General features: G+C 37.6%; 1 protein-coding gene across 3 annotated transcripts; it reads left to right on the top strand.

Moving 5' to 3' along the window:
- Nucleotides 1-720: 720 nt before the first annotated feature.
- On the top strand, nucleotides 721-93862 carry CUL3 (cullin 3). Of its 3 annotated transcripts, XM_045775334.2 has the most exons (16): nucleotides 723-1207; nucleotides 21319-21516; nucleotides 41374-41487; nucleotides 61584-61744; nucleotides 62801-62915; nucleotides 64777-65005; nucleotides 67703-67848; nucleotides 71189-71365; nucleotides 72944-73114; nucleotides 73704-73811; nucleotides 77822-77946; nucleotides 78395-78491; nucleotides 79994-80128; nucleotides 86397-86583; nucleotides 90709-90854; nucleotides 93392-93862. In XM_045775334.2, the coding sequence occupies exons 1-16, from the start codon at nucleotides 1142-1144 to the stop codon at nucleotides 93521-93523; spliced, it is 2307 nt and encodes a 768-aa protein (XP_045631290.1). In that variant the 5' UTR covers nucleotides 723-1141; the 3' UTR covers nucleotides 93524-93862. The 3 variants fall into 3 exon arrangements, with proteins under 3 accessions (XP_087720051.1, XP_045631290.1, XP_045631291.1); XM_087863925.1 differs by lacking the exon at nucleotides 79994-80128 and having other exon boundaries at nucleotides 721-1207; XM_045775335.2 differs by lacking the exons at nucleotides 723-1207; nucleotides 21319-21516 and adding an exon at nucleotides 22584-22858.
- Nucleotides 93863-121896: the final 28034 nt, after the last annotated feature.

Below are 121896 nucleotides of genomic sequence, written 5' to 3'. Positions count from 1 at the left end.
TAATTAACATCTCCACCCCTCAGTCCTGAGAGGTGGGATGTGCACAGCCAATCCGAATACCTTGTATACATACAGCGCTCTAACTTCTAACAACTGCAGGTAATTCCTGCACAAACTCTTCTTTCAACTTTCTGGCTTCTGCTCAACTACCCCTCCCTAGCTCACATGCCCTAGAAAAGCACAGAACCAGTTCTAGGACTTAGCTATCCACCTAGCACCCCTAAGCTCCTCCCCGAGACTACCCTTCTCCCGCCCTGGCCCGGCCCCGGCCCGGCCCCGGCCCGGCCCCGGCCCGGCCCAACCCAGCCCAGCCCGGCCCAGCCCAGGAAGACCCACCCCACTACTGTCCCGCTCCGGCTCTCTGAACTTCCCCGCCCACTCCGTCCACGTGACCAGGACCCCCTCACCCCCTCTTTGCGATCCACCAATCAGCAACCACCTCCGCCCATAGTCCCGTCCCCGACGCTCCCCTTTCAAAAAGGCAGCTTTCTCCTCCCGCCTTCAGCCCCGCCCCTTTTCCAACTCCCCGCCCCGCTGGTCCCTCCCACTTCCCCAACTCCCCATTCCCCTCCTCCCCTCCTATTGACCCCTCCCGCTCCTAGGCTTCGCCCCGCCCCACTCGGGGCCCCGCGCTCGCCCTCTTCTCGCGAGATCTGAGCGTCCCCGCCGCGGCCGCCCGCCTCCCCCTCCCGTCCTCCCACCCCCCTCCCCCCAATCTCTCCACTCTCCGGCTCTCCTCCCTCCCTCCTCCCCCCTCCACCCTCTGGGCCGGATCTCGTCTCGCTGAGGCGGAGGAGGAGAAGGAGGAGGAGGACGTTCGGCCTGCGCAGTGAGATGTTTGTCCGTCGCCGCCGCCGCCGCCATCGCGGAGGAGCGCGATAAAGGGAGCCGAGCCGGGCGTGAGGGGGACCCCGCGGAGCCGCCGCGCCAGCGCAGCCCCCAGCGGAGCCCGAGCCGCCGGAGCCCGAGCCGCCGCCGCCCCCGCCGCGGCCACCCAGTGGCCGGCCAGCTCCCCAGCCCAGCCCGGGGGCCGCGCTGCCGCCGCCCCCAGCGTAGCCCCTCGCCTGCCCGCCCGCCTTAAATGTGACACCGGCGCCTCGGAGTGCGACCCGAAGCCGCCGCCGGGGAGGGGACGAGCACCATGTCGAATCTGAGCAAAGGCACGGGCAGCCGGAAGGACACCAAGATGCGGATCCGGGCCTTTCCGGTGAGTCTCTCCTCGGTGCCTCGGACCCCAGGGCCGGGGGCCCGGCGGAGAGCCGCACGCGAGGCCCGGGCTGAACTCCCCCAACAGGCCTCAGGCCCGGCCTCCCCTCCCCCACGCCGCCGGCCGCGGGGCGCGAGCCTTCCCGGCAACGGGGCGGCGCGGGGCCCCGGCGCGGCCGCCCTCCCGGGCCGTTCCCCGCGCCCAAGCCCGGCGCCGCGCACCGGCCCGGGAGCTGCTTCTCCGGCCAACCAGCGGGTGTCGGCTGCGGCCGGGGCCCCTTGGCCGGTCCCAGCACCTTCGCACGTTCCTGGGGTGTAGGCCCGGCCCCTAGTACACCTCTCCCTGCTCCTTTCCCGCAACCACCAGACCTGCAGGGACGAGGACTGTGGAAGTCCTCCGTGTATTGGGCGTGTGTGTAACTTTTCACGTGTGGTCTCGCTGCGGTTTAAAAAATAACCGAGCCTAAAAGATGGCCAGCCAGACCTTTAGGATGATGAAGGGGACTGTCCTCTCCCTCTCTCTCCGAGTCCTCAGGAAGGGTTTTGCCACCAACCTACCCCCGACGCAGTGACAGTGGTTCCATGTAATGCTCAGTAGTAACGTACTAACAACATCGGCTGTATTTATAGCCTCTTTCATCCACAGGCTTCCAAAGCACTTTACAAACTCTCTTGTGCAGGAATTGCCTCGCCACTCGTAAGGGTCAAGGGGAAGCAAGAGAAAGCAAATTGGACAATTGTTTCTCCATCTCTTAGCCATGGAAGCCCAAAAGAATGAGTAGTCACTACCCCGGGTTGCTCTACTCTATAGGTTTTAGTGACAGCAAACGTGTTCTGTTTAGAAACTTTCTTTTTTAGCATTACGTTGAGTCATATGCTTGCAGTATTTGGTGTATAGAGTATAACTTTGGATGTCATACCTGATTCAGATAGCCAATGGCAGGCAATTAAAATGTACTGTTGTAACAGAAACTGGACATACTTGCTCACGTCGCTACAGTAACAGGTGTACGTCAAGATAGACAAACTAGCAATTGAACAGAAGGTTTTAAAACAGTAAAACTAGAGAAAGGTCTTGAATGTCTTAGAATCATAAACATATATCTTACGAAGGGATAAAGATGGGGTTTGGATTCACTTTTTTAAGCATTTTCTAAAGTGTAATTTACAGTGAGGGAAGACAATACAGAAGAGAACTAATGAAATCGATAAGCACGTTTTCCCTTAAAATGAAGTGAGCTGGGTTTATGAATTTTTGAGTAATGTTAGCTTTGCTACTAAATCAGTTGTGAACATTTTTACCAGAATTTAGAATTTTAAATAGTTTTATACAAGTTTTCTAGGAAAATTTGCTATTCTTGAAGTCTGAGTTCTTCTAATTCAGATTTATTACTAAAATGTGGGATAGCTCACATTTGACATTAACTCGCTTTTGTTGATATTGTGATTAACCAGTTGTACCTTTAAGTGCAATCAGCTTTTTCATCTCTTTAGGTTTACCTGTTTCTGCCTGGTCTTCATTCCCTCATTCATTCAGTAAATACTGGGTACTGTGTGCCAGGCGCTGTTCCAGGGGCTTGGAATAAGTACAGCTTGAAGAGTCAAGATCCCTTCTTTCTGGATGTTGTGTATTACTGGAACAGGCAGGAGAGAATTTCATTATTTCTTTAGTGAAAGAGTATGATAATATGATAGATTAGCACATAGTGCTGAAACTGATTTTTTTTTTAAGTAGTGTTTATGATTGTGAGCTAATTTGGATCTTTTCTGTCCATAACTTGTTGCCATCTAAGATTTTCAAAATCTTTCAATGAAGTTTGTAAATAACAAGTGTTTGATACTCAGTTTAATATCTCCTAATTTTTAAAAGCATAGTTTTTCATTATTTTGTAAGTAGTAATCTTCACAAGTAGTTTCCACTGAAAAGAACCATTACATTTTAATATATAAATTTTTAAGTCCTAGTTCTTTGAGCCCTCATTAAGAATAGATATATGCCTCAGTGGTATGCTATTTCCCTGACTTACCCTTTGGTAAATGTCTGAGTACTTATAGACCTTCAGAGTTTCTCTATTCTTCCAGGTTAGCAGTCTTCTAATAGTAAATGTGTAGTATTCCCTAAAGAAAAAATAGTGTTTATGTGTGTACATACGTATAATATTTACAGCTATAGTATTTTGCATTAATCTTTGGACATACTCTGTAGGTACTGTAGTTGCAGAAAATTGTAGTTTAACCAAATTCTCAGGTTCTGTTTTATGAAATTGATGTGTAAAAATATGTTTTGAGATTGTTTTGTTTTTATTGCAAAATAGAGTGGTAAGTGAACTTACAGGGTATTCTGTAGATATGTTAGCCTATTCCAGATATAGTCCCATCAGTAAAATCAGGTTCTTTTTAGCGTTTTGAGTACATATCCTAAGTGTGCCTTTATCATTGTTCACAAGAGTAAAAGTTATGCCATACCACAGTTCTATGCACAATTTGCATTTTAAGTAGAACTTTTCATAAAATTTTAAGAGAAATCAGTTCTTTTTAAGCTGGAAAACAATAGGGACTTTCTGGATTGAAAAATTGTTGATGGAGTTAGAGTTTATCCCAGTTTGTAAGCTTTCCTGCACTGCACAAAATAATGTCATTTCACATCTTTTTTTTTTTTTCCTTTGGTACCCAAAATTAACAGCAAGGGCCACAAAACTTATTTTAAGGAAGGAGGCTGTAGTTGCGAAACTCCTGGAAGCTATATGGATTTGGATCAGAGTGCTGCCCCAAGAAGTTCCTGCTCTGCTTTCCTTGCTGTTGCCGAATGTCTCACTCCTGAGCTTTTGTTCCTCTATGTAGGATTAGTTGCTGTCAGGTGAACCTTTTGTCCTTATCTTTGAAAAGCCATTCCTCACCATCTGTACTTTCCACATGGGCTTGAAAAACTTGATTGAATTGGAGGGGATATGTTTGAAAATACTCATCTCTGTTCTGATATTCCTTTCTTGACTTAGCCTTCAGAGTTTAGGAGTCATATTGTGAAAGTAATTGTCTTTAGAGTGTGATCTGGAGAGGGTTTCAGTTATAGAAGCATGCTAAATTATGATGAAGAATCTTTGGTTCTGATGTCCACTCCATAATCCTAGATGAGCTTCACGGAGCTCCACCTGTGTGGCATGGACAGTGAGTGATGTGGAGGTTATTGTTAGATGGAAACCAGAGTGAATGACATTAGAAAGAGATGAGTTTAAAATCATTTGTGATGTATGTAAGAACACAAGAGTTTAATGACAATTGGGGACAGTTAATGTTTTTCTTTTTCCTAGCTATAGTAAAATTTGCTAGATTTGGGGGAACAGCTTTGATCTTCATAATAGATTTCTCTTCCTTAGAGAAAGTAATTGTTGCCTAGGACTACCTGAACTATATACAGGAAAGCTGAATAATAGTCTTGCAAATCACACAGGGTGGGGAATTAACTATATTTATTTTTCATTCTCTAACAGAGAAATTGTGGAGTAAGGTATAACAGATTCATTAAAGTGTTGCTTGCACTTAGACTGATTCTTTCTGTTTAATAGTTTCAGGACAGCCAGCTATGTTGTAACTGTTAGTACCTCTCTCGCTTTAGAAGTTAAAAGTGTAAAGTAGTTACCTATAAAGTGTTTATATTTTGCATTATCGTCCTAGATAGCAGTTCAGAGGAGCCTAGAAAATTACTACCAGTTTTGAATTTGAAAGTATTTTAGAGTATAAAATGTAATGTAGAATTTGGCCTTTTAAATAAGGTCAGTTCATTGAGACAAGATAGAGAAAGCTTCATTTGTTTGTAATCATTCATTCATTAGATATAGCTAATAACAGTGTTTTTCTAGTTCATGAAGATTATATAGTGACGACTTAAAAAAAAGTAGTATGCCTTCCCTTTGTATTCTAAATTGCTCCCAACAACACATAATTTTTGCTCTTATTTTCACTGAAGATCATCTGATGTTCGTTAGCAATTTTGTTAAATTTTTGTGAAAGTTACTGGACAATCTGTAGTTTCAAATATGCAACTTTGGAAGTAGATCTCATTTATGCTTTGTAAATGCAGCAAAAAGGTAAAGGTGTTACTAGTAAGCACAAATCACTGAGGTATAATAAGAATTGCAATTAGTGTATCATTGTATTGTGAAAACTATTCAGTCATAATCTGTCAAAGCAATGAATTCATTTTAATAGATTTTCTAATAAAAATAATGCATATTCATGGTAGAAAACTTCAGTATCTAAATTTATAAATAAGGAAATAAAAATCATCTCTAACCCTGCTGCTTGGAAATAAGCAATATTTACATTTTGATGTATTTTCTTTTAATCTTTCATACACTTGTGAGCACCCAGTAAAATTGAGGTACTATGTCATTTTAAAAACTGCTTTTTAAAAACGTAGTATTCTCACATTAAATATATTAACAATATGATTTGTAAAGACTAGTACTCTATGGCACCTCAGTTTGCTTAACCATTTCCCGACTGCCAAGTATTTTGATTGATTCCAGTTAATTCGTATTTCCTCTGTTATAGATAATGCAACTGTGATTATTTAGGCACATAAATATTTGAGCCTATCCATGATATGTAGTTACTAAGCCCAACAAAATTGATATGTATTGCCAATTGACCTCCAGAAAGGTAGGAATAATAATAGCTAACACTCGGTGAGTGCTTATCATGGGCTACACACACTATTCTCTGTGCTTTGCATGTGTAAATTAATTTCATTTCCACAGCCCTGTAGAGTACTACTACTATCATCTGTTTTACAAAGGAGGCCTTGAGAATCTAAGAAATTTGCTTCAGGTCACTGTGCTTGTAAGTGGCAGAACTAGGATCCTAACCTGGCTCTAAAGTGAACGTTCTTCAGAATTAATTATAGCTGTCAGGGTTGTATCACTGTCTTTCTACTGTGTAGCAGTGTCTTAGCCAACATTTTATATCTTTAATTTCATAGGTGAAAAAATAGTACTTCAGTGATTTAGTTTGCATTTCTTTGACTATTTATTAAGAATAAAACTATGGATAGTCTTTAAGGGAATTTTCCTTTAGAATATTCAACTTCTGTGTTAGGAGTATGACTAAAAAATAGGCTGAGAGTGTAATCAAGTGTGGTGGGCTTTGTACTGCCAGATTTTGAATGTCATTTCCACCTTTTTCTAGCTGTATCAACTTTAACAAGTTACTTAACCCTTTCTAGCTTCAGTTTCCTCCTCTGAAATGAAATTACCAGTAGGACCTATGTTACAGGGTATTGTGAGATAAAGAAAATAAAGCATTAGAACACTACCTAGCACAAAGCTGTGGTTAATACCACTATTTTGCTGTGATTATGCCACAATTTAAATGTTGAAATTGAGTGTTATTTTTGCAGGTAGCTGTATTGTAATACTATATGCTTATTTTGGTGATGCTGCCATTTTTTGGTACTGTTTCTCATTTCGAAAAGCCTGCAGGGCCAATTTGAACCGCACTAAGAAGTGAGTCTCAAAGGATTTGGTACCACTGGGGCACTTGAAAAGAATGGTATTGGCTTTTTGGGGTACAGTCAAAAAAAGAAGTTCCAATAATCATTCTTACATAATCATTGGAGTACGTCTGTCACTTCTTAGGTAACTTTATTGAAAGAGTAAACATTCACTTGGTGTGTGCATTCTAATATGTACATTAAATGTTTGCCTAAAAATACATTTTGCTTCTCTTTGTTTCCTCCCTTTCTCTTCCATACCTTTTTTTTTTTTGTTTCACTCGTGAACTAGATTGTGGTCCCTGCCCAAAGCTTATACCAGCCAGCCTTTTGAACCACAAAACACTTAGCATAGTGTTAGACACAGTGTGGGTGGTTAGTGAATGATTAAATGAGAAACTAGCCCTTTAAGCCAAACCGTAGTAATTGATTAATTGGGTAAGTTGATGCAAGTACTACTCTGAAATGTTTCAACTGTTTTTGCCACTATAAGTGAAGTGTTAAGATATAGTCGGTTGTTAATGATTTGAAGTTGGCCTAGTCCCCTGAAACAATGAGTTGAAAGTAAAGATAGTATGATGCATTGGCAGTAACCTTGGCTTGATCTTCAGAAGACTAAACCTGTGGCACAGTCTTTTCTGTTAACTAGCTGTACTCTGTTTTACTCCCTCTACCATGATTCCTTCTTCCCAGCCTGTTCGGCTGTCTGCTGTGATCTACTTCCATTGCAGATTGACTCTCCTGTATCTTTAACCTGTTCTCAGAGTCCTTTGCCGCCTTTTTCATCTGAAACCTGGCTTTGCCCTGAGAATACTGGCTTAGCTTCTTAAATTGAAATGTCTGTTTTCCTTGTAATCCTTGAACCATTGGGCCCAGATACAATTTATTACCACATGCAGCATCCTTTTTTTGTGGCTCTGGCCCTTGTGAACTGTTCTTTTATGCACACCCTCTGATTGTCTCCTAACTTCTTACAAGAACATGTTCCTTCGATCATTGAAGACTTTTAATACTTTCCTCACATTCTTTCCAGTTCAGATCTTAGTTTTATCCACTACGTGTGGCATAGTCATTCATTTTAAAATACATTTATTATGTGTTCCTCCTGGAGGTCAGGCACTAGATATACAAGGATGATCAAATAGACCTGGCCTCTTCTTACTACAGTGGTCTTCACTCCGTCTTAGAGTTTGTCATTCCATTGCTTTAGAAATCTTCAACTCCAGTATTGCATTGGATCCTAGCTTCTTCATTTATTAGATGTAATAATGAGCAAATCACTTAACCCCTTTCCTCTTTTGTAAGGAGAAAACAATAGCGCCTACTTCGTAAGAGTAAAGTTAATATATGTAAAGCTCTTAGAATAGTGTCTGGCACAAAGTAGGCATTGTAAATAAATGCCAGTTGATATTATTTAATTATTCTGTCCTACTTGTTGATTATTTCCTTCTCAAATTAATGTGCTCCTAGACCTCAAGAAGACCCCTTTCATTCTCCCAAACCATGATGCCTGTTACTAGTTGCCTGTTTTTTCTTACTACCTCCCTAGAGCAAGGCCAGACAGAGGTAGCACAAAGTGTCTTGGATCATTCCACCCATCTGCCTTAACTGCTTGTATTTTTTAGGCTGTTGTGCACTCCTGGGGAAAATTGAAAGATGGTGGTATCTAAGCTGGACTCCCAGGGCCTCTGGGCAGTTTTATGTTCGTGTGTGTGTCCCCAGTAAGCTCCCTCTCTCTCTTCCTGTGGGAGCTATTCCAAACTTTAATCACTGTCCTTAAGCTCTTTATTGAGAATTCTCTTATCTCCCTTCTTCCAGAAACTTAACTATTGCTTCACTGAGAAAAACTAATGTTATCTTGTGTAAGTTCCTTCAGCTTTCTTCCTTTTCAATTGTAGCCTTTAACCTGTATCTTTACTCATTCTCAGTGCCTTCCCTCAGGTCCCAGAGAAGGAAGATATTCTTTTCCTGTCTTCCCTGTCATGGTAACTACCATACTATTTTTCTTCATATCCAAAAGTCTTCAAAGAATAGTCTGTATCTCCTTTATTAGAACCTGATTTGTTTAGAGGAGGCATCAAGTCTTTTTGTGTTGATCCTTGTCAGTGCAGCACAATAGTATCCAACAATGTTGAATGAATGAACTAATACACTCCTAATTTGTTTTCTTCTTTTTTTTTTTTTTAAGATTTTTTTATTTATTTGACAGAGATAGAGACAGCCAGCGAGAGAGGGAACACAAGCCAGGGGGAGTGGGAGAGGAAGAAGCAGGCTCATAGCAGAAGAGCCTGATGTGGGGCTCGATCCCAGATCGCCGGGATCACGCCCTGAGCCGAAGGCAGACGCTTAACCGCTGTGCCACCCAGGCGCCCCCCTAATTTGTTTTCTAATCTTAAAGATGGGAAGTGTAGCAATCTTCCTCACAAGTTGTGAGGATTAAAAGGAACGTCAGAAGGTGCTTTCTTTCTTTTTTTTTTTTTAGTATTTTTTTTATTATATTATGTCAGTCACCATACAGTACATCCCTGGTTTTTGATGGAAAGTTCGATGGTTCATTAGTTGTGCATAACACCCAGTGCACCATGCAATACGTGCCCTCCTTACTACCGATCACCAGCCTATCCCATTCCCCCACCTCCCTCCCCTCTGAAGCCCTCAGTTTGTTTCTCAGAGTCCATAGTCTCTCTTGCTTCATTCCCCCTTCTGATTGCCCCCCTTTCTTTATCCCTCTCTTCTCCTACCGATCTTAGTTCTTATGTTCCATAGATGAGAGAAACCGTATAATTGTCTTTCTCTGCTTGACTTATTTCACTTAGCATTCTAATAAACACTGGCATCGCTGAGACATTTGAACAAATTTCTAATCAAAAAGTCAGAATTTTCAACTTGAAGTGTATTATGTTTCATGTGGGACAATTATTTTCAAACTTGAGAGTCTCCAGGACCCTGGAGGCATAAGAGGAGTGGAATTAGGTGTATCTTCAAAAATCTCTTGTTATTTAAAGTTGTTCGAAAGTTGCCATTTGTATAAAAGATTTCATTTTGGAAAAGTTCTGTTAACCACTGCTTTAAAATCCAGCCTTGAGAAGTTGAGAGTCCTACTTGCCCAAGTTGAGACAATTAATAGTAAATCGAGAACTGATTCTTTAGTTGCCTTAACCCCTAATTCAGAGCTTTTGCTACTAGAAAGCATTACTTTATTTTTTTTAAGTCAGTTTGAAGTTGAAAATGTAGTTAAGTAAAATTTCTTAATTTGATTTTCATTCATTTTGTACTTGTGATCACTAAGAAAGGAATGGACCCAAATTTACTCTTTAAATGAGAAAGATAACTGCTAAGCAAATGAATAAAGACTTCAAAGGAATATCTTTACCTACTTTAAGAAAATACAAGCTTCTTATAAAAAAAAAAAGAAAATACAAGCTTCTTTAGAGATATTTTTCTATAAAAGCAAGACCTCATTGCTAAGAGGACTTCATTAACATAATGATTGCAAGTTATTCTTATCTGAAGCAACTCTTAACTGGACGACCTTACTCATCTGTTTGCCCTATCCTCTTGAAAGTAATCATGATAAATTCTTTTTCCTTTTTCTTTTCCAACTTATAGATAGTATGAGAAACTACTTTATAACATTAGGAACAACAACTTGTTCATTGTCTACCTTATGTTAGGTTGTGTTTTAGGTGCTTTGAACTATAATTATCTCAAATCCTTACAACCTTTAGATGTTGTTACTGTTTTAAATCTAAGGCTCAGAGAGACCTGGAAAGGTATGTGTAATATCACATGTCCACCTAAGAAAGGGCAGAGCTGGGATTTGGATCCCAGGTGCGTCTATTAAAAAATTCATGTTCTTCCCACTATGCCGCACTGCCTAGTTGAATTCTGTTAAGCATTTGCTAGATTCTGAAACATTTACTTTCTTAATAGGACTATATTGGAAAATTAATTCTAAGATTGCCATGCAGATTATTAGCTAGGGGCCGATCCAGGGGCCCTAAAGCTTATACAATGCAGTACTCTTTATAAAAAGAATTCAAAATTAGTTTTCGGCCCTTGGAAGGAGCTTTTGCAAGTGTAAGCCTCGCTAGATTCAAGGTAAATGCACTTCTTGTAAGAGAATAAAAGTTATTAAAAACTTCAAATCAGTGGAAGAATATTTTCAGTAAAATTTGAGTATATAAATTGCTTAAAGTATCCTAGTGTGTATTGACTTGACTAAAGCAAAGTCATAACCTATGAGAAAGACATTAGTTGGCATACTTGTGAATTAACACTTTCCTCTTTATAAGGCTGATAGCACACTTCTTTAACTTTTTCAATTAATAAAAATTTATCTTATTTAAGTATATGTTTTTAAAATGTGATTCTTTGAAGGTAACATGTTAAAGTACTTTAATATAATCTTCAATTTTTGTCTTTGAGAACATATTAAGAAATAGGTTAAACAGTAGAATGAATTTTGAAGTACAAGGATCAGATACTTTAAAATAATTCACTTTTTCACACATGGTGTATGCAAGTGAGACATGAAAGAAGTGGTTTTGGTGGGTTTTTTTTTTTTGATGAATGCTCTCTCTAGCCAAATAAACAAGTAATTTATTTACTCCTGTTTGTATTCATATTTTAATTTTTAAAAAGCTAATAGGGATTTTGAGAGACGCCAGCCTTTCCGATCTTACTTTAATAGATGACAAAAGGGAGGACTAGCGAGGATAGTTTATCCAGGGGATACTTTCAGGACTTGAATTTATGGAAGAACCGTGACTAGAAGCCTGATTTAAGTTAAAGGCTCTTTTCTCTAGACCGAACTGAAACATGCATATAGCCATAATAATTCATTGTTAACATTAGCCTATTCAATTATAAAAAGACATCTTAATATTGAGCACCTAGGTGATTTGAGTTGACCTGGGGTTAGCGGAAAGACACCTAGTTTAGGACGCTTGGATTTCTTCATTGCTCTAATTAGCTTTATGATCCTGGTGAAGCCACTTAGCCTCAGTTTCTTCATTTGTAAAATGAGGTTTTAATTTGTGATTATCTTTGGCTCATTCCAGCTCTAAAAATTTCATTTAATTAGGTGTATTTGTACATAAGTCTAGGAATGGAATGCTGGTGATTTCTCTTGTGGCATAAAACATTTTGTGTGCTGTTGGAAAAGTCACCTACCTATCTTGGATTTAGAATTTTCTTTAAAATAATTGTTTATTTCAGTGATGATGGTTAAATAGTAGTACGAAGCAGTGGGAAATTAGCTTTGTTTTTATATACTCTTTTTTTGTGTGAATTGGTAGTTTTAGAGAAATTTTGAACAGATTTGATACCAGCTTTTTGTAATAATTTCATACAGTGGGCTTTTGCTATGATATCACATTTGGTTACGGTTAGATTCATTCAAAGACAAAGCTAACTGGTAATTTATACTTTTTCACATGTTTTTTCTCTCTTCCTTTGGATTGTCTGTAGCTGATTCCAGTGTAAACTAATTTACAATTTGTAGAGCTTTTTACACATTATCATAGTTTTAGAAAAACAGGGTTTACCCATTTCAAAAAAAAGAGAAAAGTTACCTAAGCTAAAGAGAAGAAAATATTGTCACTTTTGATTAAAATTAATAATTTAAGATTGTAGGATGGAAACATGGAATTCAAATGTGCACTTAGATATAAAGTATAAGTAATTTTCTTAATAGGGAAGGCCTCTAATTATTATGTGTCAAGATTTCCAGTCAAGATGAATATTGTATTCTATGGATAAAATGTGTATCAGGGTGCCCAGTAGGTGCCCTCTTTTTTTTTTTTTTTTTCATTAGCGAAAACAGCACCAATAGTAGGACAGTGACAGACTTCTTGCTTCAGTGAGAATATTTAAAATTGCATCTTACTGTGATTATCATCAGACCATGAAATGTTACACACATTTTTTCATATAAGCAAGTCATTCATGGAGATATATTTGAATCACATTGTCTGTACTCAAGTCATTTGTGACTTAACATGGGCTTTAATAGGCTAATCTGGAAGTTTGATCTTTGGTATTTGAAAAAAAAAATTGTTCCAAATTTTCAAATTGATTTTTGAACAGCCTGCTAACATTGAGGACTGAAATGCAGATTATAATTGAACCTTCTATTGATGATTTAGCTTTCGCATTATAAATTTACTGTTCCATAATGATACTAGAGTCCAAATGAATGTAGGTGAGACTTAGTTTGTGATTCCACAGAATTATCCCAGGCTTCTGTACTTTTCTAATTGATAATCTTTCTCTCTGCTCCCTTGACATCAGTTTTATTACTTTTGGCAGCACAGTTCTGCACCCATCTGATGTCCATTGTAACCACAGAAAAACCATTTAAACAAACATCAGTCTCAGCTTTACATTCAAGTTAAGTCATTAAGTAAGGCTTTATGTCAGTTTCGTGTAGTAAAGAAAGAAATGAACGTATTGAACAAGCGCTGCGTGCCAGATGCTTTCACAGACTTTGTTAACTGCTACATAGTCATCTCCTATTTCTTCTGCCACAAGCATCTGAGGAAAGTGAATTCTGGAAAGTTAAATAACTTGGGCAAAGTCTGAATGTATCCCATTGTACTGTTTTCCTTAACACTTGGGTCTTTGGTTATATTTTTGATGGTTGAAGTTGCTTAAAGATTAACTGATGGATAAATGGGATGCTTGCAGATGTTATAAGTCATTGTGTAGCTGTTGGTCATCAAATAAGATTCATCATCATTATTAACTGTAACTGGAGCACATTCAAGTCATATTTTTTGAAAGTCACGTAGGCATTGTGCCATGTATTATAAAGGGTGCAATAAAATAAAGGAAGAGAGACTTTATGTTATTCCAAGGTGCTTATAATCTGGGAGGGAGCTTCCTTACATAATTTATGGCTGAGTTGTATCCGACTAGAATACTGCCATTCCTCAGATATTTGTACCAGAGCAACCTTTTTTTGAGGCTGAAGCTCAAAATTAAGATCAAGCATTTTTCCTTGTTTATTTTTTTCTAGCTGTGTCATTCTGAATTGCCTGGAATTTCAAATTCTCACCCTTTTCCCCCACCCACCCTGTTCTAAATTTCTTGTCGAAAATTATTCACAGGGGACTAAGGACTTCTTGTGCTTTGTATATAGTGGATGTAAAGAATACAGTTCTCTTCATTTTAGTTTTAATTGGCTCATGCTGTAGTTCTCTCCAACTCTTGATTATTACAGAACCTTCAAGATGTGTAAGTATATAATAGACTGATATCCTTTCAAATTCAGGCATTTTTTTAAGATTTTATTTATTTGTCAGAGAGCGCGGGGACAGGCAGGGGGAGCGGCAGACAGAGGGAGAAGCAGGCTCCCTGCTAAACAAGGAGCCCCATGCGGGACTTGATCACAGGACCCTGGGATATGACCTGAGCTGAAGGCAGACCCTTAACCGACTGAGCCACCCAGGTGTCCCCAAATTCAGGGATTTTAAAGGTTGTTTTTATATCATTTGAAATAGTGTAGATGAATAATCAAAAATGTTTTGAAAGAAAATAAAGACTGAGGGTTATTTTTGTTATTGATACTTACTAATGTGGAAATTGTAATCCTGGATTAGGAAGAGGCAAGGGGGTGGAGGTCACTTTTAAAAATTAAAGTCTTGATTTGGTTTTTAAAAGTCTCATTAAACCATAAGCATTTAAGAATGCTTAATTATACCTTTCCTTTAAAAAGAGCTTTTGTTTCTTTTCTTGCTACATGAGTTTACCTTCCCTGCTGATCACTTTATAACTTGAACTTGTTGGACAATACTATATATGTCTAATAATTAGCAGACATTAAATGTGTGTGTGTGTTTTATTATGTTATTGTTTTGCTACAGATTATTATCAAAATTCCTTCCTGAGTGTATTTGCAATTAATGGAACCTAAGGAAATCGGTTTCATCAATGAGTTTAAAATCCTGCTTGAATAATTTATCCTATTACTGTAAAAGTACGTTATTACTCTTTTTTAAAAAGTACACAGTCTTAAGGCCTTTAAGTTTTATGGCTCTGAGTGAAATACAGACTAATGTTTTTATGGTTAACATATTGATGACATTAGAGTTTAACATTTAGTCCTTTTAACTTTCATTGATAGTTAATAATATATTCTGTACCAAGGATGAGTGAGAAATTAAAGTTCATGAGTAACATAACTATTTTGCCACTGTTACTGACATGTTCACTTGATGCCAAGACCAAAGCATACATATGTAAGAATCTGCACTTGAAGCCCATTTCCTTTGGCATACTGTTTTTGGACTTGCTTAATTTAAGGAAAGATTGTAGTTTATGGATCCTCTCTTGAACGGCCTTTTCTGCCTATGATTTTCCTCCTAGTTAACATTTATTAATAAAATTAATGACTAAACAGTTAAGTGAATAGGAAAATCTGAAAATACTACTTGATAAATGAAATTTAAGAGTCCGTTGCTTGCACGTTATTGTATTTTATTTGAAAATTTGATTATTTAAAATTACACTAATTGCTGTAGATAAGCACATTAAAATATTTTTCCATATCTTTGTGCTTACTAATTTAAAGTTCAAAATTGCATTAATATAATATAGGTAAAGCAATATTCATTCACCAGACATTTGTTTATGGCTATCTAAGTGACATTAAAGAACAGTGCATAACCCCTTAAGTATCTCTTAGTCTACTGGAGGAAAAAGATGCACGGATAATTATGAATCAGTATAAAGTGTAGTGATAAGATATGGCCTGAGTATTACTGAAAGTGCTGAGAAGGAGTCCACTTTGCTTGAGGAAGTCAGGGAAGGATTCCTAGAAGATGCGACATACGAGCTGTGTTCAGAGATTATGTAAAGAATTGGATAAAGAAGACAAAGGAGGATGGCGAATGAGGGGGTGGTGTGTCATTGGATGGGAAAAACCATTGATTTAATGTTGTCAGGGAATAAATGTAAGATAGGTAGTAGTGAGTGAAAGTAGTGAGTAAAGTTAGAGAAGTAGGCATAGACTAGATTTGAGTAGTTTTAAAGTACCTCCTTCCACCCCTGTTACTAATGAGAGTTAGGTTTTGATCAGGGCTACAGTGCTCATGTTTATTTTTTAAACGGTGATTCTGAGGACGATCGATTCTAAGAGGTTATTGGAGTTCATGATAGTTGGAAGGCTGTCATGGTGATCTAGATGCAGGCTTTAGGACAATAGTATGCAGGATGAAAGAATGGGAACATTTGAGAAATATCTTGGGCCTGCTGTTAGCAGCACTTGGTGTTTGAATGAAAGGGGGATGAGAGATGAAACAAGAAAAGTTAAAGCATAGGCTTCTAACATGTATAACTAGGTGGCTTGTGAATTAGAGAATACAGAAGGAAGATATGTGTGTGTTTGGAGGATGAGTTTAACAGGGTTTTTGGACCTGATAAGTTTGATCTTCAGAACCTTTGGTTTTAGATGTCCAGCAGGCAGTTGAATGTGGTAGTTTTAGACTTTGGGGGAACATCTGGGCTGGCAATGCAGATTTGGGAGCAATTAACATATAAATCAGTAATTTATTCTTTGAGATGTGGGCTAGATTTCTTGGGAAATCTGATAAGAGCTCAGGACTCATCATCCAGGAAAAAGAAATGCACACATTTGCAAAATTTTGTGTACAGTTTTAGGTGGCTCCAGAATCTCTTGCTAATCTGGTGTCTTGTAAATTTTAGAACTTTAGATGTGTGGGTAGTAATTGTAACCATGATAATGGTTGGAAACACATAGTGACCCAGTGAAAAGAGCCAAGGACAGAGCTCTGGGGATTAAAATGTTTTAAATGGCACTGGAGGGATAGGAGATAGGAAGTAGGGAATAGTGTTTCCAAAAGAAGGCTACATTATACTGACTTGTATTTAGCATCCTTGTACCCTTAAGGTACTTTTGTTTTAGCTCATATCTGTTTATCTATTAAGCTTGAAAAGTTATTTTTTTCTTTCTGACAGTTGATGCCCATAGATGACAGTTTGGAGACGTGTGAGGGATTCTGCTGTTTCTTTAGTCGACGTGTGAGGGATTCTGCTGTGCCCTGGACTGGTTTAAATTCTACTGACATTCTTATTTAATCTTTATGATACTCCCCTGACATAGATACTGTTGTTAAACCTGCTTTACAAGTGAGGAAATAAAGATTTTGAAGAGTTAAGTAATTTACCCAATGTCACATGGCCTGTTAGTTTAGCAAAGCCATGACACCAAACCAGGCCTTTTAGACAGCAGAACTTAAGTTTTCTACTAGTATACCACACTGTGTTTACCAAGATAATCAGTGACTCACACTGTGATATGACTATACTATATTAGCACGATGTAACGTAATGTGAGTCCAGCGGTTTGGACTAGATTTGGGGATATATAAATTCTAATCTCTGCTCTGAGATTTGGGGTAAGTCATTTAATGCCTCTGGATTTATTTTTTCATTTACTTGAAAATTTTTATACCTAAACATTGTTGTCTGTGGTTCCATCTCTGCTCTTGTCTATAAAACATGAATACTGAGGAAAGTACTGTGTAGAATCTTGGATTATAAATCAACTCTTGATTTATATATATGAGAAATGATATATAATCATGTAAGGGTATTTCTGCAATATTCGAAGTGTTTGGTTTATGTTTTTTAAATTCTTTAGTTTTTTAATAGAAAATTTACTAATTCATGATGGGTAGGAACCTTTTTGTATATTTTCTAGCTTTCATGGACTCTTTTTATACAGCCTGAAAAGATCATTTGTTGAAGTTTTGCTCAAGTATTCACAGTATAGTTACCTCTGGAGTTTATAGTCCACATTAACTTTGGTCTTTCTCTGGAATTGTTCTGAATGTTCTGCTTTATATGTTCATTATTTAATATTGAGAGATGATGTCTTAGTCTGCTTTTTTATAACCTCTGTATATGGAGTACTTGAGGCCATCATTATCATGTGGACTTGTATCTTTTATTTTTGAAAACTTATGAACAGCTACATCTTATTTAAAATATTTTATATGGATGGCATCCTGTGTATCAGGACATCTGATAAAAATAGATTGTAGTCTCGACCTAGGGGTAAATTCTCTTAAGGCCTTTTCAGAAAAGTCTCTACTAGACCTGGGATTTGAATAAGATTTAAGTAATAAAAAAGAAGTTCTTTTACAGAATTCCTTTTAAGCACTCCAGAAAAGATTAGAATAATAAGGCTCTGTTTGAGTCACCTGCTTAAGAATCCTCTATGATTGAGGGTCGAACTGATATTTTACTGCTACGGTAACTGAAAGAACTATTTTGCCTATCTACATTCCTCACTCTTTCACATTCATACCCATTGGACATAGCTTGGAAGGAGTGTGGTGTTTTTTTTTTTTTCATTAACCACTTTATCGAGGTTTGATTGACATGCAGATAGCTGTACATATATTTAATGTATGCAACTTGATGAGTTTGGAGGTGAGTATTCACTTGGGAAGCCGTCACTATAATCTGTGCAATAAACATATTCATCACCTGCAAAAGTTTCTTCCTACCCTCTTTGGAGAGGATTCCACTCAGTAATTTCTGTCCATTCCAGGTCAGAAATACGTGTAAAGCTGATGAGTAATTATTGCCATGTTTCCCAGGTTGTGAGTGCAGAACACGTGGGTTTTATGTGGTGTAATAACAGCTCCTTAGTCATAGATTATAAGGAAATCATTCCATCAGCAAGTATGAATGTCTGTTATATGCCATGTATTACTTCAGTGGCTGAGGGATTCCTCAGTGAAAAAAATCCTTGCCTTCATAGAGCTGACATTTGGATGGGAGGAGAGAGAGAGGCCAGGAAATGAAATAAGGAAAAAGAAATAAGGAATGTGGTGTTGGAATTTGGGGGTGACTAGTAGGAGGAGACTGCTATTTTAAATGGAGTGTGAAAACTTCCATTTTCTGGTGATTGTTGAACAGAGTTTTGAGATTGGTAAGGTGAATGAGCCATGTAGATACCTGAGGGAAGAACATTTGAGAGACAGAGAGAGTAGCAAATACAAACACCTTGAAACAAACCTGGTTGACATAGTCCAAAGAATAGCAAAGAGAGTCCGGTGTGGCTGGAACAGTGAACAAGGAGGAAGAATAGATGAAGTCAGATTATCAGATCGAATAATGTTTTGTAGTTTGTATAAGAACTTTGACTTCAGCTCCAAGAGAAATGAAAAGTCGAGGGTTGTGAGCAGAAAAGTGATATTTATGTCACTTTTAGAAGGTCACTGGTTAGTACTCTGTGATAGTGGGCCAGGAGCAGAAACAGACAAATTAGGGGGCTGTTGGAGATCTGAGAGATGACGGTGGTTTGGACAAGGTTAGTAGTAGTGGAAGAAGTGAGTAGGAGTTTGATTCTGGGTACATTTTGGAGGTAGAGACAACAGAATTTCCTTTTGGATTAGAATCAAAGTGAGGGAATAAAGGGGATTACAAGCTTTTTTGGCCTTAACAACTGGAAGGACGGAGTGGACGTTTGCTCCTTTGGAGAAGACAGCTGGGGAAGACGACTTAAGGGCAAAGATTTGGATTTCTGTTTCGGACTTGGTAAGTTTGAGATGCCTAGTAGGTATTCAGGTGAAAACATTGAAAACATGGCTGAATATAGGACTCTGGTATCAAGGGGAGAGGGGTTAACTTAAGCCATGAGCATAGATGAAATCAGCTTCACCTGAAAACTGAATTGTGGCTAGACAAAGAACTTTGTTCAGGTTTGGAGGTTGCTCTGAGGGGAAAGAAGTGGTAAGCAGACTGACAAATAGGATCTAGAGGAATGGGAAGAAAAACGGGAGATTGTAGTGCTTGGAAGGCAAGTGAGGAAATCTGTTTCAAGTAGTAGGAGTGATCCGCTCTTTCATTTGCTGCCAGATAGGTCAAGAATGATGAGAACTAAAACTGACCATTTAGGTTTAACAGGACGGAAGTCACTGGTGACCTTCTTGAGTAGTTTCAGTGAAACAGTAGAGATGAAAGCCTTATTGGAATAGATTCAAGATATGAGAAAAATGGGACTTGGAGACAGCGAATGTAGAAATGTCTCAAGTCCTGTGATTTTACTGTAAATGGAAAAGACAGAGATTGGATGGTACTGGAGAAATGGTGGGTTTGTGAGGATTTGTTTTTAGGATGGGAAACTGATGATTTTGAATGCAGATGGAAATTGTTTAGCAGAGAGGAAAGAATGTGATGATGCTGAGAATGGAGATTGATAAAGGGAGGTCCTTGAAAAGGTGAGTTGGGATGGAACTAAACTTCATTCTGTATAGGTATCACCTTGGATCACAGTGCAGATTTTGGTTCTGTAGGTCTGGGTGGAGCCTGAAATTCTGCATTTCTAGTAAGTCCTTGATGATGCCTGTGTTTCTGGTCCCTGTCTATTATTTGAGTATAAGAATTTGGTACTTTGAGCACAAGAACAGTACAGTAGAATATTGATACATAATCATATAGATTGGTGGATATTCTTGGGGTTTGTACAGTGTGTCTTCAGATTGTTTCTGTTTTCTCAGTGGAACAGGAAGCAAGTCATTATCCTAGAGCGAGGATGGAGGAGATGGCGTAAAATCATCTAGGAAGGTAGAGTCAGTAGTCTAGAATGTAGGATTATGGGGTTGCACCCAGGGCCCCCTGTGGTTAGTGGTTATGAATTTAAACTGAGATGTATTGAATATGGGTGTATGTATGTTATACATTTACTTTCAGCTACACACGTGGGTGCGTGTGAAGAGTAGGTGGGCAGATGGGGTTTAGAATGGCAAGTATTTTGGTGGGGGGAGGGGCAAGAGATTCATGGGTGTGTACAAGGTAGCTACAAATGATGGACTGTGGAATCTAAACTGGGAAAGGAAGAAAATAAGAATGCTAGGTTAAACAGAAAATGTGGGGGGTTTTTGTTTGTTTTGTTTTTAATTGTAGGTCTTCCTCCAATCTTTAATTTGCTAAGGAGCTCTGTAAATCTTCAGGAGAGGAAAATAGTGTTCATGTCTTCAATTTTTTTTTTTTTTTAAGATTTATTTATTTTAGGAAGAGAGCAGGGAGGACAAGGAGAGGGGCAGAGGGAGTGGGAGAGAGAAACCTAAGCAGATACTGCCCAGAGTGTGGAGCCAGATGTGGGGCTTGACCTCACTACCCTGAGATCACGACCTGAGCCGAAACCAAGAGTCAGAGGCTTAAGCGACTGTGACACCCAGGCACCCCCTAAATCATTTCTTAAATCACGGAAGTCTTTCTGTCTCAGGATCTCTCTGAGCTTGTATTCTACTAAATAAACTAAGGAAAAGGGTGCCTTACACTTTTGGCTAAAGCAAGTATTAACATCGGGGATTATGATTTCATTTAAATTGGAGGGTTTTAATGCATATAAGAAGGGAGGGAGGTCTTAAAGGATTTTTTTAAAAAAATTGCTCTGTCCGCTCTAAAAACTATTCTCAAATGTATCCCTTTATTTTTGTTAAAACAGACTGTTAACATCCTTATAAGTCATGCAGATTTATAATCGTAGCCATATAATAAGATAATTACTATATGGATAACTACAGAAAGATTTTCAACCATTGGTGTTTTTTTTTTTGTCTCTTTTTCTCTCTTGGATATTACAGATGACCATGGATGAAAAATATGTAAACAGCATTTGGGACCTTCTGAAAAATGCAATTCAAGAAATCCAGCGTAAGAATAACAGTGGTCTTAGTTTTGAGGAGCTCTATAGAAATGCTTATACAATGGTTTTGCATAAACATGGAGAAAAGCTCTACACTGGACTAAGAGAAGTTGTTACCGAACATCTCATAAATAAGGTATCCAACTTTAAAGGACTATTGCTAATTATATGGAATCTAGAAAATCCTTTATATATTATATTATACTTTGACTAGAAGTATTAGTTTTAAAGGCTCCCAGAAGCCTATAGAAATAGTAATCAATTAATGGCTGTATTATAAAACCTCACTCAAAACTTATAATCAGCTAAATCACAATTTTTGATAATTGAGGGAAGATGAAGTTTGTGATTTATAATATATTCTCTGTAATTATAATTAAGGAAACGAACTTTTATTAGTTTACAAATGCTTGTTTATTAATGTATGAGTTACAGATCATTATTTTTTCCTTAAAATGCTTAAACAGTCCATTTTATCTTTCTCTGCTTTTTCTGTATATTTGAAAATAGTAAAACTACATTGTTTAAAAAATATTGTCTAAGACTTCACATCACTTGAAATTGACATTATTTTAACTGAGTTTTATAGTAAATGTGAATTTAAAAAAAAAACATAAGTTAGTGTTGGGCTATTAAAATTATAAACTATTTCTTTGGTTCTAAAAAGATGTTTTTGCTTTTTGAAATAAATGTTTATATAGAGCAGACTCTTCTACTGCAAGTATGTCTTGCTTTAAGATTGTCAGATAAAATGTAAAATACCACAGATAAATAAAAACTTCTCACAGTTTTTGTGTGGTATTAGGGTTTTGTTTTTTAAATTTTATTTTGAAAAAAATGGAAAAGTTGTACCAAATAGTACAATGCTTTCTTGTATTGTAGATTCACCAGTTGTTAACATTTTGCCACATTTTTGCTAATCTTTCTATTGATACTTATTATTACTATTACTGATATTACTATTATTGCTGAAGAATTACAGAATAAGTTTTTAATTCATTTGCCCTCAAATACTTTGGGATGTTTCTCCTAAGAACAAGGAAATTGTCTCACTTAACCAAAGACTAATGTTCAAAATCAGGCAGTTTAACATTAATATAATACTGTTACCTAATATAGTCCACATTCAAATTCATCAGTTGTCCTGTGTAGCAGTGATGTCCTTTATAGCAGTTTGTTTTCTGATCCAGGATCCAATCCGGGATCACACACTCAGTTCCTCAGCTTCTTGTCTTTCAGCACATTGACATTTTTGAAGAGTATAGGTCAGTTGTTTTGTAGATTGTCCCTCGGTTTTTGGTTTGTCTGATTGTTTCCTCATGACTAGTTTCAGGTTATGCATTTTTGGCAGGAATAATACATAAGTGATGTTGTGTCCTCAGTGCATCACATCAGGAGGCACATGATGTCAGTTTATCCCATTATTGGTGATGTTAACTTTGATCACTTGGTGTCCGCCAGATTTCTCCACTGTGAAGGTACCTTTTTTCCCTTTGTAATTCATAAGTAATTTGTTCAGATATATTTTGAGACTGTATAAATAATCCTGTTCCCCAAGAAACTTCATATGATGGTTCTAGCATCCATTGATGATTCTTGCATGAATCATTATTACTGTGGTGGTTACGAAATAGTTACTTTCTATTTCTACTATTCCTTCCATAATTTCTTTCTCTTACATGGGATTACATGAGCAGGTAGTTAGTATCTCATGAAGCAAGGTGATTGTGTTCTTCATGCAACCAGCAGTTTCTTTAGTGCCTACTCTGCACAGCTTTCTAGAAAAATACAGTGGGTACAGAGATATGATATTCCTTGTTTGTACTGTCATGTGAGAGATGATGCAGACATTAGATAACATTATGAGGCATTATATAATTAAGTGGCACGTGAATTGAATAGGCACTAAATGGCTTAGGAATTCAAATGAGGGAGAGATTATCCTGGGCTGTAAGGTTAAATGGGAAAGTATCAAATTGAACTGAACCATGAGACATTTGGGATCTAAGTGAACAATGTGGAAGGCATTCCAGGATGGCAGATGTCATGTGATTATATGGAAATAAATTGGGTACACTTAGGTGGTAAATAGAGTTTGATTGAGGTATGTAATAATTTATAGGGATTAGTGGATTCTAATATAAAGGTGGTTTGGGAACAGATTGGAGAAAAACTTGAATGCCAAGCTAAGGAATTTGGGCTTAACAGTAGAGGTTTATTGGAGGTTTTTAAGTGAATGATAATGTGACAGAATATTTTAAGATTAAGATAAAAATGATATAAATGTAGAATTGGGAGGATGTTTGCTAGAAGCTGGGGAGGACCTGGAAATATTTGAGTAAAGTGATAGGCTAGAAATGAATGGATAGAGGAGATGACAGATACTATTTTAGATAATATTGGAGATTTTTATAGTTGGAGGGTACCTTAGAAGTCATTGTGTATGTGAGGGAAATTGAGTGTGAGATCATCATAAAATGCTCAGGTAGAAATATCCTGTGTTTAGAGATACACAGGCTTAGAGCTTGAGCAGGAACTCAAACTGAAGATCAAGATTGGATGTTTGGTAGCACGTACTCTGAGGAATAAGTATTGGACTTCAGAGAACAAAAATCCTAGAGCCAAAGGACGAATCTTCAAAAGCAAGCTATGGTATGTAGGTGTGGGAAATGAAGACGACTAATTTAAGAAACTTGGCATCAAAAGGAAGAAGAAATGTAGAGTGCGAGAGTTTTGCTTTAGAGCTGTTGAAGGGGAGATGATTGGAGCAACTGAGTTCTTGGGTATGGAGAGAGGATGGAATTGAGACCAGAGAAGTAAGAGTGGAATAGAGGCATGTTCTCATTTGCCAGAGGTTCCATAGTGAATGATGGTAGTGGTCACAACTCTTATTTAGCATTTCTGTGTTCTAGGTTCAGTTCCAGTGCTTTTACGTGTGTTAGTGGTCACAACCTAGTGAGCTGGATATGACTATTCTATTTTACAAGTGGAGAAACCAAGGCACAGAGAATTAGTGATTTGTCGAGATGCACATAGGTAGTATAAGTGGCCTAGCTGGAACAGTATTTGGGCAGTGTGGTTTCAGGCTGAGTCCTTGACTCCTTTGTAGATCTGCTCCTGAGGCATGACGAATGGATCAAGGTGCAATAAACATGGTGAAATTGAGGGTGCAGGAGAGGCTTCAAGTAAATTGGCTCAGTGTTTGTAAAGCTATAGTCCTTTAAATTCTAGTTCTTGGTTTATTTATAATTAAAATGAAGGAGCTAGCAGTAATATCTCCTGAGATTCTTTAGTTCTAAAACTATTATAAATCTAATAATTAAGCCATGCATCTTCTGAAAATCAGATGAAGAGACTTGGAGTAGCCTTTCTTGGGAATATACTAAGGAATTGGCAAGTGAGGAAAAAGATAGCTCAGTAGGAGTTGGCCTGAATGTGTGATTTGCCTTTATTGTTCATTTTGAAGTATTGTTTTGCAGTTTGGGCACAGATGCAGAAAAAACATCTATAGTTATGTGCTGTGTTGAGAATTGGTTTATCCAAAAAGTGAGGAGAGGAGGGAAGACCAGAGTGGGAAGTCATTGTTTAAGTGATTTTTGGACTCTGAAACATGGTTAGGTAGAAATTGAAGTCATGTGAACAATAATTCTATGGTAACTCTAAGAGCTTCAGCATATTTGTGAGTTGCTTAAAGCGGTCCCATATCTCAGGTTAACTGTACGTCAGAATATAGGCAGTTCCCTGTAATATGTTCCAGACAACATGTATTCAGGTTAATTGTGCTAAAGAAATTATATACACTAAATTCTTTTTTTCTTTTACATAGGCATTAGTCATACATCACCAGCATCTGAAAATGTTCTTTAATTGTTTGTTTCTTTCACAAATGCTCATTTAAACTAGTCAATTTCTGACTAGGAAATGTACCAGTACCAGTATATCTAATGGTTGATTTCATTATTTTGGTTGAATTAAGTCTTTTAACCTCTGCTAGTATCTATGCTTTCATTTTTGTGTTTTCTATTTATCTTATTTCATTCTTACTCTTGTGAAAACTTTCGATAACCATACAAATACAGTACTACTGTATGAAGGGGACACGGCCCAAAGAAATTTGTTAACTGACAGGCAGAGCCATTATACAGTAGCCTGAATGTGCTCTGAGGTAGGAAGTCTCAGTTTTTTCTCCCAAGTATGCAGAAGTGTAGTTTGCATAAAAATTGATACTACCTGTTTGTACATTGCACTTCCTGACTAGAAGGTGAGAGAATGGTTCCGGGTTCTGTGGTATGAAAGTAACTGTCTTCAGCCTCACAGATTGTATTCCTTTTTGTGGTTCTGAAAGCCTTACTGTGTAGTCTAGTCATCAGGTTTTTTGTTGTTGTTCACTCTGCTTTTAGCATTTTGCTGAACTATGTAAGCAATAATACTTTTTTTTAAAACAAAGTTATTTTCTACTGAAGTGAACATTTTAGAGCTGTGGTGTATAGGCAGCCAGGACTTTTCTTTTCATGTTGAAGGATTCCAGTGAAATACAGTTTTTATGCACAGAGTTGGTTGCTAGTACTCTGGTTGCAAGATGAGAGTAGTAAACATATGAGCAGCATTTTTGGTAAAGCAGAGTGGCACAAACTATCAGGGCGGATGAATGGAGGAACTTCTCTGAGATGAAGGTAGCTGATTGTTGGCTTCAGAAGTAAGTTCACAAAATTGAAGCAGGCATAGAAAAGCTAAATGCTTTTCTCTTAACTTGGTAATATATTCTTCCTACCTCTAGAAGAATGTTCCCTTTGAGGAAACTGAGACCCAAAGGAATTCAGTGAATTTCTCTAGACCACAAAGCAAAACTCAGAGTGTGATATGGCCCTTGTGCCTCTCCATAAGGAAAAAAAAAAAAATCTCATTTTGGTAAATATGAAAACATTTCAGAATTCACAGGGCTTATCTTTTCTTTAATACTTGTTTCTAAAGTATGCTGGGGGAAAAAAGTTCTTTCCAGTTTTAAGGATTTTTAAATTATAGATCATTTTGTCAAAGCCTCAAAAGTACCCATGTAAGACTTCTTATTACATAAGTCAACATTCAAAAGAATGTCATTTGCCAGCCTCTGACTTGGGTATAAAAAATATGTTGAAATGCATTTGATCCCTGCAGTCATAGAACAGTTAAACAAGTAAACAAACGTTTAGCTATAAAACATGGTGAAGAAAACAGGATACAGTGATAGAGAAAAACGATGTGGGCAACTACATAGGCCAAGAAAGGACTCTTAGAGGGGACTTGAAGAATGAGAAGGTGCTCATGAGAAAAGTGCTCATAAGAGCATTCCAGGCAAAGGGGATGGCTGTAGAACATTTTTTCTTAACAGGACCAGATAGTCAATATTTTCAGCTTTCTGAGCCATACATTCTGTCGGCAGTTCCTCAACTCTGTCCTGTTGTAGCACCAGAGGAGCAATAGACCATATGTAATGAATGAATGTGGCAGTTTTCCAATACAACTTTATTTTAAAAAGACAGCAGGCCATCCTTTGCCAATCCCTGGAATAGAGAAATTGAAAACAAAGCCTATTGTGAATGGGGAATGAAGTATTGGCAGTGGGGAAAAATGGGACCAAGATAAGGTTTGGAGAGAGAGGCATTGAGGCCATGGTATAAGGGCTTCATACTTAATTATATGTACATTAGGAAGCCATTCAAGAATTTTAAACACGACAGTGACATGATCTGATGTAGGTTTTTAAAATAATACTCGGGTTGCTGTGTGATGCATAAATTAGAGGGCCCAGGAGTTGAAGTGAGGTGAGTAGGAAGGAATCATCCAGTAACTCAGGTGAGCGATAGTAGTGATTTATACCAATATAGTGACAGTGGGAATAGAAGATTTCAGATTCAGGATACTTTGAATGTAGGGAATGAGGAAGAGGAAAGAATCCAAGAGGACTTCTAGGTTTTTGGTTCTTGGGCAACAAGGTGTTTCCATTTTTTTAATAGAGGTTTGGGGTAGAAAAAGGAGCTCCATTTGAACAGTTTAATTTTAAGATGCTAATGAAATTGGATATACAAATCTAGTTCTCTGAGAAATTTGAACTGGAAATGTGAATTTGGGGATCATGAGCATATAGATGAAGTCACACAGAAAAGAGAAATGAGGAATTTAATCCTGAGGAATTAAAACATTTTAGGTAGATTTGAGGATTGCAGTGGAAACTGAAAAACGACCAGATTCAGCTCTAACCTTAAGTTATAAAATAATGTCCACATCTATTTAGCAGAGTTGTGGTTTTCATAACCATTTTGTTTCTGTGTGTTTGTGTGTGTGTTTAATGGCTAAAGACCATTTTAAATTTAACTGTAGTGCTAATCAGTTGTTACTTGTGGGATGGGTTAGGTAAGGGAGGAGCCATCTTTGGCTTTATTGAGGTGTAACTGAAAATAAAATTGCAAGATACTTAAAGGGTCTTGTTCATTTTTTTGGAGTCATTTTTGAAAGGATTCCTGTTTGGGATTTAAACTTGACAGAAAGTCTTTAAGCTCATAGTAAAGTCACTGAGAACTTGCTTTTGCTTCTTCTGTCCACTGTTGAACACTTCATGTTTAATAATAAGAAATAATTTAGAATTAGCTGCAGTGGAAAAAGTACTGAGTAGAAAGTAGGGAGAACCGGGCTTTAGGCCTAATTCTGCTACTAACAGTCTTGAACAAATTAGACTTTTTTGGACTTCAGATTATTAATTTATAAAATGAGATTGGGATTGGTTTTGTTAACCTAAATGAGCTTTAAAATTATATAATTATGTATCTTGATAATTTTGGTTTTTTAAGACTTAGGAAGATTATAGTTTTAAAGTTTACTGTTGTCCTTTCCTGTGCCATAATATATTTAGAATAAAAATATTTCCATTTTGAATTGTTTCTTAAAATCAGGGGATAAATTTTCTTTAGTTTTAATGTGGCAAGAACTTTATTCCAATTTTATGATGCTTAATAGGTTTCTAGATTTGCCTTATGCTTAATTTTCTCTTCTCTCTCAAATTATTACTCTATAGTAATAATTGAACAGTAATATGGTAGCCTCATAAATGAGCTAATTCTTGTACTTTGAAAGTTTGAACAAAAAAGATGTTGACTTTTTAGCTCTACTAGAAACAGCTTCTTATTGCTAAGAACATTTAATTCAGTGGTTTTTAAAGTCTTTCTACGAGCACTGGGTGTTATATTTAAGTGATGAATCACTACATTCTACGCCTGAAACTAGTATTATACTATACGTTAACTAACTGGAATTTAAATAAAAACTGAAAGATTAAAAAAAAAAAGAATTCATCGTATAGATATGTTTAAATATGTGTATAAAAAGTGTTTATACTAATATTTATTTTAACATTGCATTTATATTCTTAAAAAGGCTGAAAACTATCTAAATGTTCACTAATAGACTGTTGAGTAAGTGGAATTACATCCACACAATGAAAAAAAAAGTCTTTCTATTCATATATCCTGTTCTTCAAATAATCTCTTACTTTGGGCGGAAGGCAAAATAAGGGAGCTTGATCGTGCTGACTTTTCATTCATTTAGAAAACTCCTATCAAGGACCTCCTATGTACCAGGCACTTGCGTTATATCAAAGGTCCTTGCCTTTGGGGAACCTATGTTTTTAGACTTAAAGCACTTGAATCTGTGCCTAGTAATTTGATCAGTTCTAATAAGCACTTTGTTTTACAGGTAGAGAAACTGAAGCTTTGAAGAATAGTTTGAATTTTTATTTATTTTTATTTTTATATTTTTATTATAATTATATTTTTATTATGTTAGTCACCATACAGTACATCCCTGGTTTCTGATGTAAAGTTCGATGATTCATTACTTGCATATAACACCCAGTGCACCATGCAATACGTGCCCTCCTTACTACCCATCACCAGCCTATCCCATTCCCCCACCCCACCTCCTCTGAAGCCCTCAGTTTGTTTCTCAGAGTTCATAGTCTCTCATGCTTCATTCCCCCTTCTGATTACCCCCCCTTTCTTTATCCCTTTCTTCTCCTACCGATCTTCCTAGTTGGAGAATAGTTTAAATTTTTAAATGGCTTTCTTGTTTGAGGTTTTTTGGGGTTTTTTTGTTTGTGTGGTAAACTGAAAAAAAAGTCTTCTTGTGAAACACCACCATGTTTTCTGTATGTGGGGTTTCATTTGCTGAAAATGATGTCTCTATGTAAAGTGTTTTTTGAATATATTGATTTTTCTCCCCATTTTTGGGGTTTCATTTGCTGAAAATGATGTCTCTATGTAAAGTGTTTTTTGAATATATTGATTTTTCTCCCCATTTTTGAAGGGAGAAAGAAAAGAGCCAGAATTTTAAATATTATGTTTATTCACCAGTAAATTAAAGTATTTCTGTGAGGGTACTAATTACATGTGGAAATGAAGTTGGTATTCTTGGTAAGCTCTAGACTATTTTGTAAGCCAATTACTTAATAGACTTAGCTTTTATAATAAAGCTTTTTTAGTGCCTTTCCTTTCTTTCTAGGCAAATGTGAATGAATGTAGAGGGTTTTTTTTTTTTTAATGGCATTTAAGTATAAAATATAAATATAACGGTTGCAGTGAATTACAAAAGGACATTGATAGAAACACTCAGGAATACGATTTTTGTTAGCAAAGACAAGATTCAGTTCAGAGGCCCACAGATATTGAGTCTCTTGTGTTTCATCTACCAAAAAGACACTATGCCTGTCAGCAAGAATCTCCCAATTTTAGTGAGGTAATCAGATTTGAAGGAGAATTATTTTGCTGGAGGAATTCAGGACAAAGTAGAAAGAGGAGGTCGCTTTCGATGAGCCTTAAAGGATGATTAAAGATTCACCATGTGAACAAAGGCAAAAGATAGGTCAAGAAAATGGCATGAGTAAAAAAGGCAGGTAGGCATGAGCATAACCAGGTAAGATCAGTGTACATGGAATGTAAAAGGCTTCAAATACATTTGTTGGGAATGAAAGTGGTAAAGTAGGTTGGACTAGGTTTTGAAAAACATAGGGGATTTGGGTTTTATCCTGTGGGTGGTGGGAGCCATTGATTTTAGTCTTCCAAAAGAGACTGACTAAGGTGAAGGTGGAGGGAAATATTTAGTCTAAGGCATGCTGTCTTCAGTGCTTCATTGTTGCAGATCTTTTGTTCTCCTGCCATCTTGTTCTTTTTTTTTTTCTAACTTTAAGCTGTTGAAGGAAACAGAACCTGTTACATTTGAATATTGGAGTTGCTTAGGATGATGACAGGAGGAAGGCTCTGCCTGAGCTGGGGGTACAAACCCTTAATGAATATGATTTGGAAGAGTGACTTGAATATGAATTGAGTACGATGGCAACCCTGGGATGGGCATGAGAAATTGAGTAGCTTCTACTTTGAAAGGATTGGAAGAGAAATGATCTTGGGGGGAGCCAAGCTTAAGCTGTTGCTTTTTAAGGTAAATTCACCCATTTGTTAAATATCAGCTATTCCCACATAAATTGTGTAAACTGTAAGCACTGTGAGGGCAGATACCCCTATCTTGTTTTCTGTTGTATTTTCTAGTGATGTTCTTTTAATATTTACAAAAAAAGCAAGTGACCAACCCAGGACCTGTTTTATTCATCTTTTTCCCTTTCCTTCATATAGTTGACACTCAATAATTGTCTATTGAAATCCTGAAAATACTAGCAGTCAGGTGGAAACCATGCTTTGTATTCACCAGCTGCCAAATTCTGTTTTGTCTTCCAAAGTGCTTCTACCTACCCAAGTTATTTGCTGAATACAAACCTTGTTTAAGCAGAGTGTATTTCACCGCTTAAAAGCACAGTGAAAATTTTGAGCTATAATCTCTCTTATTTTTTGAGATGAGTTTGTCTGTCTGCTATGGGCTAGATCATGTAGTACTGTGGAACTATAGGGTTTTTCTTTCCCCGTGTTACTCAAGAGAACAAAAAGATTAATTGCCGTATTGCCATGCTTTGTGTGTTTTACTACTTAGTCTGTCGTGGCCTTGTCCGAAGTTTAATTATGGTACTAATGCTGTAGTGGTTTTTAATGTATGTCTTTTGTCTTAACCATTGTGAATGTGGTACTAAACAAGTGATAGAAAATTCATGTCCTGCTGTAGTATACTACTTTGTTTCGGTTTTCCTTTCCAACCATTAGGTAAAAAGCTACTGGTTTTCATGGCACTACTTTGTACTCAGAGAGAAATCCTGATTTTTCCAACTTTTTTTTTAAGTTAGTATTTGAACTAAGGACAAATATTTTTTAAAAAACAATGCCAAATCTAGATGATTTCTTACTTGCTTTAACATATAGCAAATATTCTTTATGTATGAAATTATAAAGGTACGTTGTCCTAATTCCCACTGTGTGCCCCTGCTTTGAGCCTCCTCATTCTCTAGTGCTATTCATTGTACTCTACTTTGTATTAAGGTCACATGAATGCTAGTATTAGGCTCCTCTTTTCTCCCTTCCCCCATAGAGATTGTAAAGTGGTTGAATGCATTTTCTCTCCCCTGTAGTGGCTAGCACCCTGCTTTGCTTGTTGGAAGTAATCATTAAATATCTGAATTGACAGATAGTTTGAAGAAAGATTTTTATGTATTCTTTTGAATTAAGAGCTTCATTTTGGACACTTACAGACTGAGTGGGGAAATATTGCCACTAGGAATGAATTTTATGTTGAAATTACAAATAGTGTGCTCTTTGTAAAATGCTTAAACTTATACATTAACTATATATATGTTAGTAAAATTACTTATAGAAAAATATTCTGACAGCAGTCAAGAAACAAGTTTTCCCTGTAGTAGCTGTCTTACTCTTTTGTCAGTGATACTGGTATGATTCTGATCGAGACTGCAGCCTTTTTTTCTAAAAGTTAGTGAAAATAATGATAAACAATACTGTCTAGAAAATATCAAGAGGGTAGTGAATTTTATATCATTCAGGAATCTCTTGTCATTAGTGAATTCTTGGAAAGTTTAAGATATCTATAAAAGTTAAGATTCATGCTCCTAAGCTTAGTAGTTTACTTTGAAATACAGAGATCTTAAGGTTGTTCTGTATTATGAGAGAGAGCAACATCTAGTCACCAAACTTATATTGAATATACAGATAATAGGATATTGGCTGCTTTACAAACTCCTCAACTTATAAAGTAAAAGGATCCCTTACAGTTAACGGAGAAATTTCTGTTTTTTAGAAGAAAGGAAAGCAAGAATCAAGTGGAAACTGAGAGTTTAGGAAGTACTGTATAAAGTATGTAACCATATATGTTTTGTGTCACATGTTTCTTAAAATCTAAGGCACGTGGGAATGCAGATCCTGATGCAGTAGGACTGACCTAGGACTGGAGATTGTGCGTTTCTAACAAGCTCCAAGGTGGTGATGATGATAATGGTGGTGGTGGTGACAGCCTTGAACACGATCCTGTTCTGCAGACAACACTTATTATAGAGTAGCAAGATCAAATATTTATGTGATAATATTATGAATATGTAATACCAGTAATGTGGTTGTAGCAAATGCTTATATGGCATTTACTGTGGGCTGGGCCCTGTTGTAGGCATTATTTGTATATTAACTCATTTTATCCACACAACAGCTCCTTGAAGTAGGTGTTGTTATTACTCCTCTTTTGAAAAAACTTGATACTCAAAGAAGTTACTGGTGGTTATGTATCTACTAAGTGTTGGGTCTGTGATTTGCATCAGGCAGGCAAGCTTTTAAGCACCTGTACTCCTGTGCTGCCCCTATTCACTATATATGACTGTTACATAAAAATAGCAAAATCTTACACTATTTCTTTTTAATCTCTTAAATCAAGAGTTCTCAGGAGAAAGGAAAGAGCTATGTAGCTTTTTAAAAACTATTTGTGTCCGATAAGGAGAGATGTCTTCTATGCTCCATGGTTTGGCTTCTGTGGAGATTGACTTCTGTAGGTAGCCACTTTTATTGACAGGTTTATGTCACATCACTCTGATGTGATGAAAGTTTCTTGAGCTCTTCAAGAATAACTCTTCAACGGCATTCCTTAGAAAAATGGTTTATGTAACTGGTAAAGTGTCTAAAGTGACAAGCCCCCACATCACATGTGTGGGACCCTGAAAAAATTCAGATGTAAGTGGAAACTTAAATGCTATTTTTGATCATGTAAATATTGCATATGTATGTAAATAGTTTAGTTGGATGAAATAAGCAATATTTGTTTCAGAATTTAGAGCCAGAAAGGTACTTAACAGACATCCTGTGGTTCTCAATTTTTTTTTCAAACAATGGAAAAGTCCACTTTTTAAATCCTACAAAAACAATATAAATCGTATTTACCCAGGGGAAATGGAGCCTGCCCTGTAGTAGTACTAAGTCATCTTAGTGGAGCAGGATGTGAATGCCATTGTTCTAGTCAACCCCAGTGATAATAGGGGTAAGAGGAGCTACAGCCAGATAGGTTAACTAACTTATTGAAAGTCCTAGTTAGTAAACTGCCCTGGAAAGTTGTCTTCAAATACTAATTTGATTGTTTTAATTTTGAGTGATTGTTAAAATACTACAGATTTCCAGATTACACCTTTTAAAGTTTTAGTTTCTCTGTGATACTTTGTAAATATTTTTTTGTATAATTAGCATGTGCTCCATGTTATTCATGACCTACTTTGTGTTTTTAATGCACAATGTGTATTTCAATGCAAAATAATGCTAAATATAATTTTCTGTACTTCAGAGATTTGTCTGTGTTTGAATTAAATATTGTCCTGAGTTTTGAGACTTTTTAAGAAGGAAGTCATTAATTTTCAGTAGTCCATATCATCATTAATCGTATGGCTCATTTCTAGTTTCAGTGGACTTTAGAGCTAAAATCTTTATAATTAGTTTTAGCCAATGAATTTCTTTGTGTTACCTAAACATTTAATTAGGATTGGCTGGGATTTTGCCCAGGCATTGAAACTTAGAGGTGAAAAAAAATTGTAATTAATGATTTAATTGTGTGTGTTGGCGGCGGGGGTGGGGGCAGAGACTGCAAATTATTAATGTCTTTTGACTCTCCAACAGCCAAGAGCTCCTGGCCCAGGCTTGGCCTCCTTGTCAATCCATGAAGGTATTTGGATAAGAAAACTCAAGGGCAAAGACTGGGAGCTTGTAGGTCTTAGGCATGCTCATGCCTCCTGGCCTCTCTTGTCATCCTCCTTTCCATCCTCCTCTTTCTTTTGCTAGTAATTTGATTGATTTGAAGATGTGTTTCTTGCAACTTGGACATTATCAGTGAACAGATTTTATCACAATGTTGAAAAATAAACATTTTCTTTTGATTTAGTAATTCCACTTTAATCTTTGCTGAGGATGTAATTAAAAGGACAGGAAAAGCTATGTTCACAGAAATGAAGAATGTAGTATGCCAATTTGAATTATGCCAGAGTCATTCATAAGTTGACTCTCCTGAAGAAATTAACAATTCTTTCATTGTTTGGCATTCAAGTTGCTTTTTTTTTTTCTTTTTTTTTTTTAAGATTTTATTTATTTATTAGAGAGCAGAAGAGAGCACAAACTGGAAGGAGGGGCAGAGGGAGATAGAGAAGCCGACCTTTGTGAGCAGGGAGCCCATCTGTGCTGGGGCTCTATGCCATGACCCCAGGATCGTGACCTGAGCTGAAGGCAGATGCTTAACCAACTGAGCCACCAAAGCCCCCCTGAGTTTGCTTTTAAGAGTAAACATTGTGGCATCCTAGCTTATGTTTATGACATATAATAATAAAACGGCCCAACTTGGAATCATAATTGTTGCTAGTTTTAAAAAGTCGATATCAACAAAATTAGCCTTTTATTTTCATATACAGTTCTATGAATTTTAACCCTTGTGTATAGATTCATGTAAATGCTGTTATAATTAGTACAGAACATTTCTTCACCCCAGAACACTCCCTCTTTTCCCTTTATAGTCACATCCTACTCCTACCCCAAGATCTGGCAACCACTGATCTCTTCTGTCACTATAGTTTTGTTTTCTCAAGAATGTCATGTAACTGGAATAATACAGTCTGTAACCTTTTGAGACAAATGTCTGTCATTCAGCATAATTATTTTGAGATTGAGCTGAGGTGTTGTATGTGTGCCAGTTTGTTCCTTTTTATTACTGAATGATACATTCTGTTGTATGGATGTTCACAGTTTACATATCCATTTACCTATTTACTTGTTGAACGAGTTCTGGATTGTATGTAGTTTTTTGTGATTGTGAAGAGAGCTACTGTGAACATTCGTATATAGGTTTTGTGTGACTATAAGTTTTCATTTCTCTAGGATAAGTACCTAGGAGTAGGGTTGCTAGGTCACATGCCAAACTGTTTTCCTCTAGGGCTGTACCATTTTGCATTCTCACTAGCAATGTATAAGAAGAGTTCTGGTTGCCTTCATTTTTGCCAGCACTTGGTATTGTCAGTATATTTTATTTTAGCTATTACAATGGATTTATAGTAGTATCTCATTTTTTAAATTTCATTTCCTTAATGGCCAGTGTTGTTGGACATCTTTTCATGTGTAAAATTGCCTTTATATAACCTCTTCCGTGAAGTGTCCATGTCTTTTGCCCATTTCTTAATTGTTTGCTTTCTTTACGGAGTTGAAAGAGTTTTTATATCTATAGAGGGGGAGAGACCTATATATATATATATATATAGAAAGAGAGATTCTGGATACAGATCATTTGATATTGTCTCCCAGTCTGTAGCTTGTTTATTTATTGTTTTAACAATGTCTGCAAAACAGAAGTTTCCAGTTTATTATATTTTCCTTTTATAAATCGTGCTTTTGTTTTTATGTTGGTAGTTGCTTAAAATCTCAGATGACTTTTTCTTCCTATATTTTATTCTAATAGAACTTTTTTCTTTGGATTACTATCATGCTTTGAAGTGCTATAACTAGATATTTTTCTCCTAAAGCAGAGATTAATATTACATGTTAACTGTTCTTTAAAAAAATCAGGATTCAGAATTGTATCAATATTACTATAGCTATACAAAAACACAACTTGTGTTGAAGAAAGTCTGCAGAGGGAAGGAACAGAAATGGCTAGTGTGTGGCTCCTGAAGCAGTGGTTTCCTGATCCTGGCTGTTGTAGGAGAATCTCCTGAGTAGCTTTAAAAAAGAGATGGTCTTTTCTTGGTCTTGGGTCAGCCCCAAACTCTTTTTTTTTTTTTAATAGACTTTATTTTTTAAATCAGTTTTAGATTCATAGCAGAATTGAGGAGAAGATACAGACATCTTCCGTGGTCCCACTGTCAGCATCCCCTACCACAGTGCTACATTTGTTACAGTGACCTGTCATTATCACCCAGAGTCCATAGTTTATGTTGTGTATTCTGTAGATTTTAATGAATGTATAATGAAATGTAGCTACCATTGTAGTACCATATGGAATAGTTGCATTCCCCTAAAAATCCTCTATGCTCTGCCTATTCATCCCTCCCTCCACCCTAACTCCTAGCACCTGATCTTTTTCTTCTTTTGATCTTTTTATTGTCTTTTTAGTTTTGCCTTTTCCAGATTGTCATGTAGTTGGAATGATGTAGTAGCCTTTTCAGATTGTGTTCTTTCACTTGGTAAAATGCACTTAAGGTGCCTCCATCTCTTTTCATGACTTGATGGATCATTTCTTTTTAGTGCTGAATAATATTCTGTTGTCTGGATGTACCACAGTTTATTATTTCACCTGCTGAAGGAAATTTTGGTTGCTTCCAAGTTTTGGCAGTTATGAATAAAGCTGCTGTAAAATCTGAGTGTGGGGTTTTGTTTGGACATAAGTTGTCAGCTCCTTTAGTATTTATAGCAAGGAGCCTAATTGCTGGATCGTATGGTAGGAGTATATGTGGTTTTGTAAGAAACTACTAAACTGTCCTCCAGAGTGGCTATGTATCAATTTCCATTCCCACCAGCAGTGAGCAAAAGAATTTGTTCACTGTATCCTCAGCGGCATTTGGTGTAGTCAGTGTTCTGGATTTTGGCCATTCTGATAAATGTATAAGGGTATCCCATTGTTGTTTTAATTTGCAGTTTCTTTCTTTCTTTCTTTTTAAAGATTTTATTTTTAAGTGCTCTCTACACCCATCGTAGGGCTTGAACATACAACCCCAAGATCAAGAGTTGCGCACTCTATGGACTGAGTCACCCAGGCGCCCCTCAATTTGTAATTTCTCAGTCAGATGTTGGACATCTTTCAGTATGCTTATTTGCCGTTAGGTTATCTTTTTTGGTGAGGTGGCCAGGTCTTTTGCCAATATTTTAGATTGGGTTTTCTTGGTGAGTTCTATTAATTCCTTGTATATATGGGTAACAGTCCTTTACCAGATACGCCTTTTGCAAATATTTTCTCCCAGTCTGTGTCTTGTCATCTCATTCTCTTGAGCGAAATCTGTTGCTCTTCAAGTGATTCTAATTCTCTGCCAGGTTCGTGATCTACTGCTCTTGACTACTGTCTGTATCTTGCTTTTTACAAGGCTAAGTGCCGTGAACAAGCCATCAGTTTTCGACTACTCATTTTAGCTTTGTCGTCACAGCTGGTCCCATCCTACTCTCATTTTCATGGCTTTGTTGCTTGTTTTTCTTTGTCTCGCCCTTCAAATTCCAGCTCTTCGCCTGGATAACCTTCATGTAGCTTTTCTTGTATAATAATGCTGGATATACCTGATCCGCAGGCCCCCTTTGGTACTGGTACCACCTCTATTGCAGGGTTCCTTCCTGTTCGCCTTTGCTGATGCCCACACTCGTGGTTATTAGGGTGTGAGATTAACAATGTTATTCACACACAAACTGACCCCAGTTCCTATCTTTTGCAAATTTTCTGTATTCTGTTAACAATTTGTAAAATAAGGGTTAAATCTTTTCATCCCCTGCTTAATGTGTTTTTTGGTTTATATGCAAACTTATCTTTTAAAAGGCCCATTTTAATCTTCATGAAGGTTGAATTTTCATCTCATTCCTACCTTTTATTATGTATATTTGAACAAATATTTGTTCACTTTTCATGTATCAGAGTAGAAGGACAGTTTTCTGAGACAGCATTAGAAGAATTATTTGTTCATAGAGTGATCTGAATAATTAGGAGAATGCAGCAAGTGTATCTAAAGCATTTATTTTATGTCTTACAGTCCTGTGTCTGTGTGTGTGTGTGTTCATAATCATTCAAAAATAAATATGACAGTGTATGTCTGACAAACAGGAGATCTTCTGGGGCACCTCTTAGAACTCCCATGTCCCGCAATAGAGGTTAATTGTTGTGAATGTATTTAATACCACTGAATTTTACACTTAAAAATTACTAAGATGGTAAAGTTTACATTGTGTAAAAATGATGCATCATTTCTGCTTAGGTCATTGGCCAAAGCAGATCCGTGACCACATCTAAATTTCCAACAGTAAAGAACAAACTAAATATAACAAAGTTAATAGCAGCTATTTTCTGCTAAGTAAAATTCATTGTTATTTATTTGTCAGGATAATTTTTTGAAGTATGCACATAAAGCAGTTTTATCATTTATGACACATTGTGCTGGTTGATCACATTTTTATTTTGTTGAAAGGCAGGTGCAAGTATAAATATTACATAAATACTTGAGGTGTTTTATTTTAACGTGTATATAAATCAGTGATTTTGGGACACCCGTCTTCTTTTATAACTTTTAAAAATGTAAGTAGTCAGTTTTTCATTCATCTAACAGATAATACCAAGCACATTTTTGCATTCCAAAATTAGGGTGACTTTGTTAACATGTAACTTGTCTTTATAACAAAGGGGTATACAGAAGTTCACTTAAGTCCTTAAGAATAATTAATTGCTAGATATTCTGATGTTCAGAATAAATAAATTTTTTGGTCATAGTACAGTTTCTCTAGTATTGTCATTATTTTAATTGGTACTCAAAATTTAGTGGTTCACTGAAAGAATATGAAGATTGATGAAGAATTTTGTAAATAGGCCTATTTTCAGCTTGTAGGATGTTTTAGTGTTAGCTGTCATGGGAATTTGCATGTGACAAGTGCCAGACTTAACAAGTTGGAATAAATGATTTAGTATTCACTTTACAAAAAAGTATTTGTTTAACACAGTACTGTCTATGAACCTACATGAGTGTTTATCATTTTTTATATAGTCAGCATACATATGGGTGACGTATTTTGAAGTCAAGGAGCTTATAGTTTTATGAACAAAAGATTATATATAATATTATGTGTGGTATAGTCTAGTGGTTTTCATACTACACATTTAATAGAACAGACATAAAATCTCTTAATGGCCATTTTCCTCTAATGTATAAGAAAAATTAGATACAGTTTTCTCAATTTGAATTTGTTCTCTCATTTGTTGGGAATAGTGTGTTTTTTGTTTTTTTGTTTTTTTGGGGTTTTTTTTTTTGTCTTTGGCACTTGGCAACCACTTGTTTATACTCGTTTATGTTGTGCTAATTTGCAATGACATTTACTATTTATAATTTAAGTTTATAGATATCTATATATCTCACACACATCTTAAATAATTTGTTTCTCACAAAACACCATGACTTCAGATTCTCCCCAACCTAAAAATGTCTAATCATTCCTGCAGGTGTTTGGAGCTAGAACATGTCTGGTTAGGCTGGAGTTACAAGTTGAGCTAGACCATGGAGGATTGAGTGGGTTGGAATAATTAGAGAGGTTGGCAGTATAGTCCCAAAGTGTTAGAAGAACTTAGAGGACAAACTGCTTCTTCATCATAAAGCTAGAACCAGAGTCTGAATTCTGTTTTCTAGTCAGTAGTCTTACCATTGGACAGATAGCATAGCAGGAAGTAGTAGTAGTCAGGAACCTCTTATTGGGGAAGGTGGCAGTATGCTTGTAGACTATGGAAAGGAATTCTTGAAGTCTGAGTAGTCTTAGCAGGATTGCATTAGGAAGGCATTTCAGACTCAAGGCAACTTGATGTGCAAAGGTAGATATCCTGAAAAAGCTTACGATGGTGGTGATGGGTCATGGTGTTGGAGGGTACGATGAATGAAGTAAAGGGTCTTCTAGATGCCAGGCGCTGTTCTGGGTGTGGGAAGCACACAGGGAAAAGACAAAATCCCTGCTGTTGTGAATCTTGCATTTTAGTGAGAGGAACAGTAAATGGATAAGTATGTAAAACAGTAGGCAGTGATAAGTACTGTGAGAAACAGTAAAGAGTGGAGATAGAAGTTGTTTGAAATAGGGTGGTTAGGAAAGACCTCTCTGTGGAAGTGAAACTTGGGCAGAAAAAAGTGAGGGTGTAAGCTGTGTGGAACGTGCAGAAGAAAGGGTAGAACACAGTTGCTGTGTGCGGCTCCGCTGTAGCTGGAGCGTACTGAGTTAACAGTTTATGCTCAGTAAGTGTTGACTGAGTGCCAGACACTGTTCTAAGTATGTCACTAGTATTCATTTAGCCCTTACGACAGTTCTATGAAATGGATACAGTTTCACATGTAAGGAAACTTAGGCACAGAGACGAAATAATTTACCCAGGGTGACACAGCTAGTCAGGGAGCTGGAGTTGAGCCCGGTAGTTTGACTCTAAAGTTGACATTTTCAGCCGTTCTACAAAGATGGGGAAGGGGAGATGTAGTAGGAAATTTAGTTGGAGCCATAGCTTGGGGCCAGTTCTGTGGGGCTCTGTAGTTCCTTATAAGTATTTAGGATTTTATTTTGACTGTGATGTTAGTTTTGTTGGAGGGTTGAGAAATGCCCAGGAGGTTGCATTATGATTCTGGAGATCAGGAGATGGGTCTGGACTATACAACACATTTGTTAGTTACCTGTATTTGGGATATATTGTAGCTTAAAATATTTCTACTGGCCTATAACCTATTTCTTTGATGTAAAATTGAAGATTCCACATCATTATTTTATTGAACAGATATGTGCATGTGTACATATGAGAGTGCATGTGTGTGTGTGTTTGTGTGTGTGTGTAAACAAACCTTAATGAACTCTTCTGTTAATAGGTGCGAGAAGATGTACTAAATTCATTGAATAACAACTTTCTTCAAACGCTAAATCAAGCTTGGAATGATCATCAAACAGCTATGGTGATGATTAGAGACATACTAATGTATATGGTAAGTAGAGCTTTTTTGTTTTCCCTTTAAGAAGTTAGGCATTTCAAAACACAATGTCTTTATTCTTTCTATCACATTTAGTTGGATGGTATAGGTCAGTGTGGAAGGTGGTTTTGTTTTTTTTTAATAAAACAATATTTCCTTTGCAGGGACCAGCCTTTTAGCTTATATGAAGTAGAATTTTAATTGTTCTTATTTTTAATGATTAGAAAGGAAGACTGAAAGAGAAAGGTCTATTTTTTTCTCAGTATACAGCACTTGTACTTCAAAATGGAACAGGTCGAAAAACCTTACTTAACATCTCTTTTTGAGTAACAGTGATTGAATGACAGCATGAGAGATGAAAGCTTAATATTCTCTTAACTAAAAGCTAATGCCCTTATATCTTCAGTGATGGGGGTATCATTTTATACAAATATGCTTGTAATATTTACACTCTTAACAGCTGCTGTCTAAATAGTGAATCTTTGCTGTATATAATGTTATTCAGATACATATTCCATTTCTTACCTATTATTACTGTTTTCTGTTTTTGTCCGTCCAGGAAAATATCTTATTCAGCAAGGCAGTTTGGAAAACATTAACATGAGCTAAGCTGTTTAATAACTTCCAAGGAGATTAACCTATCAAGTTTTTTCTTACCTTTGTGTGATTATAGAATGGAGCTAGATTCATCAAGCTTAATTACTGTGTCAGTGCAAAATTAATACTAATAACTTTTCTTGTTGCTTCAGTGTTTATATTTGGGAATTGGACATGATTTTCTTCTAAGGTTTCACTCTCTGCTTTTCAAATATTTATTTTCAGTTTCTTTAGTTTGATTTTAGCTCTAGTGGTGAGAGCATGTCCTAGTTTTCTTTCACTTGATAGAATAAAGCAATGGTTGGAAAGAATTTCCAGTGAGAGCAAACAGCTGTGGAGTTTTTTGTTCTGCTTAGAGAATGCAGTCAGGCCTATTACTCCTGGTTTTATAGGGCTTAGTGGCAAGGGGGTCAGGGAGAGGCTACTTCATTTTTCAGGGGTTGATAAAAAGTTTAACAGTATTTAGCCTTTCTGATCCTCATTTTCCTCTTCAGGATATAGATTCATCCTGTGCTGACATTTTGAGGTAAATGAGATAGCATGTGAAAACATATAGTGTCTGGGTTGTAAATGTGAAATAAGTTAACTTATACTGTTCTCATTAAGTTCTAGATTTGATGAGTCTTTAAATTTTAATGCTAACAAACACTAAGAAAACCACTTGTAATTTCATGGTCTATTATTCTATTGATAAAAGAAGTATTTAAAAATTATAACCACACTCTTACATAATGTTGTTTTAAAAATTTCTGTTTTATTTCAGTTCCCTTTTTGGGGGCGGGGGTGGGGGCGAGGGTTCCCAAATGAAATGTCAAACCTTGAATCCTGACTGTTAATGTGAACATAGTCAAGAAACTAATTCGTTTATTCCTCAGCTTCCTCATTTATAAAATGAAAATAATATTGGCTACCTGGGTAGGATAGCCACGAGGCTCGAAGGTGCCATTCATGTATAGCACCTAATAGCACCTGGATCATAGTAGTGTGCTCCGTAAAAATTCCCTAGGATTAAGGTTTCTTGTCCCTTCATCCTTTCATCAAACCCGTCTTGGTAGTACCACAGCCCTGGATAAACCCAGCAGCTTACCTTTCCTGAGCCTCTGCTGGAGGAAACTCCACACAGGGTAGGTCAGTGCTGCTGTTTGTCCTTTGTCACAAGCCTCCAGTTGACCCTTCACACTGTCCTGTGGTCTCATTTTCCCTTTACTAGTTTCTCTTCAAACCTCCAGCTCTCCTGCTGGCCTCCTCACTCTTAAATGATCTTGCCTTCCACTTCTCAGAGAAAAGAGCAAGCATCAGGTGGGACCTATGTTCGTTTCTTACCACTGTTTCTACATTTTTGTCTGTATTTTCTCCCTTTTGTGTTTTTCCTTTTCCCTCCTGTTTGACGGGAGGCATTGTCTCCCCTCATGTTAAAGGCCAGTTTTTCCTCCTGTGCTAAGCAGGGTCACATCCCTTTCTCCCTTGTCAAAAACCTGAAGTATTTTCACGTTCTACCTTTTTACTGAGTCTTACTCATCAGCATGGAACACGTTCAGGCCACTCATATCCTCAAAATAAAATTCCACTGAATTTTCTCTTGGACCCCTGCGCTGCCTCCCAGGGTGTCTCATTGCCATTCACAGGCACATGTCTCATCAGAAATGTCGACTGTTGGCTTCCTCCCTTTTCTCATCTTTCATTCGCTGTGAATATGTTCCAGGTTAGCTTCTTCCTCAGTTATGCTGTTCAGTCTTGCTCTTAGGAGGATCACCATGTCTGCACATCTCCGAAGGCAGAGATCACTGCGAATCCTCATGCTCCTCGATTTTTTTCCTGCAGCATTGGGCACAGTTGACTACTCTTTTCTTCTCACATGCTGGGTCCTCAGTTTCAGTGACCTAGCACTCCCTCGGTACACCTCCTACCTTTCCGACTCTTCCTTCTCAGCCTCTCCTCCTTCTCTGCCCTTTAAATAGGGGCATTCTTAAGGCTTAGTAACCTGGACTTCCTCATCCTGGTTCACCTCACTTACTACCGTAGCTTCAGCTGGTGCCTCTGTGTAGATGATTCCCAGATCGCATCTCCAGCCTTATTTTTTTGAGATTCAGATTTGTTATATTCATTTGGCAAGTTGATGGCTACCTTTGTTGTCTGAGAGTTCCTTCAAACTTGCATTTCCAAATGACCGTATAATCGATATCATTCCATTTGTTCATGCCAGAGACCTGGGAATTACTCTCATCAGTTTTTTCTCCTCTTCTCCCTACATCATATACTTCTAGAATCTGCAGTTTTTCCATTTTCGTAACTACCAGTAAGAAAGCACCTTCATTTCTCTCTTGGAGTACTCAGTGACTAGTCTTATAACAATCACTGTGCTCCTTGCTCTTCTCTTTTCCATATTGCTCCTAGAGTTATCATCTGAAACCACATGATCAAGTTACTGCCCTGCTGAAATTCTTATTGTTCATCTTGAAATCTTCACGCATGTCTTCTGTGTGGAAATGTTTCTAGAATGTTTGCTCTCTTTATGTGATTTGCTCCTACTTATCCTTTAAGTCTTAGCTCAAATTTCTGGTAAGCTTTCCCTGACCTGCACTGTGTACTGCCTACAGGCTGCAATTCCTCTCATTGTATCCAGTGCTCTTCCTCTGTAGCATTTATCACAGTCATTATTAACAACTGTTTAGGGCCTCGTTTCCCCATTAGACTGAACTTTATGAGGCGGGGCCAGTGTCTTGTCACCACTGTGTTCTCAACACCTAGCACGGCTCCTTGCACAAACTAGGCACTCGTGTAACTTGAATAAATAAATGTACACAGAATCTTTTTAATGATTATAGATTACACTTTTGCAAAATGCTTTTTAAAAATATGCTGCTGTTTGTCTGCCTTCGGCTCATGTCATGATCTTAGTGTCCTGGGATGGAGCCCCACGGGCTCCCTGCTCAGTGGGGAGTCTGCTTTTCCCTCTGCCCCTCCTGCCTTGTGCTCCCTTGGGCCCACACGTGCACTCTCTTTCTCAAATAAATAATCTTTAAAAAAAAATATTCAATTGTTGGAGTTTCTGGGTGGCTCAGTCAGTTAAGCGTCCTACTCTTGATTTTGCTCAGCTGGTGATCTCAGGATCCTAGGATCCATCCGCATAGGTCTCTGCGCTCAGCAGGGAGTCTGCTTGTCTCTCTGTGCCTCCCCCTGCTCTTGCTCTCTCTCTCTCTCAAGTAATAAAATCTTTAAAAAATATATGCTATGGAGGATTTGAAGAGAAATTAAAGTGTTGTTGATAAGATATCTTCACGTTCCACGAGATAGAATTCTTTTCATTTTCATAGTCTTCATTGTCTTTATTTTGCCTTTTTATGTGTAATATTCTGGGCTTAATTAAATAAGTGCTTTTTAAAATTAGGGTAAAATTTTAAAATTAAGGTAAAATTTTATACATTGAATTGCTCAGGACTGGAGTTAGAAAATTATTTTGACAAACATATGTATTTATGTAACCAATACTTTGGTCAAGAAATATAAATGCTTTTAACTGCCAAAAATCTAAAGACTTTTTCCTGTTGACATCTACATTTTCTTTGGAGTTTTACCCTCGTTCCAGACTTCTCAGGTGACATAACCTGCTAGATAGGGCATATATCTGAAGCGTACTGGTTGTACTGTCATGGATCCTAGACAGGTATCTTCTGACGATGAATACAGGTTGTAACTTGGAATTTTAGATCTCAGGCTCAGAGCGGGAGGAGAGAAGATGCATCACTGTCTACCCACCTACCACCTACTCAGCTGAATTTTATTCTTAACAAGGAGGTATATGTATATAAAATGTCCTGCATCAGCCTCGATGTGTAGATACTATGGGACACACTGACCCTTGAAAATGAAAATGGAATCATTGGTTACATGGAGGCAGACACTGGTCACACTTTGTTCCACATAATTTTGTTGTGTGGCATGTGCAGTGTTTCAAAAAGAAAGGTGTACATGTCTCTAGATGGAACATATCACCTCTAGTTTCTGCCACTCCACCCCTTCCTAATGTTTGAAACTTGGATGTTGAACTTCTAAGATTGGTTTGGGGCTACTTAGTAAAAGTTTCGTTTTCAATTTTAATTGTTTAAAAGATTAATGATTGGGGAAAGATTTGAGCATTTTACAAGAAAATTTGTCCTGGTTCTATAATAGCTTTAATTGTCAGTATAATTCATAAATACATGTTACTATTCAATTAATTTTTCTTTTTAAACTATAAAAATGAATGTAATATGAAGGGAAATTAAGTTTATGGGTGGTATTCTATAGGCTACTTTTGAGCAATTAGAATTAATGGCAAAGGAAATAGAAAAACATTTTCTTTTGTGATGTATAGGGTTACTGGAAGGTTAGTAGAGAAATTTTCTGCGTAAAACTACGGTGACTTTATTTTCATGTTTTTACTTGAGTTTGGCCATATTTCCAGTCATTTTCACAAATAGAGCTGTCGTGAGGTTTTCCTTAAAGGTTGGAGGCTGTCAATTCATAGGCACAGGGTGAGAGTTAACCCAGGAAGGGGGGGGGGAGGGTCACTGCTGCTTTTTGAGCTATTTACTTGGAAAGTCATTAAGGATGAGTAAAGAGGCCAAGCAGAATGTAGCAACAACTTTGTGAAGAGGAGAGAAGCTGAGGAACTTTTGATGCTCTTGGTCTCCTTTGTAAAGTAGAACCATTGGTTTAGGGTGACTGAAGTATGTGAGGGGTTAAAGAATGTGATAGGCTGAATAATGATCCCCCAGACATGCCCATAAGTTCTGTCTGGAACTTAGGGATTGTTACCTTATAGGGCAGAAGGAACTTCGCAGGTATGATTAGGTTAAGGATTTTGAGATGAGGAGATTGTCCTAGGTTATCCCAGTGGGCCCAGTGGAATCACGGGGTCATTACAGAAGGAGGGTTGGTAGGAGATGGAGGTGATGTGATGACGGTCGCAGAGATTGGAGTGATAGGCTTTGAAGATGGAGGAGGGGCTGCAGCTAAGGAATACAGGTAGCCACTAGAAGCTGAAAAAGGCAAAGAAGTGGGCTCCCCCCTCAGCTCCTCTAAAAGGAATCAGCCCTGCTGACATTTTGACTTTAGTCCAGGGAAACTGATTTTAGTCTTCTGAACTCTGGAGCTGTGAAAAAGTGGTAAGCTGCTAAATTTGTGGTTATGTATTCAGCAATAATAGGACTCTAACGCAAGGAAAAAGTTTGGAGTATCCCCTGTACTGGGGTCAGTTCTCTGTAAATAAATGGATCATCTGTAGTTGTGAGGAGATAATTTAGGTGAGTTGGCACAAAGTTTATATAGTAGAGATGATCGGCAGAGTTTGTACTTTTTCCAGGTGTATTTGGCAGTCTTAGACAAAATGTTCAGAGAGAATTAGCCTTATTGGGCTTGGGGGAGAATTCTAAGGTAGTAGCGTTATTGAAATGGTCGATTGTGGGTCTGTGCTCTTTAATAAGTAGGCATCTGAATCATAAGATCCCAGGAAATGGAGGTATTAGGTATTAGGGATCAGTAGACCTGGAGACCCAGTGAGAGTGAGGAGCAGGTTCCTTTCAGTTTAACAAAGTAGGAAAGGTAGGAGGAAAAAGAAGATCTCTAGTGCCAGAGATATTTGGTGTCTTCTAGTGATGAGGTTCAGGGTTTGCCCGTATCAATATGTGGGTGAAGGGAATCCTGATAAAGATGGGGGTGAATATTTAGGCACCTGTAAACAATGTGTGTTGGATTGGTCAGTCTTGTCAGTGTTTTGGAGTTACCAATGGTAATAGGTGGCAGGAAGCAGGGTTGAGAGAAATAAGTAAGCTGTTCGCCGAAGCTACCAAGGATTTGTGTGTTTTGGGAAGTCAGATGATAGGATGAGAACATGGAGATGATGAAATTCATGTCCATGTTTTCTCCTGTAGGTTTTGAGGCTTTAAGTTCAAAAAACATTTCTTCTTTACAGCATTCTAGATTACACATTTAGAGAAGTTTGAAAATAGCTTTATTTTTGGAAGAGCACAGATAGGTTGCTTAAGAGTCTTTTTGGCACCTTCTCTGCTTTTAAAACGACATCTTAAATACAAAATCATGGAAAATAGGATCCAGTGGCTTTGAGATTATTAAAGCTTCACACCTGTTCAATATTTTTCCTGACTCTGGAAAGACACGCTTTCCCCATCTGTGCTGTAGTTTTTGCATTTGTGACTGACGATATAAATACCTTGGCATCTTTTTGTGGTTAGATCCCAAGCCAGGTACTAGACCTTTATGTTAAAAAAAAAAAAAAAAACAACCAACCAGGGCATCATCATAAATACTCTAAAGGTCAAGAGTGTTGTGCTTGATAATTAGGATTTCTTCCTTGCCTTCCATCTCAGTTACTGTTTCTAACAAATTGATAGACCCATAAACCCCTTGATTACCATACCCTATGAACTGTTTCTGTGTGTGCGCAGTGGTGATGTAGCAATCCAGGTTGACTTTAGGGAGGTAAGTGTTTATTCAGCATGAAGTAGGCCCTGTGGTGTAGTCAGAAATAGAGCACATATTTCTTGAGGTAGTAAAGGAAATGAAACTTTTGTTCATAAAGGGGACTGTCCCATATTGTATGTATGTGTACAAATTTCTTATGTGTACAGATTTCCTGTGTGTGTGTGTTTCCTGTCGGAAATTGGGAGTAGCGGAGAAAAAATATTTAATGATGAATCAAGAGACACTTGGCTTTAGTTCCTACGTTGTCATTAATTTGCTTAAGTTACTTAATTTCTCTAGGTAAACCTCTTATTTCTTTATTTATAAGGAAAATAGATTTACTGGATAAGAGCTCTCATTTTTATCTTTTTGGGGTTTTTAGACTCTTGGAAGAATGGTCAAAATTCATGGACCCTCTACTAAAAGTAGATATCTATGCATCTACATATCACACAACGTATACTTTTATATGTAATTTCACGTGGTTTATGGGTTTCCAGAGGCCTGTCTATGGGATCTGATTGGGGATGTGTTGGTTAGATCATTTTAAATTTTCAAGTTCTTTCGACTCTGAACTCGTTTTAAAACTGAAAGTGAACTGTTACTTGTTTGTAATGAAGGAAAAACAAAAGGTGAGGCTAGATTAGTATTAAGTTGATAACCGTTTAAGAACTCTTAAAATGGGTTGACAGAGCCTCGGTTGGCTAGGAGTCTGCCCAGTACTATCCCTTACAATATGCATAACACTTTCAAAACCCTTAGTGTGTGCCTGGCACTGTTTTAAGCATATTTAAGTATATTTCATTTAATCCTTACAATATATTTTTATTGCTGTTATTTTTAAGCAGTAGTTTGGGAAAACAAAAATTTTTATTTTTTTATTAATAGAATTTTTTAAATCTCTTTTAAAAAGTAAAAATACTTTTCTGAATACGTAACAACAGAAACTGTTTATTACATGGCTATATCCCTGTGCTAAATGTTTTAAATACCTGACCTTCCAGATGAGCATTGTAACTCTCCATTTCACAAATGAAGAAATGGAGGTTACAGAGATTAGCTAACCTAACAAGATCACACAGTTACTATATTACTGGAGTAGTTAATTCAAGTCTTTTTTGAATTCAAAGCCCATGGTCTTCACCATTTTGCCTGTACCACCTCAGTGCAGAAGAATTATGTATATTGACTCTGCTTAACAGAATTTATGATAATTTTTAAAAAGATTTTATTTATTTATTTTAGAGAAAGAGCGTGCATGGACACGCAGGGGGAGGAGCAGAGGGAGAGGGAGATAATCTCTAGCTGACTCTGCACCGAGTGCAGAGCCCAGCTCGGGGCTCGATCCCAGGACCCTGAGATCATGACCTGAGCCAAAACCAAGAGTCGGATGCCTAACCAACTGGGCCACCCAGGTGCCCCCAGAATTCATGATAATTTACCCCATAGTTGAGCTAACATTCATTCATTCACCTTTGTGCTTATGAGGATAAATTCATTCATTCAGCAAGTATACAATGAGTGTATTATGTATCAAGCATTGCTCTAAACAACTGTGATTTCTTTTTCCAAGTTCTGTCATTGGGCACTTTTATGATGTAGACATCTGTTCGGGCAGATAATCTTGGTTCCCCAAGTGGAAGAACAGTGACTTTTTCCATGGTCCACCTGTAAGCTATTGAAGCATATTAGAATAGTATTTTGGTTTCTTTTCTTATTATTTTATTTGAATCTGATACTAAAATCCTCCTTAAAGAGTGACTTGGCAAGACTTTAGTTTCCTAATTGTCATCAGAAGTTACCTAACACCATCATTACTGGAATATTTAGAAAATCACCAAAAATATTAGATGCTTTAGTGGTTATTCTATCCACTTGATAGTACTCTAGCCCTATAGTAATTTAAAAGTCATCTTCTAATTTTTTTTTGGCATTTTTGTTGATACGTAATGTAAATAAAAGTGGAAAAGTCTTTTCTGTCCATTTTTTAAAATGTGGGTTTTCTAGGATTTTTGTTTGTTTTTCACTAATTTGTGGGAGATTTTTATGTATCCTGGGTAAAAGTTCTTTGTAGATACATGATTTTTTGGTCTGTTTTTAAGTAGAGCCCAATGCAGGGCTTAAACTCACGATCCAAGATCAAGACCTGAGCTGAGATCAAGAGTCAGACGCTTAACCGACTGAGCCACCCAGGTGCCCCTGTAGATATATTTTATATAGTTTAAGAGATATTGTCTTCCATTCTATGCTTGCCTTTTGTCTCTCTTAATGGTGTCTCTGAAGAGGAGCTTTAAATTTCAGTTAATTACAGTTTTTCAGTCTGCAGTTGTTAAAGTATTGTATACATATCTAGTCAAATTTGTTAACCATATTCAAACCATCCACATCTTTACTGAATATTTTTGTCTGCTTGTTCTGTCAGCTCCTGAGAAATGCTAAATTCTTCAGATTTGATGATGGATTTGTCTTTTTCTTCTTTTAGTTGATATATTTTGAGGTTTTGTCATAAAATGAATATACATTTAGGGCTATTTGATTTTCCTGTTGTTCACTCTTGTATTTTTATGAAATATCCTTCTTTATTTCCTATACTTTTTGCCTTCAAGTCTACTTTGTGTAGTATTACTATATGAGTTTTCTTTTGGTTAGTGTTTGGCAAATTTCTACCCATCCTTTCCTTTCCATCTTTTTATCCTCTTATCATTTATAAGCACCATACAGTAATAGGCTTTTTAACCCCATCTGATAATCTTTGCTTTTAAATTGAAGCATATGGCTTATTTATGTTTAATATAATTATTAATACATTTGGGTTTAAGTTTGCCATCATACTAGATTTTATTTTCTGTTTGTCTCACCTGTTTTTTTAATTGATTTTTTTTCCCCCAACTTCATTGCCTTTTTTACATGAACGGAGTATTTTTTATTATCCATTCCCCTTCCCTGTTAGCTGTTACTTATATTTACATATTCTTTTATTATTATTTTAGTGGTTACTTTAGAGATTGCAACATAGATCCTTGACTTACAGTTTACCTTACATATGTGTATATTTTAAACCACTTCCTAGGTAGGAGTCTTAGAATACTTTGACTTCCTGGAGTTTTTTTCCCCTTGGCTTTTAGGTATTTGGTCCTGGGTGTTTGTTTTGGTGTGGGGGACAAACCTGCAAATTTTGTCAACATTGTATGTGAAAAATTGGGGAGACCCTGGGTGGTATCTTCCTCCAAAGGAAATGTTATTTTCTTCTGGCAGGCAAGCACAATATGGGCAAATCACCATGATCTAGTTGAAGTTGACTTTTAGGCTCGGTTAAGGTTGGTCTGTTTTGAGTTTGCCTTTATTTCTGGGGCATATCTTTACTCACAGGCAATAGCCATCTGGGGTCTAGAAGCCTGAGGTGTTTACCAGTTTGGTTTCCATGTTACTGTGCCTTGAATTCCATCTTTTGTCTCCTCACCACTGTAAGTCTATCAGCAGTCTCTGTTCAGCTCTTTAGTCTTCCAGTGCTGCTTTGTCTTCGGTGTTTGGTGTCTTGCCCATGCTTAGGTGGTGTGTCAGTAAACATCTCGAAAATTGCTTGCAGAAGTTATGGTTCTTCTTTGCGTTGCTTTCTTTTCAGACTTTGGCTTCGTAAGTCCTAGCTGCTTGATAGCCAGCTATCTGTGACTTTCTGCTTACCCTCTCATTTCCAGTCCTCCAAATAAAACATGACCCAAGGGAACGAGTGAGGGTGAATGTTGTCTCTTTTCAGTGTACTTGTCTTTTCTCCAGAATCTTGGCCCCACAAGTCCAGGTTGCCTTTGTTGCTCTTTGATGCTTTTAAACAGTTGGTGTTTATTTGCTTAAATTGTTGTAAAATGCACTTAACATGCAATTTAATATCTTAACCAATTTTAAGTGTACACATGGTGATAAGTACATTCATACTGTTGTGCAACCATTACCTCCATCCACTTCCAGCACTTTTCATCTTGTAAAACTATAACTTTGTACCCATTAAAGTGTGACTTCCCATTCCCCTCTCCCCTGAGCCCATGATCACCATCATTGTATTTTCTATTTATGTGAACTTGATCACTCTAGATACCTCATACAAATGGAATTACAGAGTATTTGTCCTTTTGTGACTCAGGGTTCATCCGTGTTGTAGCATGTGTCAGAATTCCCTTCATTTTTAAGGCTGAATAATGTTCTGTTGTATGTGTGTACCTCATTTTGCTTATCCATTCATCTATTAGTGAACACTTGGGTTGTTTCCACCTTTTGGCTATTTTGAATGATGCTGCTATGAACATGGATGTACAAATGTTTCATTAAGACCCGGTTTTCAATTATTTTGAATATATACCCAGATAGTGGAATTGGCTGGATCATATGGCAGTTCCATTTTTAATTTTTGAGTAACCACCATGCTGTTTTCCATAGCAATGACACCATTTTGCATTTCCACCAGCAATGCTCAAGAGTTCCAATTTCTTCATATCCTTGCCAGCACTTGTTATTTTCTGTTTTTGTTTTGTTTTCTGATAGTAGCTATTTTGATGGGTGTGAGGAGGTGTGGTAGCTTTTTATTTTCATCCAGCTTTTATAGTTGTTTTTGCCGGAGGCGTTGGTCTTGTAAAAGCTATTCTTTCAAGAGTATTAGAAGCGGAAGTAAGTGGAATAGCATTTTAAGGTAGGTGTTATTATGAAGATGAGGAAACAGACACAGGTGTTAAAGTCACACCTAGTAAATGACAGAGATAGGATTGAAATAACCTATCTGGTTCTTAAGTTTGAGCTCTTCCCCACTGAATTCTATTGCTTCTTTAATACAGGTCTTTCTAAAGTCTTACAATCTCATTGTTCCAAGACCTTGATTTTTTTAAAAATTTTATTTATTTGCGAGAGAGAGATAGCAGGAGAGAGCAAGAGCGATGGAAGGGGGCCAGGAGAGGGAGAAGCAGACTCCCTGCTGAGCAGGGAGCCTGATGCAGAGCTCGATTCCAGGACCCTGGGATCATGACCTGAGCCGAAGGCAGATACACTTAATTGACTGAGCCACCCAGGCGACCCAAGATCTTGATTTCTGTTACTTGATTACTCTTATGGTTCTAATAGGGACTGTTTTCTAGTGTTGGTGGGTTTTTTTCCCCTACCGTTAGTTCTTGAATTTTAGAGTAGGGAACAGTGCTTTTATTTTAGGATGTGGTGCAGTTTACGCAGCTTTAGAGAAACACGACCAAGGTTTTGATTTGTCAGATATCCTAGGATACAATTCTTAAAATAAATGAAAGTTATTTTTAAGTAGAATTTCTTACAACAAAGTTTTAAAAACTTTGACAGCCCTGAGAGAGAGATTTTGGACCCATTTTACAGTGGTGGAAACTATGACTTTGAGCTTTAGTCATGGATCTAAGTTTTCAAGCCAGCTGTATTCTATGCTTTTCCATGTACTTTACCCAATAACATTGTTAAATTCAGAAATGTTACTCTGAGCAGTTTACTATTTCATCTCTTACTGGTGCCCTTTCCACAGTGTAGTCAGGCACTGGCATTGTGGAAAATACTGGGACAGTTCTTTAAACTTTGCTCTAATTAGACTTTTTTTTTTTTTTTTTTTTAAACTATAACTCTGCACTAGAAACTCTTTGTTACTTTTCCCAGGTTTTGGGTTTTTTAAAATTTTCTATTTCTGTCCTTATAGTGTTAAGCTTTCTTAACTTGTATTTATTTCATGGCTTGAAAGTGAACCTGTTTGAAAATACTCATATTTATTACTTGCTGATAGAAGATTGTCTAGTGATTAAGCTTGGGAAAGCAGGTTCAAACATGTAGACGGTAGCTGCTTGTTACAGGGTTATTTGCTTTGGTTTTCGTTTCGTTTTTTTTTTTTTTTTTTTAAATGAGCTAAACTTTTCAGGGTTTATCTCTAGTTTATGAGTGGGACAGATATTTACTATTTGTAAAAATTTTTACCCCGTTTGCATTCTTCATCTCTCCTATCCTCTTTTTAAAAAATAAACAAACCCCTGTTGGTTAAAAAATTCGCTGAACTATTTCTTGCAAGTAAAATAAGTAGTAAGAGTTAATGTTATTTTTTGAACTTCATGATCGTGTTTTTGTTTTATTTTGATTGTTTTAATACCATTTCTGAGTAATGAAGCTCTTTAACTCACTCACAAAGTCACTCCTTGACTTTGCACAGGCTTAGCTTTTGTAAGTTCTGTATGTCCGCATAGCATGTCTTGATACCTCTAAGAATACCCTTGCATGCTGAGTTTGATCTCATAGTTAAAATATTTAGCATCTTGGTAAAGCCATCAGTTAAGGGGGAAAGGCAGATATTTCCCAAGATGGTGGGAGTAGTAATTAGCACCTCGTAGGCTGATGTCCTCTTGTCGACTGGTAATGTGAAGAGCCCTAGGTCACCAGTAGGCATTTGCTGAAGGAGATTTATGTGGAGATCAGTTGTTTGAGGTCTCCTTTTTTTGTGGCAGAGGAAGAAAGACTTCAGTCTCTGTCTACCTCAGTTCCTAGAGACCTGCCTCCCGTGGTTGATGCTTTTAAGCAGGTGGTACTTTATAATATCTTACCAGCTTTTATAGTTGTTCTTGGCAGGGAAGTTAGCCTTTCAGAAGTATTCTTTCAAGACTAGAGGTGGAAATAAGTGGGATAGCATTGTGAGAGGTAGGGTGTTGGGTTGCAGTTGAAGTCAGATGCAGAAGCAGTCTGGCTTTTCCCCAGGTTTGTGAAAACAGGGCCAACGAGATGGTCCCATCATTAGTTACTCCTCCTCACCCCTGGGTTCATCTAGCTCCTGAAAAGGCTTGCTTGTTACAGGTTTGCTTGGCCTAGGAATAGCAACCCCTGAGAGAGAACCGTAAATAGAGATTGAATATATAGTTTATCTCTAGCGATGAAACTCCTATCCCTTTAGTAACTCTGATGTTTGACTCAGACATTAAGCTTTCAAACGTGTTTTTTTAGAACATTTTATATTTAAAATGCCGTATTTTGGCTTAAAAAGGCAAATAGAAGCCTCCATCAACTTTCTGTCTCTGCTTTGCTTTCTTCAATAGATAAATGACCAATGTTGGGCTCATACAAACTATATATTTTGGTCAAAAAGCCTGAGATTAAAAGATTGCTTTTAGGTTATTCTTTAATATTTTTTCTCTCTTTTGGGATGATTTCATCTTGTCCTTACTTTGAGGTTGTATTCTTTCAGCTAATTAGAGGCTAGCTAGAGGTGGGATTTTAGATCTTTTTAAATTAAATATTCATGTAGAAACATATACAAAATAAAAGTCCTACAGTGATTTAAATAATTAGAACTACGTTAATATTGCATTACATAAATTCAGCCACTTATTTTTTTAAGATTTGATTTGATTTTTTAAGTAATCTGTACCCTCAACCTGGGGCTCAAACCTGTAACCCCAAGATCAAAAGTCACATGTTCACCAACTGAGCCACCCAGGCAACCCCAGCTACTTATTTTTTAACAAAGAGATTCCTTTGGAATCTATTAGGAAAATGCTATTGTGTACCCCCAGGCTGAATTCCTTCTGATAGTGCCATTAAGCAGGAAACAGAAGATTCAGCATGTTTATTTAGCAAATATTTTAATATATATCATGCAGATCACAAGTTTATTGTGAATGTGTGCATGCATTTCTGTTTAACATATGTACATATAAACACTTGAGTATATGTATATATATGTTTTACTTTGCTTGATGGTAATTATACATATATAACGTTTAATATAAGTAACTAGTATTACTAGTTTAAATAGCCGCAGATTTTGTGGGTTTTCTCTTATCCGTTTATTAGCGCTCTCTTATCTATAATCAAATTTCAGGGATAACAGGTTTTCTTAATATTATATGTCATTTAATTACATTCATTATATTCACCTTGAGAGAGTCTCATTAAAGACAAAGGTTTAGGTCTTATACTACAACATCTTATACTACAACATTTCTTTTGTCTCCAGTCATTTTCCATGGACTTGAGTGTTCTGTGCCCTACTCAAAACACTCTGACCATGTGTTCCCATCATACCTGGCTTCCTTTACTAAAGCATTGTTTCTCCCCATACAGAATATACCTAAAGAGTTCATTAGTTGCAACCAACCCTTTCCCTGTGTTTTTGCCAGAGGACTTGAGCTAGACAGAATTACCGGCCAAAAGGTTATAGATTCACCCATGTCACTGTGCTTAGGATTGGGAGGAGGGAAACCCAGGCCAGGGAGACTGGTGACAAATAGAAAGGGAAGAAGTGATAGTGAAGTATATCTTGATCCTTCATATATGTTAATTTTTGATCAGAGAGTTAAGCTTCGTAGGAAATCATACTAGAGTTTTAGAGATTATCTTTACCATGCCTTTGGGTTGCCCAGGACCAGAGAGGATAAATGACTTACTTAAAGTCATACAGCCAAGTTAGTGGTACAGCCAGAGCTCATATGAAGAATTCTTAACTCCACATCTACTATTTTTGCATTCAAAAATCGGCTGTAACGGATACATCCACTTTAGAAAAGTTTAGCAATTTCCATATGACCTAATACTTCCACTTCTAGAAATCTATCCCAAGAAAAAGAAAAGCATATGTCCACCAAAGGATTGTACCCAAATGTTCATAGTAAGTAGCAACATTACTCATAGCAGACAAAAACTGGACACAGCCTCAAATATCCATCAGCTGATGAATTAACTGTGGCATATCCATACGGTGGAGTACTATTTGGCACTACAGAGGAATGAAATACTGATAAATGTTAACACCATTAATGAACCTTAGCAACTTTATGCTTGGTGAAAAGTCAGACATGAAAGATTACATATGATTCAATTATATTAAATGACCTGAAAAGGAAATTTGTAAAAAGAGAAAGCAGGGGTGCTGGAAGTGGGATTGACTACAAACGGGCTGAAAGGATTTCTTTGGGGTGATGGAAATAGTTCTAGAACTGGATTGTGGCCATGGTTGAACAACTGTAGAAATGTACTATAAATTATTGAACTATACTCTTAAAATGAGTGAATTTTATGGCATATAAATTATACTTCAGTAAAGTCAAAAAAGGGAGAACATTAACAAATTTTCACTGTAAAATTCATAATTTACTCTGAAGATTACGTTATATGTGCCTTCGTTTGTAATTCTTACAGTTAGTGCCCTTTCACCAAAAACAATAAAATCTGACCTAATTCTTTTGACATCTGTCTTAATTAAGAACATTTGGTTTCTTAAGAAAGAGGTTAAACTTACTAATGTCATATGTATGTCATATATGATAGGTATCTGACCCCCACACACCCTACAAGTCCCATAGGCATGTAGTAGAGTTGGAACTTACACTGCTTGCCAGAATTACCAGTATTTTCTATTCTGTGAAACAGCCTGATGCAGAATTCTTTCATTGCTGTTTCACTGCTTTCACTATCTCTTCTCTGTTTTGCTCTTACTAATTGAGCTTTGTATTTACAGAGTCAGTTGTATTTATTTTCAAGCCTGTTTATGCCAGTTGTACTTGTTATTAATACATAATTTGATATTCTGTAAATCAATAAAATGGGGTTAAAAATGACAGAATTTGTTCTTTGGTAAACTAGATTGAATGCTTTAGAAAGACTTGACAAAGGCAAATCACTAAATTTGGTTCGAATTAGGTGTGGGTAATTTAGGGGCGCCTGGGTGGCGCAGTCGTTAAGCGTCTGCCTTCAGCTCAGGGCGTGATCCCGGCGTTCTTGGGATCGAGCCCCACATCAGGCTTCTCCACTAGGAGCCTGCTTCTTCCTCTCCCACTTCCCCTGCTTGTGTTCCCTCTCTCGCTGGCTGTCTCTCTCTCTGTCAAATAAATAAATAAAATCTTTAAAAAAAAGAAAAAAACACAATGATGTGGGTAATTTAAAAGAATGGAGCAGAGATTGTAAAAATCTGGAAGGACTTTTTTACATTCAGATTGCTTCATAAATGTCTCTAGTTCTCATGCTCCCTCAATGAAACAAAGGAGAAAAGTTACTTTATTAGGTGAGAGTGTATGTAAGAAAGAGAACACTGAACTCCACTCACAGGATTCATGTTCAGAGACAAAAGTCTTGATATCTCAATGAACATGTAATATGTTTTAATTTAAAATTTTTAAGATGCAAATATGTATATTTGTTTCTCTCTTTTACCACCTGTGTTCAGTTAAGCAGCCAGTTAGTGGTTTTGATCACTTAAGGTGAGAGTGCTACTGTATATGGTAGTATTCAAAACTAAACATCAAATTTATAAGTAATTTATGCAGTGGAATAATTATTTTTATAATAAAAAAGATTCGTGGTTCTTTTTAAATTTTTAGATTTATACCAGATTTTATTGAATGCATCTTGTTTCATGCTGAAAAGTAAGGCTCCTGGGTGGCTCAGTTGGTTGAGCATCGACTCCTGGTTTGGGCAGGTAGTGATCTCAGGGTCATGAGATTCAGCTCTATTGGGCCCCACGCTCAGCGGGACCCTGCTTAAGATTCTCTCTCTCTCTCTCAGGGCACCTGGGTGGCACAGCAGTTAAGCGTCTGCCTTCGGCTCAGGGCGTGATCCCGGCGTTATGGGATCGAGCCCCACATCAGGCTCCTCTGCTATGAGCCTGCTTCTTCCTCTCCCACTCCCCCTGCTGTGTTCCCTCTCTTGCTGGCTGTCTCTATTTCTGTCAAATAAATAAATAAAATCTTTAAAAAAAAAAAGATTCTCTCTCTCTCAATCTCTCTCTCCTCTGCGTCCTGTCTGTCTCCACCCCAGTCAGGGAAGACACAGAATTTAAGATCTTGAGGTGGACGTGTGAAGCCTAAGAATTTACTGGAGAGAAAACACCAAATGGAGGATGACCCCAGTGCTGCTGGAGGGTGCAGGGATGGGTCCTGGAATGGGAGGCCGCAACAGCTTCCTCACAAGCTTTGGCAGCCTGTGGTTGAGGGGCTAGGGCTGAGTCCAAGGCCGTGGAGCTTTCAGAGGCAAGGCCCAGACAAGAAGTGGATCCCCATCACCAAGCTGAGCTGCCTGGTCAATGACATGGAAATCAAGTTCCGAGAGGAGATCTGTTTTCTCCCTGCCCATCAAGGAATATGAGATTATTGACTTTTTCCTGGGGGCATCCCTCAGGGATGAGGTTTTGAAGGTAATGCCCGTGCAAAAGCAGACCTGTGCCGGCCAGCAGACCAGGTTCAAGGCATTTGTTGCCATCAGACATTATAGTAGATACGTTGGTCTGGGTATTAAGTGCTACGATGAGATAGCCACTGATGTCCAGGGTCCATCACCCTGGACCAAGCTTTCCAGTGTCCCCATGTGGCAAGGCTGCTGGGGAACAAAATCGATGAGCCCCACACTGTCCCATGCAGGGTGACTGGCCGCTGTGGCTCTGTGCTGGTGTGCCTCGTGCCTGCCCCCTGTGGCACCTGCATTGTCTCAGCCCCTGTGCTCAGGAAGCTACTGATGATGGCTGTTACTGATGACTGCTCCCCCTCAGCCAGGGACTGCACTGCCACCCTGGGCAGCTTCGCCAGAGGCCACTTTTGATGCCATTTCCAAGACCTACAGCTGTTTCACCCCTGACCTCTGGAAAGACTGTGTTCACCAAGTCTCCCTATCAGAAACTCACCTGTATCTTGTAAAGACCCACACGGGAATCTCCACGCAGAGGACCCAGGCTCCAGACGTGGACACCACATAGTTTTATACAAAGGAAAAAAAGTGAAAACCTGTTTAAAAAAAAAAAAATTACCAGGGAGTCATCTGTGAAAATTTTGAACCTACTGAATTTGATGCACGATCTTGAAAATGTGAGCTTGTGCCAAGATGATACAGAATGTAGAAATGTGAGCAGTGAAGATACTAATCGAAGAGCGGCTTTCCTTGTAGCCATGAGGGGTGTGCCCTGGAGGAACTGAACGGAGGAGGGTTGCAGGAGTGACGTCACATGAAGGGAATGCTACTCCTGGAGAATTTAGTCAGCAGTTGTTGGTCGGTGCCATTTCAGTTGCATCACTGATACAGCTGAGCTTCTGTTTATGTTCATCTGGTAGCTTTGCCTGGTGTTGCTTGTAATGACAGTGTTCCTTATAAAAGTTCCAGAATCACAGTGTGCAGTGGTTCTTAACTGGTTTTGGATCATAAATGCCTTTAAGAATCTGGTGAAACCTATGGGCTTTGTTTCCAAAGTACTTTTGCACCAGCAAACTACACAGTAATTTTATAATTTTGGAAGTTCAGAGACCCACCGAGGCCCAGATAGGTCCTGGTTAAGAACGGAAAGGAATTCTGTTACTAATCCTTTTGTGAATTAAAAACTTAGTAGTTTTGTAGTAAATGTGGATTTTCATATAATGCATAAAATAGGACTTGTGTAGCCAAGAATTCTGGATTATATGTGCTCTGTAAAGTGAGACACACTTCTAATCCAGTTGGCAAGAACTTGAAAATAAGATGACTACAAGTAATCTGTTTGAAATGACAGTAACTAGGTGTTTTAATTATGTAATACTTAGTGCTGCTGTATTATAGGCATTAGAGCCTCTTAATATTTACCAGTAAGCAGTCAGCTTAAGTTACATGGATCTGTATTTCATTCGGCTCTTAATTGTACTTCAGAGAATATGATCTTTAAGTATAGTATTTAAGAAAGTAAGAACCATGTTCAGGCGTGGTATGGCTCTGGAGAGAAAGGAAGATGTGTCTACCTTGCTGTCTACCTTTCCCTGCTTTCTGCTCACCTGCCTTTCCCTGGGTAGGGTGCTTCCCCCCCCCCCACCACCTTTTTCTTCAGGTTAAATGGGTGACCACTTATAGCCAGTTGTTTGTAAATTATACAGTTGTAAACTGTAAAGACTAACTTTTATATAGTTTGGGAGGTGCTAGAAAATTCCATGGTGCTTAAACTAGTTTGAAGTGTTTCTCACCTGAAAAATTGGCTGCTTCTAGAATGTTGTTCTCTGTATATTATTGTAGCTCACAGTGATTGTTTTTATGTTTGCAGGAGTTGTGCTCATGTTTCTGTGATTTTGTTTTCACCGCAGGACCGTGTATATGTACAACAAAATAATGTGGAGAATGTCTACAATTTGGGATTAATTATTTTTCGAGATCAAGTTGTACGTTATGGGTGTATTAGGGATCATCTACGACAAACGCTTTTGGACATGATTGCGAGAGAGCGGAAAGGAGAAGTAGTAGATCGGTATAATCATCTTTTTATATTTCAGTGTTTGGTTTTTTAGTGGTTATACCTTGAGAACCGATATACTATCATAATCTTATTACAATAAATAAAAATGTTATTGTCCAGGACATTATGAAAATCTTCAGAAACCTTTTCACAATTAACAGAGTTACTTAGGTTTTAATTTAAAAGCACACGTCTAGTGTTAAAAGAGACCGACCATCCTGAGCTTTTATTTAATATACTTTTAAAAAACAAATCAGCCATTAGTCTTCCTTTTTGGTTTTCATGTGTTTTTTATGCTGGCATTTTATTCCTTTTTTGCTGTGTGATAACATTTTTTGTTCTCTTTGTCTTTTTCTTTAAAAGGCTCTGGGCTAGCCTTCATTCTTAACACATTGGAAGAAAAGTGTTGAACATAATGTATGATGACTAAGAACTCTCGTGCCCCTTCTGTTAGGTCACATTGCCTCCCCTTACATGGTTGCAGTACCATTTTTGTGACTGCAGCTAGAGCTTTTTGAAGCATGGAAGACTGCTTTCTCTGTGTGTCTGTACTGAGAGCAGCTATTAGAGGAAGACTCGTAAAGTTCTTTCTATTTCAGCTTTGGTGCTTGGGCAGGGTTGCCCCAAAGCCTTTGCATGTATATATATTTTTATATATATATTTGGTTGCCCCAAAGCCTTTGCATTTTTGTATATATATACGCCTTGGGGTAGCTGTGTGTTGTATCCATGTCAAGCAGTATAGCCTCCTTCTCTCCTTATTGCTTTCTGATAAATCTTTTCATTGTCTGTGTTTTTAACTACACAGAAATATTTAGACATTTTAAGTGTATTTTCTTTCAAATTTTAAAGTTCTAACAGTATGAGAACAACTTGAGATAAATGGCTGTATAGTCAAGATACGCTTTCTAATTAAAATTTTCTAAATTCTTATGTTAAAAATGAGTTGCTTATGGGAGCTGGGTTACTGTGGAAAAAAGTTCTTAAAGTCTTTCTAGCTACTTCTGTTGCATTTTTTGCAATCTTTAATACAACTTGATTATCAAGTGGTTTAACTTTTTTTGACAGAGGCGCAATAAGAAATGCTTGCCAGATGTTAATGATTTTAGGTCTCGAAGGACGATCCGTCTATGAAGAAGATTTTGAGGCTCCTTTTTTGGAAATGTCTGCAGAATTTTTTCAGGTAATCAGTGAAGATATAAATAAATGCTCTTTTAAGATATTCTCAAAGTTTGATTTGAACATTTGGCCTTCCTCTGCTGAGGCCCTTTGGGAAGGAAGGGTGCAAAAAATACCCTTCAGACTACCTGCTCCCCATGCTCACATTCTAGGGAAGGAACCCATTGGAAAAAAAATTGTGTTTGGACTTAACACGTATGATTTTTTAAATTGTGTTACAAAACATACAAACTTAGAAATGACCTTAGTATTTTATTATATTTACATGTTACAAATTATTTACCGTAAATTCACAGGCAATGCATCACTAATAAAGTCTTACTATTCAGGCTTTTGGTAGTATTAAGGTACTAGTAAAATAAGTACAGAAATATGCGTGATCTCATGGTGCATATATATATTTTAAAGACTGCTGAGGAAATTAGAGGTCAATAAGTACAATTGATACAATTTTGCGGCAGTATAACAGCCCAGAACCAACTAAATTGCTAAAAGTGAAGTTAAACTAGTACTAATTTGTAATGAAATTAAAAAATGTAAGATAGTATTAATAAGGTAATGATAACCAGGCACCGCCCTGAAAACCTCAACTATAGTAGGAGCTTTGTAGTGTTAAAACAGACTTAGCTGAATACTAAGAGTTTTTACTCCAGTAATAGACTTTTTAAAAAATGAATGAATACAAAGTTGTAATAATCTTTAATAGTTCAGTAGGTCATTCGTAAGAGCCATTCGATGTATATTAAGATGGAACTCGGGTTTTGGTGTCATTTACACATAAAGAAACAAAGAATGGACTTGCTGCCTTTTTTTTTTTTTTTTTAATTAGTTTGTAGCCCATCAGAAAGACCTTTGAGGCCTGCACTGATGAACCTGGACCATGCTTTATGAACTATTAATTTTGTCATGTAGGAGGCAGGCTATATTTTCCAATAATGCAGCAACTGATGCTATTTGACAATATTTTTACCTTTACATTCGTTTTAATTTCCTTCATATCACTGTAGACCTACTAGACGATTAATTGTTAAGATTTCAAAATGTGCTGCAGTGATATGTATATGCATGTGCATATGTACATAACGCATACTATTTTTAACAGTGAGTGGAGACATGGTCTCACCAGGAGTTTTGTTTGGTGTGTTAATGTCTGTTCTTAGAAACTTTATTCTCAAGGATTAAAACTACTTTTTATTAAGAAAGTGGGAGGTATTATTAAATTTTATACATAGTTAATATATCAACATGTCTTCTGTTTTCTAAATCTTAGATGTATTAGTTAATCCTGCTGTCAAATAGGTTAAAATCATTTGGATTAACATTTATAATTTAGTGGAATTTCTGTAAGGCTGGTGTTAGCAGACAAGATTAAGAGTTACTTAAAAACTCAAAACTTCATTGTGTGTGTGCACACGTACTCCTTTGAGATTGGGAGTGGGGTGGCAGTTGGACTTTAGTAACTAGCGGTATGTCAGCAAAACTATGGTAAACACGATGAATCTTTCTAGGCATAATTATACATTAAAACAAATCAAAAAAGAATTTTCCACTCTGACTTGGGGTCAGATACTTCATTGTATATTTTTGACCCTTACTGGCATGTGCTTACTTTTTCTGCTATTTGAAGTACATTGGCAAAGTTTGAAAAACACTGCTAAAGGATAATGTATTGATTTATCTTATGTGATCAGTGCTTTAAAGGATGTAACTCAGACTATGTGAATATGTATGATAAGAAACTATAAAATGTTAATAGTGCTTATGATAATTTAGTTTGTCTTATGATAAACATTATAGAAACCCAGTTAAAAGGAGAAACACATTTGCTTCTATGTTTAAAAAAAACTCATGCTTTTTATTTGCAGATGGAAAGCCAGAAATTTTTAGCAGAAAACAGTGCTTCAGTATATATAAAGAAAGTAGAAGCTAGAATTAATGAAGAAATAGAACGGGTGATGCACTGCCTTGACAAATCAACCGAAGAGCCAATAGTAAAGGTGGTCGAGAGGGAGCTCATTTCCAAGCACATGAAAACCATAGTAGAAATGGAAAATTCTGGGCTAGTACATATGTTGAAAAATGGAAAGACAGAAGGTAAGTGTCAGCAATTGAAATATAATTAAATCATTATTAATTCTTAGGTTCTTAGTAATTTTTTTAATTTTCCTATAATTAAAATAGATTATCAATGTCAGTCTTAAAGTTGTGTGTGTCATTAACTTATTAACTGTTGTTACTTTGATAGGATTTAAGAGTAGAGCTTTACACTTTATTAATGAGGATTTTTGGCGTTTCTTGTTAATTGAACGGCTCTTTTTTCCTATCTTTCATTTTAGTCTCCTCACTTTTTGTGTTTTTCTTAGCCGGAAGTCTAATATTCCTGTCCTTTTTGTAGACAAGAGAGTTGGACTCTTCATCACCACATACTCTCTATGTGATTTTTTTTTTGTGGTTCTTCTAAGATGTGACATTCCAGTCATGAAATTTCTGTAGGCTTTCCTTTGGGAGTTAGTTGTGATAAGGGGCTGAAAATGCAAAAGTAGTGTCTTTCTTGTGACATTTCAGATAAATTAAGTAGATTGGTTTTGGGAGCTCTGAAGTTACTTCAGAGAAAGGAGAATTGCTTTATAAAAGTGAAAGTACACAGTTTTGAGATAACTGTAGCATTCTTATTGGCTATTTACCCTTTTTTTCTAAAAACAATGTTTTGTGATTTCCTATGAGAAATTATAAATAAAAGAGTAGTAGTCATGTTGTCCTTGTTTTCAAGTTCTGAAGTTTTACTTCAAAACTACGACTTTAGAGATCACTGATATGCTATTAAAAAATAAACAAACATGCTACTCTTGCTATTTTCTTGCTGCTTAGATGGTGTCTTAAGCAGTATGTTGCTACTTACTTCTTATAAAAGAAACACATATTGCCCGTTGAAGTTAAGAGCTTGGCAGAGAATGAAAAACAATTTTTAAGTGAACAATTTAAAGGAGAAGGGAGATATAAGAGGAGAGAACAGTAAGATGGTAGGAAAGGAGGTTGTTTTCTATGCTTCCTTTAGTGTAGTCCTTGCTTTGTGTTTTGAAATGCTTATATTTCTGTATATTTCTTCCTGAAAGTTGTATATAAATTTGTTGTTTCATTAAACCAGAGAAAGTTACTTTTTTAAAAGACCCTTCTTGGGGTGCTAGGTGGCTTAGTCGGTTAAGCACCCAGCTCTTGATTTCGGCTAAGGTCATGATCTCAGGGTTCTGGAATCAAGCCCCACATTGGGCTCCGTGCTCAGTGTGGTGTCTGCTTGAGATTCTCTCCCTCTGCCCCTCATGCCACTCATGCTCGTGCTCTTTGTCTCTCTCAAAGTAATTAAAATCTTTCAAAAAAATAATTTTTTTGGTTATAATTTGTGCCAAATGTGAGAAACTGTAAGATTTGCTGTATGTAGTTTACTTTGGACATATATTATTGCTGAAAACTTATTTTTAATACAATTTGATTTTGAAAGTCACTGAAACAATTTTTAGAAGCCCTTTTTGTAAAACTTGCTTCTAAGTATTTTTTAAATGCATACAACTTTAGTTTTAGGATCTAAATAGCTGTTAAAATGAAGTCCTGGGTACATAAATTATAGCCCATCAAATGTGGCCCACCAACAGTTTGGTTAGGGGGAAAAAATTCAAAAGAAGAATGATATTTCATTGCATATGAAAATTACATGAAGTTTTAGATACCAGTGTCCTTAAAGTTTTATGGGAGCACAATCATGCCCATTCATTTCTGTGTTATCTGTGGCTTCTTTCTTGTTACAGTGGCAAAACTGAAGTAGTTGCAGCAGAGGCCATATGGCCCACAAGTGTATAAAATATTTACTCTCTGACACTGTACAGAAAAAAATTTCCCAGCCCCTATCTAGAAACTGGTATTCTAACTCCATTTTCAAAAGTTCTCGGTCATAAAGCTTTTTTAGATCATTGTACAGTTTTGGCATAGTCTCGGTAAGTTCTTATTTCAAAGAAACACCAGACACATGGGAAAGCAGATTTTAGCTCCACATTTTAATCTTGTGAAAAATGATATAAAGAATGGACAGAATCCAGAATTACCATTCTAAGTAAGAATAATCTAGCGAGATAAACCAATTTTTAGAATACAGGTATTGGCCTAGGAAATCACCTGGGAAATATTAGAGATTGCTCTGAGGAAAATACTAAGGAATAGCAATATATGCTAAAAGTTTCATATAAACTTTGTCATGGTGTATAATGAAATAAATTCTAGTATATTTTATTTTATTTATTGTCATATTTGAGCTTTGAGATAAACGTACCCAAAAATACCTGTAAGATACTTAATTGGTTTTTATATTTCTTTCTTATTATGTTGACTACTAATTACACGATAATTAAAGTTCTTCTTTGGTAGACATTGTGTAGTATTACTGGGTTCTAGATTAGAATTGTATAGGAACTCAGAGCTGCAGTGTTCATTTTTTTGTGGCTTTTTTGTTAATGCAGTAAGGGCATCTTCCATGTAAACTAAAAGGTACTGAGACATTTTATTGATGCTCTCAAAGCATCTTATCTGAAAGCTGTATTTCATAAGTTGTAATAATAACCATTAACTAGCCTAATTTATTTCCTTTTGTCTTTCTTGCTGGATGTTTTTTCATAATTTTTCACATGATCAGCAAGTGGTAGTGATGGAAAAATAAGCTTAAGTTCACAAATCAGAATAAACAGAGATTCACATTTTTCCCTTAATCCTTAATGTAGTCGATTTGTATGTTCTTTCTGATTGCAGACCTTGCTTGCATGTACAAGTTATTTAGTCGTGTGCCAAATGGCTTGAAAACAATGTGTGAGTGTATGAGTTCCTATTTGAGGGAGCAAGGTAAAGCCCTTGTTTCTGAGGAAGGAGAAGGAAAGAATCCTGTTGACTATATCCAGGTAAGCGAATACAGAAGATTCTCTTTAAGTTTGTGATAAAATAATTTTGACACATGGTAATAAAAAGATCACTTTTACTAAGCTGTACGTGTTTTGTATTTTTTTTTTAATAATAATATTTTTTATTATGTTAGTCACCATACAGTACATCCCTAGTTTTTGATGTAAAGTTCCATGATTCATTACTTGCGTATAACACCCAGTGCACCATGCAATATGTGCCCTCCTCAATACCCATCACCAGCCTAACCCATTTCCCCCCACCCTGAAGCCCTCAGTTTGTTTCCCAGAGTCCATAGTCTCTCATGGTTCATTCCCCCTTCTGTTTACCCTCCCCTTTCTTTATCCCTTTCTTCCCCTACCGATCTTCCTACTTCCTGTGTTCCATAAATGAGTGAAACCATATGATAATTGTCTTTCTCTGCTTGACTTATTTCACTTAGCATTATCTCCTCCAGTCCCATCCATGTTGCAGCAAATGTTGAGAATCGTTCTTTTTGATGGCGGAGTAATATTCCATTGTATATATGGACCACAGCTTCTTAATCCAGTCATCTGTTGAAGGGCATCTCGGCTCCTTCCACGATTTAGCTATTGTGGACAATGCTGCTATGAACATTGGGCTGCATATGGCCTTTCTCTTCATTCTGTCTGTATCTTTGGGGTAAATACCCAGTAGTGCAATGGCTGGACCATAGGGTAGCTCAATTTTTAACTTTTTAAGGGACCTCCACACTGTTTTCCAAAGTGGCTGTACCAACTTGCAATCCCACCAACAATGTAGGAGGGCTCCCCTTTCTCCACATCCTCTCCAACAATTGTTGTTCCTGCCTTGTCAATTTTTGCCATTCTAACTGGCGTAAGGTGGTATCTCAGTGTGGTTTTGATTTGAATTTCCCTGATGGCTAATGATTTTGAACATTTTTTCATGTGTCTGTTAGCCATTTGTATGTCTTCATTAGAAAAGTGTTCATATCATCTGCCCATTTTATGATTTATTTGTTTCTTGTGTATTGAGTTTGAGAAGTTCTTTGTAGACCTTGGATACCGGTCTTTTATCTGTAGTGTCATTCACAAATATTTTCTCCCATTCCGTGGGCTGCCTCTTAGTTTTTTTGACTGTTTCCTTTGCTGTGCAGAAGCTTTTTATCTTGATGAAGTCCCACAAGTTCATTTTTTCTTTTGTTTCTCTTGCCTTTGGAGATGTGTCATGAAAAAAGTTGCTGTGGCCGATGTCAAAGAGATTGCTGCCTATGTTCTCCTCTAGGATTTTGATGGATTCCTGTCTCACATCAAGGTCTTTCATCCATTTGGAGTTTATCTGTGTGTATGGTGTGAGAGAGTGGTCAAGTTTCATTCTTTTGCATGTAGCTGTCCAATTTTCCCAGCACCATTTATTGAAGAGACTTGTCTTTTTTCCGCAGGATGTTTTTTCCTGCTTTGTCAAAGATTAGTTGACCATAGAGCCGAGGGTCCATTTCTGGAGTCTTTATCCTGTTCCGTTGGTCTATGTGTCTGTTTTTGTGCCAGTACCATGCTGTCTTTGTGATCACAGCTTTGTGGTACAGCTTGAAATCTGGCAGTGTGATGCCCCCAGCTTTGTTTTTCCTTTTCAGCAATTCCTTTGAAATTCGGGGCCTTTTCTGGTTCCACACAAATTTAAGGGCTGTTTGTTCCAGTTCTTTGAAAAATGTCATTGGTATTTTGATCGGGATGGCATTGAAAATGTAGATTGCTCTGGGTAGCATAGACATTTTAACTATGTTAATTCTTCCGATCCATGAGTATGAATATTTTTCCATCTTTTTGTGTCTTCAATGTCTATCAAAGTGATTTGTAGTTTCTAGAATATAGATCCTTTGCATCTCTGGTTAAGTTAATTCCGAGATAACGTATGATTTTTGGTGCTAATGGAATGGTGTAAATGGAATGGATTCCCTAATTTCTCTTTCTTCAGTCTCATTGTTTGTGTATAGAAATGCAGCTGATTTCTGAGCATTGATTTTGTATCCCGCCACATTACTGAATTGCTCTATAACTTCTAGTAGTTTGGGGGTGGATTCTTTTGGGTTTTCCATATAGAGTATCATGTCATCTGCGAAGAGAGACAGTTTGACGACTTCTTTGCTGATTTGGATACCTTTTATCCCTTTTTGTCGTCTGATTGCTGTTGCAAGGACTTCTAGTACTATGTTGAATAATAATGGCGAGAGTGGGCATCCTTGTCGTGTTCCTGATCTTAAGGGAAAGGCTTCTAGCTTTTCCCCATTGAGAATGATATTTGCTGTAGGCTTTTCATAGATGGTTTTTATGAAATTGAGGAATGTACCCTCTAGCCCTACACTCTGAAGTATTTTAATCAGGAAAGGATGCTGTATTTTGTCAAATGCTTTTTCTGCATCAATTGAGAGGATCATACGGTTCTTGACTCTTTTCTTGTTGATATGAGTTATCACACTGATCGATTTTAACTTTAATTTTCTCAATGAAAAAAGAATACATGTAGGGGCGCCTGGGTGACACAGCGGTTAAGCGTCTGCCTTCAGCTCAGGGCATGATCCCAGCGTGTGGGATCGAGCCCCACATCAGGCTCCTCCGCTATGAGCCTGCTTCTTCCTCTCGCACTCCCCCTGCTTGTGTTCCCTCTCTCGCTGGCTGTCTCTATCTCTGTCGAGTAAATAAATAAAATCTTTAAAAAAAAAAAAAGAAAAAAGAATACATGTAATTATCCTAAATATTTCAGAATTTTTGCAAAGTATGTATCTTTTATATCAGGGAACCAAACTCAACTGCTGCTTTTCATTTGTTAACCTGTTTGATGAAGACCTTGTTAAAATGGTTTCAGGAATGAAAATCACTGCTTTTTTGTATGCTTTAGTGTTCATATACTTCGGGGTATTAGAAAAAAATAACTGTTTTCAGTTAAATACTTTTTGTTCAAAATGTGCTTTCAGGCAATACTATGGATAGATTATGCCCCAAGTTTTTCATGTTTCAGTATAAATAATCACTTTTTGGTGCATCTTTAAAGGTGATTTTCTTGGGCTTTACCCATTCAGTCAAGACAGAGAAGGGTGTAGAGAAATAGTTCAGAGGTTCTTTAGTTCATCTTCAAAAGAGTAATATATAAGTGGAAAATACACTACTTCCCTCATTGCTGACATGTTTAATACAGCCTTAGGTAAAGTCTTGAAAATAATAATACAGAACCGATAAGTTTAACACCAAGTGCACCCTTTATTACCAGCAAAGTTAAGATAAACATACCTGATTGTAAGTGTATTGTTTATAGAAAAAATTATTATAATGTATCCTGAATTTCTTTGTTTCTATTTGGAAGGGCTTATTGGATCTGAAGAGTAGGTTTGATCGCTTCCTCCAGGAATCGTTCAATAATGACCGGCTCTTTAAACAAACTATTGCGGGTGACTTTGAGTATTTTCTCAACCTCAACTCCAGGTCCCCTGAATACCTCTCATTATTTATTGATGATAAGCTGAAGAAGGGAGTCAAAGGGGTAAGTATTAAAGCATTTGAACACATTACATTTTATTTGTACATTTAAAATTGGGTATAAAATTAGGAAATACAAAAGTAGGAAATTTTGTAGATACGAAATTAAGCCTGTTCCTTTGCTGTGCTTTAAATGTGTGCTGTGATTGAAAAGGATTATTTAAGGTATCTGAAATGGTCAAAAGTACTTTGGCATTTCACCTATGCATAATTTACATCAGAACCAGACAACTACACAGCCACAATTGTTGAACAGTCTTTATGGACTGTGAGGATTTGATATGCTGTAGAGATAGAGATAATAGGGAACTAGAAGACAACTGTCATAGCATGGAATGTTGCTCGCTGTCCTCTGGTTCTGGGAGTTACATATCAAACAATAATACTTGGATGCCAAGAATGTGAAGGAGTAGATTAGAACTGCTATCAGAAAGTAGTTTGAAAGCCTTTATTATATATCTGGGATCTTACAGTGTAGAAAATCAAATTAAGCATATTGTGATCACAAATAGATTGGTCTTTTTAACTTCGTCTTAGAATTTGTGAAACAAAAGGGAAAAGCAGCAAATAGCCATAGGATTTCCAGCCAGCTATAACAACGAAGAAACAAACAAGAGGAAGATCATGATAGGAAAGACAACATCCATTTAGTCTTCATATTTTTAAATATATGCTTAATAAAATCTACAGTATCATCTTGCCCTTATTTAAGAGATAAAGACAGGGGCCTTTTTAGTCTTTGAATTATATAACCAATTATTACTCTTCTGTTTGCACAACGTAGATTTTGAATGAGCTGAAATGAAAATACCTCTTTTGTCTGTATTAAGTTTCTCCCTAAATGCTATTGAAGAGCATTATAACATTCTATTTTGTGATTAAAATTTCATTTCAGGGGCACCTGGGTGGCTCATTCGGTTAAGCATCTGCCTTCAGCTCAGGTCATGATTCCAGGGTCCTGGTGATCGAGCCCCACATCGGGCTCCCTGCTCAGCGGAGAGTCTGCTTCTCCCTCTGCCCCTCACCCTCTGCCCCAGCTCATGCTCTCTCTCTCACTTGCTCGCTCTCAAATAAATAAAATCTTAAGAAAAAAAAAGTTTCGTTTCATTTGTTCTCAGTCATCCTTTAATCCAGCCATTATCCCCTCATTTCCTCCATTCAGTGGTTGGTAGCCCTTTAGGGGAGGGAACTCCAGTCCCTGATCCATGGTGCTACTCTGTGAAGTAGGAGGCACATTCTCAAACTAGGTTGCTCCTGACAGCATCTCTCAACCAGACTATTTACGTTTGTTCAAGTCTTGTTTTTGTTCTTTAGAGAGGTAGGGGGAGGGAGGGGGGCAGAGAGGGGGAGAGTGAGAATGAGAATTCCAAGCAGGCTCCATGCCCAGCACAGAGCCTAACACAGGGCTCAATCTTACAACCTTGAGATCATGACCTGAGCTGAAATCAAGAGTCAAGACGCTCAATGCACTGAGCCACCTAGGCGCCCCAGTCTTGTTTTTCAACTGCAGATGAACTGTGGTACTACTTTTGTAGAACTAAAGTTCTATAATTATTAAATTGTCTTTTCATTGATTTTGCAGCTAACAGAACAAGAAGTAGAAACAATATTGGATAAGGCAATGGTCCTTTTTAGGTTTATGCAAGAAAAAGATGTATTTGAACGTTATTATAAACAACACTTGGCAAGGAGACTTCTCACAAATAAAAGTGTTTCTGATGACTCTGAAAAAAATATGATCTCTAAGTTAAAGGTAAGGTGTATATAAGCTGGAATGATGCGCTCCTAACTAATGTTTATCGCATGATTGAACACCACAACATGTGATTAGAAAATATTTAATTAATTTAAAATACTTATTTCTATAAATTAATAAAGCTGGATTTTTTGAGCAGGTTGCACTTAGATTTGTTTAGGTTCTGGGACATTCAGAGTTTGTTGGAATATCTCTTGGTGTGGCAGGATACATTCATGGAGATCTGGGGGAGGATTAGTGTAAGGGAAATGGGAAAGGGAGTGTCACCATTTAGTTCGATTTCACAAAGTGTGGCCATAGACTACGTGTACTCCTATCACCTGAGCTGTCTATTAAACACGTAGAGTGTTGGTCCGTGCCTTTAGTGAGGTGTATTGGGATCTCCAAGACAGTCTGTGAACCTGCATTTTAAAATAAAATCCATGGGTTACTCTTAAACACACTGAAGTCTGGTAGCCACAGGTGTAGAGCAACTACTGGAAAGATTTAGAAAGGATGTCAGTTACATGGAAGAGTTTATTTCTTTGTATATTTGCTCATAGAAAAATCCATTGTTTATTTGTGTATATTTGCATTTTTCTTCCAGACTGAATGCGGATGTCAGTTCACATCAAAACTGGAAGGAATGTTTAGGGATATGAGCATCTCAAACACAACTATGGATGAATTCAGGCAGCATCTACAGGCAACTGGGGTAAGATTCTCCATTGACTTCTACTTATGTGTGAAGTCTTTTGTAATGGCTCTTTCATCCATGTTAAGCTGAACTGCTGGTGTCATTTCTTTAAATGTTAGTGACAACATTTGTATTGTCTATGTGTACTTTAAAAATTATTCTACCCCATATTAAACCCCTTTTTTAGCTATTAACGTTAAAATATTTTTTTCTTATTCTCCTAAAACTTAGTTTATCCTCTCCGCGTGACGAAATGTGCTGAAAATTTAATAGAATGATTCCACTGTTATAACTATTATAGATTGTGGAAAGAAGACAGGGCTTTGGCAAGCTTGCTGAGTTTAGTCCTCTTCCTCTCACTTTTATCCCCCAGGATTGTGCAATCTTAGAATTGTAACCTGACCTGCCTGTATATACTCTAGTATTCTCATCTGTAAGAAGATCAGCATAAAAGGGGTCTGACGTTCTCAGAGCCCGTGGGAGATGAACAAGAGTATAAAAACGCTGACGTTAGTGTGTTTATAAATAAGGTTTTGTATTGTGACTCCCAGAAGGCAGTAAAGCTGCAGCTTACATGGCTTTGGAGTCAGATGGGGTTTTTGTGAGGATTTAATGAAGTTCAGAATTTTGTTTCTTTTTTTTTTTTTTTTTACTGTTTTTCAACTTCACCTTAAGTTTAGAGAAATCCACGGGTTTTCTTTATAAAAGTTTTCTTTCTCAAGTGACCATATACAACTTCATGATTAAGACCTGTAACAGCCATTTAAAAACTTTGGAGGTCATTCCTCTGATTTTCTTCTCTATCTCGCTCTTTTTGAGAGAGAGAGAGCATTCAGGGCAGGGAGTGGTGGGAAAGGGCAGAGGAAGGGAGAGAATCTTAAGCAGGCTGCATGCCCAGGAGCCTGACAGGGGGCTGGATCTCATGACCCTGAGATCATGACCTGAACTGAAGCTAAGAGTCAGATGCTTAACCAACTGAGGCACCCAGAGTGCCCCCATTCCTTTGATATTTAGATATGAAACCATCACTTATACTGCTCCCAGTCTCATCATAGACCAGTTACAGATACACACACACACACACACACACACACACACACACACACACACACATATATATATATAAAGGCATTCTGACTCAGAGGGACTTCTGGTCTCTCTCCATTGTAAATAGTTATATGATTTGCTTCATAAAGTTTATTGTGGAGAAGGGCTGAGAGCAGGAAAGATAAAACAAGTCTGACAAATGGAAATCTTGTTGGGCATGAACTGAATAATGTGGTTATCCTAGGTACCTTTTTTCTTTTTTAGATTTAGAGATTTGTGTTTGATTCTGTCTGATACATTAATATAATTATATTTTCATGCGATAGAATTATTTTTCCTGTTTATTTTTTTCTTCCACTAATCCTACACATATTGAGTGCTGTAGGGATATAACCTGGTCTGAGTAAATAGTTTGTTGAAATAAACCATCTGTAAGAGAAATGTTCTTGTATGGGTTCCCACTTTTACTATTTAAGTGTCTAATTACCTTGTCTGTGATTGGTGAAGGTCTTTTGATAGGAAAATTATATTCTTTACTCTTGACTACTTTGTTGCCTTTCTTCATTTTTAAAAAGGGGCGGGGGTTAGTTGTTCAGCATGATGATTTTATCAGATCCTGTTTGCCTTTCTTTTCTGTTACAAAGTTTGTAACTTTTTCATTTATCTTAATAATTCAAATATATCTCGCACTCTGCGGTAGAATATTTGTTTAATAATTTGCTAACTGCAGTAAGTTAGATGCTCAGAGTTACGTATCTGCTAATCTGGTTGCAGTTTCCACTTAGTGAAAGGCCATTATTTGCCTACAGTTATTGGCTTTTTATAATTGTTTATGCTAAGGATCTTAAGCTTTAAGTCTTTCTAAGCCTTAATCTACATTAGAAAGATTTGATGAAAAGTGGCAAAATAATCAGAACAAATATTGAGATTTCTGAAATCTTTGAGCCCTTTTAAAATATCACCAATGCTCAAGCAGATCTTTCTCTGTAACTTTATTAGTTGCTCTTGGCCTGTTGAAGTATATCAAGAGAGTGGCTCTTCCATTTACTTTTAGAAGTAACATGAAAGTGCTTTCTTAAAATTCAAATAATACTTGTGGTGTATTTTATTTAGATAAATCTTAATTATTATGCTGAAGGAAATTTTATGTACTTGTCCATTTTTTCCTGTGTTTTTATTTAAAAAACTAGGACAGGGGCAGGGAAGCCAGGCTTTCCATTATATTTCTGTTGACTTATATCAGCAAGTCATATTATATCCCAGCAGACTTTTCTGATACCTCAGTCTCTCTCTCCTCCTCCCAGTCATGTACTATCTTTGAATATAAGTTGAATGTCTTCAAAATATTACTAAAAAAGCTATAGGAAGAGGAGATAGAAACCACTAAAGCAATAGTTCTTTGAGTTTCTTTGTTTTGGGGGTTTTTTGTTTTGTTTTGTTTTTTGGGTTTTTTTTCCCCCATTTAACAAATAATTAAGCGCTTTCCATACCAAGCATTGTTTGGGTACTGGTTATATAGCAGAGAATGGAAGAGACTTAATTCCCTTCCATGACGGAACTTCCATTCTAATCTGGGAGACAAATGACAAACGAGATAAGCACATAGCACCTTAGCTGGCGATAGGTGATATGGAGGAAATCTGTAGTGGCAAAGTGGTGAGGGAAGGCTTCCTTTAAAAACTGACATTTTGAGGAAAGATAGGGAGCAGGCTGTGTGGGTACATGGGAGAAAGGAGAAAAGACTATTGTCTTGGTTGGATTGAATCAAGTTATGATAACATTCCTGCCACTTGAAAATGCACCACTCCCACTGCCAACCTCTGCTCTTCATCTAAGAGTCTCTTCTGTGGCCCTGTCTCCTCTGCAGCATCTAAGGGTACTGGTTCAACTTCTGTTTGTTCGTTCGTTTGTTTAAGATTTTATCTATTTATTTATTTACCTATTTATTTGAGAGACCCTGCACAAGCAGGGTCAGGGGCAGAGGGAGAAGTAGAATCCCGGCTGAGCAGGGAGCCCAACGTGGGGCTTGATCCCAGAACTCCAGGATCAAGGCCTTGAGCCAAAGGCAGCCACTTAACCGACTGAGCCACCCAGGCGCCCCCCCCCCCCGCCCATGCCGTTCAACTTCTTTAAAATTGAGTAGTCATTTAGTAGATACTTGTGAAGAAATCTGAGTGTGGCATACTTCTTGATAATTATGAAGTTTAGCCTTCCCTTTAAAAAAATCTGTATCACTAATCATCCAGGTTAGATAAACATGGAAAAATGGTTAGAACAAGCTGTGAATATCAATAATAAAGATAATATTTCACCCTGAGGAATTCCTATTAATGTGTTTTCTAGTTTTCTTAAAAATTTATGTATAAAGAAGAAAATCTCTAACTGCGACAGTAATGCTAGCATATATTTTGTAGAGGTGGTTATCCGTTACCCAGTATTTATAGAGCACACTGTGTAGAACTGGATCTACAGTGTCCTGTGCAGAGGTCATTAAAATAAGAACTACATGTGAAAGCCTCAAAGTTCCCATCAGTGTAGTTGAAATGTGAACGGGATATTAGAAATAGGTTGTTAACATGGTAAAAATATTTAAAAGCTAAGATGAAAGATTAATATCCTTAAGATGAAAGATTTAGAATTCTTTCTAAAATGATACTGATAGGGCCCATTGGCATTTTATCTAAAAAAACATAAGGGTCAAAACTTCACTTTTCTCAGTGACACCAGTAAGACTTTGTTCATATACTAAGAACAATGCTTTGGTCATTATTTTAAAATCAGTATCTTAAGCAATAATTATAGATATTTGCCAAGATAGTTAAAATTTGGAAAATACTGATCTAATCTTTAAGAAGATAAGTTTTATTTGCTAGATTTTGGACATGGAACTAACTACTTGGATAACTCTAATGCAGTGTCTGTATGGAATGGAAAACAAATCCTAGTTGATTTGAGGGGACATCATTTTATCTTTTACACAGGTATCTTTAGGTGGTGTTGATCTCACAGTCCGGGTGCTCACGACAGGATATTGGCCCACTCAGTCAGCCACACCAAAGTGCAACATCCCACCAGCACCAAGACATGCTTTTGAGATATTCAGAAGGTAAACATAAATCAAACTTTGTGTTTGTACGTACAAATAGTTGTCCAGAATTGAAATAAACTTGAGCATTAGTGGTGTCCCTGATTGAGGATGAATTTATGCTGTTTTTTTCCTCGTGTTCAAAAGGAGAAGTTGTTCTTTATGCTTTTTAATATGTAAAAATGAGTTGCATAAACTCTTTGAAGAGGACTATTTTCCATGGTTAAGAGTGTAGTTTGCATTGTTGATGTGTGCCCCTGGCTTAGAGCAAATTGATGACTGGGTTACTATGGAGAAAAGTGATCTTATGAATAGTAGCAGCTTAGCAGCAGGCCAAAGGGCAAAGTATACTAATAGAAATTAATGTTTCCCTTATACATAGACGCTTGTTAAGGGTTGTTATCCTGTAGTTTTAATTCCAAATGTGTCAATTACATGACTCTCTAAAACCTGGTTTGATTTGCTAAAGGTTTTACTTAGCCAAACACAGTGGTCGACAGCTCACACTCCAGCATCATATGGGTTCTGCAGATCTCAATGCCACATTTTATGGACCAGTTAAAAAGGTAAATATTGATAGCTTGAACATATTTACATTAAGTAATCTAAAGTTAGTTTATAGAATTGATTTCTGATTCTTGTTGACCTGGGTAAATTATGTATTTCTCTTTACTTTACTACTTATCTGAAGTACTCAAAAGGGGAAACTGGCTTTAACTTCTGTTCTCTCAGTTGGTTAGCTTCATTGGACGGTATGAAGACTATATCAGTAGCCTTCCTTCAGGAATATATAAGACAATTGTGCATTTTATTTACAAGATTAAATTTGAGACTGTTGCATAAGATAATGAAATGTAAATTGATTTGAGAGCATACAGAGCTGTGAGTCCCTTTTCAAAATCCCTGATCAGTCTTTTATAATCCTTATTTCCAATACATCAAAACCAGGAAAATTAACACGAGATTTGTGAAATAGACAAAATAATTATTAAAGTGGTTATTATACAAATTAGCAAGGCACTAGTGAATTGCGTTCATTTAAAAAATGTAATTTCTTTCTTATATCGAAAATTGTGAGGTTTAGGGTAACAATTTACTTTCATTACTTAGGTATAAATCAAATCAGTCATTTGCCTTCAAATAGAAAAATAACATCCCACCAGCACCAATAATAAGCTTTTAGAAAAACATACCCAAGGAAAAATACCCAAGTTGTTATTTAGGCAGCAAATAACGGTTTTATTCTATATTTTAATAATAGCGCTACTGGTTTCATATGTCACTGTAACACTCTTTTTTTTAATATTGTCAATGTCTACACATATTCTGATTTTTAGATTTAATTGAAATGGGAAGTATTCTTTACAATTCATTTAATTGAATTATGTTTGATACTGTCATATGAGTGTAAGTGGGAAAGTTAAGGATACTAAACACTCAGCTTTTAATTATTGCTTACTTTTGTTTTAGAGGAGAGGGTTTTTCCCTAAATAATCATGTTTTCTTTTGAAGTCTTATTAAACAGATCAGTGGGTTCTAAAAACAGTTCGTATGTTAATTACTAAAGACTTAAATTTCTATTTTGTACTTAAATCGTAGAGCAGGAACAGACTTAAGGATGGCAGAGATCTTTTCCCCCCATCCTGTGGTGTTACTTGATCTCTTGCTGTGATCAGACCACAAAGAAGGAAACCCCTACTGCTTTTGGTAGCTTGTAAAATGGCGGTGTTGTCTTTAAAGTCCAGTATCCCATCGTGTACTGTTAAAATAATTTTTGGTAAAACTATAAGGACTTGTTGATTCATTATTTGCTCAGATACAATAAAATGTTCGTAATGGGGAAAGAAAAGACAGTCCTTAAAGATTTATTGTACGTGTGTGTATGTGTGTGTACACATAGCCATACACATACCCATTTTTTTAAGTGACATTTCCTTTTTATGGAATAAGTTATGTAGTTTTGCTAAGGGGAGAGTTGGATATTACAGTACTTATTTTTGAAAAACATACGGTTAAAGTTATCAGGAGATAATTTTATCTTGTTTATATTTCTTAAAAAATGAAACAGGAAGATGGATCCGAAGTTGGTGTTGGAGGGGCGCAAGTAACGGGCTCTAATACACGGAAGCACATATTGCAGGTCTCCACTTTCCAGATGACCATATTAATGCTCTTTAATAATAGAGAAAAATACACGTTTGAGGTATGGGTTGGTTATATAAATTTTAAGCATTTGTATTATTTCTGATTCTCACCTGTTACTGGAGTCTTTCTTATTTGAGTAACCTTTAAAGTTATTATTATTTGAATATTACTATTATTGTTATTATTAAGTAACCTTTGAGTACTACTAGGGAAAACAGCGTAAAACTGGGCTTTGGAACTGTATGAACACCATACACATATTGGGTCACATTTCATTTAGTTAGTTAAAAATCAACTGTATTGAAGCATAAGTTTTACTTGATAAAACATGTCCCATCTAAGTGCATAATTTGATGAGTTTTAACAGATCTGCGCACCTGTATTAAGTGCCATCACAATCAAGGTACAGAATATTACCCCCTAAATTTTTATACCTCTTCGCAGTCATTTCCCTCCCCCTTCCTCAGACTGCCGGTGATCTGCTTTATATTGCTGTAGATTTGTTTTGCCTTACTAGAATTTCAGATAAATGGAATCCTAGAATATGTGTTGCTGTTGTCCATTTTCTCTCACATCACATACTTCTGAAATTCCCACATGTTGGTAGTTCATTCCTTTTTTATTGCTGAGTGATATTCTAATATATGGATTTACTCTGTTTTCTTTATCCATTCACCTATTGATGGGCTTTTGGGTTGTTCCCAGATTTAGGGTGTTATGAATAGAGAGCTATGTTGAGCTTTTTAGGAGACCCAAGCTGTGTCCCAAAGTGTTGTGCTAGTTTACATTCCTGCCAGCAGTGTAGGGGAGAGTTCCAGTTGCCCCACATCCTCTGCAAAATTTTAATAGTCTTTTAATTTTAACTGTTTAACTTGGTGCGTAATTGTATGTCATTGTGGATTTAATTTGCCTTTCCTTGACTGGGAAGATGTTGAGCATCCCCTCTGTTTCTGTGCCACTTATATGTCTTGTTTGGTGAAGTGTCTATTCCTACTTTTATTGGATTGTTAAAAAGCTTTTTATAAATTTGGTGTGCAAATCCTTTGTCAGACCTATGTGCTGTGAATATTTTCACAGTCTGTCATTTGCCTTTTCATTTTCTTTAAATGATATTTTTTGAAGAGCAGAAGTTTTTAATATTGAAAAAGTCCAGTTGCCACTTCTTTCGTTTTGTAGTTCATGCTTTTGATATCCTAGCTAGGAAATTATTGGCTACCTTAAGGTCACAAAGATTTTCTTCTATATTTTCTTCTAAACAGCTTTTTAGTTTTTGCTTTCACATTTAGATCTATGATCAGTTTCAGGCTAATTTTTTTTATGTGGTTAAGATTAATGTTTAAGAATTATTTCCCCACCTTGGGGTGGCTGGCTGGCTCAGTCAGTAGAACATATACCTGGATCCACAGTCATGAGTTTGAGCCCCCGTTGGGGGTGGAGTTTATTTTAAAAAAATAAAAATAAAGATTTATTTCCCCCCACACACAGATATTCAGTTGTTCATTCCATCATCATTTGTTAAAAAGACTGTTCTTTTCCCTTTAAATTACGTTGGCACCTTTATGAAAAAAATCAATTGACCATATATTTGTGGGTCTGTTTCTGCACTCTGAGCTGTTTCATTGATTTCTGCGTCTGTCCTCAGGCTAGTTTGACATTACCTTGATAGTGTCAAATTTCTTTTGTATATTCATCATCTTTTTTTATTTCCTCCTCTAAGTCCTTTGATTACTTGGTCTTCTCCCTTACCTTTATCGGGTCTGTTGGAGTTGCAATAAAAATCATGTCATTCTTAAGTTTAAATTTAAGATAAAGAATAAATACTTTGAAAAGCTGTAAAATTACTGCCGTACTTATACTTAATTGAAAGTGAGTTTTCAGATACACGCGAACATAGAAATAAGTTAAAGTTCGAAATTTAGAGCAAAATTAAATTAAATTGTAGGCCTATTTTAATACCTGCCTCCATACTTCCATTTATATAGTGGATATAATTGAGAGAGATCATTTTTATTATTTTATTTCTTTCAAGGAAATATTTTGAAACCCAAGTGTGACTAAGTCAAGAAGTTTTGTTCTTACCTGTTTCCAGATGTGTCTTACCTAGGGAGCAATGTTAATTGTCAAGCACAAGTTACCTGTGATTTAGTCCTAAGGATACTGATTAAGCAAGTATTGAGTACCTTACTCAAGTCGTAAGCCTCTTCAAACAGAGGTGGAATTAAATTATCTCTAACAGCTTGAATGTTTTAATCTGCAGCTGCCTTGGGTAATATATTTTAAGCAAAATAAACTGCTCGATAAATGCTAATGTTGGTTTTCAGAGTCCTGCTTTGTAAAGAGCTGGTGAAAATAATGAGAGAAACAAAAATATAAACTAATTTTCTAAAGCCATTATTAGAATTACTAGTAATTTTATTGGTTCAGGCTTACTCTTCCCTTTCCCAAACGGCTTGGGATCACTAATGCTAATGAGCATCATTAGGTAGAGGATAAAATTAAGCAGAACATTCCTCTAATATTTCACATTTTAGCTAAGTCACAAAGCAGATGCCTGAGCATAAATGGCATATGTAGGATGCTATTCCTGTGGCTCCCAAAATCTTCTGGCTGCTTGCATCTTGAACAGGGGTCATTGTGAGAAGGCACTTCAAGTTTGTACTCACACCATGTGTTACATTGTAGTCTGCTGCGTCAGTTATTAGTCTGCTCTTTTACAGAAATCATCTCCACAAATTAGAGAAGACAGTTAATACTTTTTAAAAGGAAGCTGATTTTTAAACTTCAATATTCTTTCTTTTATGAGTTCAGTAAAATGGTATATTAGTTATTTAATGCTACATAACACATCTTAAAACTTAGTGGTTAAAACAACCAGTAACAATTTATTCTCTTCCCTGGTTTCTGTGGGTTAAAGATTTAGGTAGGGCTGGATTGGGTAGTTTTGGCTCAGTTTCTCATGAGGTTGTAAAGATGTCAGCTGGTGTGTCAGTCATCTAATGTTTTTGTCTGGGCTGGAAAATGCACTTCCAGGCTATTGGTATACTCTTCCTTCCATAAGGCTGACAAGTTCATTTCACCTATTGATAAAGAGGTCTTAGTTTCTCTTCACATGGGCCTTACCACATGGTTGTCCTTGCGTCCTGTTGGCTAATTCTCCTCCCTAAAGTGAGCCATCCAAGAGACCCAGGCAGAACCTGAAATGCCTTTATGACCTAGTCTTAGAAGTCACATATTGTCATTTTCTGATTTTCTTGATCACCCAAGTCAGCCCTGATATGCTGAGGGGATCACACAGTTAAAACGTACCAGGATCAGGGGCACCTGGGTGGCTCAGTCGTTAAGCATCTACCTTTGGCTGAGGGCGTGATCCCAGCGTTCTGGGATCGAGCCCCACATCAGGCTTCTCTGCTGGGAGCCTGCTTCTTCCTCTCCCACTCCCCCTGCCTGTGTTGCCTCTCTCACTGGCTGTCTCTCTGTCAAATAAATAAATAAAATCTTAAAAACAAACAAACAAAAAACATACCAGGATCATTACAGGCCATCTTAGAAGCTGCCTGGAAAAGGTGGCACTTATTCGTAGTGTCACATTCATCCACAGTAGTCAGGCCGCTAAAGCTTTTTCCTCTTTTTATGTATTTCTTTAATTAATAGAAGTATGTATTATTTAAAACAGCTAAAATCAGGACAGACATAAAGTGGATAGTATAGTTTGGATTATTGTAACTAATATTTGGTTTTTGAAAGAGATGTGGGTATTAATACATATTTTTCTGAATGTTTATTATAGTTCTTAAATTTTTCTGAGAATGAGTATGAAGTATAAAAACTAATGGAAAATAGCAAAATTAATGTCAGGCAGTAGAATATAAATAGAAAATGATCAAACAACATTGATAATTAATACTTCATTAAGAAGTTGTAACAATCATTAATGACATAACTTCACATCATGTAAAGGAAAATGGTTGGAAGTACCAGGTGAAATAGACAGTTCACAATCACAGAAGTGCCTCACAGATGTACTGACTAACCAGACAACAAAAAAGAAGATCTCATAATTAAGATTTCATAATTACCAAATTAAAATTGAAAGCTTTACAGAGAACTTCGAACTCAGAAACAAAATACCCATATTGCTCTTAGGAAATATCTGAGGGTGGCATAACCTTATTACTAAAAATGAACAAGAATACAAAAAAGAAAAAGCGGTAGGTTATTCAACTTTAAATGTACAAATCTTGAATAAAATACTAGCAAGTCCTATTCAGCGGTGTGTTGAAAGAATGATTCATGTGTCCAAATAGGATTTATTCCTGGAATACAAAGAAGAAATTTGTTAATATAGTTAAGATTTTATTATAATAATAATTAAGTGACCACTTGCTATCTTGCCAGACTTCAAGGAGAAAGTCAATTAATGATTTCTACAGATGTACAAAAAGCATTTGTGGAAGTCAGTCTTCGTTTCATATTTCCAGGATATGGGGGACCCTTAACCACCTAACTATAGAATGAAATGCCTTTAATGTTACAGGGTATATCTGATGAGAGACCTAAGCAAGCAGTAGTTAGTAGTAAAATATTAGGCCCCTTCCCATTAAAGTTAGGAACAAGCTTCAGGATATCTGCCTTTATCACTGTTCCTCAGTATTATTCTATAGTTCCTAACTGACACACCAAGAAAAAAAAAAGTTTTATACAATATCTGGAGTTGACAAAATTTGTAGACAATGTGTTACCAACTGAGAACATTGTCTGAGGAGAGTTCAGTTGAAAAATCAACTTTTCTATAAATCAGAGTTAATCAGAAAATGAGATGAGGAAAGTTATATTTTAAATAAGAATCATAATCTTCCTAGGAATCATTCTAACAAGAAAGGTAGAAGACTTCTACCAAAAGGGCAATAAAAGCAAAAGAATATAAAAGGGTAAATGTGCCCAGATGGGAAATTTACATGTTATAGAGGAGGTGTCCCATTTATGTTCAGCATTAATACCATTGTATGAATGGGCATGTTCATGTACATACATACGTATTTGTATTCCTGTGTGTGTATGTATATATGTAGGAAAAGTCTTAAAGGATGCACACTGAATTGCAGTAGTCCCCTCTGGGAATGATCTGTAATATAAAATATCACCTTAAAAGGTATTTCTAGTTCTTTGAATATGATTAAGCAATCGCATATGTAAATAAGTCACTTTTAGCATGTACATAAAAATTATAATGAATATTCTAATAACAGCACCTATTTAATTTGCTGGAATTAACATAGCATTTGAAATGACTAACAAAGGTAGAAATACAGAGATCATTTGAGGCAAAGGAATGCCTCATCACTAAATTCACCTTTCTCTCAATCCTCACTTACCTGACAGTCCTTTAGAGCAACCTGAGCTATTGCTCACATTTGTGAAAGAGAGAATGACTCTGCAGATCAGGTATATCATCAATGTCCCCATTTTCATGCCCATTTTTCCTGAGCTGCTTTTGAGAAAGAAATAGCTCTGTACAGAATATCAGAGCGACATATCTGGTGGAAACATACATCCCTGTAGATGTGTAGGAACTAAATCATATACGTGTGCAATTCTCTTACTGTCCCATAGACCTAAGAGGTGTATAATGAACCAAAAAATTACACATGCATTCTTTCTTTCCCACACTGCTTTTTTTTCAGTATTACATTTTATTCATACCATAATATGTAGCAAAAAATATCACTTGCACTTCAAAACAGATTTCTTAAGTGTTTTTTGTGTTTAGAATTAATTATCAGGTATATAATTTTTTTTTTCATTTGGTCATACAGGCAGTAAATACGGTCAACTTGGATTATAAATTTTTATTGTATGATTGAAGGCCTTAGCTCAGGCTCACTTTGCTTCTATCTATGAAGGAAGTTGCTGAGCAGAAGTAGTGTTTATCAATTTGAGGGGAAGATTATAGAGTATTTCTAAAATTAGCAGTCCTATGTTGGTTAACACTTTATTTTTACCTAAATATTAAAGCAGATCAGTAGTAACCTCTGCTGGATGACATTTTTAGACCAGGCCTTGTATTTCCTGAAACAAAAAAGTACATGTCTTTTCAATATTTTATAACTTGAATCACCTTTTCTTCAGTTTCTCCAAATAAGTGAGAGTTTAGTGAAGGGTCCTAATTCTTTGTCATAAACTCTTTGTTGCAAAGGGAGTTCTTTGTTGTTAATTATCTCTTTAATGGAATTACCTCTCTCTAATTACTTTCTGCTTGGTCAGTTTTACTTATTAATCTACTGTAATCTTTCAAAAAGTTTAATTATGTCAATCTGATGGAATTTCAGGAAATTCAGCAAGAGACGGATATCCCCGAAAGAGAACTTGTGAGAGCTCTGCAGTCCCTTGCCTGTGGTAAACCAACACAGCGGGTTCTTACAAAAGAGCCCAAATCCAAGGAAATAGAAAATGGCCACATATTCACAGTTAATGATCAGTTCACATCCAAACTACACAGAGTCAAGATTCAAACAGGTATCTGGAATTATGTTTCCTCTTAAAAAAAATGATACTTTTTCTTCTAAAGAAATTATTATCTGTTGGATTTCTGTCTTTAAAAAAAGTAATGCTTTTCTGGTGCTGCATGACAAATAGGCTTAAGGAATAAAGTTTTTATTCATATGTGTTCCTGTCAAAATACAGTTGAATCCAAGTAGAGTAAGCATTTAAAAAAGTAATCGGTAGTGTGAACAGGGTACTTCTTTCTATATGGTTTTCAAGAAGGAAATACAATTTTATTAATATATTGGTAGTTACAAAATAACTTTTTAATTGGCCGAGTTAACTAATAATGGACATCTATTTTTAAAACTGATTTACAGATTTCTCAAAGTCTGGGTTATCTGTCTAGTGTGATTTTTAAATGCAGCTATTTATGTTTTGATAGATAATCTTCTAAGTTTCAAAACCTTAAAATGCATATTATCTCTCTACTTTAAAAACATAGAAATGATCCTATTGTAACAATTTTTAGTGTTTTTATTTTTAATTAATAATGAACATCCTAATATATATTTAACATAATGTATGATATGTGTTTTCTGTGTTTTTAAGGGGGAAAAGGCAATTTACCTTTGCTGATGTTTAAAATTCTAACATAGTTTGTTCCCTGATTTCAGATTTAGCGTTAGATAAACTTCCCAGGGCTGACTTCATCCATTACAGCTATGTATGTAGTCTATGTAGTAAAACAGTATTTTAAAATAAGTATTTAAAATGTTTGCGGTTCTTTTGTTTTTAAAAAATTGTGTTTACGTTTACATTAATAAAAAGAAGAAGTCTTTTAAAAATTATTTTTATTTCAAATAGCTTTTTAAAAAAGCATTGCCTGTTTTGTCCCATAGTTGCAGACCATATCATATCATTGTATCTTCATCACCAAAATGGCTCCATGTTTGGACACAGATGTAAATTGAAAATAAAATAAAACTACACTAAAGAGAGTCATGGAATAAAATATCTTGTTTTCCCTAGTGTAAGACATAACTTTATAGTTTTGGGCAGATGCAGGTTTTGAATTTCAGGACTTGTTTGTATCCTAGATTTAGAGGAAGATGTGTGGTGATATACATATATCTGAATTACCAAACCTCACCCTGCTTTACCCTAAATAAGTAACTCTTGGTAATCCCACATTCCATCATGTCCAGCAGTAATATTTTCAGGTACTATTATTGTTATCAAAAAAATACTCTTCTCTTCATGGATTTTTTTTTTTAAAGATTTTATTTATTTGACAGAGATAGAGACAGCCAGCAAGAGAGGGAACACAAGCAGGGGGAGTGGGAGAGGAAGAAGCAGGCTCATAGCAGAGGAGCCTGATGTAGGGCTCGATCCCATAACGCCAGGATCACGCCCTGAGCCGAAGGCAGACGCTTAACCGCTGTGCCACCCGGGCGCCCCTCTTCATGGATTTTTAATTTTGGGTGGTGGTGGTCTTTGTTAGTATTTTAGATCTAATTAAAATAGAATTTTTAGGGGTGCCTGGGTAAGTGTCCAACTCGCAATTTCGGCTCAGGTCATGATCTCGGGGTTGTGAGATTGAGCCCCGAATGAGGCTCTGTGCTGGGCGTGGAGCCTGTTTGGGATACTCTCTCCCTCCCCCGTTCCCCCTCCCCACTCTCACTCACTTTCTCTCTCTCCAATAAATCTTTTTAAAAAACAGGAAGTTTTGATGTTAACTGTTTGTGTGTATAGTACTTTAAATCTAATTAAAATAGAAATACAGTTATATATGATAAGGTATTCATCTAGATCTCTTAAAGTTCTTTTCAGCTATAAAATCTATAAAATTCTGTAAAGAAATAATGTTTTCATTTTGGAATATTACTTAGATTATCATGATGCTTAAAAATATTTTGTGTAAGTTAAAATTTTCTCTCCGGTGAGAAACTATTTTGACCACATAGGTTTTCTTAAGTTGTCAAAATACATCTTGCCTTTTGGCTCATTATCAAAGATGCAGAGACTTTGTCCTTACCTAATTCTGCCTTTACTATAGTCAGTAAAAGAAGTTCAAACAAAGAAGTTAAATATATTACTCAAATAACACAGCCTTTGAAAAGAATTAGATTCATTGTAATCTACAGCAGTTTCTATAGTTCACAGTCCTCCCTGACACCACCAGTCATGTTTCCCTTTCCCTTTCCCTGATACAGTTAGGTACATATGTACCCCATTGCAAGAGCAAATGCCTCTGTTATCTTTTTCGTAAAGGGAAGGGTATGGTGTGAGGCTCTGGGAGTGAGCTCCTGCCCTCATATTTTAAAAAAATCGTAACTCTTGTGTGTATCACCAAGGTCTTCCCATTTATCTTGGAATGTACCTCTTTAGGTGGCCAAATCCAAAGAACAAAATAGATTGTTTTAAAAAATTATTTCTTCCTCCAACTTTTCAAATCCATAGAAAAAGTTAGAAACACCGTAGTGGACGAAGGTATATCGCCATCACCAGTATTTATGAGTCATTAAGCTTTGTGCCCCATTTGCTCTGGTGCCTTTGACCCTACCCTCCCCCTCTCCCTCCAATTGCTACAGCATTATAAATGAAACAGCAAACATCACACTTCTCCCCACCCCAAATACTTCAGCATACATTTATTTCTTTATTTTCTAAAATAATTGTAATCCTGTGTCACACCCAAGAAAGTTAATAACTTCATACATATTTATTTGTATAAATAAATATTTGTGCACCACCCATATTTGTCCACAGTTGTCTCAAAAATGCCTTTCAGGAGAACCTGGGTGGCTCAGTGGTTAAGCATCTGACTCTTGATTTCAGCTCAAGTCATGAACTCGGGGTCATGGGATCAAGCCCTGAATTGGGCTCTGCGCTCAGTGGGGAGTCTGCTTGAGATTCTTTCTTCTCCTCCTCCCTCCCTGCACTCTCTTCATTCTCTCTTTAAAATAAATAAATCTTTTTTAAAAAATAGCTTTCATATCTTACTTTTTAAATCCAGGATTCAGTCATGGTTTCCCCATTAAATTGATTTTTATGTCTTATTTCTATTTACTCTAAAACAGTATCTCTTTTTTTTTTTTAAATGACATTGACTTTTTTGAGGAAAGGCATTATTCTTTCTTAGTAAGTCATTTAATCTAATTTTACTCTTTTTTGTTAAGATATTAATTAACTTGGGAAAGGATACTGAAAATAGAATTCTTAACCAAGGGGTTCTAAATAGAAATAGATGAATGGATATGCATACCAGAATGATGTTCTACTAAACTGTTCAGTCCGCTATCTCGTGGGTGTGTCTGTGCCTAAGTCACAATGTCTTATGTGCTTCTTTGTAATTTTCCAGTTTCTGCCTCCAGAAATTTCATATCTATTTCTCATTGATGACCAAATAAATAAAAAATCAGTTGCCATTTTTCTTTCTCTGTTATTTCAATCAGAGCAGAGTTGGTAAGAGAAAGGGACTTCTACGTTTAATCCCTGAGCAATTGCCTTGAAGATGGTAGGCAATAACACAGAAAGACTTCTCTTCTCCAGAAGGTTGGAGTAGAATATGCGTTCGTGATAATGAGATTGTGATGGAAAAAAATTAATAAGATATATGATAAGAAATTTTTTGGTAGTCTGTGACACGTACAAATAAATTATTTGTTCCTTTAACTGACACCTCAGTGGTACTTTCTAACTATTGAGCTAACTACATCTTGGCAACAAATAACTCTTTCCTCCTCTTAAAATATCTTGGCGTGATGTTAGTAAAGTATTAGTTGGCCCCACAATGAAAATTATTTACTGGTAATTTTTCTACTAAATATATCCAGCGACCATTTTTCTTCCAGGAGAGGAATCCTTGTATTTTATAAAAAATAAAATTGGCTTTATTATCTCTATAAAATTAAATTCCTAGTGTTTAAAAAGAGTAAGTTAGAATTGCAAGATTTTTATACCTATGATCGTTAGTTATTTAAATATTTGTTAAAATATGGCACCTTTTGAATGTTTACTTGAATTAATAAGTCTGTGTGTATACTCAGGTTGAAATTGTTTTTTCTATGTGGATAATACTAAATTATATTGTTTGTTTATAAACTGCATTTTTCATTACGTGGTAATTACATGGTAAGTGTCTTTTTCTTTTAGTTGCTGCCAAACAAGGTGAATCTGACCCGGAAAGGAAAGAAACGAGGCAGAAAGTGGATGACGACAGAAAACATGAGATCGAAGCTGCTATTGTGCGGATAATGAAATCCAGAAAGAAGATGCAGCACAATGTATTAGTAGCAGAGGTGAGGGCGCTTCAGAACTAGATTAATGTCGGAAAAGCAAAATAATATTAACAGTTCAAATTTAGGAAATTACTATATTCAAATGTTTAAAATATAATTTTAAAATTAGGAAATCAGAGTCAGGTAACACTTAATCATTAAAAGTATGGCACTTGATAATTAAACACAGCAGTACATCCAAATATGTGCACACTTTAAGAACTAATAATTTATAATAAAAAATAATAGAATATTGTCACACAAAGAATAAAAAATTTTCCCTGCTACTTAATATTTTTGTGTTAAACAAGCTACTTTTATTTCTAAAAATAAGTGTTGCCGTTGAAATAGGTAAGAAATGATTAAGGCTGAATAAAGTGTTGGTAGAGGATAGAGAGCTGAGTGAAGAGGAGTGGGAAGTAGAATCGACAGGACTTACTGGTCATGGGAAACGAGGGGAGTCAAGGACTCGTAGGTTTCTGGCTTGGAGGCTGAATGGAGAAGGAAGGGCCGCGTGCTGCTGTGTTCTGCATAAGCAGTATTTTACATCACATGGCAGAGGAAGAGAATTACATGATAGACTGGTCAGTCATTTCAGAACTCATGACATGTTGGCAGTTAGGTTAACTCATTAGTTTTCCCAGCCATTTTCATGGCTCTGGTAGAGTGACATTGATGGCAGTGCCTCGAGAAGGAAGTGGAGCTGAAAGCACCAAGAGAGGGCCTCGTCCTTCGAGATGCTGGCTCGTGGGAAGAGGCAGAGAGCAGTAGTAGGGGACTGAGTGTTAATTTGAGGTATCCTGGATTTTGTTTTTCTGATGGAAAGATATTCAGTATGTTTATATCCTAAGGATAAAGAGGAATACTTGAAAGAAAATGGGGTTGAGGGACAGTTGAAAGGTGAGAGGACTGTGTAGGGAACACAGGTGGGTGGTAGATGTGTTGACAAAGATATTACTGACTCTGCCTCTCTCTAGAACCCAGGGCAGGGTGCGGGGGGTGTGCTAAGCAAGGGTGGATACAAGTTTGAATAAGTGTGGTGGGAGTGTGAGGAATTGCAGACTGAAACGGGATATGAGATGTTGGTGCTCAGGAACTTGGTCAGCTCGAACATACTAGTTTTGTGTTATCAGCGTATACCAGAGATTGGCAGACTTTTTTTTAATGTTCAATTGTAGTGTGAGAGCAGCCACCGATAACAAAGGAGTGTGGCTGTGTTCCAGTAAGGATTTACAGAATAGGCCACGGGGCTGTGTTTGGCCTGTGGGCAGCATCTTGTTATCTCCTGGTCTTCCCCAAAGGTGTAAAAACGACAACTTTACTCAGCAAGGAACCAAGTAGTAGGTTTTGAATGATGTAGTAAATGTGGAGCGGGTGTTTGTCGAAGAGGACCAGGGGAGCCTGGGAGTTGAGAGTACTGTTGAGAGTGTAGCTGAAAGTGATCTTGCATGCAGTCTGGGCCCCGTCAAGAAGGAGGTGGGTCAAAAGAACTTGTAAGTAGCTTAGAAGAAAGGGTCATAGGCTGGGAGATCTCACATGGGCTGAGGACAAGTTTGTTGATGCTGGAGCAATAATACTAGAAGGGAGGTGGATTTTAGCTGGAGGCAGAAGTACTGAAGTTCAGATGTCAGAGAATTGTCAATCCGTTGTGGCCTTGGAAAGCGAACTGTCCAACAGGAGTAAAAGGAAAGCTGGCTTGTGGATGGGTGGGTGTTCTGCAAGAGAGGCAGGCAGGGTGGATCAGTGGGGAGAGCGTGAACCTTGGGGCCAGAAAGGTTTAGATTCTCATCTCTAACTATGGGCTCTGTTGACTTTTAGTGCATGTCAGTCTTCCTCTCTGGCTATTTTCCTCATTTGTAAAAGGAGACAACCTACTTTGCAGGATTAAGAGCATTAAATAAATTAATCTATACAGAGTGACCAGTACACAGTGCACAGTCAGACTTCGGCTGCTGCAGTGGTTACCATTTTATTTTTACCGGTGTCAAAGTACCCAGAATTCTGACAGCAGCTGGAGAAAAGAATGACAACAGTAGCACTTAACCAGGCCCAGGCCACACCATTAATTCATTTAGCTTATGCAACAACTTGATGACGTTCATTTACTTTCCCAGGGGCCCAGTGCTCATAAATGGGAGAGCTGGCATTTGAATCTAGGTACTCTGGGGTCCAGAGTATGTGCTCTTAAATACATTATGCTTCTCAGATGTGTGACTTGGGAGAGTAACCCAGAAGTTAGTAGACTAACAGTATCAAAATGGTTAAACCATAATGTGCTATTCATTCATGCTAATATATTCCAGCTAATTCTTAACTACCAACCCACTTCAGCATTCATATTCTAATGTGAAGGAGGCATGTTCTAACCCATATATTACATTTTCAAATAAAACATTTTTAATTAAAGTTAAATTTTTGACTTAGGTAATCAAATTATTAGAGTTTGATCTGAATCTTAAAGTGACATATCAGTTCTCTTCAAAGATAAGTTTTGTGTGTTTATATGGAAATTTAAAAATTTTCTGGTAAGAATTAGTTTTTTTTACTTTCTCTTTTAGGTAACTCAGCAGTTGAAGGCTCGATTCTTACCAAGTCCAGTTGTTATTAAGAAACGTATTGAAGGACTTATTGAGAGAGAATATTTGGCACGAACACCTGAGGATCGCAAAGTATACACATATGTAGCATAAAATGCGTTCAGAAATTTGATTTATTCTTGGACTGTACTCTTCCGCATGGACTGAGACGTTCTTTTAAATCATTAAATATTAAGACGACCATCTCTTCTATTAAATTACAGTACATGTTCTAGACCATTCAGATCAAGCCTTTACTCCCTTTGAGAGTTTTCAACATCAATTGATTGAGCTTCAGGCTTTACAACGTTTATCCCTGTAGAGATCATCTTTACAGTTCCTCGGGAAAATGTGAATGTGCCGCGTTTTGTTTTCAATACTGTATGAAAACAGGAAAAAATAAAACAAAAATTTAGAAAATACAGCTCATTAAAATAAAATTGTTGGATTTCATTTCCCCAGGTCTTCAGTGTTGATGTAAGCGTGTTTTGTAGTGTTGCTTAGCACTTTGCGCATACTGTATAAGTTGGGTAACAGACATGGTGGAAGAAATGACGCAGTCCCCGGTTGTCTTGCTCTGCGTAAGACACTTCTTTAGCTAGTCTTGTTTAATTTAAAGGCTTGATAAATATACAGAGACCCAAACATACATTTGAGCATGCTTTGTTCTACCACTTGCACTTACTAATCTTCTAGCCTTATGACCAGGAACCTTTAGTTTGGGCTCTATACACTCCCTGATTTGGTTTTCCCCTGTTGTATTTTGAGATTTCCCAAATTAAGTCCTAACGATTAGGTTTTGTTCTACGTTATCTCTAGAGAGAGAAAATATTTTAGTATGTATAAATGGTACGATAATTTTTTGCTGTTGTACTCACTGCTAATAGTGGATTGTATAGGGCAGTGTTTTTATTTCATTTATTGTAGACAAAAATAAATGATTTAGTATACACACACCCACTAATTCAAGTATGTCAGAGCACAAAGTTGGCAGCTGGTTGTATTTAATTCAAACCCTTTGAAAAGCACATACAGCCGATACTTTGTTTATAAATATCTTAGGTTGCCCCTCTCTTAAATATATATTTTGGTGAAGCTGGGGTGCACTGTTAATTTTCTGTTTGAAATGCATTCTAAAGATGCAATAAATATGATTACCTTGATATTTTTTAATGAGATCTTCAGTTCTTGCAGCTAACTGTGTTTTGGGAAGTGATTAAGCAATATTTTTCAAACCTGATGATTCTTGGGTATTTAGCTATTGTCCTCCAAAGAGTCATCGTTTCATGTTTTCAAAGATGTACTTTGTGCTGAAGATTCATGTCAGTTATCCTGTGCTTCCAACTTTCACCAATGTTTTTTACCTGTTTGATCCGCCAAGGATTATAGTTTGCTTTAACTTCAGAGTATTTTTATCTTCAATTTTATTTAATTTTGTTTCATTTTGTTTTCATAAGACAGTGTTTCAGCCATGTAATTGGGGCAAACCACTACAGGTTTATGTTGGGTAGAAAAGTGAAATGTTACTTAGTCATGAGTCGAAATAACCAACTCTTGGTTGACTATCAGGACTGTTGACACATATATTAGAATGTACGTCTCAGAAGATGGCTTCTGTTTAAATTTATGGTCAAGTTACAACAACCGAATTCTAATATGGATTAAAAACTCCACATAAATATTTTTCCCCATGCGTCTCTTGGGTTATACTTTTCCTTTCAGACTTGGCAAATATGCTCTTACTGCATTTAATTTTATCTCCATTTGTACTGTAGAATTACAAGCCTTACACTCTTAATCTCTACATTTTCCACTTTTACATGATGCAGTAAAGATGCAGATGAAAACTATCATGACGTTATTCTCAGGACACTTTTACCTGCTTGAGCAATAGTAGGGCAGGTGTAGAATGGAAAGCCGGAGGGTTCCACTCTCCAGTTTTTACATAATTGGATTTCTGTCACGGGAGGGTGTTTGTCTACAGGAAGATACTGGTAGTGTAGGTGGCACAGTTGTTTCGTTGCTCTCAATCCCCAATTAAATAATTATGACACCTTGGGAAATACAACAACTCAGATTGTCGAGTTAATAAATACGAAAGGTGTAAAAACTTCATATGAATTCTCAGTAAACGCAAATTTAAGTGCTACTTTAAGCCACTAAAAATCAGTAAAGTTAAATTTACCTTTTGTCTCAAGTGTGGTTGTACAAATCGAATCTAGATCTAGAGCTTGGAGATGCTTGTTAGTTTGGGAGCACAGGTTTCATATTTATGCTTCTAAATGCTTATAAATCTATTGAAACACATTTCTGAACTGCAGTTGAGTTGAATGGCCAGAGAATGATACTGCACTGAAAAACAAAACTGGGTCACCTAACACAGTTATTGTATGTTTTAGCTCTTAAGCATTATTTTAGCTCATAATGGTACATGTTGACATTGCTTTCTTTTCAGCAAGAGGTCATTCATGCTGTTTTTCTCAGTTTTTTAATGTCTTAATTTCAAAGAATAATACATCCTAATCATTTAATCCTGTTGATGTGAATAAATTTTGATGACTTACTTGAAGAATTTTGAGGGTGGATACATAGTTTTCTAACTGCAAAAATGATGTAATCTTTGTTCACTTGTTAAGTTGTAATTCTCTGCTATCATTTTCAAATCCAGGACAGTGTTTATTTTGAATTGTTATATAGTTATTATTTAAAGATGGAAAATTCATTGCAATTAGGGAACACAGCCTCACAAAATAAAATGTGGTTGTGAATACAAGGATTCTTTATGTCAGTGAATTTTAAAATGGGATGGGGGAAGGGAGGCATGTCTCTCTAGAGGATGCATTAGAATCACCTGTGAAGCATTGTATACCTAGACATGTACGACTCCCAAACCCCCAGGATGCTGATAGACCTTCTTGGTAAGAATCCTTGTCCTAGTAAAGCACTTGATGTTCCATTTCCCCCAGTGTGTATGTTAGGTATCAAGAAAGGCTTGGGAGACAACCAGTGAGTTATCTTAAGATTATGCCTACCTCCCCAGAAAACTAGCACATTGGCATCATCTCAGGCTTCTAAATATTATTTAGTTCCTCAATTTGGAAAATAATTTCAAAACGTTCAATCCAGATGATGCTATTTTTGTTACAGTTGTAGATACTTATTTTGAATGACTAGTATACAGCGTTTTATTTTTGCCGATATACTGTAACTTAAGACTCAATTTTTATAGCCTAATTTTATATAAGCTATCTGACATTTACTGCTATTAGATTGTCTCCATTTGGGGAGGGAAACTGTTAGATATGAAAACTGAAGATCATTTATTTTACTATATGGTGCATGTAAGTCAGTAAATACGTTTTTTTGTACTCAATGGATATGACATTAAAACATTTCAGGTTAGCAAAATTATTATGAATTATTTCTATTCCCCAAAGCAGGGATAATTAGAAGTGATAAGCAGTTAATAACAACATTTAAGTCCTTATTACCACGTGCCAGACACTGTGCTGAGTGGTTTATGTGCATTATTTAACTTAGTCGTCACATGAGCTCTGTAAGATGGGAATTGTCTGTTATGTTGGTGTTGTCCAAGGGTAGTGCTAAGAAATAGCAGAGCTGAGAAGTTAGACCTGGGTTTGATACTCTGTGTTCTGACTCCCGAGCCTATATTCCATGGTGTCGTTTGCCATGACTTTTTGTTCATAAATTCATTATTTTACTCCATATCTCATTCACAGGAAGGAAAGAGGATCTAGCAAAATTATTCTTACTTAGAAACTAAAAGATAATACACAAACCATCTCAATATGGAGCTTGAGATATTTTATCTTATTTACTGATCATCAGTTTTGGGTAGGAAAGGAAATGGAAGGTAATGCCTGCTATTCTGGAATCTCAGTGAAAGTTTTACATATTTTAGTGGGTCACATGGATGGACGCTTAAATTGAACTTAAATTCAAATCTTCAATTCTAAAAGACGTTTACTCCATTGTGTGCCTTCCTTGTACCAAATCCATTATCTAGCCAGAAGTAAGAGGAGACGTAAGAGAGACAGTGACTTTAACAGGGGACAGTGCAGAGATGGATCATGAAGCTAGCGCTCAGGAGAATGTGAACGAAGAGCTAGAAAGTCTTGGAAAGTCCTTGACAAATTTTAGAAATAGCAAACACTTAAGTGTTTGATCCTCATATTAGGGCCTAAACTGAACCTCCGATGAGTCATGCAAACGTGGCCTTGTAATTCTATGGGAGGAGCTCAAAATAATCTTGCGTATTTTTTTAGTAACGTCAAATTTGAATAGTTGGATAACAAAGTACAGTTCAAATAACGCAAAACTGTATAAGAATTCTTTCAGTGTGGGAAAATTAAAATTCGAAGTCTCAAAATTCCTTTTGCAGTCGTGCTGCTTCAGTGCCTCAGCACAGTATCTGGCACGTGGCGGGTGTAGGCAGCTCTCAAAGTCTCAGATGAAGGCGCTGCATGGTCACCAAGTGTCCCAACAAAGTTTTAAAAGAATTCAGCTTCAGAAATTAAAATGTAGGCTGCGTTATTGGAGGTATGACAAATAATATGGTATAAGCGTGATGTTTTTTACTTTCGTAAGTAGAAATGATTTGGTCTTTGGTTTTCAACTAGGTAAAAAGTGGAAAATGTAGACCAACCGCTCAGTTGTTCAGATGACATTTAATGCTGATTTTAAAGCCCTCTTGACTCTCACAACATCCTATAAAAAACTCAAACCTAATGATATAAAAACTTAATAGTTAATGGGGTGTGGGGATTTGGGCCCAAATCTGTCTGATTCCAGAACCTACGCTTTAATGAGTGTTAATGTGTCCCTAGTAACTGATTGATTTGGTAAACTGTGGACATAATTTTATAAATTGAATTAGAATCTGAAAGTAGATCGTGTGTATTTTGGTGGAAGTTTGTGTGGATTTATTAGAAAGTATTCCTTGGAGAATTCGATTTCGTGAAACCTATAGATTGTGCACAAGAGAAAAATTGGTGATACCAGCTGTGTGTATTGGTGTATATGGTATATTCAAATTATTGTGCTTACAATAAGTTTATACAACTGATGTCTGATATCAATATCTGTAGAATTAATCCTAACTTTTATTTCCTATATTGATGCTGTCCTCTGTATTAAAAAATAACCACTAGACCAATTTTTTAAATGGAGTGGGTTTGTAGGCCAAAAGAGAACACTTACCAGAAGGGCATGGAATCCAGTGGGGAAAAGGACAGAATCTGCATTCCAGTGTAGCTGAAGCAATAGGCAGCCAGTGTGTGTAACTATGAAGTCGTCTGTTGAAAACTTATTGTAACTTATGCGTCTAAATGAAGAAGGAAAAGGGAGGGGAATGGCCTTCAAAGTATGAAAACTTACATACACTATGTTCATCACATTCTCTCATGTTTGCCTGCAAACCCATTTTGCAGTACTCCTGAGCATTGTTAATGATTTTTTAACCAAAATCGGTATTATCCAAATTTGTAATAAGGCATCCATATTCACCGAACTGACTTGAGCTAATTAAAAAATAATGCAGTCCATTTTCAAAAAAATGAAGGGTTGCGGTCATTACAGTTATACGACTGTACTACAGAATTAAAAAAATAAAAAAATAAATAAAATAAACTGTTCCAAAAGCAGAGCAGCAAATGCACTGGTGTTTTAAAACCTAGCTGCACACCAGAATTTTCTAGGGAAGCTTTAAAAGAAAACTAATGCCTCTTGTGGATTTTGATTTAGTAGGTCTGAGGTGATTGTTTTGTTCAGCTAAATTTGGGAACCATTGCTTTTGATTATAGGTATTAAAGCATATAAATTCCCGATTTGACTAAGAAGAGAATGTTCATTTGATATGCAAGTTGGGAGATTTTTCTTTAACCCCTTCCATGTACTTACTACACCTCAGCTTAGGTTAAGGTGATGTTGGTCGAGTCAAGAGTTTTGATTCCAAAGTGGGCCGGTTAGTCGTGGTCACAGATAACAGTATTAATCACAACCCGCCAGTTGTCATTACTGGATCCTCTTGGGGGGGCGGGGAGTGGGGAGGATGAGTCTGTAATCGTGCCCTCATAGTCAAAGAGCAACCTGTGGTCTTCCCAGTTTTCATCAGGCATTCCCACTGGGAGAAATTGAATCCAGAAACCAAGTATTCAAAGTTCAGTTACGTTTATGCCACTAGTCTAAGAACCATTGGTTGTGAAGCAGTTGAGTGAGTTCTGGGTAACAGAAATGGGTATGTTTGTGCTGCCAGCTTTGTGAGATCATAAAGTATAAGCCACAGTCCCAGCTATTATCAGTGTGATCCAAATGGTGTCGTGTTTCCAGTGGAATTTAGTCTTTTGTTTGACAGTCATCCACTTAATCTGACGTGAGGTGACTCCCTTAAGAACATGGTACTCGTAATTCCCTAATACCAAATCTGACTTTTGGATTATTTCTCAGTAATGAGCTTTACACAATCATCCATATTCTCTTCCTGTACCAGTAATTTAGCAAAATACACGTTTTTAATTGTTTTTCTCATTCTTGAAAACAACGTTGAGACTCCTAAAAATCGCTCCATCAGATTGGTGCGTAGAGTAAGTAAGATGTTAAGTGTAGAAGGAAATAAATCCACAAGCTCCTCCCCCCGCAAGCCCCATTCTCAAGGTTGGTAAAAGAGGGAGGGCCCCCTCCCGGCTTGTAGGCTGGTCCCTGAAGGTGTGCTTTGGAGATTCCTCGGTATTGCTCTTGTGCTCGTGTCTCTGGCCACAATGACTGCTGCTTCAACCCGAGTGTGGATACACAGCCTATCAGTGTTCCCTTGTCTTTATAACTTTTACTTCTCCATAGGCCTCAACTATGAATCCGGTGGTAGATCTGGGTGACAAACAGCATTACTGCTCCTGAGGGAGGATGTGCCTCTGTAGCTTCTCTTAGAAGATTTGGAGCTTGAATTTAGCAAAGGAGCAGCAGGTAGCGTGCTCTCACTCTCACAGCTCTTACCTGCCTGGGACTTAGTTCTCAATAAATGCTAACTTCATTCCCACCCACTAATAACAACAGCGCACCCCCTTCTGTATAGTTACGAGCCCTGCATATTAACCCAAGCTGTTGCATTCGCCTTATTAAATACATCATGCTCTGATCAACTGAGTTTATGGTCTAGAAACTTGCATTTATAAGCTAAACTCATTCATACTATTCTCCCCTCTCCTTTGAGCTAGTGTAACTTCTTGAGATATAATGCTTATCTAAATTGTGAACTTCCCGCAGCCCTTCCTTTTTAAAAGGCCCATTTTCCCTACTTATTTTTTGCAATCAAGATGACCAAAAAGCGAGTTTACTAAAACAGTTACAATCCAATCACATTGTTGAAATGCAGTTCTGTGCAGATGATCTGCACGTGTATATGTGACACGGATATGGGCGCACGTGCACATGGGGTGTGCACAGTTGTGTATGCACGATGAGTGACATTAGGGCTTTGCAGTAGTACATAGCTGACGTGTAGACTGATAATTTCTGTACTCAATTACTAGGTACATAGTTTATCAAATGGGAAACCACTTAATAAAGTAATAAAATGAGTTAAACTTGTTTTATTTCACTACCTTTGCTAAGAAGCAGTGTATTATTAAATATTAATAAAATTCTATGTTGGGCAAAAAATGTACAGGTACATGCAAGCCTACATAGATGGAACTCTTTAGGAAATTTGTTGACTAAGAAATAAAGTTGTATTTATAAGTTAGATACCCCATGGTTAAGTGTGTCATTGTCAGATATAACGGTGTAAAGAACTCCCCTCTTTGGTAAAAAAAAAAAATGTACTAGAAACAGATAAACATATAAAGATGTCTCCACATAAACAAAAATGTGATATTTAGTGCAACCAGAGATGGACATAATTTATATTCTTTTTATAATTTCAGATGTCGGCTTTCTGCAACTGATATTCATGTCTACAGCTTTTTGAAAAGAGGTGGGTGCGTACATAACCTGATCTGTCTCTAACGACTCTGAGTCCGTGGGCATCAACTTCAGTAGTTCAAGTTCTGTGCCTTTCGGATCGTCTGGCTCTCCTCCCAGTCTGGCTGTGAGTTGCCTCCTTTTTCGGGGTGCTCACCTCTGACAACCCCCTTACTTCCCCTGTACTAGAGAAGAAACAAAAGAACTGCCGAGCACAGTTGCTATCTAGGAGTGAATGAGGCTAAAACAAGAGGCAGGGACGAGGAGAGGGCCTGGCTCTGTGAGAGTTTGCCTAGATGTTAGGAGGGAATTTGGGTTTGGGTTCTGAAGTGTAGGGGAAATCCAACCTTCAGAATAAGGACATGTAATGTTGTAGTGTGAAATTGCCTCTCTATCCTGAGTTCTAATTCTTCAAATTTCAGCCATTCTGGGTTTACGAAGAAAACAAACAGAAAACTTCTTTAAAAAGGAGTGAACACATTGAAAAGGGACCATGGAAGATAGGGTGATAAGACTAAATCCCGCAAAGAATTCTAATTCATTCTTTAATTCACTCAAGGCAGAGTATGTGCAATTTGTAAAATACACATCTTTTCAGAAGTTATCAATGTAAGTGGTGGGATATCCCATTCATCCCCAGGTGGAACTGGGATGTCATTGCTGAATGAACATTCCCCATCTGTTACATAGTGTATCATGCATAACCTACTATATTTAAAGAATATGAATGCCATGAAATATGTTTACACTATATTGAATGACATTTTTTCATAGAATTCATTTGTGTAACCATTTATTATGTGTCTTTAAATATTCAGCCATATTTAATATATATTTTCATATGTATTTATCTATACATCTATGTGCCAGATAGAGTTTTAGACACTGGAGACTCAACAGTGAACAAAACAGACAAAAGGTTTTGCCCTAAAGAGGAGTACATTGGGGAGAATTGCCAATTATGATAAATTCTATAATGTGCAGCATGTATAGGACTATGAGGAAAAATTAAGCAACTCAAGGACATGAGGAGTGGCATGGTGGAGGGGAGGTCACACTGTAATTCTAAACAGGATGATCAGCACAGACCTTCTTCAGAAGGTTATACTTGAGTTAGATACACCCTGAAGGAAGTGAAGGAGCAAGCAGGCCATGCCACTGTCAGGGAAGAAAGCTCCAGGCAGAGAAGCAGGACAGTTCAAAGCCTGCCTAGAGTGTTCAAGCAACAGGGAGGAGGCTGACATCATTGGGTCAGGGTGGAGGAGGGAGAGAGAAGTAGATGTTGGGGGTCCAAGGGGGCAGGAACCTGGAGGGCTTTGCAGGCCTTTAAAGACTGGCTTTTACTGGACGGGATTGGAGAACTGTTGCCGGGGCATCAGCAGGGCCATGACACAAATCTCGCTCACGCTTTAGAAAGATCACTCTAGCCACTGTGTTTTATGGCTATTGCAACAGTCGCAAGGTGAAGACAGTGGGAGCTTGGACCCAGGTGGTTGGCACGGCTGTGTTGACAAGTGATTAGATCCTGCATGTATTTCACACACACAATCTGAGGAATAGGGTGTGGGCTCTGAGAGAAAGAGGTGTCACCAAGGCTCTGGGTCTGAGGAAGGGACCGACGAGATAGTCTTGCTGGGTGAGTGAGGTAGTTTTGTCTTCCTTTCCCTTTCCCTTCCTCTCCCCCTCTCCTCTCCTTTCCTTTCCCCCCTTCCTTCCTTCCTTCCTTCCTTCCTTCCTTCCTTCCTTCCTTCCTTCCTTCCCTCCCTCCCTCCCTCCCCCATCCCTCCCTCTTTCTTTCTTTCTTTCTTTCTTTCTTTCTTTCTTTCTTTCTTTCTTTCTTTCTTTCTCTTTCTTTCTTTTTCTTCTTTCTTTCTTTCTTTCTTTCTTTCTTTCTTTCTTTCGGTTTTTGACTTACTTTTTTTTTTTAATAGTCATTTTTATTTTTTTTTTAAGATTTTATTTATTTATTTGACAGAGAGAGAGGCAGCCAGTGAGAGAGGGAACACAGGCAGGGGGAGTGGGAGAGGAAGAAGCAGGTTCCCAGTGGATGAGCCTGATGTGGGGCTTGATCCCAGGACTCTGGGATCACACCCTGAGCCAAAGGCAGACGCTTAATGACTGAGCCACCCAGGCGACCCATTAATAGTCATTTTTAGAGCAGTTTTAGGTTCACAGCAACATTGGTCATTTCATTTTGAGGGAGGGGTGAGCTGTGGTCGGTTTAGCGCCTGCTAAGTTTCAGTGTCTAGGAGACAACCAAGTGTGGACATCAAGTAGGAGCTGAAGCTACCCATCAGCGGTTTAGGGCGGGGGTGTGGGCTGGGAATATGAAATCCAGAGTTGGAAGTATGGAGATAGTATGTATAGCCGTGAGGCCGGGGGACTCACCAAGGATGTGGTCAGTTATCAGCTCACCTTTCCATCTGCGCCAGTGGGTCCAAGTCCTTTAATGGTTTTCCTTTGCCAGGTGACACAGTGTTAAACTTTGTCAGTAGAAAGTACTAATAGGCATCACAAGAGGAATGGTTTCCTGTCCTGGGTCTGGTGTTCACCCACCAGGTTTTGGGAGGGCACTTTTTGTTTTTTTCATCCAGTGCCCCACTTGCATGGTTTTCCCAGCATTTGGTATCCCAGCGTCTAGTTCTCCCCAGCATTCAGCCACCCCATCCCCGCCCCAGTGCTTTCTTGAGCCCCTGACCCAGTCGTGGCCATTTGGCTGCAGCCCCCAGACAGTGTGGGCCTGTACCACAGCACAGACCACTGCTCCTCAATTCTCTCCTCAGCCTACCCACCTCCATGCACACTTGCTGGGAGGCATGACCACCCTCCCACACAGCAGTCCAGCCCTCTGGGCTGAGTCTGGCATGAAGGGTACTAGGTCCCAGCAGAGCCAGGCCTTTCTAGCTCCTGGTTCCAGCAGTGCCTGCAGTAGCACCCCAAACCCTTCTGTGCACTCAGTCCCCTTTGTCCTACCGATCCCCTGTTATCCCGTCATTAGCCCCAGCTCATCTGCACCTGGGGATTTGTTTCTCATGGCCTTCCCAACACAGACACCCAACACCAATGCACATGTGCCTATCAGCCTCAGCTCACCTGCATCCCAGAGGGTTGTTCCTGCTTGCCCGGTGACGAGCCAACAACTTTCTCCTCCTTCCAGTGGGCTGCAGTTTCACCTTCTTCAGTGAGGGATGACCCCCCTTCCAAGCCTGTCCTTCTTCAAGCATTCTCCCTTGGCCTAAGCTGTCCCTTACAGTTCTCTTGAAATCTTCACAATTGGTCTTCCAAAATGGCTTACTAATTCCTTATTTTAAACTTCCTTCATTTAAATTACTGTGTGGTATCCATCACCCGAGTGGGCCCAAACTGACAGAGGAGTTGATAGTAAAGAGAAGAAGAGGTTGAGGGATTTGAACTCTGGGCACCTCACTGTTAAGAGGTTGGGAAGAGGAACTAAGGTGAGACAGAGTAAGCCAAGTGGCCAAGGAAGGAGGAAAATCAAAAGAACATGGTATTGTAGCCAAGTGGAAGATTCTTACAAAACACAAGGCATTGGATAGAATCCTCAGAAGGATGTCAACTTAGTAGTGAAGCAAACTCAGCTGTAGCCTAAAGGCCGCACTAGACCTACACCAATAAGGATCAAAAGCAAACCTCAGAAGAATCCAACTGAGTCCAAGTACTTTTTTTTTTTAAAGATATTTGTTTATTGGACAGAGAGAGAGAGAGAGAACACCAGCAGGGGGAGTAGGAGAGGGAGAAGCAGGCTTCCTGCTGAGCAGGGAGCCCGACGCGGGGCTCAATCCCAGGACCATAGGATCATGACCTGAGCCGAAGGCAGACGCTTAACGACAACCACCCAGGCGCCCCAAGAGTCCAAGTACTTTAACTGTGAACCGGTATGTAAAGGAATACAACAAAACCTGCAATCCAGACATAAAATTCACAACATCTAGCATCTAATAAGAAAAAATTACTAGAGGGGGCCTGGCTGGCTCAGTCAGTGGAGCATGTGACTCTTGATCTCAGGGTTGTAAACTCAAGCCCCACCTTGGGTGTAGAGATTACTTAAAAATAAAATCTTAAAATACTAGACATGCAAGTAAATGAAATATGACCCCTAATCAGCAGAAAAATAAAAGCAGCAGACCCATAAAGTGGAGGTGGTGCAACTATCAGCTCTTATAAATACAGCCCACGCATTCAGAAAGGAGAGAAAAACAAGATCATAAAGAGGAGAGAAATAGATGATGTAAAAAAGACTCTAATGGAACATTGAGAGATGAAAAATACAGCATTTGAAATGAAAAATGTATTGGATGACGTTAAAGCAGGAAAGTTCAGTTGAAGACATAGCAGTAGAACCTACCCTGGCAGTACGGAAACAAAACAAAACAAGAACAAAACACCAATGACTTTCAGCACAATATTAAATGATCTAAAATATGTCTAATTAAAGCCCCGGTAGGAGGGCTAAGGAGACAGGGACTAAAAACATATTTAGGAAATAATCAACAAAATTTTTCAAAATCTTATAACTATAAATCAGTGGTCGGGAAACTATCATTTGTGGGCCAGATCTGGCCTGATGCCTATTTTGTAATTAAATTTTTAATTGGACGGGTGCCTGGGTGGCTCAGTTGGTTAAGGTCTGACTCTTATTTTGGTTCAGGTTATGATCTCAGGGTCCTGAGACCCAGCCCTGTGTCAGGCTCACCACATAGTGGGGAGATTCTCTCTCCTCGTCTCCCTCTGCCCCTCCTCCACGTGTACACGCATGCGCCCTCTCTCTCTTTCAAATAAATAACTCTTTAAAAAATTTTATTGGAACACAGCTATGCTCTTTCATGTATTGCCATTTATGTATTATGGCTGCTTTTGAGTAGTTGTGATAGAAACTCTTCGGGGTGCAAAACCTAAATTATTTACTATCTAACCCTTTCCAGAAAAAAATTGCCGGGAGATTGGGGCAGGAGATTAACTGTAAGGGACCAGAGGGAAATTTTGGGTTGATGGCATTGTTCTATATCATGAGTGTATTTGTCCAAGCTCATTGACTTGTACCCTTAAAACTGGTAAATTTCATTGTATATAAATTGTGCTTCAATAAAGCTAATTTCTCAAAACACAATAGGTAAAGGACTAGTTCAACATCTTGCAGCCTTTGATAAAGAGATTGGCTTGTGTTTTAAATGTAATCAGTGGGAAGCCAATGGAGAATTTTAATGAGAGGAAGGACAATTTGGAAGTTTAAAGGGTCATTTAAACAGTAGTGTGGTGAATGAGGGACAAGATCCTGATTTCAAGGGTTTTGTAGTATTCTCCTGAAAAGATGAGGGTGGCTTTTGAACTCTCATGACGAGGTGGATTGGTGATGTGTTTTTGAGGGAGATCCAGGAATCTTGCTGATTGAATATGGAAGCCAAGCCTGGAACCCCTGGCACAGACAAAGCTTTAAGGGCTTGGACAAGGTGGTAGGCAGTGGTGCTCTTTACTGGGATAGGCAAGACCGGGGGGAGGCAAAATCCAGAAAGTGAACAGCAAATCTTGTCTGACTCGTTGTGTGTATGCCGGATAAATTATAATGTTCTACATACATAATCCTTTTGCTTTTGCAGTTGAATCCAGGCATTCCTAACTGGGCAATAAATTCACTTGCACTCTGGTCTAATGCTTTTAGAGAAAAACCAGCATTTTGACAATTGACAGTTGTATAAAAAATGAAAGATTCCTGTTTTAGATCTAGTTTAGATCATTGTGAACTCTTGCATAATTCCTCTTCCCAGAAGATATTTAAAATTATGTTGAAGCAAAATTAAAACACAATCAGCGAGGAGGAGTTTTGAATGGCAACTCCACTCACTACAAAAATGATCCATAAGGAGATTAAGTAAGATAATTTCACTTATTAATCTTCAGCAAAGTCACTCTCCTTTCACACCTTGAATTCTCATTTCCCAAAACACCTTATTACTCCAAAGATTCTGACATTCAAACTGTACCATTTGCATGCTCATTGCCTCTAAGGGTGTGCTAAATTGTATTTGGAAAAATGATTAACCCATATGCATCTTTTTAATTTTTATCATAAAAGGAATTTTCTGATGAGCTAAATGTATAGTATGTGTCTTATTAATTATTCATGCACTTTATTTTGTGGAAATCAATACCAGCAAATCAAATGCTTAATGTTTAGAGGGATCTCTCCCTTATATGTTTACTCTTTGAAAATGAATCCTGCTTTTCTATCCAAACTTCTCCTGCCTCCCTCCTCTGCAGCAAAACCCTTCACCAATGACCTCGGTCTTCTAGGGTATGGCCACACAATATACGTGAAGCAAAGCAGAGCCAAGAAAATTAGTTCCAAGTCTGCTGATGTCTGGAAGCACCTTGTCACCTGGAGGTAGGGCCCTAACTGAATGAGTATGTTGGTTTCACCCCAGCCTGGCTCCAGCTTGGATCCTTCAACTCATTTTCTGAGTCAGATGTGTCCCTTCATCTTATGAGGTTCCTGATTGCTACTCCTACACATCTGGTTTAACCCTCCCAGTATAGTTTCCACACCTAAGCTTTCCCTTGCTGCTCCTCTCCTTTCTCCCACCTGTTGAACTTGAGATAATGTATATTTCTTTTGTCTCCAAAGAGAAGAGGAAATTGGTGCTTCTTAAGGGAGTGAAGTCCTGAGGTGCCTGGGTGGCTCAATGGGTTAAGCATCTGCCTTCGGCTCGGGTCATGATCCCAGGGTCAAGGCATCAAGCCCACATTGGGCTCCCTGCTCAGCGGGGAGTCTGTTTCTACCTCTCCCTCTGCCCCTCTGCCTGCTTGTGTTCTCTCTCTCTCAAATAAATATACAAAACCTTAAAAAAAAAAAAGAGTGAGCTCCCTTAAAAAACATTTTCTGCAGGCTGGATATGTGCATTCTCACCACTCAGAAGTCAAATCAAGACTTTACAACCATGTAAAAGGGACAACTGCCAAATATAGTCTTCTGGTCTCCAGCTCATGGAATTGGACATTTCAGCCACACATTTCATTCTTCCACTAATTGGCATTTTCCTTTATTTTATTTTATTTTTTAAAGATTTTATTTGTTTTTTTGACAGAGGGAAAGCACAAGTGGGGTGAGCGGCAGAGAGAGAAGCAGGCTCCCCACTGAGCAGGAAGCCCAACATGGGACTCGATCCCAGGACCCTGGGATCATGACCCAAGCTGAAGGCAGATAGATGCTCAACCGACTGAGCCACCCAGGCACCCCTGGCATTTTCCTTTAAAAATCTGATCTACAAAGAGTCACAAATATTTGCATTTTTCTTGATTTTAATCTAAGTCCAATCATTATAAATCAACTCCTTTTAGTTGGGCATGAGTTGTTTCCCGATGTAGAATCCAAGACTCCTGGATATCTCCTAGTGCTTCCCCAGCAGAGTTTCAATCTCCTGGAGTCCATGAGTCGACTGGACATATTTTCATGTACACACACACACGGACACAAACAAATCCTTTTGTTGTTTTCTTCATTTCAAATCAGCTTTTTGCAGAATGAAAACTACTACAAGATGGATTATCTCTGCCTGGGTGTATGAGTTTCTGTGGTAATCAATTACCACAGAATAGTGGCTTAAATTTATTATCTTAGAGTTCTGGAGGCCGGGAGTCCAAAGTCAGTGTCACTGGTGTAAAATCAATATACCAGCAGGGTTGTGGCCTTATAGGCCCTACGGGAGAGAGTCCATTTCTTTGCCTTCACTAGCTTCTGAAGGATGCTTACCTTCCTTGGCATTCTTTGAAATTCCTACATTCCTTGGGAGAGGCTCCTTCCACCTGCAAGGCCAGCATGAAACACCCTCAAAACTCTCTCCTCCTCCCCTATCGCCTCCATCAATCACACCCCCTTGTCTTGGACTCTGACCTCTCTGCTTCCCTCTTACAGGAACCCTGTCATCACAGCGGGCCTACCCTGATGACTCAGGATAGTCTTCCCTCTCAAGATTTTTAACTTGATTCTATCTGTGAAGTTCCTTTTGCCCTATAAAGTAACATATCCATAGGTTCCCGGGATTAGGATGTGGACATCTTGGGTTGGGGTGGGGAGGCATAATTCAGCCTGCCACACCAAGTAAACCATTTTATCTTGTTCTTCTTTATCTTGTTGTAATTAGTTAAATAATCAATATTTATTTTCTTTATGGATAGAAGCCCAGGGAGTTTAAAGACCTCTACAGTGGTGTGATGAGCGTTGGTTAGTGAAAACTCAGAGGAGCTTGTAGGTCCCCTTTGTTTTTTGTTTTGTTTTGTTTTTAAAGATTTTATTTGCTTGTCAGAGAGAGAACACAAGCAGGGGAAACAGCAGGCAGAGGGAGAAGCAGGCTCTCTGCTGAGGAGGGAGCCCGATGTGGGACTCAATCCCAAGACTCCGGCATCATGACCTGAGCTGAAGGCAAATGCTTAACCAACCAAGCCACCCAGGCGTCCCATCCCCTTTGTTTTTTTGTCACATTGACCAGCTCCTTTTCTTCTGTCACTCCACAGTATAAAACATTATTTCTGAATTATTAAAAAGCCATCCTTTAATCAGGCTGAACAATTCATTTGAAGAAGGCCATGTAAAAGTGTTTTGCAGGTAGAAAATTTATGTGAAGTTAAGGCCAACAGGATGATTTTATGTCTTAATTCTTTCCATGCTGATGGCAGTGTGTTTGCTAATGTATTATCTTTGGGTTTGAGGTAGCAAAAGTAATTTGAAGAGCTGGTGTAAGATTAAGCTGATTTAACTGGTAGCTATCTGGAATAGCTAACTAGAATCTACCACATGCAAGATGCCTAACGAAGTACCTTAAAGCACATGCCATCCAAATAAAGAGCAAGACAAGTCACATGAACACTCAGCCATGTCGGGGGCGCAGGCGTCCCTGCAGAGACAGCCAATACATCCAGAAAGACTTCTGTGTTCTTTCTTGCTCCTTCAGTATTCCATTTGAATCACTTTTCACTTGGGGAAATTTGAAGGGTAGGGGATGGGTAGGAAGGTCCAGTTTTGTTTTGCTGTATTTTAAGCAATACTTTTCACGGGAGTTTTAGGTTTACAAAAAATTTAACAAAGTTCAGAGAGTTTCCGCATATCCCTTCTTCTCTGCCCACCATTTCCCGAATATTAATGGCTTGCGTGCGTGCGCGAGCGTGCTACATTTGTCACCACTAACGAACCAGTATACATGCACGATTATTAACGAGCATCCGCATCTTACATTAGGGTCCACTCTGTGTGGTGAGTGCAATAGGTTTTGGGTTTTGACAAATGCCTAATGTTAGGTATCCACCATTCCACCATCACACAGAATAGTTTCACTCCCGTAAAAGTCCCCTGGGTTCCATTTATTCACCCCTCTTGCTTCCCTCCAACTTATGAGAACGACTGATTTTTTACTCTCTCTATAGATTTACGTTTTCCAGAAAAGTCATACGGTTGGACTCATATAGCAGGTCGCCTTTTACAACTGACTTTATTCACTTAGCAATATTATTGGCAATATTAGCAAAAACATATTTAAGTTTCTTCCATGTCCTTTCATGACTTGACAACTGATTTATTTTTATCACTGGATAAGATTCCGTCGTATCGGTGGCCCTCTGTTTATCCATTCCCCTCTTAAAGGACGTCTTAGTTGCTTCCAGCTTTTCCCAACTATGGATAAAGCTGCTATAAACATTAGTATACAGGTTTTGAATGGACAGAAGTTTTCAACTCTTTTGGGTAAATACCAAGGATTTCTGGATCATATCTTCAGACTATGTTGAGCTTTGTAAGAATCTGTCAAACTGTCCTCCAAAGTGACTGCACCATTTTGCGTTCCCACCAGCAATGAGAGTTCTTGCTGTTCCACACCCTCGCAGACATTTGTTTTTTCAGTATTTTGGTCTTAGGTATTCCAAAAGGCGTGTGGTGGTATCTCATCATTATTTTTTTTTATTATGTTCAGTTAGCCAACATACAGTCCATCATTAGTTTCTGATGTAGTGTTCAGTGATTCATTAGTTGCATATAACACCCAGTGCTCATCACAACACGTGCCCTCCTTAATGCCCATCACCCTGTTACCCCCTCTCCCCACCCTTCCCCTCTGAAACCCTCAGTTTGTTGCCTTTAGTTAAGAGTCTCTCATGGTTTGTCTCCCTCTCTGATTTCTTCCCCTTCAATTTTCCCTCCCTTCCCCAATGGTCTTCTGTGCTGTTCCTTACATTCCACGTATGAGTGAAATCGTATGACAATTGTCTTTCTCTGTTTGACTTACTTCACTTAGCATAATCCCCTCCAGTTCCATCCATGTCGATGCAAATGGTAACTATTCATCCTTTCTGATGGCTGTGTAATATTCCATTGTATCTACGGACCACATCTTCTTTATCCAGTCATCTGTTGAAGAGCATCTCTCGGCTCCTTCCAGTTTGGCTATTGTGGACATTGCTGCTATGAACATTGGGGTGCACGTGCCCCTTCTTTTCACTACATCTGTATCTTTGGGGTAAATACCCAGTAGTGCAATTGCTGGGTCGTAGGGTAGCTCTAGTTTTAACTGTTTAAGGGACCTCCACGCTCATTGTTAATTTTAATTTGCAATTTCCTAGTGATGTATGAAGAGGAGCATCTTCTCTTATGCTCACCTGCCACCTGTATATCTTCTTTGGAGAGGTGTCTATATGGTGTTTCACCCACTTAAAAAGTGGATTGTTTTCTTATTGCTTGATTTTTAGAGTTCAGTGCATGTTTTGGATATAAGTCCTTTATTGGATAGGTGTTTTGCAAATACTTTCTCCCAGTTTGCAGCTTATCTTTTCATCCTTTTAACCATGTGTGTTGCAGAGCAAAAGTTTAAAATCTGGTGAAGTCCAACTTACCAGTTTTTTTCTCATGGATCATGCTTTTGGTGTTGAGTCTAAAAGTTCACTGCCAAACCTGAGGTCACATAGATTTTCCCCTGTGTTATCTTCCAGATGGTTTGTAATTTCAAGTTTTATTGTTAGCTACATGGTCCATTTGAGTTCATTTTTGTGAATGGTGCAAGATCTGTGTTGAGACTCACTTTTTTTTTTTTTTGCATGAGGATGTCCAATTCTGGCACTGTTTATTGAAAAAATGATCTCTTCCCCATTGAATTGCCTTTGCTCCTTTGTCAAAAATCAATTGACTATGCTTGTGTGGGTCTGCGTCAAGACTCTCTATTCTGTTCCATTGGTCTATTCATCTATTCTTTCCCCAGTGTCAGCCTGTCTTGCTTATTACAGCTCTAGAGTCGGTCTTGAAGGCACATGGTGTCAGGTCTTCAGCTAGAGCTGACAGGTTTTAGTACAGCCCACACATGCTTCCGTGAAATATGGCCATTTAGATGAAGTTCTTTCCTTGCAATTTTAAATCTTTTCTTTGTTCATGAACGCCATCCTGTTACATTTCATTATAGCTCCAAATTCTAGGAGGTTTTACTTTCCAATGTCTTTCACATGCAGAACAATTTGCAGGTATTGATGGACTTTGGGTAAGAAATTATTATTACCTAGTAAGGGAAACAAGGACTTCCTCTTTCTAAACTATGAGTGCATAAAATTGGTTATATAATCATACACTACACTGAAGGTGGTATGCCTCAGTCCCTCCCAAACCCAGTTATTAGTGATCGGGTACTTGTCAGCCGGGGTGAAGCCTAGACACATGTCGTCTTGATCTCCATCCCTTTCCTGTCTCCTCACCCAGAAATCTCAGCTAATGTGGAAGGAGACTACTCTCTCACCACGAAAGCCAGAGATGGGTGCCATCTACGGCTCTGGGGCCACAGGTATCAACCAAGATGATACAAATGAGATGTAGATGTTTGCCATCAGTTCTCCTGCCAGGGAAGCTTAGGTACCCAGGAAATTCCCTGTGGCATCATGGGAAGAGAATAATCCCCACAGGCTTCCAAAGCTCAGGAGGATCCCCTTTAGCTCCCAAGAGATAAAATCACCCCAACATCTTCCCTGTACCTAAGCTAGGGCCTCTGGTAGTCAGACTAACATGGATAAAAACAGATCACGTATCTCCAACAATACAACTGGGCTGTGGCATCACATGTGAAAACAAAGGGCACCTGGGTGGCTCAGTAGGTTAAGTGTCTCTGCCTTCAGCTCAGGTCATGATTCCAGGGTCCCAGGATGGAGCTCCCTGTTCAGCGGGGAGTCTGCTTCTCTCTCTCCCTCTGCCCCTCCCCCTGCTCATGCTCTCTCTTTCTCTCACACTCTCAAATAAATAAATAATCTTAAAGAAAAAAAATAGAGACAGGGAGCAAGAATAGGACTTGAGCAGAATCAGCCACTTGAAACTCTGATGCCACACCGAATTGTGGATAAATGGCCCCGAGAAGACAGGATTAATGTAGAAAGCAGAAGACAACTTAACAGTATTTAAACATGTGTCGTCTTGCTGATTTCGGGGATATTGCAGTAATAAATCAATCTTGTCATAAGAAAGGACTACTTACAAAAATAAGAAAGACTTCTTGGAAATAAGAAAAGAGCCATAACTGTCAAAATATTTTAACGTATTAGAAGCACTGATGGGGAGACCATTCCCCAAAATGGAAACAATGATTTAGAAGGGTAAAGAATTCTTCCAGGGTGCAAAGCAAAAAGATCAAGGAAGGGAATTTCTAAAAGAAGAAATGAGACAGAAAGAAGAGACCAAAGAGACTTCATATTCGTGAATAAGAGTGCTAGGAAACCAGCAAGCAGATGGAGGATAAGCAAAAACAAAACAAATCCCCAAAGAAAATTTCCCCACGTTTAAGAATTCTGTGAATTCTGACTCAGAATGCCTCACAAATGTTTGGCAGGATTATTGAAAAAGTGGAAACAAATTGAAAAACATGTATTTTGATTTCTAAGGATAAAATAAGCATTCTCCAAAATAGATACAAAATATAGTTTGCCTGCAAAGGCAAGAGAATCAGGCTCCCACCAGAATTCTCACTTGCAGTATCAAATGCCAGGTGCCCTGCAGAGCTACGCTGGCAAATTTCTGAGGAAGCGTTTTCTGAGGGCTCATATCCAGGGACCGGTGGGCCCTGTTCCCTCCCCGCTTAGCTCAGCAATCCACCCCCCAGCCTGCCCCTTGCCTGCTGCTTCTCGGCTCTGCATCCCCCACCCCTTGGCATGTGAACAAGGGTGAAGACCACAGATTTAGACCCTCCTGTCCTGTAACCACATGGCCCTCCCTCCTTAGAGCGGATCCACCCTGCACCTCAGGCTCCTTCCATGGTTCCCGGGGAAAGAGAGGCCCCCTCACCATCTTAGTACGTTTCTCTCACCAAGCCTCACCTTGTGTCCGAGCAAAATCGGACACACATTTGACCCCCTCCTCCTGGAATGTCCCAATCCCCCCCCCCCCCGGGCTCTTTGTCTTGCTCTTCCAACTGCTCCCCCCAGGACCAGAACGGACAGACTCCTCTTTCACTTCCTCTGCTTTAACATCAGACACCTTGCTCCTTCCAGTTTCCCTAATCCCTCCTGGTGGACAGAACTATTTTCTGTGAACTTTGGGAGAATTACTGCTTTGTGGTCCCAGCCTAGCATTTGATACATTAAGTAGAAGCAAAGGAATTTAGACACGTCTTTGTTTTCAACAGACTTTCAAGCATATTTGCCTATTGTCTTCTTGCAAAATGCCATTTAAATGTCAGAAACTGAAAACTCTTTGTTCATCATTATATTTCTTCTCCACAAATGAATCTTAATAATTCTCATTTTCCAGCATTTCTTGGTGGCCCATGAACACCTTGGGTTTACATGTGTGGAAAGGCAGAAGAGAAAAGCATGTTAAGTATTTTTAAAAACATTGTCTCCACGACGCTACATGAACTTTACAGTTAAACCTAAAGAGTTTTCATAAGGGAGTTATGAAGTTTAAAGGCAAAAATATTTTTTAACAGAGGCGTAATATAAAAAGTAATTTTAGTAAAATTTTATAGTTCTACTTTCTCTCATGTTCAGTGAAGCAAGATTAAACATTAATAAAGAAAAAGATAACAAAATTAATCCCATTTGGAAACTTAAGACTGCTCTTCTAAGTAAGTCCTGTCAGCAAGAAAATCAAAATTGAAATTACAAGCTCCTTAAAATTGAATAGCAATGGGAATATTAGATATTAACAGCTACAGAATTTGGCCACAGTCATACACTGAAGAAAATTCAAGATTCAATGCTTCTATTATTTAATAAGAGACAAAGCATTCAATTCAAGCACATAATAAAAACAACCAGAAAACAAATCAAAAGGAAAGAAAAGAAAAGAGTAAATATAAAACTAGAAATTAATTGATAAACTGAAATAGAAGTAATGGGTAAAATGAAGTTTGACCTTTGGTGGGAGTGAGTGGATTAATGACAGATATGTTTTTAGCAAAACAAACTGGTTCTCAGGTTCCTCTGAGAATATATGAGGACCACCGTTAAAGATACCCGATTGGACACACGTATTTAACCTCCACTCCCTCCTGAAATCCTACAAAAATAAGAGTAAAGGTGTTTTTCTTTGACTTTTGCAGAATTCCTCAAGACCAGAGGGCAGAAAAAGCAACAGCCAATGTTCGGATCGCAAAACAGATGGATAATGGCAGCTGACTCGCCGCTCCTTGAAATCCAAACCTGAAGAGGAGAAAATCCAGAAGCAATCTGATTTACCCTACAGACCTTTCAAAGTCTCAGGAACTGGACATATCAGGAGCCTATAAAAGTGGATGAAAAAGTGTAGCTTAAAAGCCAGAGAGGATTGGTTCCCAGTCTGTTTAAGAAATTAGAACTCCAATATGCCCTCCCCAGTCTCCACAGAGCCTGTTTCCTGGCTCTCTCCCACCCCCAAACTGGACTAGAGTTGTTTGTTTTCCTGTGGAGAACATACCAGAACACGTTGAATGTGGGCATATTTTGCTGAGAACAGGGGAGGTGAATGCAAGTTGACACAACGGGGATGAGACTTTCAGCTTTCTTCCCCAAAGGAGCCCCCAGAATGCTGGCAGCCAGGCAGACATCCTGAAGGCAGGATAGACTGAACTCCTCCAGGCAGGGAAATGTACCAACCAAGAGAAGAGACACAAAGATACAGATATCAAGGGTTTTCCTAAAGAAACAATCCAGCCAGAATTTCTCAAAATGAAGACCACAGTCGACAAGTGTCACATAGGCATTCAGAGCTTCCAGTCTAGCAGCCAAAGAGCAAAGCATATAGTATGAGAAACCAAGACAAACAGGGAAAAGCTACTTGGAAGGCACAGGGAAAAGAGAATTTCAGAAGAGCCATCAGACTCTTCAGAGGGCTAAGAGAAGATGCAGTATTAACAGAGTAAGAACAGGGGGCTCTAAGAAAAAGAGCATTTAGAGAGTAAAGAGGATTTCTTAGAAATTAAAAATACCACCACCGGGCTGACAGACCCAGAGGAAGAAGGATTGAAGATACAGTTGAGGAAATTTACCAGGAAATAGGGAGAAAACAGGGGAGACAGGTGATCCATAGACTGGTCCAGGAGGGGATCTAAATAGACAAGTTCCAGAATGAGAGGCAGACACGAACAAAGACAGGGGAAGACTATCAAATAATTTAGAAAAACGTTCCTACCACTGAATGATACAGGTTTTCAGATGAAATGGCCTAAACCAATTGCTCAAAGTAGAGCCCATCCAATATACATCATCATGAAATGAAAGTTCAGAATGCTGGGAACAAAGAAAAGACAGTACAAGTTTCCGGACAAAGAAAGAAACATTTCACACACAGCTCAAACATCAGAATGAATAATATTTCTTAACAGCAGCTTTGAAAGATAGAACACAATGAAGGAGTCCATTCCAAATTCACAGAAGAAAGGCCGTTTCCCAAAAAATATGAGAAAAGTTACTCCATAACAGTAATGAAAAAAGGAAAATTAAAACAGCAATGCCTTTTGTCCATTTTGGAAAAAGTTAAAAATATTGATCCTGTTCAGTATTGCAAAAGATAATAGGAAAACAGACACAATGTGCAGTTGTCTGAACAACTGAAATACCCCGGGGTCCACACCTGTCGGAAGGACCAAAGGTCATTCTGTGTCACATTGTCTCATTCTGGATCTGGAATTGGATGTGGGAACTAGAAGATCCAGCAGTCATTTAATTCATTCATCATTCACCCTAACAAACTTGATGTATTTTATACTTTTGATGTCCCAAGGATTATGCCCAGGCTTGTGATGAGAAGATTCAATCCCACCCTCACGGAGATCTTGAGGTTCCTCTGAGTTTGGGCTTCACTTACCCCATCTGTAGGATGAAGGTTTCATTGGGCTTTAGAGAATTAGATGGTTTCTAAGGTGTCTTACAGCCCTACAGTATGACATTCCTCAATAGCTAACGCATGTTTTGTGAGCACTATGGCGCCTAACAAAACTTTGCATTGCTGTAGCGCAAAGCGCCATGTTTATAGTTGTCTTACTCATAGTCAATCGGTGGTAGAGTGGAGTTCAAGTGATTCATGATATCCCATCTCTCTCTACTCTTACAACAGAAGGTCAGCCTTGCTGAGTCTTCTGTGATTGGGAGATACTCTAAGGAGAGAAAATTTGTGTCAAAATTCTGACATCCATAGTTTGAGGGAAAAAAGTAGTCTTCCCTGAAGTCCGTATAATATTGACCTCCAAAGCGTCATGGGGTATATCCAATGGGAATTCCAGAATCAGGTAATTCCTGTATTTCATTACTTATTCTTTTTTTTTTTTTTAAAGATTTTATTTATTTATGTGACAGAGAGACAGCCAGCGAGAGAGGGTACAGAGCAGGCGAGTGAGAGAGGAAGAAGCAGGCTCCCAGCAGAGGAGCCCGATGTGGGACTCGATCCCGGAACGCCGGGATCACGCCCTGAGCGGAAGGCAGACGCTTTAACTACTGCGCTACCCAGGCGCCCCTCATTACTTATTCTAAATCCAATGGAAATATACCAAGGAGGTACCTGGGTGACTCATCAGTTGATGTTCACCTTTGGTTCAAGTCAGGATCTCAGAGTCCTGGGATCAGGCCTAAAGTAGCTCCCCACTCAGTGGGAGGTCTGCTTGTCCTGCTCCCTCTGCCCCTCCCCCTGGTTGTGCTCTCTCTCCTGTGCACGTGCTCTCTCTCTCAAGTAAATAAATAAAATCTTGAAAAAGAAATACCAAAGAAAATGAATGGTAAACTTTTTTCATATATTCAGAAGTGCTCTTTGTTGGCATATTTTTTAGAGATTCTAGGATGCAGACTAAAATATTTCTGGTAATTAAATAAATGAAAAAATCTGCTAGGTCTTTTAGTAAATGACAAGGCTATAAATGAAAACCTAATTAAGAGAATTTTAAGTGGCATTTTAAAAAATGCAAACAATATATTTAAAAAATCCAAAATTTGGTAAGACCGAAGATTTTGAAATTTACGTTTTATAGTGTTTTTAATTTTGGTTATGGAATAAGCACATCATTTAAAAAACACAGAAACAGGAAAAGTATTGCTTTATTTGGGGAAAAAAATATTTCTTTCCGCAGTGTTTCTAAGTTTCTTGGAATTACCTGTGATGCTTGCTAAAGCCCTGCTCTCTGGACTTCTCCTCATACCACGGAGTCAGACATTCTGCAGGGGGGGCCTGGGAATTTTCACTTTCAACAATAGCCACAAGGTTTTCTACTGTACACGAAAATGTGAAGCCACCTTCTTAAAACGCTATGAAAGTTTGTGTGTAGACGTCAGGGGCACCTGGCATTTGTACACATTCGAGTGCGCCTGTACGTGTTATTATTTTAAATGGAGATACTTCCGAATCACTGTATAAAATTTGCATATTTTATTTTACTCTCAATAATTTCTCTTAGACATTTAAGACATCAAAAATATATGCATGTATTTGTATATATGTAGATATATGTGCATGTGCACATACTTATGTCTATACGTGTGTGTATACAAGTACACACATACAAGTATATACAAGTACACACACACACACACACACACAGAAACTATTTGTGAAATTTCTTATTCTGCCATAAACTTTTGTCGAGAGCTTCAGTGGCTGTGAGTGAGACTCTCAACAGAAAGCAACGGCATGTCAAGGGAGTTGCGTGTGAGGCAAGGAGCAGAATCAAGAGCCCCACCTTGGCTGCCCTTGAAGACTGAATTGGGGATTTGCACTGGGAAGGCTGCACTCCCTTTCTTTACTCTCATATGAAGCATGAGGAAGGCTCGGGTTGAGAATATGATACCCTTCATCAGAGCGGCAGGCAGATTTTCTTGAATGGCACCGTGAATATCAGAAACATGGTGGTTAAAACAGAGGGAATCCTGGTGGGGCTTGGCAGGCTGAAAATTTGTGATTTAACATGGCACGTAAGAAGCCAACGATGTTTTGAAGTGGTACATTACCGATCCTGGAAAAGAATTGGGTAAGTAAGTTTAAATCAATTAGAAAAAGCCAATTAGAATTAAAATTAATCAAAACATCCTTTATAGAACTGTAATTTGGATTTTTCCAAAGTATTTGGACAAAGTATTTGGTTCTAGACCATCACTACTCTGGCCACTCTTACATGATTCACTCTTATTCTCTCGAATTATGCTCTCCAGTTAAAAATGTAGCAACTTGAGACTAGTTTCTGATTTTAAATTCCTCAGCTTCAATTTGACTGCATTAAAAAGCAGATAGAAAAATTTTAACTAGTATAACATTTAATGTTTTAAAATAACGAGTTTCTTTGTACAGTGTCTCAATTAATATATGCATACATGGTTTTTACTTAAAACACAGAAATGATACATGAAATTCACTTAAAGATGAATAGTCTTCCCCATTGGGTCTTTCAACAAATGTCTAACTTGATTTAACAAAAATAGCCCATTATAGCATTGTTGAGTATTTTGCTGCATTTTTGGGAAGCAAGCGTGGATCGTGGGAAGAGCATTCGTTATTAATTTACAAACCAAGTTGTAATGTGATTTCCGCCAAGACAGAGGCTTACCCCACGCTAACTTAAATATGGAAAGTTGGGCTAAACTGATGGGCCCAGTCAAGCTCTCACGCTGGGTTTCTTTCGTGAGTGTGTGTGTGTGTATGTGTGTTGCCAAATATATATATATTTTAATTGAGTTTATATGCCTTTGGTGGAGCCTGCATTTTCCAGTTTTACTGTACTTGACACCATGATCTATTGTCCTATACAGGATTACTCTATACATTTATGTAACATATCTGACCTCTGAAGGTGTTTGAGTCTGTGACTCCTGAAATAAGATCTATTCTAGCTCCAAAAATTGTAATAAATAGGCACTTGCTGAATCCACCAGGGGTCAGCACATAGCATTATCACTCCAGTATCAGTATGAGTTAAACCAAAAAAAAAAAAAAAGAAAGAAAAGTTAGAAAAGCCAAATACCTTTTGATACTTGCATACGCCTATAAGAAAAAACAAAAAACAAAAAGAAAAGAAAAGCAAAAAAATTTCTTTTTCAGGCAATTTGCCATAATTGCTTGCTTTGAACTGCTTTGATCCTTCCCTCTGAGGACCAGGAACTCAGTAGCCATTAACTCTGATTTCTAGTCAAGATGACTCCATAAATTAGCTTCTTAACTCATCCCCTGTGCTCCAAACCCATAGCAAAGACAGGCCATAAAAAAGAAAAACCATTAAGATGGATCAAAACCAAAATACATTATTTCATGGACCAGAAATGCAAGGCTATGAACAGAGTGAAAGCCACGCAAAGACCTGCACTAAAATAATTATTAAAGAATATACTTCATTCAATAGGAAGAAAAAGGAGCCTAGAGGAAAGGTATGGGTTACAAAAAAACGGGGAAGCAGGGAAATTGATAAAGTGTAAGCAAATGTTTACTAACTGTAAAAAGAATTCTTTATTTTTAAATTAATTTTGTTTCATTTTGGTTCAGAAACACAAAGCTAAAATTCTAGATAACAATAAATTGAAGAGAAAATGTCCACAACAGTTAAAATGCGCTAATGTCTTTTTCGCTATTGCTTTTCAGAAAAAAAAAATTACTGAGCATTTCGGATTATTTAGAAAAATGTATGATCTAATATGTATGTTAAAAAAAATAAAGGTAAGTGGTAAAAAATGAAAACATTGTCACTGGTTTCCTAATCATGAAGGGGGGGGAGTATAGAAAACTTTCCTGGTTCAAGAGAACACAGGAAAGGGGGAAGAAAAGAAACAAAGACAAAGGACAGTGAACAGAAAATCAAAAACCAAGAGAGTAGAAGTAATTTTAAATCAATCAATAATCCAAAAATTTGAACCTGGAATAAACTCACTGTAAAAAAAAATAAGAGATTACATGAAGAAATTAAAATTAAAAATCTGGTCATAGTCTTAAAGAATATACGCACAGAATAAAAACCACCTAGATAAGCTAAAACTAAAGAGGTGGAAAAACTTGACGCATACAAGTAATAAAAAAAATAACCCTGGGGCACGTTGCTGGCGCAGTC

Source organism: Ursus americanus, chromosome 1 (genome assembly GCF_024610735.1).
Source record: "Ursus americanus isolate L20-20 chromosome 1, mUrsAme1.1.p, whole genome shotgun sequence".
Classification (NCBI taxonomy): Eukaryota; Metazoa; Chordata; class Mammalia; order Carnivora; family Ursidae; genus Ursus; species Ursus americanus.
This window is presented reverse-complemented; position numbering and strand designations above follow the sequence as displayed.

What these genes read in the sequence shown, in the direction of transcription:
- CUL3 (XM_045775334.2), top strand. Translation starts at nt 1,142, where the DNA reads ATGTCGAATCTGAGCAAAGGCACGGGCAGCCGGAAGGACACCAAGATG. An exon ending in CCGAACATCTCATAAATAAG is followed by an intron (nt 21,517 to 41,373) that starts GTATCCAACTTT and finishes TTCTGTTAATAG; the next exon opens with GTGCGAGAAGATGTACTAAA. An exon ending in AGCATCTACAGGCAACTGGG is followed by an intron (nt 73,812 to 77,821) that starts GTAAGATTCTCC and finishes TCTTTTACACAG; the next exon opens with GTATCTTTAGGTGGTGTTGA.